The sequence below is a fragment of the Pipistrellus hanaki genome, assembly GCF_964339955.1.
Source record: "Pipistrellus hanaki genome assembly, chromosome: 3".
Classification (NCBI taxonomy): domain Eukaryota; kingdom Metazoa; phylum Chordata; class Mammalia; order Chiroptera; family Vespertilionidae; genus Pipistrellus; species Pipistrellus hanaki.
This window is the reverse complement of record NC_140505.1, coordinates 175526430-175670608: the sequence shown is the minus strand read 5'-3', so window position 1 is coordinate 175670608 and position 144179 is coordinate 175526430. Positions and strand designations below refer to the sequence as shown.

At 40.4% G+C, this 144179-nt stretch overlaps 4 protein-coding genes across 7 annotated transcripts; 1 reads left to right on the top strand and 3 right to left on the bottom strand.

Moving 5' to 3' along the window:
* Positions 1–21971: 21971 nt before the first annotated feature.
* Positions 21972–50108, bottom strand: SLC17A8 (solute carrier family 17 member 8; the record flags this gene model as incomplete). Of its 2 annotated transcripts, XM_084880184.1 has the most annotated exons (12): positions 21972–22384; positions 24652–24779; positions 27536–27646; positions 29866–29998; positions 30963–31112; positions 31579–31718; positions 32329–32415; positions 35402–35489; positions 37150–37264; positions 38977–39095; positions 45022–45274; positions 50008–50108. In XM_084880184.1, the coding sequence occupies 12 exons, from the start codon at positions 50106–50108 to the stop codon at positions 22037–22039; spliced, it is 1773 nt and encodes a 590-aa protein (XP_084736310.1). In that variant the 3' UTR covers positions 21972–22036. The 2 variants fall into 2 exon arrangements, with proteins under 2 accessions (XP_084736310.1, XP_084736311.1); XM_084880185.1 differs by lacking the exon at positions 30963–31112.
* A 13316-nt stretch (positions 50109–63424) lies between these two features.
* Positions 63425–117154, bottom strand: SCYL2 (SCY1 like pseudokinase 2). 3 transcript variants are annotated; one of them, XM_084876386.1, is made up of 19 exons: positions 116906–117154; positions 108158–108362; positions 101115–101272; positions 99451–99595; positions 97820–97969; positions 96710–96931; positions 96159–96275; positions 95447–95572; positions 94375–94551; positions 92318–92329; positions 92069–92191; positions 83099–83212; positions 80312–80444; positions 78112–78230; positions 72263–72363; positions 70407–70473; positions 70177–70269; positions 68333–68452; positions 63425–66890 (listed from the first exon to the last, which is right to left on the bottom strand). In XM_084876386.1, the coding sequence occupies exons 2-19, from the start codon at positions 108332–108334 to the stop codon at positions 66246–66248; spliced, it is 2799 nt and encodes a 932-aa protein (XP_084732512.1). In that variant the 5' UTR covers positions 108335–108362; positions 116906–117154; the 3' UTR covers positions 63425–66245. The 3 variants fall into 3 exon arrangements, with proteins under 3 accessions (XP_084732512.1, XP_084732513.1, XP_084732514.1); XM_084876387.1 differs by lacking the exon at positions 92318–92329 and having other exon boundaries at positions 116906–117153; XM_084876388.1 differs by lacking the exons at positions 70177–70269; positions 92318–92329.
* On the bottom strand, positions 87190–90321 carry LOC311618786 (actin-like protein 7B). The gene has a single exon (XM_084876400.1). It carries the CDS (start codon positions 89495–89497, stop codon positions 88244–88246), a length of 1254 nt encoding a protein of 417 aa, XP_084732526.1. The 5' UTR covers positions 89498–90321; the 3' UTR covers positions 87190–88243.
* A 317-nt stretch (positions 117155–117471) lies between the features above and the next one.
* On the top strand, positions 117472–139567 carry DEPDC4 (DEP domain containing 4; the record flags this gene model as incomplete). The annotated part of the gene is given in 14 exon segments (XM_084878295.1): positions 117472–117519; positions 117521–117556; positions 117558–117597; positions 120001–120216; positions 120219–120453; positions 120539–120596; positions 125392–125652; positions 125654–125677; positions 125972–126159; positions 129852–129862; positions 132505–132576; positions 138465–138526; positions 138530–138559; positions 138562–139567. Coding segments are annotated over 14 exon segments (1398 nt in total). The 3' UTR covers positions 138679–139567.
* Positions 139568–144179: the final 4612 nt, after the last annotated feature.

Sequence of the window (144179 nt, the reverse complement as noted above, 5' to 3'; positions counted from 1 at the left end):
ATAGGTCTACTCAATTCTTCTATGTCTTCTTGAGTCAATTTTGATCATCTACTATATTTTCCAAAAAAATCATCCATCTCCACTTTAATTTCAAATTTTCTCCAATTAAAACTATTTACTGTAGTCTCTTAAAATTCCATTATCACTAATATTCTGATTTGCCTGCCTATACCATTTTAGATTCAAAATCAAATCCTTTCAGACCTCTGAAAATTTGGTCTTTTAGCATTCTGCCAATGGGAGGCAGTTAACTACTCCACGTCTCTTGCTTTTGTAGAGAAAATCTTTCCTTTTTCTTCCTCTGTAGAAGTTTCCTAATTTTTTTTCTTTTAGAGTTAAAAAATTTTAAGGGTGGATTAGATTGCATTCACTCTGCTCTGGGCCCTTTCAATGTAACAGCAAGTGTCTATTCAGTTCTAGAATTGTTTTCTCTTGTTTTGATGATCCTTGATAATTTCTCTCTGTGTCTGGAAATCTTATCAGATGAATATTGGATCAACTTCTACAACCTATAATGGTGGAGCAATAAAGACTGAATTTATGCTCTAGCCTTATAAAAAAAAAAAACTAGAAAACTGGACTAAATATATAAAACAATGGTGTTTAATTATTGGATAATGGAATTTAGAACTATCATCCATGAGAAAAATGAAATGAATGAGGTGAGCTTTATGATGGCTCAGCTGACCTGCCAGGAGGCAATTTCCAGGTCACAGTGCAATAGCCAAATGAATAACTTGGCAACCATGCTGAGTTGAAGAGATAGATTTCAGGATTTAGCTTTTATTTACCATTTATCATCAGAATGATAAAAATTAAAAATTATAACCACACTTTTCCTTGCTAAGACTATGGGGAAACAGGTACCTTCGTGCACACTGGTGGGAATGCAAACTGGTAAAACTCGTCAGAAAGGAAATTTGGCGATACATTACAGAACTACATATGTACTTAACTTTTAAACAGCAATCCCACTTCTAGAAATCTATTCTGAAGACATGCCTTCAACAATAAAAATATGCATGTATACATTCATATAGCCATTCATAGCATCGCTGTTTACAACTGCAAAATAATAAACAATTTGAACAGTCAAACTTTGGAGACTGGTTGGATAAACTATGATGCACCCACACAATGGACAATTATGCTGCTGCAAAAAAGAATAAAAATAAGGAAAATGTCTATGAACTAATAGGAAGTAGTCTAGGGCATACTGCCAACCAAAAAGAAGCAAAGTTCAAGTGTGTATATAATATGCTATCCTTCTCAAAAGAAAGGTATATATACAAAAATATACATTTCTGCTCATTTGTGCAAAATAAATGCAAGAAAGATAAACCAGAAACTAATGAGATTATTTCTTGCAAGTATTGGGTGGGAATGGATAGAAATGGGGGAAGAGGATTGGGGTAGTTGGGACGAGGTGGGTAGTGACACTTCTCTGAATGCATTTTTGGATAGCCATGACTCTTAGAATCATGGTAATGTCTCATATTTCATAAAATAATCAACAAACATCAACTAAGATGAATGTGTGCAGGGGGGGGGAGCAAAATGGCATACAAACAGTAACAAATAAATCTAACTGTATTCCAAGTAAATAATATAGCCATACTTGCCACAATCCTGCAAAGTCTTATCCAATACAGCAAAGAAATCACTGTTCAAGTCTACAACTGCCTTACAGCCGGACACCTAACTTTGTTCTCATGCTTTTCCATGCATGGTAGTAAAGAAAATTCTCCTATGAAATATTGGATGATAAAATTTCATAATCATCAGTTTCTACATGACTTTCAAATGCTCTTCATGATTATTAACACAGACTAATTAGCCTTTTCCGTTTAATCAAAGTTGGAGAAGTAGGCACTGGTTTTTAAAAGCCTGGTGAGACAATGATTAAGTGAGTGCTTAAATTGGCTCGCTGTTGGGGTCCTTAAACTCTCAGCTTAGCATGATGTGTTAGGTATAAGGTTGAGAAATGATGGATCACCAAGAAGTATTTTTTTTTTTACTTTTAATAATATTGACCTGCTGATTTCACATTTAGCAGTTTCTCATGAGGAAATCATCAGAGACTCACACAAATATATATGTACAAAGGTTGCAGCAGCATATTTCATAGCACAACAATGGAAAATACCTAGATGTCCATAAGAGAGAAATGGCTAAATGCATTGTATTTCTAATACACTGTGGTATATATTAAAAATGTTTTCCAAAACGGGTTCAGGACATCAGGAAATACTGAGAATATTAGAAAATAATGCTACAGGAAAGCTTGGTGGAGTAATAGGGACTGAATTCATGCCTGTATTAGGCTGCCCACTAACAGAAAAACGTTGGGTAACAATAGATCAGAGATATTTTCATTTTGTTTGTTTTTTTTAAGCAAGATAACTGTACTCTGTACAGCTAAAGCAAAATATATGTATATATCTATATACATATATTGCTATATACATGCATTTGTATATTTGTGTATATATGTATACACAGAGAAAAAAAACTAAATAATTAACAAGGAAGATTAAAAAGTGACTAGATGGAAACACTCCAAAATGTGTTTCTTACTTATATTTTAAATATTTTCCAAATATTCTGTGTTAAACAATGAATAACTTATTAATTCTATTTTTCTTGTTGCTCAAGACAATAATCTTGACCTTTTTCTGTCTAAAACCCTGTATTCAACCCATCAGTAAATCTGCCACAGAAGTTCAGAATCTAGTCACTCACCACCTCCCCTTTTTATGGTCCAAATCTGTGGTTGGCAAACTGCGGCTCGCGAGCCACATGCGGCTCTTTGGCCCCTTGAGTGTGGCTCTTCCACAAAATACCACGGCCTGGGTGAGTCTGTTTTGAAGAAGTGGTGTTAGAAGAAGTTTAAGTTTAAAAAAATGTGGCTCTCAAAAGAAATTTCAATTGTTGTACTGTTGACTAATGAGTTTGCTGACCACTGGTCCAAATCATCATTGGTTGCCTGGATTTCTGCCACAGCTTTCGTTCTGGTCTTCCTGTTTCTGCACTTGCCCTCCCAGACCCACCCTAGTCTCTAGAAGGACCAGAAGGAGGGGGTGAAACTTATGGGAAGTAAAACAGAGTCCCATTTACAGAGAAACAAATCAATATCTAAAGAGAAGCATTTCCAGTGGGGGAATTGAAGGAAATGGCTGATACATTTGAAGGAATCCTGAAGTCTGACATTACATATGAAGTTGTGTTCCTACTCTGTGCTTCAATTACACACCTCACCTCCCATTATCCACACAAAACACAACTAACATCTTTCATATGTAGTCATCTCAAGTTCACGGTGTTTTGAGACACTGTAGTAAAGACATTCAGATCCCATACAGGAAAAGGAGACAAGATGACCAAGATGAACAGGAAGGGCAATTGGAGTAAGAAATGACCTACAGGGATCCTCAGGAAGCTTAGGGCAGGGTACTGACTTTCCCATAGTACATGCGAGGAAGGTGAGAGCCATTTTATTCCCATGTGAAGCAACAAGGAGACCTCAAAAAGTCTAGGGAACATATGGCCATCCACTCAGGCATTGTTACATCAATATAGTGTCAGGAAAGAAGATGGGTTAGACAGATGTCATTTCCACGTTGTTTTCTTATTGGCTTCATGTGAATATCACCAGCAGAGGAATAAGGCAGGTGTCAGAAGAGTCAGAAAAATAATGAATCAGTCAATTAGAAAGGAAAAATGAATGAGTGAGTGATGAATGAATGAATGAATTTTCAGATAACTATAAGAATGGCTAGTGCTCCTGGAGCATTTGCTCTACCAGGTACTGTTCTCTGTTTCATGTGTTAACTCATTGACAAGATTAGAATTTAATTCCCCCTAGCTTTATGTACCTTGTATATCTTCATTATCAGCTTCACCAGTGATCAGATTTATGGTGCAAAGAAAGTCTCTAATGAGACTAATAAAAGAAGCAAATGTCCTTAATTAAAAAGAGGATGATCATCAAAGGCATTCTTATACAAGTTGTCCAGGTGCTGTTGGCTTATGAAAATGCCTATGAGCACCCGAAGCTATCAACTCTGAGGGGATGTCCTCAATATTCAATTATACAAACAACCAGGAATGACAGGCTGAGTGAAGGCAAAGTAATTACCCTGTTAATTCAGGCTTCCTAAAAAGCTGCTTGTCTCGGCAGTTGTCTTAGTTCACTAATACTAAATATGAAATAAAAATAATAAACTCAAAATAAAAATATAGAGATTTATATATGTTTCCCAAAAGTCCTTGAGTGCATTCTCTTTCATTTAGTCATTTGACAAGTATTGAGCACCTACTATGTGCCAGGCACCATTCTAAGTGCCTGGATACAGCAGTAACCCAAAGTCACTGCTCCAGAGAGTTCACATTACCTCACAACTGAGATAGCAGAACTGCAATCCCCATTTAATAGAAAAAGAAGCCGGGGTTCATAAAAGTTGAATGGTTCTGATTAATGCCAAAACAGAGAGATAATGGCACTGATGGCCTCTGATTCTTGATATTTAGAATTTCAAATGCTATAACTTATAGAGATTGATTGTTTTGATGCAATAGTTTTTCGTGTTTTGGTTTGTCCTCAGACTGTAAAGTATGGTGCCATGTGTCACACACACACACACACATTGTGAAGGTTCTTGAACCCTCGGTCCACTTTGTGGCAGTTGCTCAGAGGATTCGGTGACAAGATCCCTGATAGGAAATTTGTAAGTGTTGATTTCTCTCTTTCTCTCAGATCCCTCAGCAAATCATATCCAGAACCCAGTAACTTCCTTCTATCTCATTACTACCTCCAATGTGGTCTAAACCATCATCATCTCTCATCTAGATTCTTGATCTAGACTCCTATCTGGTGTCACCATTGTTCTCCCCTTCACTTTCCTCATCACAACAGCTGGAGGGATCCTTTTAATATGTAAATCAGATTTTGTCACTCCTCTGTCCAAAACCCTACAAAGTCTTCCCCATGTCACTAAGTCAACCAACGTCTTTGCAATGGCCTAGAAGGATCTGCAGAATCTGTCTCCCACTTCCCCTGACCTCATCTCCATTCTCCTCCTGCACTTTCACCATTCTAGTCCCATGGACCTTCTCTCATCTCTCAAATCCATAGGGCATGTTTCTACCTCAGGGCCTTTGCACTAGCTCTTGTCTTTGCTTCAAACATTTCATCCTAGGTATCTTCATCTTCAACTTCTTTTTATGCATATTTTTTATTAAATTATTATATGTGTACATATCTTACCATTGCCCACCCCCCCACTCCCATCATCTTCAACTTCTTCACGTCTTTGCTCAGGTATTACCCCTTTAGTGAAGGCCCTGCCCACTCTATTTGAACTTGGCATACTCTCAGATAATTTCAATCCTCCTTACCTTACTGTATTATTTTTCTCATTACACTTACTTTAAAAAAAAAAAAAAACCACCAAAAACGATATAAATTGTTTCTATATTATGTTTTCTTTCTTCCCCTACAAGGACAGAAATTTCTCTTTCTTTTTTTAATTTACTTATATATTCCCCAAAGCTAGAACAATACCTATTCTATAGGCACCTAGTAAATATGTATTGTCATTGTTATCATCATCATTATCATCATTATTTGTGAACGTCAAGGGGCAGGAACTATGAGACCTTTAGAAGAAGATATTTTCTCACTTAGAGATACCAGACTTCAGAGAAAAAGATCAAAGATTTTGAATCCTTGCTCTGCCATTCATATGAAACCTGCGGCAAGTTACTCAGCCTCTGTGAGTTGTCATTCAAGTCTCTCGGATGCAAAGCTGGGGGAAAATAAGGCCTAGCTCACAAAGTTGCAGAACTAATAAAGTGATGCGATATGTAGAATCTAGGACAATTAGAATTAACTCTCTCAAATTAGTTTTGTTTTACTTTGGCCAGATTCTTAGTTAGCTGTATGGCTTTGAATGCATGACTTTCCTTTTTGGAGGCTCGGTACACACAGCTATCCAGTGAAGTGTTTGTTGAGAAGGTCTCTCTCATAGGAGCCCATGACCCTTCCATGGCTTAAAGCTTCCCTGTGCCTCACAATACATTGCTTCACCCTCTCCGATGGGTTAGTTAATCCGCCACTGCGCTGTACCTTACTGAGCCCTTTAAAAGTCAACAGATAATGACAGGAGATAAATAAAACCTTTGCCACTTACTGCTGCCTCAGTTTTACACAAGTGCTGCCAAAATGCGTTGCAACAGGAACCTTTGAACAGAAGACCAGTCAAATGGTATGTGCTGATAAACGTTTGTTTAGAATGCCGCTCTTTCTTTTCCTGGAATTTCTCAGTAATTAACCAACAGCACTAAACAAGGCCCTTTCAGACAGCTGTTTAGAGTAGCTATTCCCAAACTTCTTACCACTATGCCCTCCCCCGTTCCCCCCTCAATTTCTCTCATATAAACCCAGATTCCCAAACTTCTTTTCTATCAGACAAACTGCCTGCACCAAGTGATAATTCTCTATTTTTTACATTAATCCAACTAATGAGTAGAGTCAAAGACTTATGCTCTTTAGGACTTCCAATCAGCAGGAACTGACATACTTTCACACTGCATGGCAATCCTTCCAGCCAAAAACAAAGAAATGTGATGTTTTAGATGACGGCTTGAGCAACCTAATTTGAACTTTATTCATTCAACGCATATTGAACGAACACCTATTATCCTCCAGACACGATTCTAGGTGCTAGAGATATACCAGAAAATCCTACCCTAGTGGAGTTCATATTCTAATGAAGACAGACAATAATCAAGATAAATAAGTAAAATATATAGATTGGATAAGTTCCTAAGGGAAACATAAGCAGAAGTAAGATGGTATGTGCAAAACACAGTGCAGGTACAGGGATGTTCTTTTTGATAGGGATGGCACAAATGTTGAACTGATGTGACATTTTAACAAAGATCTGGAGGTGGTGATTGAGTGATCCATTGAGATCCCTGAGAAAAGATCGAGAAAAACAAAGGAAAGAAGCCCTAAGGAAGAAGCATGCTGTGTGGTCAGGGATTAGCAAGCAGGCCTGGGCTGCTGAGAAAGAAAACTTAACCACAAGACACAGTTAGAGAACAGACTGAAGAAAGTCTTGGAGTTGATTCTCAGGATCGGCTTTTATTATGAGTGAGAAGGAAGCCACTGGACAAAAAGAGGAATGGCATGATCTTCCATTTTAATGGCATCATTCTAACAATTCTATGAACGAATCTGATGATTCCAGTGATATCCTAGAAACAGTGAAAGGGCTCATGAAAGGAGTTGTAAAGGTCGACTCAAAAATTCAAGACTTAAGCATTATTCATAATGGCCAAAATGTCCATCAACTGGTGAACAGATAAACAAAATATGGCTTTTCCATTCAATGACATCTATTCAGCCATAAAAAGAGAAGAAGTATGGTACTAATGAAAGGGGGCTGCAACAGAATTTGAGGATCCAGCTAGTATTTTAAGAAATATTACCCTGTTAACCATGATTGTTTTATTCTGATTAAAGAAGGCACATTCTACCCTGGCTGGAGCTGACCTGGAGATGCAGCCCTTCCTCCCCATTTGGAGTTGCCTATTATCATAGAAAGAATAACAACGATGCTGTAAAAACCAGAATCGCCAGCCCTCTGAAGATCCCCCGCCCTTTGTGCTTACCTGTTAACTGGCCATCTGGCACTCCTTTTGGCTATTTCCCCATGTAACCTCAGCCCTTGCATATCACTAAGCCCTTTGAAGACCCCTTGTCCTTTTGCATATCTGTAAACTGCCCTTTTGCTACTTTTCCTTTGTGCTTTTGCTATATAAACAGCTGGCTTATGGTGGGCTGCAGAGCAGATTCCTGTGGCCGGCCTACTGCTCTCCCATGCTGCCTGCAGTATTAAAATAAACACTCACATACGATTCAATCCTGTCTCTGCTTCATTGGCTCAAATAGTGACAGGCAGCATGGATCCATTGTTTGTTCAGTTACACTAATAGATGCTACAACATGGATAAACCTTGAAAACAATACTAAGTGAAAGAAGCCAGTTGCAAAAGACCATCTATACTAATAAAAGGGTAATATGCTAATTAGACTGGACGTCTTCCGGATGTCCTTCGGTACGTCCTTCCAGACAAAAGCCAAGGTGGCTGCAATTGCCGAGGGCTGGCAGCTGTGAGAGCCGGTCCAGCATTGCTGTCCTTTTTGCAGAGGCCGAGGGACAATGTAGAAAGAAGAAGGCGGCAGTTAGGGGGGTCAGGCCAAGAGGGAAGAACAGGTAGACAGTTAGGGCAATCAGGCCAGAAAGAGAGAACAGTTAGGGGGAATCAGGTCAGAAGGGGAGAGTAGTAAGGCAGTTAGGGCAATCAGGCCAGGAGGGGAGAGCAGTTAGGGGGATCAGGCAGGTAGGTGAGCGGTTAGGAGCCAGTGGTTCCAGATTGCAAGAGGGATCCCAGATTGGAGAGGGTGCAGGCTGGGCTGAGGGACAACTCTCCCATGTGCACAAATTTTGTGCACTGGGCCTCTAGTATATTTTACAATTCCATTTGTATGAAATGTTCACAATAGACAAATCCATAGAGACAGAAAGTTGGTTAGTTGCTGCCACGAGATGGGGAGGAGGGAGTGAGGAGTGACTGCTAATGGGTACAGGGCTCTTTTGGGGTGATAAAAATGTTCCAATTGAACAGTGATTTTTGTCAGGTTTATAGTTGTGAGTAGATAAAGCACAGAGTTTATTCTTGTATTATTATTTATTAATTATTATATTTATATGTATTACAACTGTAAACCAACTTTTTGTCCCACCCTGTACTGAAAACCAGTTTAAAGAGTATATCTTATGGTATGTGAATTATATCTCAATGCAAAAAAATAATAATAATAAATAAAGGAGTTAGGCTTCAGAAACTGGTGCAAAGAAAATGGCTTTTTCTCACTGCTATTTGCCTTGTCACTCTCCTGCCCTCAGGTAGCACACAGCACAAAGTGAAGTTAGTTCTGTGACATGCACCAGTGTAAATGCTCACCCAGAAAAGTGTAATCGGGAGAATCAGGCCACCCTCCTCTGCTGTGTGTGACACGCTGATTCATCGTCATGGGTGTGACTTCTTTCTTCCCAATGCCTCTCGCATCTTGATTTCATGTTCCTGTCACCATGACCCTTATCCATTTCACATGGATCAATGCATCAGTCTGGATGGAATACCTACATTTTCCCTCTCCTATCTGTAATCTCCAACCTGTTCTAACAGAACAATCAGCAGACACCACGGTCATCACTCCTGTGCCCACTGAAGAATCTAAACAGGCCTCCCCAAGGCAATTCCCATATCAGAGAATAAATTTTTCTAGAGAGAGAGAAAAAAAAAAGATCCATCCTTAAACTATGATTTTGTGTTGCTTCTGCCTTTCAAATGGAGTTTGGATACTCAAATGTTAAAAGATGTTGGTTTATGCAGAAAACAAAATATTTCAAATTAAATCTAGCTTGGAAAATTCAGGAAAAGTTGGTCAGGAAAATTCAGGAAAGATAGCCTGGGCTCCACTCCACACCCTCCAGGTGGTTGAAAATACAGCTGAGGTTGAGAACCATTGTAGCAGGCATATTTTCCTCATAAGAATCAGCAAAGACAAGGCCAGCTCTCATAGAACTGATATTCTAATTGAAAAATAAGCAATAAGCTTATTTAAAAAAAAAAAACTAAGGTAATTTCAGAGAATGATAAAATAGATAAAAGCATACAGAGTGATGAAGAACAGCTAAGGATTTGGAATGTCAAACACTAGACATTCTGAGGGTTCTCACTTATATGTGGAATCTAAAATAATCAAACCCACCAAAACCGGTTAGGCTTAGTGGATAGAGCATCAGCCTGAGGACTGAAAGGTCCTGGGTTTGATTCTGGTCAAGGGCATGTACCTTGGTTGCAGGCACATCCCCAGTAGGGGGTGTACAAGAGGCAGCTGATCGATGACTCTCTCATCGATGTTTCTCTTTATCCCTCTCTGTTCCTCTCTGTAAAAAATCAATAAAAATAAATATTTTAAAATAATCAAACCCATAGAAGCAAAGAGAAGAATGGTAGTTACCAAGGGCTGGTGGGGAAGCAGGAAATGAGCAGGGGATGGCCAAAGGTGCAAAATCTCAGATATGCAAGGTACATAAGTTCTGGAAATGTATACAACATAGTGCCTATAGTTAACTATACTGTGTTCTGTACTGAAAATGCACTAAGAAGGTAGCTCTTATGTTAAACACTCTTATCACACACTAGTAATGCTAATAATAGAGGTGGGGATGTAACCAAACAATCAATGGGTCTGTGATGCCTGTCACTTCTTGAGCCTATTAAGCAGAGGCAGGGTTGAATCATATGAGCAATCATTCCAATGCTGCTGGCAGTATGGGACAGCATCAGGTCACCCACAAAAATCTACTCTGCCTCTCCCCATAAGCCAGCTGCTTATATTGGGTAGAAGGACAAAGATTACATGGAAAGTAGGCAAAAGGGTATGCCAAATGGGCAGTTAACAGGCATTGCAGGCTGGAGATTTGCAAAGGCCTGCAGGTATGCAAAGGCTGGGGCTGGCAAAATGCAAAGAGCTAGGGTCTGCAAAGGGCTGGGGTTTTTAAAGGGCTGGCAGCCCCAAGCTAGTTTCTGCAACAAGGTTGTTCATCTTTCCCTGATACTAGGCAGCTCTCTGATGAGGATGGGCCATGGGCCATTTTTACAGGTGAGCTCCCAGGTCCCACGTGCAACTCCCAGCCAGGTTAGAACCAATATTCTATTTCTGCCCCTATCAGGAGGGACCTTTGGGAGGTGACAGACATGTCCATGGCCTTGATAGTGATAATGGTTTCACCTTCACCAGTATATACTTATCCCTAAATTCATCAAGTTGTACATATTAAATATATAAAGTTTTTCCATGTCAATCACACCTTAACAATGTAGTGTGAGTTTTTTAAATTCTCAGTGACATTTAACCGAGACCTGAATGAGAAGAAGCCAACATATAAGGAAAGAGCACTTTCAGACCGAGGGTACAACAAGGTGGGGAAGTCTGAGTGACACAAAGGCGGACAATGAAAAAAGGAAAGTGTGAACAACAGAAGACGGCAGACTTAGGGACTTGCTGACCATGGTAAACATTTGGTTTTTATTCCGACTATGATGAGAAACTGTTTGCAAAAGATGGCCACTCCTATCCTCACATCCCTAATACGACGTCCCTTTGCAATGTGACTTTAAAGCACCTCCCATCTGCAGGCGAGTCCATTTTCCCTCTCCTTGAACTGGGGCTGTGGAAGAGCCAAAAGCAAGTGGAAGAAGTGACACCTGGGACACCTAAGACTCAGCCTCAAGAGCCCCCACAGCTCCCACACTCTTTCCTCGGAATGCTGCTCTGAGTCACCAGGTACACAAGCCCTGGTGAGAGGCCATGGGGAAGAGAACCAGGTCATCTTTGTCAGCAGCTAGCACCTACCGCCAGGGAGGCCACCGACCAGTAGACCATCCCAACCCAGGCAAGCAAAGGATGACTGCAGTCACAAGAGTGACTCTGGGGGAGACCACAGAAGAACCACCTGTGAGCCTAACCCAAACTGCTGACCCATAGAGCTGTGAGCCAATAGTTTTGTGTTTAAAAAATAAATAAATAAAAATTTAGCGGTGGTTTGTTATGCAGTGATAGCCAAATAACAAGGACTCTTTGGAGTTTTAAAGAGTGGAACAACATTTTTTTATATTTTAAAGACCAAGTTCATTTCAAATACAGTGATGAATCCAATCATAAAAACCATGGTCTATAATCTTTCTAAAGATGATTACAAATACCGGGTATGGTGGTCTTCATTAGAGAGAGAGAGGAGATCCCAGGGCTAGGTTGGACTACTGGGGTCTTAAATTCTTCTCTTCAAAAGGAAATCATATCCATACGCATTTTAAAGCTGTGTGAAACCACAAACACTAGACAGAAAGAGAGCTGAAAGTCATTTGACTCTTTACCACATTTCTGCTAAGAATATAATGAGAAAAAATCCAATAAAAACCAAGATTGCATTTTAGACCAGAACTCATTTTGAAATGTGTTTCTAAAGAAGAGTGTAAAGGAAGTAACTGTGAACTCTGAACTGTGGGGTTTTGAGTCTATGTGATGCTGAAATAATCAAGGAGGCATTCCATCACTCTTAAAAATGGAAAATATGATCTCTGAATGCATAATCTTGAAAACAACCAGCAGTCTTACATATAAAAAGCTATTTTGTGGGGGGTGGGGGAATTCTGTAATTAGCAAAAGCCAAGATGTTTGCTCTTGCTGTGCATAATTATTTGATCTGCAGAGAAATGGGATTCATTTAGTTATATAAATAGCATTATTTCTCAATGGTTCTTTAAGTGATAATATCTAACCAGTCTTTATGGCTATTTATTCACTCTAACTCCTAGTATTTTCCAATAACTTCTCAAGGATGTTAACATTATCTTCCCTGTGAATTTATCATCGTGTTTAATTACATGTGACTGTTAGATGTTATATGCCTTAAGAGGAAACTATGAAAGTACTTTCAAAATTAATTTATCTACTTAATTCTAATATCTAGTAGTCACTACTAGGAACAGTGAGAAAAGACGGTTGAGGAGTAAATTGGAGTTCTCACTTACCTGAACAGGCCACCACTCCACGCCAAGGTCCCCCTGTCTATCTATTACAGTGAAGAAGAAAGGTGTGCGGTAAGGGCAAGAAAGAAAAGAGAAGAACCCAAATGAAGAAAAGAGACAGTGAAAATATGGAAGAGAAACACAAAGGAAATTAGATGAGCAAGGAAGAGGGGAGATGAGAAAGCCAGATGCGTAAGCCAGAGAATAGGCTCCCACAAAGGGCGACTCAGGGCAGTGACTACAAAGCTACCACCTAATTATTTCATTTCCTCCCATTTTGCACACTATCTGTAGCTCATTCTGGCAACTCTCAGCCTCTCTGGATCATGGACAACTTCGAGCATATGGCAAAAACAACAGAGTAGACCCCCATCTCCAGGTAAAAGTCAACACATGCACTTACCATTCAGTTCCTATTTTCCTGGGTGCTCCATGGGCGCCAAATTGAGACGTCTCATGGTCTTACCTCAAGGCACTTGGTTACCTGCTCCCATACCAACACTACCCAGAACAGCAATGGCTTTATCCAGCTTCTGAGGACATTCTCTCCACGTGAAACTTGCGACCAAGTTAGCACTGTACCCAAAAAAAAACTCAGCCTCCTCTCCCAGGCTAGGTGAGGGAAGTTAGTTCTGCTGCTCCTCAAGCCCTGGCTGAAAGGGGGTTGCCCCCCACTGCAGAAAGCTGAGGAGGAAAGCAGAGTGGACACACCTGGCAGCAACTCTCAAGCCAGGTTGCCACGATTCTACAAAGGCTTCCTTCCATCCCAGCAGCTGAAAGGGCGCAACATCTCTCTAGCTGGTGGTATGTCTGTTGCCTGACTTAACCTCACCCTTGATTTCAGAATTCAGACATGATGAGTGGACATGTGTATGGGGAGTGATAGAGTTAACGCGTACATCAGGACCCACAAAATGCTGGCTTTCCCGATGGCCTGTCTCTCCTCCCAAACCTAAAGCGAAGTCAGCCTGCACTTAACTAAAAACACCTGCCACAGAAACAACCTACAAACCAACAGCTCAGCTTCAAGTGGAAAACAGGGCCTGCTCACCTTACCAGGAAATCCCTGGCCCTCTACTGGCTCTTGCTCAAAACCTCTCAGGAAGAGTGCTCCCTGTGAGTGAGGCACTGTCCTCCTCCAATCCACAGATTGGTTTCCCTTAAAGACATCAACCTCATGACCCAATGGCTTCAGTTTTGTCATTTGGCAAAAGAGAGAGAAATACGGACAGAGGGAAGGGGAGATATAAGAGAGAAAGATACTGGTACCTTGTGCTTTTCCTGTGTTTGAAGTAGAGTTGACCTGAGAACAGTGGTCAGCAAACTCATTAGTCAACAGAGCCAAATATCAACATTACAATGATTGAAATTTCTTTTGAGAGCCACATTTTTAAAACTTAAACTTCTTCTAACACCACTTCTTAAAAACAGACTCACCCAGGCAGTGGTGTTTTGTGGAAGAGCCACACTCAAGGGGCCAAAGAGCCGCATGTGGCTCACAAGCTACAGTTTGTCGACCACTGCCTTGGAACAACACAGGTTTGAACCACGCAGGTCCAGTTATACGCGGGTCCTGTTCAATAAATAAAGTCTTTCGAGCCACAGTTTCACCACTGCAGATTCAACCCATCATGCCATGGATTGAAAACAGTATTTTCGCATTTCCAACCACAGATTCACAGCTCAGGTGGAAAATAGTGTTTTCGTCTGTGGTTGATTGAATCTGAGGATGCGAAGGACTGCATGTAGTTAAATTTTAGCGGAGGCAGAAGTTATATTTCTGTGTGGAGGTGGTCAGCACCCCAAATATATGCATTGTTAAAGGCTACCTATACTTTCAAGAACTGGATTTTAGCTATCAGTCTACTTCACATGTAACTTTAAAGGTGTGCATCTCTCCGAAACCAGTTTGGCTCAGTGGATAGAGCGTCGGCCTGTGAACTGAAAAGTCCCAGGTTCGATTCCAGTCAAGGGCATGTACATTGGTTGTGGGCACATCCCCAGTAGGGGGTATGCAGGAGGCAGCTGATCGATGTTTCTAACTCTCTATCTCTCTCTCTTCCTCTCTGCTAAATCCAACGTTCCATTCTCAGTTCCCATCTTATTTGACCTAAGTGGCAACTTTGACCCGACAGATCATGCCCTAATCCTAACCCTAACCCTAACCCTCCTCCAAGCCATTTCTTTAAAATCTTTATCGATAAAAGTAATACATATGTCCCTTTCCCCCCTATTTACCTCTTCTAGCCTATCCTGCACCCCCCCCCCACTCCCAGCATTCACTACACTATTGTCTGTGTCAGTGGATTATGCATACATGCAATACAAGTTCTTTGAATCTCTTCCTACCCACCTGCCTTCTTTCTTCAGTTGGCCAAAGGCTAATATGTCTTCTGGGTTCTCACCTCTTTTCCCACCCCCCACCCCACACCCCCATCACTTTTCCATCTCTTCTGCTGATTCCTTCTCATCTTGCTGATCTACGCTGAGTGCCCCATGGCTCAGTCTTGTTCAAATCCTGACGATCTCATCTGGTCTCATGGCTTTAACTACCATCTGGGTGATGTGATGATAACTCACAAATGTACAGCTCCAGCGCTGCCCTGAATCCCAGGCTGATATTTTGACTTAGATATCAATAGGTAAGAAAAAATTCCCAAATCAAACATGTTTAACCTTCCTCATTTCTTCCCCCACCAACCCTGATCCTCTCCAGTCTCTGCCTTTCAGTAAGTGGTCCATCTTCCTTCAAAACAAGTTCAGGACCTGATCACTCTGAGGGACTCAGTGTTCTTTCAATATGTTACTGTGTTCCCACTCCAGGGCTTTTGTAGTTGGGTTGTCCTATTCCTGGAACCCTTTGCCCAAATAAGCTCCTAACTTGTTCCCTTCATTTTTCTGCTCAAAGTTCATTTTATCCCTAAACTTTAGCACAACACACTGTCTCTCACGCCCCCCCCACTCCCTACCCCTGTCACTCTGTTTTATGTTTATTCTTATCATCCTCTGACACACTATGTACTGGACTTACTCAACAACCTGCTTATTTATTGTGCCTGCCCTCTGGAGTTCCTTAAGAACAGACTTATTTTGTTCACTTATGTTCTACTAGAGCCCAATGCACAAAATTCGTTCAAGGAACTCAGCTGTTTGAAGCCCTGGTTTCATCTGGAAGGTCTTTCTGCCATTCAGTCTAATTAACATATTAGCTCTTTATTATATAGGATTCCTAGTTCCTAGAACATTATAGGTGTTCAGTAATTGAAGTTTGCATTATAGGTGCTAAACAATTGTAAAATGAATGAGTGAGTGAATGAATGAATGAATGAATGAATTATAGAATTTCTATTCCCATGGGCAGGACTTGGTGGGAGGCCTTCACAGTAAGCCATCAGGTAGGGTCTACTTATTTTGATGGGGAAACCCCCAAATGTCAATGGCTGCAAGCCTTTCTTTTCATGAGTTACCACCCTTTACCCCCTGAATCCATCTAGCTCCTGCCTATGGAATCTAAGCCTGATAGCCAGTATTTTGGAAAATCAGCCCATCAGTGTTCAGTATGCAAATTTTTTATTTCCCTGTGTTTAGTAAGGTTCATTCATTCATTTATTCACTCACTCATTCATTCAATAATTACCAAGTGATTATTAAATTCCAGTAACTGTTCTAGATACTTGACATATGTCAATGATCAAAATAGCTTAAAATCTCTTACTTTTGTAGGTTATAGTCAGCATTTCCAGGTATTCTTTTTTTTCCCTTGGTGGGTATTTGTATCTTTTTTGTTGCTGTTGTTGTTGAAGGTGTTACAAATAGTAGTACATATGTCTTTCCCCACCCTCATTGACCTCCTCCTGACCTCCCCTACTCCTCTCTGTCCCCGCACTTGCCCTTACCCCCACCCCTCACAGTGTTTTGTGTTTATTGTTTGTGCTTATATGCATGCATACAAGTTCTTCAGTAGATCTCTTAACACAAACACACACACACACACACACACACACACACACACACACACACTCCCAACCCTCCCCTGCTTTCCCGCTCTAGCCAGTCAATGAAAGATAAATACATGATCTCACTCATTTGTGGAATATAAAGAACATTATAAACTCTTGAACAAAAATAAAGGCAAAGAAGCATCGAACAGACTGTTAAATTCCAGGAGTTCTTGAATCCAGAGATCCCATCCAGAAAATAAACCTGTTTTCCACGAGGCATGGGGCAGGGCAGTTTCTTAGCTGAGCTGGTGGGGGAGAGACCCTGGGGTTTATAACTGCTCCTTATCTGCACTTCAGCAGAGTGGCTAAATCGAGCAACTCTAACTTTCAGCCAATCCTTCCATTTTCAGCCCCCTTCCTCTAACCTCACTCCACCCTTCACTCTCTCCTTAGGGGGTACTCAGTGCTGGTGCCTCAAATTCTGGAGCTTCCCTGGATGCAGCAACACAAAACAGCTTCCTTCTTTCCTCACTCAGTTCCACGGAAGTCAGTTAGCATTGATGTACCGCATTTAACTTGTCGATGTGATTTTTTTTTCCTTGTCCTGGAAAGTGTATGTGTTCTTATACTCCATTTTTATAATTTTAGACAGCAGCTACAGCTACCTACATTTCATCTGCTATGCTCAACCAGCCCACCTGAATGTCATCTCCAGCATAATCTTCCTTAAACACCACAAGGGAGTTTGAAGAATGTATTCATTGAGCACCCGTTCTGTGCAGGGCACGTCCTGAGCATATAGACAGTATTTGCATTGCCATACATAGGGTACCTGGGGAAAATCAGTCCCTTGGCAGCCCTGCCCCTTTCCTCATGGGCTACCATGAGAATGAAATGAGCTCAGGCATGGAAAGGGCTTAGCATAAGGCCTGGGCCAGATTCTATTCTATTCTAATGAACTGGTATCTTTGTGATCTTTCCTGGAAGAGGCTCAAAGCTCCCTCCCATACAAGAGTTGCTCTCTACAGCCTAGTGCAGATCTCCCAGAATGCCACTAGCAGAATCATGTCATGTATGGCACTTGGGGTCAGTTAACATGTCAACTAAGAGTTCAGAAGACCCTGAACCTAGGCTAGAGCTGAGTGGCAGATGTAATTAGTGCTGACTCAGCAATCCACATGCTCTTCATTAGTCCCCAGCCACCTCTATATGGCTAGTGTAGATCGATGGACCAGGAGCAGAAATGACAGTGTCATTCCCAACTGAGGCCGTGAAAAGTCAGAGGGCCTCCTTTTCCCTCTCATTTCATGGTTATGCCAAAGGTCATATGTTCCCAATGGGGAACTACAAGATGGTAAGTGGAGAAAAAATAAATCCTGGATCCTTGAGTGACTGCCTGGAGCAAGCCTCCAGTCCACCCAATCCAACTGCACTCAAATAGTAACCCAGGAGAGAACTAAGTGTTGGCTGTAGTGAGCCATTGAGATTTGGGTTTTCATTTATTACCACACTGTCTCTAGGGACACAAATCCATTTGAGAGAACTTGTGAAGATAAAATTAAAGGGACTTCAGCATCCACTAATGGCAGACTAGGTAATTCAGGCCAACCTTCACACTAGAAAAATTATATTTTACATGACTGCTCAAACGCACTGAAGAGCCAGCATGGCTGTGAAAATTTACCCGGCCACCTGGGAGGAGATAAAAATTCAAAGTAGTGAGCTTGACATTTGAGGCCCCTTTTCGCCTGGGAGTGTGTTATTGATAACAAAGCCAGTGTTGGATAGCTGAGCAGTTTGATGGCCTGGTATGGATACAAAAGCTGGATGCTGGTGGAAACACAGTGGTGGGGGAGGGACCATGAAGTGCCGTACTCTAGGAAGAAGGGGGAATTGAAAGTAAAAGAGCCTTCACATTGCCTGTGGCCCAGCTTCAAACCATCTGGTGGCCCAGGAGATCTCAGGCCTTGCAATTGGATGAAAGATCCCAGGTTGCTTGTGCCTTCAGGCTCCTGTAAGAAGCAAAGAAGAATCTCTCTGGAGAGAAAAAACAACAACATTATTTTAAGCTTAAATTCACTTATACAAACAATGTTTCAAATACAAATTTAGAACACACACACACACACACACAAAAAAAAAAAAAAAAAAAAAAAAAAAAAAAAAAAAACACAGGCACAGACTGAAATGAGATAATATGAACAAGAATCGCCTGGTCTCCAAATAGTGGCACTAATCAGACTTTGAAATATGTAGTTTATTATGTTTCAGGGAGAAAAAATGGGATTAAAAATTTCAACAGAGAACTAGAAATGTTTTGTAAAAGACATAGCAGAATTGAAAAAGAACCAATAAAAGTTCTAAAGCTAAAAAAAAAACCAATAACTAAAATTAAGTGCACAATGGATGAATTTTTTTTTTTACTGGAATAGATGTTGAAGAGAAAAAGAACTCAAAAGTAAGTCAAAAGAAGATGTTCAGAATGACACAGAAAGAGGCAAAAGACTGGAAAATACAAAAGAGATGGTCGGCATCTTACACACAGTCTAGCATGCATTTAACTGGATTCCTAGAAAGAACATAAAGAATATAGCAAAAGCAGTATCATGAGAGAGCATGACTAAAACATTTCCAAAATTGATGTAAGACACTGAGCCACAGATTGAATTAAATGGACTTGGCAGGAAAGAAAGGACTAATTTTTTAAATAAGCCAATAATTCTAACTCCAGCAAAAGGGTGCTGCAAATTACTTAGCTAAAAAACAGAAAAGGAAGAACAGCTTTGTTGGGGTTGGGAGGAGTCAGTGTGAAATACTAATAGCAGGTTTCAAGTTTTACCTGTTGAATTTAACATCTAGGCAGGGATAACAAACGTGCCCATATTTCTTGAGTAATTGTTCTTTTTCTTGTGTTCAGGAGTCTCCAGATCTTTCCATCTTTAAAAAGAACCAGTTAAACCTTTTTGCCTCAAGAATCCAGCACCCTTAAACTCTAAGGCTTAGAGGCCTCCTTCCCTCCTCAAATCCACAGATTGCCTCCAAGGCTTGATCTACAAATGGGTAGTTACACCAAAATGTACAATGGCTTGCAAGCTGCATCTGCCTGGTGTTCAGTTATAATTATCTGTTCAAGGCAACCTTCCCAATACCCATCACAACAAAATAACGTGCCTTTTAGTTACAGCACCATGATACAGGGCTCCAACAATTTTAATATTCTAAAGGCAAGTTACAGGTACCCTAAATGCTTTGATTTACCAAAATGTGAAATTTCTTCATGTGACACTGACTTTAAATAATTGAGCAAATACAACTTGGGGTCACAATTTACAATATTACCATAAGGATTATCATGAGGTGTTTTTTTTTTAATAGTTATTTGACTTTATTAAGAGAAGGAAAAGAAAACACTGGCTACCATTAAGTTCTCTCTTTTTCTTTTTTTTACTTAGAAAACAGCACGACTTTCACAATAAATTCTGTGGCTAATGGATGGAAATAACATAGCATGCTTTCTTCTCAACGGAAAGTTCCCAAAAGGTTAAAAGATAACAGTGATGATGGCTAATGTTTATTTAGCACTTTCTACATGCCAGAAGCTAGTCTAAGGGACTTACATGACTTCACTCATTAAAGACATTTAAAGACAGATGAAATTATAAATTACACTAATATACTAATGATATAAAGAATATTATTTAATGGAGAATCAGGCAATTCCTTTTTTTAACTCAACTTTGCTGGTACAATTGGGGACCAGAAATATACATATATGTTTACATACATATATACATATCGGAGAATTAGAAAAACACACGTTATAATAATAAACTACATGCAAATGTATTTTTCCACAATATTATGTTTTTCTTCTGAAAGTATAAATAAAATTTTCAAGAACAATGAACAGGAAAATAATTTTATTTTCAAACAACCCTTAACATGCCAACATTAAAATTTTAAATATCATTACATTTTAAAATATATCTGAAGAGTATCCATGTTATTGCCTTATGCAATCAAATATGAACTTTTCAATACTACGTCTAGTTGTCCCAGATGTTTTCATTCTAGTATTTCCCTGTTTAACTACCTCCATATTATTGTTTCCCCTGAATATCATTCCAAATACAGTCATTAAGAATACCTCAATCATAATTTTGTATAACTTAGTCAAACTTTCTAATATCATCAGCAAAAATGTCTAAAGACAGACATTTTTCAAGAAAATTTTACCTCATAAAATGCATGGTCTGATTTTTTAAATTACTGAATGTCTTAACGATTTATAAGTAATTTGGGACATTACTTAATAACATTCTTGATATTATGAAAGGTTGACATTTAATAGTCATTTTTATTAGAGAGTCCTTGAAATTTACTGTCTTGCATAGCCTTTTCTTTCTTTTTTAAAACCAGTTTAGTCTCTCCCATAGTCTGTGACCCTTACTATTTTTTAAAAAGCTATGAGTTCACAGAATCATTTGATTTTTTAGGTCATAGCTCCTCATACATTTGAATGCTCTGCCACATTAACCCAAATGCTTCCCATCCCCTGCACCAGCCAAAATGAGAAGTTATGCACAAGACAGCCCACAGTGTTGTTATTATTATTAAAACTGTTTTTCCTACCCTAAGGTGAAACCTTCTTCCCCAAAACTAATACCTATTTTGGACCCCACCAATCTCAGCACTGGCCCTGGCAGAATGACTGCTGGCCAGTCAACCTCCAGCTTCCTCGGTTGTAAAATGGGGATAAGAAATGTATGTAACTGTGGGAGTGCAGATCCAATGAGGATGCTCTACAGCACCTGGCACAACACAGGGCCTCGATCAGCAGAGCCTTAGGGTTAGGAACCCTCCTAGGCATGGCTGCTCTCAGACATGCAGTGGCAGCTACTGGTTTCTCTCCTCCAAGCCAAATATCCCCATTTCCTCCCATCTTCTTTTCCTTTTAAAAATTTATTTATTTCAGAGAGTAAGGAAGAGGAAGAGAGAGAGAAAAAAATCAATGATGAGAGAATCATTGATCAGCTGCCTCCTGCATGCCCCCTATTGGGGATGGAGACTATAACTTGGGCATGTGCCCTTGATCGTAATGGAACCCAGGACCCTTCAGTCTGTAAGCTGATGCTCTATCCACCCAGCCAAACCCGGTGAGGGCCCATTTTCTTTTTAAAAACATTATATATATATAAATATACCTATTTTGTCAACTTAGCGCAAATTCCATACCCATAAATGTCATTGCCAGATAATATCTATAACATCTCTTTTCTCTATTGCTGATTAAATCTTCTCTCCCCCCCCCCCCCACCTCCAGGGTCCCCACATTTAACCCCTGACAAGCTGGGCTACAGAGAAGGCAATAGGTATGGATACTTTCTGGCTCTAAGGTGAGGGGAAGACAGAGTGCCCCTCAGACATTAGGCTGTATCTGAGAAGCTTCCCTCTTCATACTGGTACGATGTCAGCTCTCCCTCATCCAGGGTCACTGCCCCCTGCCCTCTCCATTCCTGCCTCTGGATTTCACAATTCTGGGTGGTGGCTCCATATGACATCTTCTTTCTGGGACTTGCAAGACTCTCGTGGTTGAGTTCTGTCTCCTCCTCGGCTAACTCATCCTGGTCAATGATTCCACACTTCTCCTCGGAAAGGTTCTCAGGATCAGCCCACTCCTGTTTCTCCCCCGAGGCAAAGACCCCATAGAAGATCACGCCACTGTAGTGTACCAGGGCAGCGATGAGGAACACATTCTGCCATTCCTCGCGGGTCTAGACAGGAAACGGTATTAATCATTATTTTAACGAGAGAGAGAGAGAGAGAGAGAGAGAGAGAGAGAGAGAGAGAGAGAGAGTTAGAGAGATGAACAGAAAGCTCTGGAAAAAAGCACAGTCACCCTAAAGGCAATGCTGTGTTCCTGGGAAGACATCAGAAGCACGCCCGGGATCCCAACAGAGTTTGAGTGTTTGAGAAATGCAAGTGAACACTACAATGAATATGCTTTTTTTTTTTTAATTTAGAAAAAGACTTTACAGAATAAGCATCCTATGAAATTGAGCTTTCTGAATATACAAGAGGTTTCCACTCAGCTAGCAGGTTAAATGAAACTTGCTTTGGGTACCCACTATTTTCAATATCAGAGGTCTCTTCTCACTTACTATTGGAGATGTAACCAGTTGAGCCATGAAAAACACAGTCTTCACTGTCAATAGCTTATTTGTAATTACATGTTCTGTGTAAAATACAGTATCAAAAATAATGGGTATGTGTGTTTAAAGTTAAGGGGAGATAGTGGCTGAGGTTTAGTAGGCAGGTAACCTTATCAATCTTACTGTCTCACGAACAGAGAGGGAAACTGAGTATTCTCCGACTTTAATAATCTCCAAATCCCACCTTTCTTTTCCATCAACAAATAAGAAACACTGCCCAGCCAGCATGGCTCAGTGGTTGAGGGTTGACCAGGAAGTCACGATTTGATTCCCTGTCAGGGCACATGCCTGGGTTGTGGTGGGCTTAATCCCCAGTGTGGGGCATGGAGGAGGCAGCTGATCATTGATTCTCTCTCATCATGGATGTTTCTATCTCTCTCTACCTCTCTCTTCCTCTCTGAAATCAATAAAAAAAAAAATCTATTTAAAAGTAAATAAGAAAAATTGCCCACACTTTTTCCTCCAAGAAACTGCAAGACTTTCTGAAGTTATATTTGTAATAGGCAATGCAAGTTTTAAAAATATGCATAACCCATGGACACAGACAATAGGGTGGCGAAGGCCTGGGGCAGGCTAGAAGTGGGGAAAGGAGGACATATGTAATACTTTCAACAATAAAGAACTATTTTTTAGCCGAAACCAGTTTGGCTCAGTGGATAGAGCATCGGCCTGCCGACTGAAAGGTCCCATGTTCGATTCCGGTCAAGGGCATGCACCTTGGTTGCGGGCACATCCCCAATAGGGGGTGTGCAAGAGGCAGCTGATCAATGATTCTCTCTCATCGATATTTCTAACTCTCTATTCATCTCCCTTCCTCTCTGTAAAAATCAATAAACTATATTTTAAAAAAACTATTTTTAAAAAATAGTAGGATTAAAAACTCCATAGTTTTAAAAATTCTTATTTGTAGTCGAAACCGGTTTGGCTCAGTGGTAGAGAGTCGGTCTGCGAACTAAAAGGTCCAGGGTTTGATTCCGGTCAAGGGCATGTACCTTGGTTGTGGGCACATCCCCAGTAGTGGGTGTGCAAGAGGCAACTTGTCGATGTTTCTCTCTCATCGACGTTTCTAGCTCTCTATCTCTCTCCCTTCCTCTGTAAAAAATCAATAAAATATATTTTTAAAAATTCTTATTTGTAGAAAGCAGCATCCTGAAGCCTTTTCAGTGACAGAGATTAAGAAGCCATATGGCCTGTGGCTGAACTCTGCGTGGATCTGGGCTCCTCCTCCCTGGTCTAAATGCAGAAAGGTTCAGCACTGACTGAGTGCCATACTCTTCTTAGGATGGGTCATTAATGTCTTGCTTATTTTCTGCATAATAAGGAAGTATAACAGAACAATTTTTATGCTGGACCATGTTAAGCAATAGATGGAAATAGGCTATAAAGTTTAATTACTTAGAATTATAAAACAATCTTGAGTAATTTATTCATCCTGAGTTGATTGCCTCAGTTTCTTCCTGTCTCTAAACTCTCTTTATGGAACTTGTCCCCACTACACACACACCTTTTGTCAGTTGAGAGAATGAAACATGAAGTTAAAATTAATCAGTCCTCTTGCCATCCATAAACAATACATTAAAGAAGAAGGAGGAGGAAGGGGAGAAGGAGGAGAGGTGAAGGAAGGAAGAAGAATGGAAGGAAGGGATAGAGGAAGAAATCAAGGGAGGGATAGAGAGATGAAGAAAGAGAGACGAAAAATAAGGTAAGTTCAAATGACTTAGCCAAGGTCAAGGACATACACATTGACAGGCTCGAGTAGGGCTCTGAAATCACAAGGGTGTGCAGTATTTCAGTCCTCTGATCCTCACAGCCCAAAAGGAGACCATTACCTTGTGCTTGGTCATTGCACCAACTATGAGAGGACAGACCATTCCAGAGAGGGTTCCCACTCCATTGGAGATGCCCATGAGAATGCTGGCGTAACGGGGGGCAATGTCCAGGTGGTTGACATTAAAACCTACAATGAAACAACCTCAAAATCAGGGTCAAGACAAGAATTCCAAATACATTTTGGAAACTACTTCATTTCCCCCCAACTCTCATCCATCTAAGTGGTTCCTTCTAGCATATGACTAATGGGTGTACAGAGAGGGCTGGGCTGAGGATTGTCAGGCTGTGTCTGCATACAGAGGAAAACGTGCTTTGATAGATTAGCAATGTCTACCATGGACTCTCCATAGGGAAAATTAAGGCACCTGTGCTTTTTAGGTTCAAAACTCCAAAATAATGGTTTTCAATACCGCAAAGCAGAAAGCCTGGGTAACATCTATTCAGCATAAACAATCACACAATCATATTCAGTGTGATTAGAATCAAACCCTGCCTCATAACATCCTTCCTTCCAGCCCTCCCCTCAACCCCAACAGGCTACCGTAGGGAAGTCTGCCTTAGTGGCCAAATAGCATACTGGCTAAGGTACTTTTTAAGTAATACAATTGCAGAGACATTGGAGAATCCCCTGTAATTTACAAAACACTTCTGTATAATACTTGCTTTTGAGTCTGTAAATCTAGATTTTTATCTTATTTCTAACTCTTAAGTCATTTTAGGCTTTGTTTCCTCATCTCTAATATAGGGTATTATTACTACTTAAGTCATAAAATATGCTGTAATATGAGACCCAGGTGAAGTTGTATATAATATCCCATGGCAAATAGCTAAGCTCTGCTAACTACCACTAGCCACCACTAACCACCATTAACTACTACTACCACTTGCACAACTATCACTAGCTACCTCTACTACCACTAACCACCACTAACTACCACTAATCACCACTACTTCCACTACCATTAGCAGTATTACTCCTGCTATGACGCTGTTGCTAGGCATCTCCCTCTCTTTGATGAAAAGAGGCTACCGCAGGGAGTGGTAAAATAATAACTCGCCAATACCTTACTATTCACCCGTGTATCAGGAGAAAAGAATGAGTGGGAATGGGGAGGAGTAATGGCAGGGGAAGGCCAGGCTGTGAAAGGGGCAGCTTCAGGCCCTAAGAACCAACTCTACCAATATTGCCCAAGGGTGCATTTTAGTCAGACAGGCGTGCCTCTGATAGCCGAATTGAGATGCAAACCTGGACAAAGGATTTAAACTTTCTGAATTCCACTTCTTCATCTGAAAATTGGCATAATAATTCTTATACAATTGTAAGAATTCACTTAAATAATGTATGTTCACTGCATGGCACATAGAGGTTGCTTATCCATCTGTCTTGATTCTATTTTAATACCTGAACTGGCAAAGTGTCTGGCACACAGTAGGCACTCAATAAATCATTATTTAATTAATTATCAATTTGAGCCGTGACATGACAGCAAGGGGTTGTAATTTCTATTTACTCATTTTTTTGTGTTTTACTTTGCTTTTTAATTCTCTACTCTGTGCAAAGAATCTGAAAATAGGACCTAAAATAAATTGTTTTTCTGAATCTGGCACATTGGCTGGTTGATTTTTACTACTTCTATTCAGGAAAATTTTTGAGAAAACATTTTTTTTAAAAAATAAACATGCCATTTCTTTCAGATCAAAGTGGCAGACAACTCGAATATGAAACATCTGCAAAATTAATTAATCTTGCTGTTGATTTCAATGTGATAAACACTAATTAGAAAAGAAACCAGAGATAAGAAGCAATTAACATGATTGTCGAGCATTATATTCCAACGCAAAGCCCAGGCATCTGCGTTCAGTTAAAGATAAGGTCCAATTAAAGATTAGGTTTCTAGCTGCACAATCCCGGTATTGGAGGGAGAGGGGGGGGAATCACTGAGAAACTCAGCTTTATGTGTGGGTGATGTGGTTTTGTTTTGGGGTTTGTTTTTTTTTTTTCTTTTTTGTAGCATATAAAAAATATTTTTGTTGGCATCCAAGCTGGGAGAGTCGGTTTTCTCTACATAGGACATTTCTCAAATGTGTATTTGTCAATGTCACAGTCTTGACTCTCTCGTCTATAATCAGCTCCTAAATTGTGCCAGTCTTCCTTGGCATCTCTATGAACTCCTTATGATGGTGGCAGGTAGTAGATCCCAGGGAACTCTCACCCCCATGGCCACAGTCCCTCCCATTGTATCACTGTCGGTCAAACAAGCCTGTATTCCAGTCCCAGCCGCTTACTTACCTGGGCAGGTTAAGTCACCTTTCCAAGCGTCAGGGTCCTCACTGGCTAAGCGGACATAGCAATACCCTTCTTGCAAGGTTGCTACAAGGGCTGAATGAGACCATGTCCAAAAAATGGCTAGCTTGGAGGAAGTGCTAAAAAAAATAATGGCAGCAGCTGTGCTTTGGAATATTGGGTTTCACTCCTTCTGACTGTGGCTTACTTGGCAATCCGGGAGCAATATGAACCTAACTATTTCAACATTTCTGGAAACAGAATATGAATCTCTTCCACATCATAGAACTATAGGGAAGGCATTCTTCAACATCTAGTGGAAACAGGTCAGAATTGCTCTGCCCATGCCTCAGGGGTCGCCTGTACTTTGTGTCTTTTCCCAAGATGGAGAAACTGGGGACAATGCCAGCTGCACCAGGCTCCTCAGGCCAGTCCTCAGTGACCTCACAGTCATTGCCAATAGGCGACATTCTCTAGCCAGAGGCCCCGCTGGCAATGCCTGCCTCCTCAAGGAGGAGAACCCATTATAGTTTTCCTTCCTTCCTTCTAAGTCTTGCTGGATCTGTAGAAAAGATGTGGACATCCAAAGGACACTTTACCTGAAATAGCAAAGCCACTAAACCCCACAGCCAGCACCAGAAAGGAGATAGCCACCCCTTTGGTGTGGGAAAAGCCAACCACCAGGAGTAAGGTTGCCTCCATGCCAAAACCTGCGAATGGAAACCCCAAGGGGGGAAAATGTCATTGTCATGTCAGTCAGCCAAAGTTCATCCACTTATTAAATAAGAATCTATTAATATTTCAATGGACCTGATGTTTAGCACATACATTCTGACACAGTGCTTACAACTATTACCCAGGTGCTTCTTGACTACATGACGATGCTACTGTTGCCCAGGTAACTATGCTGCTGTTGCCCAGGTGACGATGCTACTGTTGCCCAGGTGACGATGCTACTGTTACCCAGGTGACTATGCTACTGTTACCCAGGTGACAATGCTACTGTTACCCAGGTGACGATGCTACTGTTACCCAGGTGACTATGCTACTGCTGCCCAAGTGACCACCCTACTGTTACCCAGGTGACCATGCTACTGTTGCCCTGGTGTTCTGTGAGCCTCTGCCATTATCTTGGTGCACCTTGAACACTAAAGGATCCAGCAGATTCCAATGAAGCCCCTGGGATGAGGGATGTTTATCATCAGTTGCTTCATGAGCAGTTGCCCTTGCAAATTCTAACACTAAAACTCTTCTTTATACTGTGAGTGAGTCCCCTTTGCTTACATGTTATGGCCTGTCACAGAAAAAAAAAAAAGTGACCACACTTCAATATTTATTGCCAAAAGTGGCCTTCTATAGTGAATAGCTGAAGCAAAATGCATAAAGTGGAATTCTTCCCTTTCAGTTCACCAAGCTCTCCGGCCTCAAAAGTCATGTGATATTCACACAGAAAACACAGTGGGATAGAAGTGCTTTCTGTGCTTGTCGTTCAGGATACATGACTCCAGCACAACAAAAAAGCACTAGGAAATTCTGATGATGCTCCTCTGACAATCCAAACAACCACACACTCACACACACACACTCAGCCAACAGCAGACAGAAGAATGGCAACTTAAGTACCATTTCCGGTATAAACATGCCCTATGAAATGAGAGACAAGGATACATCGTTCTCAAGACTGCTTCTTCCAGACATCTCCACAAGACTGTCCATAGATCCTTCAAAGCCAACATCCCCAAGTTCTCCTATTTCTTACTCATAAACCAACAAAGCAAGCCACCACTGCCATGCTCTTTCTTCTGCTCTAAATTAATCTTCTATCCACCTGTGTTTAGAACCCAGACTTAGAGGCAGACAGGGCTAGGTTCAGATCTCACCTCAAAACCACCCATTATGTGACCTTCAAGTGACTTGTGATCCATTATGAGGACAAGTCACTTCACCTCTCAGATTCCTTATCCAAAAAAAAGAGGGGCGGGGGAGAGATAATAACACAACCTTATAGGGCACCGGAAGATTAAGTGAAATTGGGTTATTTAAGGTATTGAGCACAGTCCCTAGCACATGGGCACGGCACAACACATAGCAACCAAAAATCCAACACAGCAATCTCAAAATCTCCCTCTTTCTCGGCATTCCCATAAGAATCCATGGAGTCAGTCACAGAAATATCTGTCAAAACCAACCTTGCCCTCTCCTCCTCGGCCGCTGTCCTTGGCCTGGGCCCCATCACCACTCACCTGGGCAACTTCAACAGCCTCTTCACTGGTTTTCCCATCCCTTCCTCCTCTGCTCCATTTTCCACATCACTCTTTCTAAACCACCGATCTAACCATTTGTGCCTTTACTGAAAACTGTTGTAAGGGTCCACAATAGTGTTATTTGATAAGTCCCTCCTGCTGTTCCTGTCTCACCCTCTGCTAGCCCGCACCTTCCAGCTCACCACTGAGCCCATATAGCACCCTCTGCTGTAGTCCCACGGCACTACCAGCTATTTCCTAGACACAACACTGTTTATGCCTATACGTATTTTCACCCACTGTTCCTTTACCTGGGATCCTCTTCTCCCACCACTTATTTCTCTTTTTCTGGAGGAATCATATCCTTTAAAGCCCAGTTCAACTATTACTTCCTCTAGAAAGCTTTCCTGACAACCCTGCCCTCACCCCCCAGTGCCTTCTTCTTACTCAGAACTTTTCAACGTTGCCTGGTATAATTTTTCACCTGTGTTTCTGCCTCCTCAACTGAACTGTGGTATTCTCCAGGAGAGGTACTGTATATATAGTACAGTACTGCTGGGGGGTGGACTTAGGGGCTTTTAATATCCTTTCCAGTGATTAGACATAACCTCCGAGATATACTCTGCAGTTCAATTTCATCTCTTTCTAGAAAAGCTGCTTAAAATCGCTTATGAAATCCATAGTACCTCCACAGTTCATGATTTTTCTGACGGCAGTTGTGCTCAAAATTTGTCTGCTTCTTAAATAATCTGCCAGTTGTCCTCCAACAGGCACAATGATGGTCATAACCATGTGTGGGAGTGCCGACAAGAGCCCCACCTGGATGGTAAAAAACAACAACAATGAGCTATTTTTAGCTGCTTTCTCCAAATGTATGGATTCCCTCTTCCCACCAGCTACCCTGCCTACCATCATTACCACTAAATTTCATCATCTACTTAAAGGGGACCCAGGTAGGCCTGAATTCTGTAATAAATACATAATGAATGAGGGAATGATTATAAGAGTGGACCTAATTGCCTCCTCCAGCAGATTGGAAGCTCCTTAAGGGCACAAGTGGCTGTTATACATCGTAGAGACCCCTACCACCCAGCATAAGGCCTGGTACATGGTAGTTAAACACTTAGCACAGAGTGAATGTTCATTGATGGCACCGACTTAGCTCTTCCCCAGTCACTTCAGATAGTACCTGGAGCTACGCAGACATCTATCCCTAGTAGGCTGCTGTTCTTCCCTTGTAGGAAGGGGGCTTGATTCCTTTTTCCCCCCTTTTTTTTATTAAATTTATTGGAGTGACTTAGTTAATATGATCATATAGGTTTGAGGTGCAGATTTCTACATTATGAGATCTGTATATTACACAGTCAAATCTTCTCCCATCACCGTAAATTATAACAATTCTTTCATGATGTTGGTTTAAGTTTCACCATTCATACCCTTCCTCCATGAAATACAGGCAACATAGTGACTGGGAAACATTTAAAACAGCTTGTAATGAAGGCCTTGGTCACTATCATCATAACCACCATAATGAAGATAGGAATGATCTGCAAAATAAGCTTTAAAAGCAGCTCTCCACAGTTCTGATCCTTACTATGAAGAAATTAAGTAACTATGTATGCTATGCACAGAATGTAAGACTTGTCTGACTTCCAGGGCATTAGGTGTCATACAACTGATATAAATTACGAAAAGCAATGTAATTACATTACCATGCAAAGATTTTTTCAGTAGACACAAGAGATTTAAAGTTCGAGAACATTTGAAGCATCTATGTGTTTACCTTACTTATTGCAAATCCGAAGACCTCTTCAAAATAAGCAGGCTGACTTATTAACAGCAAATAAAAGGTCCAGCTTCTGCAAAAATTTGCCACAATGATTGCATAGACCGGCAATGATGTGAAAAATTTTTTCCATGGTGTATTAAATTTCTAGAGAGTAAAAATACCATATGATTTTTAGGGAAATATGTTGACATGCCATTTTTCTTTTTTTATTTATCCATTACAGCTGATATTCAATATTATATTATATTATATTATATTATATTATATTATATTAGTTTCAGGGGTATAGCATATGATTTAGACACATATAATGTACAAAGTGTTCCCCTAATAAGTCTAGTACCCAACCAGCACAAAGATAATTATTACAATATTACTGACTATATTTTCTATGCTGTATTTTACATCCCTATGACTATTTTGTAACTACCAAATTGTACTTTTTAATCCCTTCATCTTTTCAACCTCGTCCCTCAAACCTCCCAACCCCCACCACCATCAGGCAACCATCAGTTGACATGTTATTTTTCTTAAGAAGACAACACAACCACTAAGAGAAATAGTCATAGAGAAGAGAGAGGCAAGTCTTCATCTATCCATCGAGACTTACACTTAGGCTAACCACGTTGGCTCCTTCTCCGATACTTGTCTCTATGTAGGTCCTCTCCTCCTGGGATATTGTTGGATGAGCTGCCGGGCACTCATAGGCCTGCAACAGCCAAAAAATGTACCAAATAATGCCAAACATACCTAAAACAAAAGGTTAAAATAGTTAAAAAAAACCAAAGGTTTGATGATATGGTCTCATTCCCTCCCATCTCTAAATTTTTCCATTTTCTTTTCTTTATTTTATTTTTTTATTTTTTTATTTTTATTAAGTTATTATCTTTGTACATATACCATTGCCCCCCCTCCCATAAATTTTTCCATTTTCAAAATATTCCCAAACAGTACTACGTTCAGCTAGGACAGTGGTCGGCAAACTCATTAGTCAACAGAGCCAACTATCAATAGTACAATGATTGAAATTTTTTAAACTTAAACTTCTTCTAACGCCACTTCTTCAAAATAGACTCGCCCAGGCCATGGTATTTTGTGGAAGAGCCACACTCAAGGGGCCAAAGAGCTGCAAGTAGCTCTCTAGCCGCAGTTTGCTGACCACGGAGCTAGGAGAAAGGATTTTGTTGTTATTCACTGGTATTTAAAGAAAGAAACTCAAACTTTACTATAAATGTTGAATGAATCCTAGGTAGTCAAGTTATTCCTTGATATCCTATCGTAAACACTCGGTCTATCCCATTACCCAGTAAAATACCAGCTCTATAGTCACCATGGAAACTCATGAAGTCAAATCACTCACCATAAATATAAAAGACGGAGGCCCAGCCAATGTACTGCACCAACACCCCTGCCAGGGGCATGGCGATTACTGCTCCAGCATAAGAACCTGGAACAAGAAAAGATTGAGGGATACTTAGTGTTCTCGTGAAGCCCTCTCAACCCACTTGGAGTTCACATGGTTGGGGTGAGGATAAACCAACTGAGCAGGAGTCAGAAGGCCAGAAGGGACAAGCAACTCCCAGCATGCCTTAGCCCAGGACTTCCAGGAGAGAAAGGTCACAAGGTTGCTCTTGAACTTCACCCAGGTACCCTGGAGGGGTTATTCAAAGATTGCTCAGGCACAGCAATGTGATGGAATAAAAAGATGAGAAAAATCTAAGGGAACTTAAGAAAAATTCAACCAGGCATAATATTGGGTGCTGAAGACAGCAGGCAAAGAAACATGGATCTGCCTTCCGGAGCTCACAGTTGAGAAGGATTATTGCCTACATCTTTAAATAAGGAACCTCAAACTATTCAAGGATCATGCTTTTTTTAGAGTCTTAATTTTTTTTTTTAATCTAAGGAAACAGTCTAATGGCAGGAGGACCGGCAGAGATGCTGTCTCCACCCACCTCCTGGATGAGTACATTTTTAGGTTTATTTCTTACTCTGTAAACACTTCACCTGGTAAATACTTACCTGTGTGTGGATGTTTATCTTGTCTAGACAAGATAATGAGGGCAGAGGCAGTGACCTGGCTTCCGCTATCTCCTGCAGCTCCCTAACATCTGCTGGAAAAACATGAGCCCTGCAAACTCCCAATAAATATGAACTGAGTAAAAGAAACAGCTATCTGAAATGCCCCCTAGGTTGTGAATGAAAAAAATATCTTGCTTCAGAAAAAGTGAGCAGCGAAAGGCAATTCTGTAGCTCAGAGGGCAATGCTGAGGAAGGCCTTCAGGCAACGGAGGTTTAGAAGGAGGAGATGAAATCCCATCTTTCCAACCTGGGCCAGGTCCAACCCCGAATCCCAGATCTGGACATCATGGCCCTGAGGAGGTGTCTGCATCCCCATGAACTATTTTCCTCAGACAGAAGATGGGAGAAATCTCTACAGCTGACTTGCGGGGGGGGGATGAAACCTGTATGTGGAGATGTTTGGTAAGTTACAGTTAGTGCTGCATGAACACCAGCTAAAACTGCTTTGTCGCGTACAGTATGTTGGCACACTTCTTTCTTTTGCTTCAGACTTCCCCAGAGCGACAAGGGAAACATTCCTGGGCATCCCAGAAAGAGCTGTACCCGACTCTGCTGTGTGCGTGGAGACGGCCCAATACCCTGGGAGTGGGGGAGAGGCTCCTGTTGAGCTGATGCAGAGAAATATCCGGACAGGGAGAGTCAGGGAATAACCAGCAACTAAGATGCATTGGGTACTGTCTGTGTGCCCAGCGAGGTGCTCAGTATTCTGGACCCATGATTTTATTTAACCCTCCTTTCAACCCGACAACGGTGGTACCAATATCACCCCCATTTTACAAGAAGGAAACTAAGGCTGGAGGAGGGGAGGTAGGTTGCAAGAGTTTACACAGCTGTGAGTGACAGCAACCCAGGTCTGTCGGAATCCAAAGCCTTTACCCTGAGCTACTTACTAATTCAGGCCTGCCTCCCCCACTCAGAAAGACCTATTTCCTCCTACTAAGAAGCATTCTTTCATCCAAGGAGTTTTATAACTTGAAGATGTCCTTCTTTCCTGTCTATTCCCTATCTATAAACAAACTCTTCCTCATCCTTACGGACATGGTTGCATGTAAGATCCTCTCACACTCACCCACAGCCCCTAGCACATCTCAATAGGCACTTCACCCTATTGCCCAGGGAGCTGGCTATGCCTCCACCCATCAGTACACTCACCACAGGACAGAGGAGCCCTCGAATGCTTGCTGAAAGGCATGGAGAGTGGGGAATGGCTGCATTGGGGGTGAGAGGGTCCCCAGTTCTGTCCTCACTAGTTGTAGAATTTATATTTTCTCCTCCCTCACCCTTTGTTTCCTCTCTAAAACAATGGCGATAATTAGATGTTTCTAAAGTCCCTTCTAACTCCAATATTTTTAAAATATATATTATTGACTTTTTTTACAGAGAGGAAGGGAGAGTTAGAAACATCGATGAGAGAGAAACATTGATCAGCTGCCTCCTGCACACTCCCTACTGGGGATGTGCCCGCAGCCAAGGTACATGCCTTTGACCAGAATCAAACCTAGGACCTTTCAGTCCCCAGGCCGACACTCTATCCACTAAGCCAAACCAGTTTTGGCTAACTCCAATATTTTTTTTAAGTGTAGGAACCTTTTGGACCCCAAGCTTGGGTCTCCTTCTAATGGCATTTTGCCGTGGCTCTTCTTCGACACCTTAGCTGGAAATGTAATAAAGCCTGTCGCTGTGATCAGGTACCTTCCTTTGAGAGTCAAACTACTTCTGAAAGACACTACGCATGAGGAGCGGCACTAGTCACACTTGTTTTGCTGTCAAATCAAAAATGCAAGGCCTCATAAGTAAACCATCCAAGGAAAATTAGGCCCAGGATCTGGCAGTTCACAAGATTGGCTGGGGCAATACATTCTTCTAAAGTTGGTATATAAGGTCAATAGTGTGAGTAGAAATGACCTTGGACTGCAAACAAGAGGACAGGAGTGGTTTCTGAAGACAAGAGACGCTAAAGATGACAGGACATCTCAGCGGTGCGTGCAGTTCCAAAATGGGCACATTGGTGAGTATGTCACACTGCTGCCAGGGCTGATGATGATGATTGAAGTAGGTACAGAGGAAGAACAAGGGAGAAAATACAAATATCCTCAGAAATAAAGAGGAAGCGTTCTTTCTCCTTTAGCATTAGCTCAGGTTAGCTTCTCTCAGGAAAGGCACGTTATTTTTGAAAAACTAGACTGACCTAAATTCTGATCCTAATTCGGCCCAGGTCCCATCGTGACTTTTGCCGCCTAAGGCATTTTTGTCTTCCTGGGCCCTCCCCTGCTTTAAAAAAAAAATTAAAAATATTTCACAACTGCGTTGATTGATATCCTAAAAGAAACGTATGATCCTAATACACTCACCACAAAAAGAGGTCGTGGCCAGTCGGCTTCTCTCCAAAGGTGGCGCCCACTTGCTCCACATCCCGTGGCAGGCTGGGTAGGTCACACCCTGGCAAAATGGTTGAAAATAGATTATTTATTTGATTTTACTCCATTTTTTGTTTGTCTTCAAAATATGGACTTTGATTCTTTAATAACGACTACCATGTAAAAGCCCAATTCATAGACACCAAATAGCATGTGTCAGCTACTGGGACTGACAGTATAGATCTGAATACCAATTCAAAGGTAAGCATGGTGGAGAATGGGGGAGGAGGTCTTTGTATTTCATATTATACAGAATATCACTATAGAAAGGGATTTCTTTTTTAAAAAATGAAAGAAAGGAAGAAAGAGAAAGGAAGGAAGGAAGGAAGGAAGGAAGGAAGGAAGGAAGGAAGGAAGGAAGGAAGGAAGGAAGGAAGAGACTTCTTCTGAGCCCTGGACAGGTAGCTCAGTTGGTTAGAACATTGTCCCCAATATACCAAGGTTGCAGGTTTGATCCCCATCAGGGCACATACAAGAAAGAGCCAATGACTGCACAAATAAGTAGAACAACAAATCTCTCTCTCTCAAATCAATTTTTTTTAAATTCTCCTTAAAAAAATACTTTTCCATGGCTTTAACTACCACCTATTATGTTAGCTTACTCTCAAATCTTAAAAAAAAAAAAAAAAAAGAAAGAAAGAAAGAAAGAAAGAAAGAAAGAAAGAAAGAAAGAAGAAAAGGACTTCCGTAATCACCTAGTGCATCCTCTCATTTCAAGATACAGAACCTGAGGCTCAGAGCCATTAAGTAAGTAGACTCTAGTCTTCATGGCTGCAATATCATGTTCTTCCCATCATGCCAGTATTTTGGGGAATGTGATATATACCCTTCTGGTGGGATTAGAGTTAGGACTAGTGGAGCTAGTGCTACAACAACCTACATTTTTTAATATAATTGTGGCATATATATTCTAATATGCTTCAGAAAATAAGTAACTAGCACTTCATATCCCTGATTTCAAAAACTGTTATGGGCTGCCCAACCTATGAGGGAAGGTGAGGGGGTGAAGGGGTAAGAGATCAATCAAAGGACTTGTATGCATGCATATGAGCAGAACCAGTGGACACAGCGGGAGGATGTGCTGGAGGGGCGGCTGGGAAGAGGTCAATGGTGAAAAAGAAGACTTATGTAATACTTTAAGCAATAAATAATTTAAATTTTAAAAAGAGAATTGTTATGATGAGGTTCTTTGTTTTTTGGAATATAACCATGCCCATTGATTAACATTGGCTCCTTTTGCACCATAATGGCTGGCTTGAGGAGTTGGCCAAGTCCTCTGGCTATATCATGCTACCTCCTTCATTGAGCTAAATCTCTTTGTAAGCTACACTCTAAAACTTCACAGATTTATTAATAAATCCATTTAAATTGCGTCAGTGGGAAGAGCTCTTGCTATGTTTAGGGCTTGGGTTTCATCATTTATTAAATGAAAAGGGTTGGATCAGGTTATCTCCAAGATCATTTTTTACACATCTAAAATTCTACACTCTATGCAATGGTCCTTTATTTTGTTTAAATTAAAGTGTTCATAAGGGTGGTCATAACCAGTGAGGGGAGATAGCAAAACAAGGTGGAAGACAGAAAACCGAGTAGAGGGAGTTTCCTTCAGAAGCGGAATTTCCTAAAGGACCATGTTGTCTCCAGCAAAAACATGGAAAACTGTGAGGGGGAGCATCTCCTACCTCCACCAGACCTTGCAAAATCCTGACACACATGACGCAGCCGTAATGCACTCTGGCTGCAGAAGGAATGAACATGTTCAAGGTCGACGTTAGGAAGATGGCGGCTCCAAAGACCCTGAGGGACCAAAACACTGTTAGGCCTGCTCATCGCTGTGGCAGTTTAGTTAAACATTAGGAACAAAACAAAACAAAAACAGAAACAACAACAATAAAAAAACCAGTTTCTGGAGGACCACTATGGGAATTAACAGGAAGAAAAATGGATGTGTTACAGTGTAGTATGTCCCAAACTAGACTGCTGGGCTGCTTTGGTTCCCAAGCTCCAGACCCCGGACCAGTCAGGGGCATGTTTTTAGCAATACAAGGATGACCTGCCTGGATGAGGTCCTGATGCTGGAGACTGACCCGCATGTGGTGGGCTCCTGGAGACCCACCACAGCAGACCCATTCTGACCCATACCTGGCAACTTGTGCACATTTGGGCGGTGTCTCCTGCTGCACCATTCTGCTCTCACGTTACCAGGAGGGGATACAGACTATCTGAGAAGCATGCTGTGTCCTGGGACCAGCCAAGCACAAGGCGGGCTGTGTTCCTGTCTCAGCCCCTGACTCTCTGCCTGTGTCACTGCCTTGTCCTCCCCACCTTGACCAGTGTTGGAGAAAGCAGACAGCAATCTTTAATGCCCTGCTCTCTCACACCTGTTCATGATGCTTCAGCCCGTTTTACATGCTGGGAAATTATGTATGATTTCTTTTTGCGGCAGAAATGTAAGCAGTAACCCAAGAGATCATAGAAGCCAACATGTTATCACTTTAAAAAAAAAAAAAGAATAGGTAAGTGGAAATAAAAAGGGACATAAATTAGACAAGAACATAAGTAAATACTGTCTTGCTTATATATATTTATTCTATGATAGTGACTTTCAAACTTTTTTTACCTTGGCCCATAAAACAAAATATATTTTATACAGCAACCTAACACATATTCATTCACACAAATGTAGCCAAAACAAATTTTAAAAACCAAAACTTAAATGTACAATGAGCTAAGATATTTTATGCTATTTTCTTCTATTTAATTATCTTCTCTCTCTCTTTAAAAAATGCTCATTGGTACATCATTATATTGATTTCATTGCCATCTAAAGAGTTGTGTTTTAGAATTTGAAAAGTGCTGCTTTATAAAATGCATATTTCACAAAATCCATGTACATGAGATCAAACCGGACACACAACTGGAAGGGGCCTGGGGCATTCAGTGCACTCCTTTCTGGTACATATACACCTCCCTCGCCTCCCAGTGGCCATTCTCTTTGGCAGGAATCCCTCCAGTAACAGAACTCACTGCTTCTCGTGGCACCTCATTCTGGCTTGGCTACTTTAAGTTGTCCAAACACCTGCTATTGAATATCAAGGGCATTAAAGACATCTTGTGATCTAGAGGCCAGTCCCTACTCACATGACAAAACCTGTAGGGGACATGACAATATTTACATAGGATCACAGAATGTCACGGGTCACAGGGAACCCACACACAATCTAACCCATGCTCCATTTCACAGGTGTGCAAGCTGAGGCCCAGAGAAGGAGGGAAGGTGACTCAGTAGAGGGCATCAAGTGAGTGACTCAGAGTCAAAATTTTTTTTACTACATAATCAAGATAAATTAGATTCAATAAAAAGAGATTCTGAAGAACAGGATCATATGGGATTGATATCTGTTGGAATGGCTCCTGTCTCTCCTCTATCCCCACATTGAGAGCCAGCTCTGCAAACTTGGTAGAAATGCAAAGCCATGTTATGGTCTGAACAGCACGGTTGATCTTACCTGTTAGCAGCAAACTTGTTTGAAATGAAACCACCTGGAATTTGGGTCACAATATAACCCCAGAAAAAAGAGCCATGGATAAAGCCCACCGTCTCTGGATCCCAGTTGAACTGTGCTACCTGAAAATGAGAAATCATATACAGTTACATTTGTAAGAAAACGCTTGCCCACCATTTTTCACTGAGGATCCTACATAATAATCCCATGAGTTCCTTCTTTCTTTTGCTTATTCAATAATTATGTATGGAGGGCCCTTGTGTGCTTGGGATATAGCAGTGATCATGACAAAGTACCTGCTCTCAGGGAGCTCAGCTTGTAGTGAGAGACTGTGTATGAATTTACACATATGTATATATGATATATTGTATATATGCATGTACATATTTATATATATTATAACATATATATTATATATACCAAATATATATATATATACCATCATATATTATGATATATATGTATAGATACCATTTATCTGAGTCCCCTTAGAATCATAATAACCCCCAGTATGAACCATTAGCATAAGTCAAGCACTGTATCAGGCACTGTGTTAGGCTGTAAACATGGTCCCCAAGAGGCAGACATACAAAATCCTGGAACCTATGAATGCTGTCTTATTGGGAAAAGGGTTTTGCGGGCGTGATAAAGTCAAGGATCTGGAGATGAGTTTTCCTGGATTATCCAGCTGGGCCCTAAACCCTAGGACAAGCACCCTTATAAGAGAAAGGCCAGGGAGATTTGAGACAGATAGGAAAAGGCCTTGTGAAGACAGGCAGAGCGGAGGGATGCTGTCCGGAGCCAAGGAAGGCCTGGAGCCACCAGAAGCTGGGAGAGAGCAGGAAGAATCCTCCCCTAGAGCCGTGGGAGGGAGCACCGCCCTGCAGACACCTTGAGTTTGGACTTCTGGTCTCAACACCTGTGAGAGAATCAGGTACTTAATATACGTATTAGTACCATATTTGATCTATAAAGTAGGTCTTTTATCCCCATTTCACAATGAGGGAAATAAAGTTAGCAAATAATTCCATCTTCTTGCTCACATTTTTCTATTTTTTTTTAATTACAGTTTACATTCAATATTATTTATATTAGTTTCAGGTGTACAGCATAGTGGCTAGACAATCATAAACTTTACAAAATGCCCTCCCCCAATATTTCCAGCTGGCCCCAGACAAATACATTATTATTGACTACATTCCCTAAGTCACATGTGTCAAACACAAGGCCCGCGGGCCAAATCCAGCCCGCCAGGCCTTGCAATGTGGCCCGCACCGCGCTGTCATCACTGCACTCCACTGTCAGTTTATGACATTGTCAGTTTATGACTGTTCAGTAAACCATTCGGCCCGCGATTTAGGCTGGATTTTAGATTTTGGCCCCTTCTCTGATTGAGTTCGACACCCCTACCCTAAGTCATACTTTACGTCCCCATGACTGTTCTGTAACCACCAATTCCTTCCAAGAGGATTCCCCCTTCCTCTCAGCACCCTGGGCCTCTCCCCTGCTGAATGAACATCTGAATAGAAACAGGTAAGGCTGGACTGAGCCAGATAGCCTCTGTTTATCTCCGGATTTTTTCCCCTCTATCTCTCCCTAGCTACCATGTTTCCCCGAAAATAAGACATCCTCCGAAAATAAGACCTAGCGCATGGAAAGATAAGACATCCCCTGAAAATAAGACCTAGTGCAACTTTGGGAGAAAAAAATAATATAAGACACTGTCTTATTTTCGGGGAAACAGGGTATCTATATCTATCTATCTCTATCTCTATCTCTATCTCTATCTCTATCTCTATCTCTATCTCTATCTCTATCTCTATTGCCCTCCCTCTCTCCCTCCTACCTTCCTCCCTCTCCCTCTCCAATCTGAACCCAGAGATTCTAGTTAAACAGTACTGAACTGAAACAAGGCCCACTGGAGTCAGGGTGAGTTACTAGTAAAGGCTCAAGAAATTCAGCTTTGAGAGCAGTGAGGAACCATGGAAAAGGCAAGAGAACAGTCCATGGAGAGGCCCGGAGGATGGAGCAGATTCAGAGAGAAGCAGAGGAGAGCCATGAGGAGTGAGTGTGCTGGAGGCCTTAGCTACAGGGTTCCTGGCTCCCAGGAGGTCCTGCTCTGCCTTCCTGGCAGGGCCTCTGTTCGTGCCTTGGAAACAGTGACATAAAGACGCCTTCCCTCCTCACAGTGGAGAGCAGCCTGGATGTCAGTCCCACCGCAGACTGGGCCGCACGTCCAGGGCACTTGCGGGACACACGTCCACAGCAGCGCTGCTCTCCGCCCTCCTCTTTCCTGAGATCCCCGCTAGCCTCCCATGATTCCCTTTTTGACTCGACCCGGTTCCACTGAATTCCTATTCTTTTGTAACCAGCAAACCCTTCCCAGGACACAAGGGCAACTTGCTCAAGGCCTCAGAGCTAATAAACAAGAGTCAAGTTTGAAACCGGGCCTGGCCAGTTCCAAAGTCCAAGCTCTAAATCTTACAGAGCTCCTGATTCACAGGAAGGCATCTAGACTTTTCCTGAGGGTAACAAGAAATAATCGTTTCTCCAGCTCCCATCATTTATTGCCTACCATATGCTAGGTTCACACGCTCTAAAACTCATAATTATGGAACTGCAGCTGATCATTTACACATCAGCTAAAATGACCTTTTATACCAGCAGTGGGATATATATACCACGTATTTGCAAGACCTATCTAGTCATACTGCTTAAGCCTCTTGCTCTTTTGAAAAGAGGAATTTAAAGTGATCTCTGTGCAAAATATCTAGATTTCTCTCCCTAAAAGGAAAAATCAAACAAACAAAATTAGCAGCCATACAAGGCCTTTTTATTGATACAATTAGTGGAATCCTTCTGGCATCAGGCTGACCAATGAGCTGATATCTAAGCTCGGTTCTGTGTGGATAAGAGAGAAATAGCCTACTACCCTACATGAGAGCTGGTTAGAGCTTCGAAATGCTACTCAACTTCTACTTTCACCGCCAGCGAAAAATGATGTCAAGTATATTTTAGATCTTAATCAGTTTCTGTAAGATTCCAGAGGGCAAAGCCATAGAAACTACAGAGCGCACACCAGCGTGGTGCACCAGCATTGGTGCTTGGGTTTATCAAAAGGCCTTTTCCGTGGGCCTCACAGTGGACTCTACTGACCTAGGCGTATGGTCTCAGGCGGCAAACAAACGGACACCGGCATCGCATTGTGATCTGGGCCGCGGCACACAAGGTTTAATGAGCTGGCCTTGCTCACAAAAGGCCAGGAGGATGCATGCGACACACATCTGCAAGCTCACTGATGCTCATTGCTCTTTGTTTTAAAAATGTATGATATGCTCCCTGCCCCTCGATTGCCTGCCCCTACCCCCACCCCTCAGTGAAAATAAACAAGGGTATCCTTTCGAACAGGTGTAGCTGTGACATCAAAGTGAAGAGTCAGAAGAATCTCCATGGAGCTCTTTTCTCCTAGCAGAATAATCTCTTAGAAAAGGCCTTGTGGCAGCTGGAGGGCACTACGCTAAGTGAAATAAGCCTGGCAGAGAAAGACAAATCCCATGTGATTTCTCTCATGTGTGGAATCTAATAAACAAAATAAACAAACAACTTAGAAACAGACTCATAGATACAGAGAACAGACTGACCTCTGTCAGAGGGGAGAGGGGCTGGGGTGAAAAAGGTGAGGTGATTAAACCAACAAACAGGAAAACCAGACACAGACAGTATGATGACTACCAGCGGGAAAGGGGTGGGGGAGATATGAGAGGGTGACTGGAGGGTAAATGGGGACAGAAGGAAAATTCACATTGGGTGGTGAACACACAACATAATATACCAATGTCATCCCAATAAATTCAATTAAAATTCAAAAAAAGCCTGCAGACCAACTCAAGACTTTTTTTTAATGGATTGGAATCAACTTTTCCCACATCAGTGCTTGACAGGAACTGGTCTGGGTAATGCTAACAGAGGCGGCATGAAGGAATGAAGGAGGGCGTTCTGCAATCATGTCTGGGAAGCACCGCGTTCCATGGCCCCCTCTGGGGTTCCCCATAGAGCACAGCACAGAGAAGGCTCTCATGTCACATAGCAGCGCCTTCTTCACAGCACAGCCCACAGAGCACTGACTGGCCAGACACCAGTGTGCGACACTCTGGTCTAAATGTGTGTTCAGTTGTGGGCAGGGACCAGACCAGACAACTATTAGATGCCTCTCCACAAATGGATGGATTTCCACTCATCATTCCAATGCATGGGTTCAATACAAGGAAACGTGCATTTATTGGGTATCTATTGGGCTTCTATTTTCATCTTTCTTTTCAATGATTCTTTAGGCCTCCAATTTAAGATATTAACCAATGAGCCCTGGCTGGTTTGGCTCAGTGGATAGAGTGTCAGCTTGTGGACTGAAGGGTCCCAGGTTAGATTTTGGTCAAAGCCACATGCCTAAGTTGCGGGCTTGATCCCCAGTAGGGGACATGCAGGAGGCAGCCAATCAATGATTTTCTCTCATCATTGACATTTCTATCTCTCTTTCCCTCTCCCTTCCTCTCTGAAATCAATATATATATATATATATATATATATATATATATATATATATATATATATATATATCTTACCAATGAACTTATATGCATATATGCTTAACCCATGGACATAGGCAATACTGTGGTGAAGACCTGGGGGGGCAGGGTGGAGGGAGTCAATGGGGAAAAGGGGGAGACATTTGTAATACTTTCATCAATAAAGATAAAATAAATAAAAATAAGCAAAGGAGATTTTTGACTTTCTGGTGATTCATAAAAACAACACTATTTAAGTCACGTCAGAGTATGCTCCCTTGTGACTACAACAGCCTGGAACTGGGCCTTCTGCTTCCACTCACGTCAAACCTGCCCCCCGCCCCCTGTTGTGGAGCACAGATCTGACAGTATGGCCTCTCCTTAAAGTCCCTCTGTGACTGCCTACACGGTTTACCAAGCTTGACATGACCTGACCCCTTTCCCCTTGCTGCCTCCATCTCCTGATGCTCACCCCCCAATCTACGCTCCTATGGGGTGCTCACCCTGGAATCTGTGAATGGGGATCTGTGAACTGGATGGGGGAAAATCAGCATCTTTATTTCTACTAACTGCTAACTGAAATTTGGCGTTTTCTGCAATTATGAATGTGGGCGACAAACCACAGTCGTATTCTCAGGACCTATGACTCTATTAGTAGTGGGAATTATCGATATGGTCACATCCGCATGGCAGTTGTTGCCACTGTCTCAAACTACGGTTTATAGTTCAAATTCGAAAGCACACTGATGTTTAGACCCATTGCTAGATTTTGTCATCTGATGTGTTCATAAAGAAGCTCCTAGGTGTCTGTATTGCAAATTTTATTTTCAAAGATTTTGATATCTGTATTTTAATATTAGTTTCTTTTACAATCCCATAGATTTAGTTTTAAGAATTTAAAACATGATTTTGACAAACAGTTCATAAGTCTTCACCAGGCTGTCAAGCATGACACAGAAAAGATGAACTCCTGTCTCAGTTCTAAATTCATCACTCCTTCTCTCTCTCTCTCTCTCTCTCTCTCTCTCTCTCTCTCTCTCTCTCTCTCTCTCTCTCTTTCTTTCTCTCTCTTTCTCTCTCTCTCTTTCCCCTATAGACTTGGACACATAATGTTCAAAGATTCTTATTTCTCCCCCGCTGAAACCTTTAATGTCAAAGTCTTCCTCATCCTTCAGCTCCAGCCCTCACTTTCTCTGGGAATTCTTTCACAATATCAAAGTCTGTACTACGTCCCCTCCCTTCTATGATCCCGACCATTCTGAACACCCCAACATAGCACCTAGACCCCCGAATTGTAATCGCCTGCTTGTATGTCTCTGTGAGAACCGCCGCCCAGCCTGCATTGCTCAACATCTATCCCATCACCTTGCTCGGTGCCCTCTACCTTTCCGTCACACCAACGAATGAGGTGCAGTGCTCTCTTTCACATGGTCACGTATTTGCACAGCTACCGCCAAACAAGCTCCGCCCGCAGACGGACCCTGACCTGAATTTCCGGTTTTCCATCCACGTAGATGGTGCTGTTGTTGACCATTTCCACGATGGCCACTCCAAGGTTGCACCGAATCCCGAAGGAAATGCAGAACCCCAGGCCGCTCATGATGGCGATGATGTAGCGCTTGGGGACGCCGCAGCACTGGCAGTCGCAGAGCGGGGGGCTCTGCCTGGACGCCGGCACCGGCCTCCCCTCCTCATTCAGCTCGATGTCATTCGCTTCCTCGTTGGTCCCGTCGATTTTTCTACAGCGGGAAATGCACGGGCAGAGAAGAAAGGTCAGGAACGTGATAGTCACAAAGAAGAAAGTGTCCCGAGAACGGAGAAGGGAAACACAGGAAGGATGTAGCCTGCATTTTTTAAAAAATATATATATTTTATTCATTTTTAAGAGAGAGGAAGGGAGAGGGATAGTTAGAAACATGGATGAGAGAGGAACATTGATCAGCTGCCTCCTGCACACTTCCTACCGGGGATGTGCCTGCAACCAAGGTACATGCCCTTGACCAGAATCGAACCTGGGACCCTTCAGTCCGCAGACAGATGCTCTATCTGCTGAGCCAAACTGGCCAGGGCCAGCCTGCATTTTTTAATGTTATCACTGTTCCCCTCATTACTATTCTCACTACAATAAATTGTAAAGGCTAAAATGACTGCTATTCTGGATCACACGTTGCCCGGTGATAGGGAATAAGTCATTGCAATCTCATAACAACCCCACGAAGTAGATAGTGTTCTCTGGCCATTTTATAGATGAGGAAACGGAGTCATCTGAAATGGGATGCGGGCCACAGACCAGAGGCCGTGTCTCCAACAATGTGCTTCACTGAGTTTCCCAAACCGGAGGACTGTGTACAAAACACCCAGTCAGTATTTCTCCAAACCACCCCAGCCATGAAGAGCAGGAAGAGGCTGAGACACAGTCCCAGATCAGAGGGGACTACGGGGACAGGACGGTTAAGTGCAATGTGGTATCTGGACTGGATCCTGGAACAGGAAAAAGGACATCAGTGGAAAAAGTAATGCAACTTTAATAAAGTGTGGGGAGTAATTAGTAATTCATCAGTGTTGGTGCCTTAGTTTTGACCGATGTGCCCTAGTAATGTAAGCTGTGCACATTGGTGGAAACCAAGGCAGGAGTATATAGAACATCTCTGAACTATCTCGGCAACTTTTCTGCAAGTCTAAAATCATTCCAAAAGAAAAGTTTCATTTTTTAAAAAACAAAACAGCAGACCTGCAGGAAAGGTGGAATTCTGAGCTTATGTAGGTCTCTTTCACCAAAGCTGAGGTCCTGATAAGAAATGGTATCCTGAGAACCTGGATGAAAGGGTATCTGAGACTTGGGTTAGGGGATAGATGCGCTTGAACATCTAATACCCTAAATTCCTCTGAACCCTCTGGACCTGCAGACGAGGCCACTTCTCCTGCTTGGAAAGTATTGGTTCCACCTCTTTAAAGGGAAAGTATAAGTACTTGCAAGGAGAGCAGAATCCCCCGCAGTCTCCCTTGGGGAGTTTGATTTAAGATCCAGAGGTTGCCAAAACCAGTTTGGCTCAGTGGATTGAGCGTCAGCCTGCAGACTGAAGGGTCCCAGGTTCAATTCTGGTCAGGGGCATGTACCTTGGTTGTGGGAACATCCCCAGTAGGGGGTGTGCAGGAGGCAGCTGATCGATGTTTCTCTCTCATCAATGTTTCTAACTCTCTCTCTCTTCCTCTCTGTAAAAAAAAAAAAAAAAAAAAAAAAAAAAAAAAAAAAAAAAATCAATAAAATATATATTAAAAAAAAAAATATCCAGAGGTTGCTGGCTACATTAATGCCCAAATAACTCCCTAAACCTAAATGAGTGGTTTAATTTCAAGACAGCAAGTGGGAAGAGTAAAAACAGTTCATTAGAGAGGTAGCATAGTGTCATGACTAATGATGGTGGGCAGAGCACATCTGGTTAGAAAGCCGGCTCTGCCACTTAAAAGCTGTGTGACATTGGGCAACTTACTTAACCTCTCTGTGCCTCACTTCCTCATCTGTAAAACTGTGATTGTAATCGGCCCTACCTCAAAGCATTGATAAAATTAAATAAGTTCATAGTAGTTGGACCATCGTGTTTACTATTATCATTTATTACACATAACTAGAGGACACACCCATATTGTCATTTAAGTTGGACAAATCTGTCTATCAATTTCTGGACATTAATGTCCCGAGTCGATGCCTTCTATGCCAGGTGGTCCAATACTGGACAATAAGTGAGTGCATCATCTTTCTTCCGACACTTCTGAAATATTATCGTACCGTTAGCTCATGAAATTGGTCAGCTGCTGCTTATCAATGACTGCTCTCAAGGAAGCCTACCAGTGCCTGACTGTATCAGCCTCACGTGGGAACTTCAAACACTCCCCTGTGCACCTGCCATGCCCTTGACCGTGAGCAACTCTCTGTGGTTCAAGAGCAACTCACGAATTCCACTTAGCTGAAGATTTCAGTCTCAAACATTAACAGACATCTACGATGTACCTTGTGTGCTCAGTTAGAAAGTCGGTATTTCTGACTTCCAAATATTCTTACTCTTGTCCCTTACACAACAGGAAGTCATGCTTTGTGATTTTTTTTTATTTTTTTTTTACATTGGATTCAGTCCCCTGGCTTAGTGTGAAAAATCAACAAGGGAGAGGATGTCCACTATTAGAAGCCAGGCCCTGGGCAAAAAATTTTATATGTCATTATCTTCCAGACTTGAGGTTAACTGACACCAAGTGTGTGGCAGAGCTGGTCTCGCTGGAGAAGCCCGAATTCTGGAGCCCAGCTCAAAGACCGCTAGAGCTGAGCATCAACGCAGACCACTGGTCCGTTAATGCCTTTGTTTCCTTCCTAGGCCAATAATTCCCCTGTGGGGATCACTCAAGGAAGGGGTCTGAGTTTGGCTCCATTTCAGCTAACGTCATCCTAACAATTGTGAGGGCACTGCTAACATCCAGCGTGCATTTAGTGCGCTCTCTATCCCAAGCGCAGGGACTGTGATTCCGTTCCGGGATTCCGTTCCGAGGAAACTGTTCAGAGTCCGAAACACACAGCCTCGGTTCTAGGTTGAGGTCACACAACTTGGAAATTACAATAGTAATGTTGTTATATGCCTAAGTAAACCAGCTGGCAAACAAAAGGATTTTTAAGTGGCTCATCTACTCAAACAGCAAAACCTGCGCCGAAGAGAAGTCTCTTATTGAAAAAAGAAAAAAGAAAGAAAGAAAACGGACAGAATTTCAAAACAGGAATTTAACTTAAAGTTGGAAAAGAAAATTCTTAAAGACCCTTTGCCAAGTATTTTATAAGCCAAGAGTCCGGTGATTATAAATGGCGACTATGGTCCAACGTCATGGTTTTCCTTCCTGACTTCGTCAGATTCCTTTGTCATCAGGTGACTATGCCAGGGAAGCCACCGTGGATCCTTGTCTGCATTTTTAATCAAAGGCACACCACCACAACAAGGTGTTACTGGGGGGAGGCTCAACAGGAAGGACAAAACACTCTTAAAAGAATGGGCTCTTTTAATCGTAGCCTGTGTTCGGCACGTTTATTATGCTTTCACCAAACTAGGTTTTCATCTCTGCATGATAATGGGGTCTGATTGGAAACTTTTTGTTTTTAATGAAATTAATAAAGCGCACAACCCAGTTCTCTGACTATGAAAGCTCATCAAGAGTGACACAATATCCCAGCTGGTGTGGCTCAGTGGTTGAGCGTCAACCTACGAACCAGGAGGTCGCAATTTGATTCCTGGAGGTCATGGTTTGATTCTTGAGAAGGGCACATGCCTGGGTTGCAGGCTCGATCCCCAGTGTGGGGCCTGGAGGAGGCAGCCTATCAATGATTCTCATCACTGGTGTTTCTCTCTCTCTCTCCCACTCCCTTCTTCTCTGAAATTACATATATATATAAAGTATATATATACTTTGTTTTAAAGAGTGACACAACAAAAAATGTAGCACCCACAGGAGCCCCTGTGCTATAAAACACAAGAAGTGAAATGAACCTCAGTGTGCCTAGACACGTTGCATGCTAATGTTTTTAAATTTAATAGATAACATAGAAAAGTTAAAAGAGATACCAGGTGACATTTTCACTTACCATGATTAGAAATAATCGTTCAAGCACATAAAAATCTTAACAAGGGTATTTTTCGCATTTATTTATATCACAGAAATTAAGGGAGTCATTTTACCTTCTGCATGAGGACTGCTTACTAATTCATCAATAAAAACCTAGGAAGGCACTTACTATGTCTATAAAAAAAAAAACCACAAATTAAAATGTCACATCAATTCATTCACTTAGGGTAAACTCTCCTTTCAATAATAATATATTTTAATTTTTTTAAAAAATATTTATTATTTTTTGTTTGGTCCAAAGCATTTAACTCAATGATAGACCTTAACATCTCCCACTAAAATCATGTGAGACTTTCTGCTTTAAAGAATACTAATTTCCTACGTTACCTTCTTCAAACTATGGTATAATTACACTTTTACACAATCAGGAACCACTCTTTATAGTTTATATGGCAAGCTAAACAGTTTGCAAATATCTTATTTTCATTTACAGTGGGGGGGAAATGAAGTAAAAATGTTTCTTAAAAAATTATTTCAGCTCCAAGCATAACCATATATTTCATTCCTAGAGAATTAATATGAAGTGCCGCCATTTCCCTAAGCCTTTCCAAATTCAATGCCAAACACACGCTGCATAAATCACCACGTCCAGTAAGTGCTAGTCCTGCTGTCTCAGCAGAACCCTATACTTTGGATGTATCTCTCCCTCCCCAGGCACAGACTGCTGAAGCTGGAAGGGGCTCCAGAGCCGTCGAATCTGACCCACCTTCTGCTTATTAGAAATGCGTCTTTAAAAACATTAAGCAAAATCCCTGAAGCACTGGCAATGCGAAGCTGCTCAGAAATAAGCCTGAAGTTGGCATTCAAACTTTACCTTTGTAAAATCCCCAGCGAGTCTCCCACGGCATTCTTCACTCCTTCCTTCCCGGGTTTCAGGATTTTCTCCTTGAAGGTATCCAATGCTTGGAAAGGCATTTTGCGTGGGGGACACCTCGGAGCTGGTTACCAGCCAGTCTCAGACGCTGTCATCCTCCCTCATTGCCAGCCTGGGGACCACTCTGCTGTCCTCGATGAGCAGTCTGAAGTCAGTTCCCATGCAGGTAACTTCTTCAAATCAAGAAGGAGATGAAACTCAGCCCAGATCTTTCACGTTGAGACAACACCCTCCACACACACACACACACACACACACACACACACACCCACACACCCCAAAAAAGAGGCCAGGCCGAGGGAGCCTGGTTGGGAATTCAGCCCCTTGCAGAGCTCCAGGCTCCGCAGCAGCTGTGGGGCTGCCTCAGGCTGAGAGCAGCCCCGCTCCCTCCCTGGGGCGGCAGCTGGAGAGGCGGAGTGGGCTCCAGCCCGCAAGGTGCTCCCAGCCCAGCAAGGCCAGCAGCCACAGCATCCAGCCCTGGTGGAGTGTCTCCCGCCCCTCCTGCTGCCTCTGACCACATCCCCCTGCGCCTCCCCCGGCTTGGCTGTGATCACTGAGTGATCCGTTCCAAGGTGATGCTATAGTAACGAGCACAATACCTGCCCCCACAGCTGGGGCTTATGAATGGGCTCTCGGCCTGGCAGGCACCCAGGATGGAGTGGATGAAACATGGACAAGTCCCCTGCTTTTCTGAGACCTGGCCCTGCAGACGGGCTCTCTTGGCCACCACAGTATGCCTCTGAGGCCCCTCGTGGGAGCCATGAGACAGTGTGTCACCCGCTGTCCTTGCATGTGGTCCTTGCAAGAATGTTTATTCTTTTTTTAAAAATATATATTTTATTGATTTTTTATTTTTATTTTTTACAGAGAGGAAGAGAGAGGGATAGAGAGTTAGAAACATCGATGAGAGAGAATCACCGATCACCTGCCTCCTGCACACCCCCTACTGGGGATGTGCCCGCAACCAAGGTACATGCCCTTGACCAGAATTGAACCCGGGACCTTTCAGTCCGCAGGCCGACACTCTATCCATTGAGCCAAACTGATTTCGGCAGGAATGTTTATTCTTGAGGAGGATAAATGCAAAACACTTGCCCCAGACATCTAGGAGGGCTTTTCTTGGCTCCTTATCAACAGAGAATGATCCCCCAAGGTGCCACTGGGCACATCTGATGGAAGAGCCTGGAGCGGGCCTTGGACCTGCTTACAATGCTTCCCTGGCCCTCACTGTGCCCGAGAGAAGCCCAAGTTCTTTATCGCAGCACCCAAGGCTCTCCATGGGGGACCCCAGCCTTGATGCCTGTCACTCCGTTCTTCATATCAGACTTCCCTGAATTCAGCAAGCTCCCTATCCATCCCTCCACCCCCCGGGGTTCGCTCAAGCTGTCCTCTCTGCCCGGGGAGCTCTCCTCACCCCACATCTGGGGAACATCAAGGGATTCTTACATCTCAGCGAGGCATCACCTCCTCTAGAGACCCTCATGGACAAGGTCCGCCCTCCTCTGTCCCCTAGGACCTGGCACGTAGCGTGTAGCGTAAATCTTGCTGGATCGGGGTTACAATATCACACATGGATGGGAGGCAGGGTGACGCCTCCATAAATGGAGCTGCCATGAAGAAATGGCCTTGTGCTCCCAAAGCTCCAGTGCTCCCATCCCCCGGCCTCCACATGCCCCATGACCCCCAAGCTATGGGTCTCAGGTTCCTCAGGAGTCATTTCCGCAGGACCAGCTGCTGCCCTCTGCACGCCACGGTCCAACCCTTCTCCAAGATTTGAATTAAACTGATCTAAACCAGAGCTGGATGCTTGGTAGATTAAATACTACGGTACTGCCAATAACAACTATTATGATGATGGGCAATATGTATTGAGCTCTCTGGTGCAAACTCTGGGTTAATAAGCACTCCTCTTGGTGTATTGTCATAGTCCTCCTAACACTGCTTTGTGGTTAGTAATTTATTTTCCCCAACTTTACTGACAGGAAAGTAGAGCTAAGAGATTTCAGATCCAGCCAAAACCGGTTTGGCTCAGTGGTAGAGCGTCGGTCTGCGGACTGAAAGATCCCAGCTTCAATTCCGGTCAGGGGCATGTACGTTGGTTGTGGGCACATCCCCAGTAGGGGGTGTGCAGGAGGCAGTTGGTCGATCTTTCTCTCTCATCGAAGTTTCTAGCTCTCTATCTCTCTCCCTTCCTCTCTGTAAAAAATCAATAAAATATATTTAAAAAAAAAAAAAAAGATTTCAGATCCAAACAGCCTGGCTCCAGCCAACTCTGCTCTCTTTCTTATTCCCCATATTCTCAGTTCTCCCCTCTCCTCTCTCTCTCCTCCCTCTCCACCCCCCACCTTCCCCAACTACCTCCTCTGACTTTATGAGGTCTATTTTATATATCATGGACTTCACCCTTTTGAAGTGAACAATTGGTTTTTCATAAATTGACCAAGTGATGCAAGCATCACCATAAAGCACAAAATAGATGGGACATTTCTATCACCCTAATGAAATCCTCATATTCATTATTAATCCTGGCTCCCATCCCCCACATTGCCCCAGGCAACCATTCAGCTACTTTCTGTCTTTACAGAGTTGCCTTTTCTAGCAATTTCATATAAATGAGATCAGACAATATGTGGTCTCTTGTGTCTGGCTCTTTTCACTTAGGATAATGATTTTTGAGGTCTGTCCATGTAGCAGCTTATATCAGTAGTGTCTTCCTTCTTTTTCTCTTCTCAGTGGAATAGTTTATTGTATGGACATACGGCATTGTGCTTATCCACTGTCCTGCTGATGGACATTTAAGTTGTTTCCAATTTATGGCTATCCTATATAATAAAGATGCAATATGCAAATCGACCAAATGGCTGAACAACTAGTTGGCGAGGGGGGGCGAGGGGAGGGGAGGGGCCGGTCTGTGAGCAGGCAGCACCAGGCCAGCCAAGGTGAGTGCCAGCGGGCAGAGAGAGGGGATGGTGATGGGGGGGAGGGGCAGGGAAGGCACTGGTGACCAGCAGAAGCAGAGGGGCGATGGAGGGGGGAGATGGAGGGCAGGGCATTCTCCTGATTGGCCAGCCTGGTTGCCTTCGACAGAGGTCCGCTCTCCAGGGGGAGCAGGCCCAAACCTTCAGTAGGACATTTCTTGAGGGCTCCTGGACTGTGAGAAGGTGCAGGCCAGGCTGAAGGACCCCCATGAGTGCACGAATTCTCATGCACAGGGCCTCTAGTTATAAATAAACTGTTAAGAACATTCCTCTGCAAGTCTTTGTGTGAACATATCCTTTCAATTTTTTAGGAGAGCAATTGCTAAATCATATGGTAAGTCCATTAACTTTTTAAGAAACTGCCAAATTTTCCCTAGCTGGCTTTGCTCAATGAATAGAGCATCAGCCTGTGGACTGAAGGGCCCCGTGTTCAATACCAGCCAAGGGCACATGCCTGGGTTTCAGGCTCAGTCCCCAGTAGGAGGCGTGCAGGAAGCAGCCAATCAATGATTCTCTTTCATCATTGATGTTTCTATCTCTCTCTCTCCCTCTCCCTTTCTCTCTAAAATCAATAAAATTTACAGATTTTTAAAAATCCAATGGCTCTAAAAGCAGAGTATTAAAAGAAAGAAAGAAAGAAAGAAAGAAAGAAAGAAAGAAAGAAAGAAAGAAAGAAAGAAAGAAAGGGGGGGAAAAGTAACTGCCAAATTATTTTCCAAATTGGCTGCACTGCTTTGCTTTTCCACCAACATGCCTGTGCTCCATATGTGGCACTTACCACACTGATGGACTCATTCATTTCCTGGTTGGTTGGTTTCTTCAGGGTATTAGCACAGTCAACCATTATCACCAGTGCCTTAAGAGGGCCTGCCACACACCCGGCCCTCACGGAAGGCCCAAATGAATACATGAATAACATGACCTTCAGTTCTGAAAAATCTGGCTTTTTATGTTGTTTCAACTACCAACAGTTCTATGTAGAGGTTAAGAGTACAACTCTGTTATTGCTAGACTTCCTGGGTCCATACCCCATCTCTGCTTCATTTCCCAGGTGTGAACTTGAGTCAGAAGTCCCTATTTGTAATTGGGGAAATACTGGTTCATTTCATCCAGTGTTATTACGGCATGGAAACACTTTCCCATGCCATAAATGGTGTCTTGGAAAAAAAAAAAAAAGATTCAAGGCTACCTTAGGTTGTGTCCAAGGCCAAAATATCCTCGAATTTCTGCTAATGTCATCAATAGAGTTGCATCATAATAAAGCAACCTAAAACTGTGGGAGAAAGTCAAGATCAGAGTGTATTTTGGAAAATTTCTCATCACCTTCACTCTTCTTAAAAGTGCAGCTGAAATGCAGAGTATCCAGATAATTTCAATACATAAAGCAGTGAACAAGGCACACATTCAGGACATCAAGAATTAAGTTGAGCCGAAACTGGTTTAGCTCAGTGGTAGAGCGTCGATCTGCGGACTGAAAGGTCCCATGTTCGATTCCGGTCAAGGGCATGTACGTTGGTTGCGGGCACATCCCCAGTAAGGGGTGTGCAAGAGGCAGCTGGTCAATGTTTCTCTCTCATCGACGTTTCTGGTTCTTTATCTCTTTCCCTTCCTCTCTGTAAAAAAATCAATAAAATATATTTAAAAAAAAAAAAAAAGAGTTTCTCTTTCATTGATGTTTCTCTCTCTATCCCTCTCCCTTCCTCTCTGTAGAAAATCAATAAAATATATTAAAAAGAGGATCCAAGATGGCTGTGCCCAGGTGAACACCTAGCCGCAGCCGCACACAACAATTTCAATAAAATACAACTAAAATATAAAAAGGACATTGCCCAGAACTACAGGAAGGTTGACTGACTGGAAATTTTACAGCGAGAAGCAAGGAGAAAACCAGAAGGAGGCTCGGAGGAGCTGGAAAAGCCCAAGGTACGGAGACACGGGGCGCGCGGAGAGGACGGAGCCAGAGAGGAGGGAGGCCGAGTGCCTGGCGGGCGTTCCCTAGCGGGAAGGAGATAAAACTCCGACTGTGCTGGGCCCCCAACTGCTCTGAACCCCAGTTCTAGCCCAGACCCCTGGGACCCAGGCTCATCCATAGGGAGCCGGACTGTAAGGCGGGACTCCAGAAAAGCGGCGAAAGGAGGTCCTGGAGGCGCGCACACTGCGTGCAGAGAAGGGACGGTCGGCTGTGCTGCGGGATTGCCCTGGCCGGAAGGAAACTGGGGCTCCAGACTGCTCTGAATGCCACCTCCAACTCCACTTCCAACTGAACTGAACCCCAATACCAGGCTCATTGGGGGAGAGTATAGACTGTTTGGCAGCAGGCGAAAATCAAGGGCACCTTTCTCTCAGAGGCGCCGGCAGCGAGCACTGAAGGACCCGCATAGGGCGGAGCTGACGGAAGCCAAAGCTGCAGGCTCCACCCTGAAACCCTGTCCCATCTGTAACTGCGAAATGCGACAACAAAATAGATCACAAACGAAAGAAATGGAGGACAAAAAGCGTCTGGATATAGAGTTCAAATCTACACTTATAAGGTTTTTCAAGAATTTCCTAGAAAAGATGGATAAGACCTATGAGGATATGAAAAGAGATCAACTAGAATTAATAAGGAGCCAACAAGAAATGATAAAGGATCAACAAGAAATGATAAGGGATCAACAAGAAATAAAGAATACATTGTCTGAAATAAAACATATTTTACAGAGTCCTAAAAACAGAAGGGAAGATCGCAAGAATCAAGTCAAAGATTTGGAACATAAAGAGCCAGAAGACACTCCTCCACAGAAGCTAGAAGGCAAGAGAATCCAGAAAATTGAAAATAATGTAAGAAACCTCTGGGACAACTTCAAGCGAACCAACATCAGAATTATGGGGGTCCCAGAAGATGAGAGAGAGCAAGATATCGAAAACATACTGAAAGAAATAGTGACAGAAAACTTCCCCCACCTGGTGAAAGAATTAGACTTACAAGTCCAGAAAGCTCACAGAACTCCAAACAAAAGGAATCCAAAGAGGACCACACCAAGACACCTCATAATTAAAATTCCAAGAGCAAAAGACAAAAAGAGAATATTAAAAGAAGCAAGAGCAAAGAAGGTAGTTACCTATAAAGGAGCACCTATATGATTGTCAGCTGACTTCTCAACAGAAACCATGCAGGCCAGAAGGGAATGGCAAGAAATATTCAAGGTAATGAATAGTAAGAACCTACAGCCAAAGATAATCTATCCAGCAAAGCTATCACTCAGAATCGAAGGTCAGATAAAGAGCTTCACTAATAAAAAAAAGCTAAAGGAGTTCATCACCACCAAACCAGAATTATATGAATTGCTGAAGGGGGTTCTTTCAGAAGAGAAAGTAAACAAAGATAAAAATTCTGAACAACAAATATGTAACTATCAACAAGTGAATCTAAAAACCAAGGAAATTAAAAAAAAAAATCTGATGAACAATAGTAACTTGAATATAATAGAATCAGAGGTATGGAAGGGGAGTGAACTGATGATTCTTGGGGAAAAGGGAAGAGGGGGGCGTGGGAAGAGACTGAACATAAACTGTGCACCTATGGATGAGGACAATGGGGAGTGGGGAAAGGGCATAGGGTGGGGTGGGAACCTGGTGGAGGAGAGCAATGGTGGGGGGGGGGGGAGGAACATTTGTAATAATTTGAACAATAAAAACTTATTAAAAAAATAAAAAAATAAAAAATATATATTAAAAAAAAAAAAAAGAATTAAGTTGAGCCGTAGCCAGTTTGGCTCAGTGGATAGAGCATTGGCACATAGACTGAAGGGTCCCAGGTTCAGTTCCAGTCAAGGGCATGTACCTCAGTTACAGACTAGATCCATGGCCTGGTCAGGCTCATGTGGGAGGCAACCAATTGATATCTCTCTCGCTCACATCAATGTTTCTCTCTTTTTCTCCCCCTCCCTTCCAATCAATGGAAAAATATCCTTGGGTGAGGATTAATTTATAAAAAAAAAGAATTAAGATAAAACCAACCTACACACTTTCAACAAATATTTGTTATGAGGCCCTATCCTTCTTTTCATTTAAATTCTAGAAGCCAGATATTCTCATCAATCTGTCATAACCTATCCATGTGGGAAAAAAAAAAAAATGTACCTGAAAAGGGACCAATAGATGGACCATTACTTGGGACACAGTGACATCTTCTGGTAGTTCATAGACTAAATACATTTATGCCAGGCATTTACACACACACACACACCCCGTCCCCCATGGTGTATAGATTGGCTGTTCAGTGTACCTTTATGGAGCCCATAAGTGTGGATTCTTACATTTCTGAAATGTTCAATGAGGCATAAATTATTAGCTCTAAAATAATACTACACTCACTTATTTTGTTCCTTGCCTGGCTGTCATCCTGGCTTAATAGGAAATATTTTAAGCAGCCAATGTTCAAGCAAATTTTTTAATTGCACTTTTCCTGGTAATCAAATCATCTGACCAAACTTGCCGCCATAATTTAAGTGCTTTTCATATAATCTCAGAATTTAAAAGGGCCTTGGGCGTTACCTGCTGGACCTCCTCCCCAGTATGACCTGTTTAATTTTGGGAAAATGTGATCCCTGAGTAATCATTCGATAGCATCAAAAACAACTTTAGAAAGGCTCCACGCAAGGCCGAGCTCAGGCCCCATCTCCTCTGAAGACTCCTGGTCTAGGTGGGGTGTCTCAGCACGTGTCACTCTGTCCGGTAACTGCCTGCCTACTCGGCTACCTTTGTAACCACAGCACAAATTCCTTGAGGGGTAAGGCCTGTTTCTCATTACTATTTGTGACCCATGAATCTCACAGCGCCAAGCCCAAAGCCTATTTTTTCACTCGTTTTTGAAAAATAGAAATACTTAAGTAATGCTAGGTGAGGTACCCGTTTGACCACTGCATTTACAAAGACTGGCAGCTTTAAGAACAGACTTGGAATACACTGTATGAATGTTGATTCCTACATTCAAATTCTAGACATTCGAGTCTCAATCTCATTTATTTTTGTTGTTGTTGTTGTTGTTAAAGCATGGAAGGGAAGGGAAGAGGTAGGGGGAAAGAAAGAGAAACATCAAATGTGAGACACATCAATTGGTTGCCTCTCACACGTGGGGCCAGGGATTGAACTTGCAGCCAGGTCCATGCCCTTGACCGGGAATTAAACCTATGACCGTTAGGTCTGTAGGCAGATGCTCTAACCACTGAGAACCCGGCCAGGGCTCATTTCCTCCCCCCACCCCACCCCTTTTTTTTAATCTTTATTGTTTAAAATATAACATAGGTCCTCCTTTCTCCTCCATTATCCTCTCCAAGCCCACTCCCAGCCCCCGATCTCCCAGGCCCTCACCATCCCATTGTTTGTGTCCTTGGATTATGGATATATTCATTGATTGCTCTCTTTCCACCCACCCTCCCCTGTCTTCCCTCTAAGTTTCAACTGTCTGCTCATGTCTCTGGGTCAATTTTGATCATCAGTTTATTTAGTTCATTAGATTCCACATATGAGTGAGATCATGTGATACTTACCTTCCTCTAATTGGCTTATTTCACTAAGCATAATACTCTCCAGGTCCATCCATGCTGTTGCGAGAGGTAAGAGTTCTTTTTTATATTGCCAGATAGTATCCCATTGTGTAGATGTACCACAGTTTTTTTATCCACTCATCTGTGAATGGGCACTTAGGCTCTTTCTAAATCTCAGCTATGGTAAATTGTGCTGCTATGAACTTAGAGGTGCATATATTCTTTCTGATGAGTGTTTTGGGTTTCTTAGGCCTTATTCCTAGAAGTGGGATCACTGGGTCAAATAGGAGTTCCATTTTTAATTTTTTGAAGAAACTCCATACTGTTCTCCACAGTGGCTGTACCAGTCTGCATTCCCACCTCATTTACTTTTACATGAAAGTCAAACACTAGCTTTCCTAACAATCTAGGCCATCTCACAAAGGAACATGTACAAAAAGAAGGAAAAAAATAAAATAAAATTATATATATATATATATATATATATATATATATATATATATGGAGCTGCATTAACTAGGGTATAATTAAATTAGCTAAACATATTTCCATCTCAGACACATTTTAAAATAACTCTTTTAAAAAAGAAAAGTTGTTGGTAGGAGGCTTGGGGGAGGTCAAGTGGGGAAAAGGAGACATGTACTACTATTTGTAATGCTTCAAACAATAAAAAAAAATTAAATTTAAAAAGGAAATTTGTTAATATAGGCTAGGCATATATAACTCACAAATGGCTTTTCCTAGCAGCATAAGGACATACCATGTAGCCCTGGTTTAAAATGGTTTAGCAGCCTGTCTGGCATGACTCGGGCGGTTGAGCATCAAAGTATGAATCAGAAGCTCACAGTTTGATTCCGTCAGGACACATGCCCGGGTTTCGGGCTCTATCCCCAGCTAGGGTGTGCAGGAAGCAGCCGATCAATGATTCTCATCATTGATGTTTCCATCTCTCCTTCTCCCTTCCTCTCTGAAACAAATAAAAATATATTTTAAAATAAAATAAAATGGCTTAGCAAATTCAGGAGTATATCAGAGAGTGAAGTCAGGAGACAAAAATCACACAAGATCCTTGAACAGGGCCATTTTAATAAAATAATTAATTCATAGGTGATTACTTAAAAGTGAAGAGAGTTTTTAGGGGTAAAATAGGCAGGTTTAGGGAGTTTTAGGAATTAGGGGGTCCATGGGGGAGGGAGGCACAGCTGGCTTGGGACTTGGAACTGGGAAAAGGCATATATTCACAGAGAACTAAAGACGCCAGTCTAAGGGGAAAGGAGACACCCATTCACAGGAGAAAAGGGGAAAGCCACCAGGAGAAAAACAACAGAGAGAAAGAGGAAAACAGATTTTCACAGGAAATAGAGAATTCTACCATAGGAGGAGAAAAAGAAGGGCCCCACGTGGGATGTGTGTGTGTGTGTGTGTGTGTGTGTGTGTATTATATAATATATATATAAAATTGACTTCAGAGAAGGAAGAGGAAAAATTAGAAACATCAATGAGAATCATTGATCAGCTGCCTCCTGCACGCTCCCTACTAGGGATCGAGCTTGCAACCCGGGCATGTGCCTTTGACTGGACTCTAACCCAGGGCCCTTCAGTCCACAGGCCCACGCTCTATCCACTGAGCCAAACCAGCTAGGGCCCCACGTGGGGTTTGAGCTCTGAAGCTGCTATAGTGACCAATCAGAGAAGAGTATCAGGACACAAAGAACTGCAGCCTTTATAGACCTTGGGGGCTTAGTGGACTACCCCTTTGGAACCTCCTCCCCACCTGGGAGTCTGTGCTTGTTTCCCCATAAGTTCCCACCTTTTCCTATACCACCTTTTGTCCGTGGTTTCATTCTTCGAATCCACCGGACAAGGACCCTGGAAAGAAATCACCTTCGCATCCTGCCCAGAGGAAAACCACGTGTTTCAATTTGATTTCCATGTTTCAAAAGAATAGGACTCTAAGGAGTCCAGAACAGTTGCAAAAACAAACAAAAACCCCAGCTCAGCCGAAACCAGTTTGGCTCAGTGGATAGAGCGTCGGCCTGCGGACTGAAAAGTCCCAGGTTCGATTCCAGTCAAGGACATGTACATTGGTTGTGGGCACATTCCCAGTGGGGGATGTGCAAGAGGCAGCTGATCGATGACTCCTTCTCGATGTTTCTAACTCTCTATCCCTCTCTCTTCCTCTCTGTGAAAAATCAATAAAATATATTTTAAAAAAAAAAACACAAAAAAAAACACACAGCTCTATCTCTAAGCCAAAAATGAAAAACATGAAGGAACTGAAGACTAGAAGAGGCTCCTCACCACGCCCCGGCTGGGTGCTAGGGAAGGCCTCACGGGAGCACAGCCTGCCAGTGCTGAAGGAGCTTGTGGAGGGAATGGCCCACAGAGGACAGTTCCTGAGGGAGGGCCAGGTGCCACAGAAGTAGCCCCTGGGGAGGATCTGCACCTCGGGGGCAGGGTTGGCAGGTGTGCACTGAGTGCCATTAGCTGGAGCTCCTCTGCTGGGGCCACGGGGCTCCTACGAATGGAAATGAGGAGGAGCCCAGGGCGAAGTGTGTTCTGGCAGCTACTGCTCAGCAGCGCCATCTCAGGCCCCCTACCCAGGAGGTACCACTCTGCAAGCTGGCGAAGCAGACGCCTCTCTAGGGCCCTGCTCCAGTATTACAAAGCAGGGCCAAGGAGGGATTTGGAGCTGGAAGACAGTAAGTGGTAATGGCCATGGTTCAGTCTTTTGGCTACTTAGCTTCCATATAACCTACACCCGTGGTCGGCAAACTGCGGCTCACGAGCCACATGCGGCTCTTTGGCCCCGTGAGTGTGGCTCTTCCACAAAATACCACGGCCTGAGTGAGTCTATTTTGAAGAAGTGGTATTAGAAGTTTAAAAAATTTGGCTCTCAAAAGAAATTTCAATCGTTGTACTGTTGATATTTGGCTCTGTTGACTAATGAGTTTGCCGACCATGGATCTACACTAATGCAATAGCTACTCGTTGGCTACTGAATACTTAACTGTGACTAGCCTGAACTGAGTTGCGCTAAGTGCAAACCAAATAGATACTATATCTCAAAGATATATGGTAAATGTCAAATATCTCATTAAATTTTATATCAATTCCATGATAAAATGCTATTTTGGCTCTAGTCACGTTAAATATTATGAACATTAATTCTGCCTATTTTTTTAAATGTGGTCACTAGGAAATTACATGTATGGCTTGTACCCCACGTATTAAATGCTCCCTGAGTAGCTTTGGACAATGTTTCTAGTTCCCAACAAACTCCAGTTGGTGAGATGGCTGTTTGTAGTGCACCTCCTCCTCGAGGTTACATGCTTTAATTCTGATGCATGCTGCAAGCACTGTTGACCTAGCTCCCCAGCCCTCCTCACCTACAATTCAGAGAAACAGCCCACAGGCAAACTGTGACTAAACATTTGTCCTGTCATTTCCCTCTTCAAAGTCAATTTGCAATGAACACATACTTGCCACAAAGTTTCAACAAAGGCAACTCCAGAAGAATTCATACGGTAAAGGACATAAAGGATGCGACATGGCAGAGTGGTGGGACTGCAGATTAGGAGACCATCTAGCTTCTCTTCCTGGCTCTGACCAACTTGGGAAACATGTAAACCTCTGGCCCTGTTTCTACATCTGCTTAGAGAAAGATAGGGCTGAATTATTTCACTTCTATTCAAAATGCAACATGAAATTCTTTGAGATTGTAACCATCTTTCTAATAGAATTAAAAATTCAAGACATTTTCTGAAACTTGTTTTAGATATATATGTAGAGAGAAGCCTGGTGCATCAAAATGCATGCAACTAAGGGGGGATCCCACAGCCCAGCCTGCCCCCTCACAGTCCGGGAGCCCTCAGGGGCAGGTGACCCAGTGATCAGGGGAAGGTGACACCCCCATCACACCTCTGCTGCTGCCACTGCCGGCAGCACAAGCCTCAACCGGCCCTGGTTACATGAACCTCGGGTGACCCTGGGTAACTGGGCAGCTGCCATCCAAGGCTCGCCTGCACCTCAGGCCCACCCTGAGTTGGGCAGCCTACACCCTATGCTCGCCTGCACCTCAGGCCAGCCCAAGATGGCTGGGCAGCCGACATCCGAGGCTTGCCTGCGCCTCGGGCTGGTCCTGGACGGCTGGGGGGCTGAGGGTGTGTTTGGCCACACCGTGCACCTGCCACTCCCCCACCTGGGCTGAAAGGACTGTGGGATTCCGGTGGAGCTGAGGGGACTGGGTGCTGCCATCTTGTGGCTATGGGTGCCGCTATCTTTGTGACGGCATGATGGTCAATTTGCATATTCCCTCTTTATTGAATAGGATATATAGATTTCAGAGAGGAAATGAGGAGAGCTAGAAACATCAATGTTGAAAGAGAATCATTGATTGGCTACCTCCTGGTTCATAGGTCAATGCTCAATTGCCTAGCAAACACCAGCCATATATACTAGTTTGCATTATATTTCTTTTTTAAAAAAATATATTTTATTGATTTTTAACAGAGAGGAAGGTAGGATAGAGAGTTAGAAACATCAATGGGAGAGAAACATCGACCAGCTGCCTCCTGCACGTCCCCCATCCCCCCACCAGGGATGTGCCCGCAATCAAGGTACATGCCCTTGACCGGAATCGAATCTGGGACCTTTCAGTCCGCAGTCCGATGCTCTATCCACTGAGCCAAACCAGTTTCGGCTATAAGATATTTCTTAGTGAATGTCAGTTAGTTTGAAAACCATTGATGTAATCTTTTAAATTCCTATGTAACAATTTTATAACAAAACAGATCAATAAGAATTCAAACTATTTCAAGACCAATAAATCACAAAGCATAAAATCACCACTTATATGGAAAGTTTTATCAAAGCTAACATTTATTTGGTGCATACTCTGTGTTTGCTCTCAGGTGCCTTCACATATATCTTTTCCTTTAATATGTAAAAGCAATCATGTGAGGTATTTTACAGGTTAAAAAGACAACATAACAAAGAACTACTTCCCTTTAACTTATTCAGGTGAAGAGAAGGGTTATAAGCATTCCAACATAAAAACAAAAACAAACAAAACAAACCCAACCAAGTGCATGGTCTATTTCCATTTCCTTTGTACATCTTCTACATATATCACACACTTCAGCATTAGAAGAGCCGGTTCATACAAAAGGGAATCTTCCTTGAAATTTTTGTCTACAGGTGCTTTTTAACTTACCAATTTTCTACTCTAAGCACAAAAAAAAAAAAAAAAAAAAAAAAAAACTTAAATGCTGTCAATATCTGAAATAATTTTTAAGGTGATCTAGTACTTTGAAAATTCTGTTCACACAAATAAAAGTCTAAATATAGAACTTTTTCAGAGGCTATTTCTCAACAGAAAAAGGCAATGGTAACAGTTCAATTGATGGAAATGATTTAAATAAAATACCTTCAAGAAAATAAAGTGTAGGGAAATTATTTTCTATAGATGTAGCACCGTTACCTCAATAAATGAGCAAATTTCAAGATGTAAGAATTACATATAATTTTTCAAGTAATCTATTTCATACTTACAAGTTTAAAGTATATGTTATTACATTAAGCTTTCCTTCTAACTAAAAGTTCAACACACTGACATCAAGGTATTTTACAAAATAAAAAGCAATTTCCTAATAAACAGTGACTACTAAATTGTTACAAAGAAAAACTCTTAACATTAAGCAATGTTATTCCATATGTAAACTTTTGTCAAGAGAAATATTGTGTTACAAACAAGACATAATCTGGTCAAGGTGAATGTATTTGACAAAACACTTGATCTTCCTAGTGATTTTTATTTCTTGGCTGTTTTTTCAGAATTTGAGTCCTTTTTCTAAAACCATGTAACAAAACACAGCTCATACAGAACCCGAATATAAAGCTGACTTTTTTTAAAATATGTTTTTATTGATTTCAGAGAGAGAGACAGAGTGATAGAAACATCAATGATGAGAGACCATCAATCACTGATTGGCTGCCTCCTGCACGCCCCCTATTGGGTACTGTGTCCACAACCCAGGCATGTGCCCTGACTGAAAATCAAAAGGTGCCCTCCCTGGTTCATGGGTAGATGCCCAACCACTGAGCAACACTGGCCAGGTGCTGATTTTTTTTATTTTTTAAATTATGCTCTTACTGAATGCCACTATCACTATTACCATCACTTTATAATCAAGTACTGTCTGGTCAATGATATATTTAGTATGTGTATACATATGTATTTGAATGAAAACAGTATCAGCACACTAAATAGCATATGATTTATTTTAAAGAATTGCTGGTCTCATATTTAAAAACCACAAACTCTACGGCAGTAACTATAATACATATATATTCATCTGAAAGATGATTTTAAAGTTTTCATATAATGGCAGAATATAATTTAACGAAATAAAAATAACGTTTATAACATCCGGCTCCACCTGTGATTGAATGAATAATCAGCAAATCAAAGAAAAACATCAGAGAAAGGTTTTGAAAAATAAAGCATGTTTCCTGTTAGAAGAATTTATTCTTTCCTTCTAAAAATATCTATTTATAACTTTCAAATAAAGGTTTCTGAAATTCCTAGAAAAGGAGTAAACTTTAGTTGTAGTAATTGATGAGGTCACACTTTATCATGGTAAACTCAAAATTAATCTCTTGGTAGCCAGAAGATACAACTGCTCATTTTTATAGAAGTAAAGTTTATTACATTTGAAACAATACAGCAGAAATCTCAAATGTTTACTCATTAAATATAATTTAATTCTTACAAATCTCCTTTTGAAAATGCAATTCATATATATCGCAACCTCGGAATTTTGAATTCAAGTGAAATATAAAGGCAATAGTCAGGAAAATCACTTTAGGGAGCTTTGTCAAATATATGCACAAATCAGTACATACCTCTCCTGTCTGGACACCATAGGAAAAAAAGTGATTCTAAATATATCCAAGGAAATGCAGAAAAATACATTACTATTTGAGGCAGACCATGCTAAAATATAATTTACAATGATTAATTTGCATTTAAGGTGGTTAATAATGCCTTTAGTTTGAACCAATGAAATCAATGTTAAGTCAAATTTTGCAGTATTTGCTCGGTCTTTTGTACTAAACATTAGTTCATCTGAGAAGTAAATAAGATTGGAAAAAGTAATGATCCTTTTCTCATTATGCTTATTATTTTCTCACTCAGTCATACTAAATGCACACAAATCAACACAGCATCAAGATTTTTCACATATTGAAATGAAGACTAATGACTTGTGAAGGCAGACTATGTACCATGTAGTATTTAATAGGTAAAACTTGCAATTACCATCAACTCAATTTTTTAAAATAACAAGATTTACAAGCAAAATAAACATTTGATTAAAAAATTTTGCTATTCAAGGTACTCAGGTATCTTCTCTTTGAGATTGGTACAGGTTGGGTCTTTTAAAAAACCCGAAGAGAATATGGTAAGAGGGAAAAAATTCCTCAATGCTTTAAAAAACTCTACTGTTAGAGGAATCCATACAACCACTATGCTGGCATAGAAACAGGTGTTTTCTATCTTAGAACCATTCATTTTCCCACAGAAATAGTTTCTCCAAGCCAACTATATAAAGATGTAAATCAGTTCACACATGATTAAAATTGAATCCTTTAAAAATAGGAGCAATACACCTCACCCAAATAGATCTTTTAAATCATTGCTAGCTGAACTGCTACTGTTCATAGTAGTTGGTGGCTGTGCAAAGTTCTGTGGGTTAAAGAAAGGATTGGCTTGCATACCAAAGGCGGATTGTCCCATCACGTTCATTTGTGTTCCCATTACTGAAGCGCCCATACCTGGAGACCCTTGAGGAGGTGCAAACTGATTAAGCCACTGATTCGGTTTCTGTTGTGATAACTGGTTCATGCTAACTTTGGGTTTCTGAGGGCCAAAGAGATTATTAAGAGCAGACATATCTGGGGGTCTTTGCTGAGTCTGCTTTGCACCGGCAGGAGGAACCCCCACAGCATTGAAGTTTGGCAAAGCGGGAGGTGTTCCCATTGTCATCGTGGTCACGCCAGGTGTGCTTGGACTGCTGAAGAAGTTCTGGTTTGTATTAACCGGCATGTTGAATCCTGAGGTCTGAAAGCCCATGTTAGCATTTAGGCCATTTGTCAAATTTCTCTTTGTATTATCAACTGGTGCAGAAAACATCATGCCAAGGCCCATGGAAGGAACAGAAGTGAAGGTACTTGAAGCAGAGCTTTTAGTGGTACTAACAGACAGGCTGGTCAAAGATGACATATTATCCATCAGTGTGTCTGTCAAGTCCTTAGTCTGAAAAATATGAGGGAATTACTTCATCTCCAAGAATTATAAATTACTTTAAATTAATAAACATTTGATAGATTATATTATAAAGGACAAGTTAAAATTAAGCTCAACAGTCTACACCACATGTGTCAAACACAAGGCCCGCGGGCCAAATCCAGCCCGCCAGGCCTTGCAATGTGGCCCGCACCGCGCTGTCATCACTGCACTCCGCTGTCAGTTTATGACATTGTCAGTTTATGACTGTTCAGTAAACCATTCGGCCCGCGATTTAGGCTGGATTTTAGATTTTGGCCCCTTCTCTGATTGAGTTTGACATCCCTAGTCTACACCAAGTTAGCAAACCATGCCACAGACCAAATCCAACCTATCAATACATATTTTTGTTTTTTCACAGATGAACATTTGTAGTCAATTTGCTGATAAGGAACACTAATTTTGAACTCAAATGAATTGTTGTCTTCCCCACCTTTTCCAAAATTAGTAAATCTTTATAACAAAAATGGATGCTTTATTATTTTTATATTTTGAACTCTATCAAAACTTTATGAAAATTTCTTTTCTTTAATATTACATAATTTTAAAATATTCTGGTCCTAGCCAGTTTGGCTCAGTGGAAAGAGCGTCAGTCTGTGGACTGAAGGGTCTCAGGTTTAATTCAGGTCAAGGGCACATGCCTGGGTTGCGGGCTTGGCCCCCAGTGTGAGCAGTGCAGGAGGCAGCCAACCATTTATTCTCTCCTATCACTGTTGTTTCTATCTCTCTCTTCTTCTCCCTTCCTCTCTGAAATCAATAAAAAAAATTTTTTTTAAATATTCTGGATTTTGCATGTTGACGCACTAAAATGTTTCCCAGAATTTTAGAGATTAAAAGATAACAAAAAAATAACTTAAAGAAATCTTTGAAGAAAAAGTTATTTCTGAAACCAGTAAGGAATGTACACTCTTTACAAGCAGGGACTTTAATCACTGCCACAGTACCAGCACCTATATAACACTGCCTAGAAAATAGTAGGAAATAATTCCTGGTCAGGAAATACATAAAAAGTATTCCTAAACCAAGTTACAAGCCCAACTACAATTGAAACACCAAAATTTGAAAATTATTTTTTAGTCAAAAATAGGTAAATGCATATTATATTACTGATCATTTCAAAGTGAACAGTGTTTAATTAGTACCAAAGGACTTAATATTTAAAAAACAACAACAACAAAAAAAAACAACCTCCTTTCATCTAGCTTCCTCTTTATTGGTAACAAGAATACAAAACATTATCCACCATGTAGGGTATTGAGGAGTTGTTGGAAAATCCTTTATACCCATACGTCTCAAATAAAGTATTATTTACAATACCTTTTTATACAAACCCCAGTAAGCAGATTAAATTCTATATTACCTTACTCTCTAAGAGTAGTGTATGCTTTTAAAAAAAACAAATGAACTCTGACCTGTTTCACTGGAGCAATAGGTGTATGTACTTGGGGTTTAAGAGGCTGCTGACTTTTCAACTTCTGTGCCTGTTCCTGTTCTTTTGCTAATTTTTGTTTTTCTTCAAGTGTAAGTGATGCCTTAAAACAAAACAAAACAAAAAAATTAACTGACAACTTCATAATTCTATTAATAAAACAGAAGATTTCTTTTTTTGTAAAGCAAGTCTTGGTATGTTTGACAATACCAAATAGTTTGCAAACTACTCATGTATTGGTGATTGCTACAGGTTAAGTTACATTTTGAATTAACTTTAAACAGAGAAAAATAATTTTTAGGTAGAAAGTTACAGAATCTGTGCTAAAATATTTCTAGTATGAAAACAATTATTGTTTTAAGAACATTCATTAAATCATATTTTTACAGACAATGAGAATATGATTAGGTGATTTCATTTTACAAAATTAGAAGATTTTGTTCAACTTTAGTCTATTTCACTCCAAAAATATTTTAGGAATTCATAAAAAAGCAAAGGAAGAAGTAAACAGCTTCTTTCACTATGCCTGCATCAAATTTGACATTTGTCCATTTCTTTTTCAATCTTGCTAAACTATAAACACAATTTTGAAAAGCCACAATGGCTTTACACACATAGATATTCTCATTTGTTGAACGAAGAGGAAAACTGCCCTCAGCAGAAATTCAAAATTGAAGTAGTATTTTATATTGGATGCTACCAATATTTCAATTGGAAATAATTTTATAGTTTAGTATTCAAAATCAGAAGCAGAAAGAAGACATAGAATTTACCAAGGGGTGTGACACTGACCAAGTACAGCAGAAAAGACAAAGGAGTTAGGCAATCTAGAAATGTTACCCTGTGGAAAGCTGTAATAAAGCAACTAAAAATCATAAGCAGTTTATTCTCAATGTGGGTCAGCTCATGTTTCACTGTTAACTTTTAAATTTCATAAAAATAATGTTTCTTATTAAGATGCTAAATATTATTTCCCAACAGAAGTCTGCGGTTTACAGGAAACTCTGTGTGTGTGTGTGTGTGTGTGTGTGTGTGTGTGTGTGTGTGTACACACAAAAAAATACTAGAGGCCCTGTGCATGGGTGATGGGGGGGTCCCTCAGCCCAGCCTGCATCCTCTCCAATCTGGGACCCCTCGAGGGATGTCCGACTGCTTTAGGCCCGATCCCACTAGGGGCAGTCGGACATCCCTCTCACAATCCAGGATTGCTGACTCCCAAACACTCACCCGCCTGCCTGCCTGATTGCCCCTAACTGCTTATGCCTGACAGCCTGATCACCCCCACTCCCCTGATCGACGCCTAACTGCTCCCCTGCCAGTTCGATTGCCCATAAATGCCATCCCCTGCTGGCCTGGTCACTCCTAACTGCCCTCCCCTGCTGACCTGGTCATCCCTAAATGCCTTCACTTGCCAGCCTGGCTGTCCCTAACAGCCCTCTCCTGCCGGCCTGGTCATCACCAACTGCCCTCCCCTGCAGGTTTGGTCCCTCCCAACTGCCCTCCCCTGCAGCCTGATCACTCCCAACTGCCCTCCCCTGCTGGCCTGATTACCCACCACTGTTCTCCCCTGCCAGCCATCTTTTGGCAGCCATCTTGTGTCCACATGGGGGCAACCATCTTGTGTCCACATGGGGGCAGCCATCTTTGACCACATGGGGGCGGCCATCTTGTGTGTTGGGAGTGATGGTCAATTTACAAATTACTCTTTTATTAGATAGGAGATATGTGTGTGTGTGTGTGTGTATGTGTGTGTGTGTAGATATATATATATATATATATATATATATATATATATATGATAAAAAGAACAGTAGTAAAGAAAGTTACTCTTTTGTGTTTATTCTGTAACACATCCTCTTTATTTTCTGATTCACCACCAGTCAGAAGGTCTGTTCCAATGTTGTTAAAAACTTTGTCAATCTGATGAAACAGAAAAAAGTCAACTGCTTAATTGACATAAAAACATATTGTGATTTTACTTCTTAAAGATCAAAAGCCCCCAAATGAAGCACACTGTGAAGCACTTTTACAAAAACTTAATCTAAATATCTTCATACCTGAGATCCAACATTTGTAACTTTTGTCTCTTCAGAAATATTCCTTTGATTTCCTATATCCAAAGACCTGTAGGAAAATTGATAATTATGACAAAGTAATAAAAAGAAATGCATGTTTTTGAAATATGCATGCTAAAATTAATTCATTTACATGGAGTTTACTAGAACCCCTGAAAATGCAACTTCATTCTTTAAGAAGAGTCATAAATAGTTTTCACTATTTACTAGTAGTAATGTCTGCTTGCCCTAAACTCCAAATGAACATTTGTATACAAGTCTTTTTTTTAACTCAATATTTGAGATTTACAGCAAAATTTACTCAGAATGTATTAAAACCAGGCAAGCATGGTTCTTACCATCAGTTTATACACTGAGAGATAAGATGTAATATGAGAAAAGTTTGACTCTAACAATAAATGCTATAATCATTGTGATGTAGACCAGATCTACATCTTGAAAAAAAAAGATAGGATTTATATTGGAAAAAGAAAAAGGGAGTGTGTGTGTGTGTGTGTGTGTGTGTGTGTGTGTGTGTGTTGGGGGGAGGGGGGGTATTGGGAGGATAAGAACACATATGTAAGACCTTAATCAATAAAGAAAAAAAATAAAAGAAAAAAAGAATTTTCATTTATACCTTAAGTATAAATGCTAGATATTAAAAAATTGTTACAAATTTTTAAAAATTATTTTTCAGGATTTCTATATTTATACAGTCAATTGATCAAGCATCATAAATATACATATATATACTAGAGGCCCAATGCCGGCACTGGCTTCCCTCTGGCACCTGGGACCTGGGCTTCCCTTGCAGCCCTGGCTTCGTCCGGAAGAACATCCAGTCTAATTATTATAGCATATTATGCTTTTATTATTATAGAAGATCACAGAACACTTAGAGCACACAAGGTTATTTCACATCATTCTACAACACACCTTGTATATTTACTTACATAAATCTTCATCTTACACTGGGGTAGAAGCTAAAGAATTTCTATTTGGGAACCTTGCTCATAATTGGTATCAATTTTACTGATTGTCAGATGTCTTTGGCTTATGGTCAAAATTTAACAAATATCCTAAAACCCTGTGTGTGTGTGTGTGTGTGTGTGTGTTTTCCCCCTGGAGCAATGAATACAGCAAAGATTTTTATTTTAATAAACTAGCATTCTCTAGTGCAGCAGTCAGCAAACCACAGCTCAGGAGCCACATGTGGTTCTTTGGCCCCTTATGTGTGGCCCTTGCACAAAATACCACAGCCTGGGTGAGTCTATTTTGAAGAAGTGGCATTAGAAGAAGTTTAAATTTTAAAAATTTGGCTCTCAAAAGAAATTTCAATCGTTGTACTGTTGATATTTAGCTCTGTTGACTAATGAGTTTGCCGACCACTGCTCCGGTGCATAACTTTTACATTTCCTTTCTTCCTTTGAACATAAAGTGAACGTTCTACAAATGTTTCTGGAGTTAGAGGAAAGAGAAAGGGGGAAATTAAAACACCAAGGTTAAATATATTTAAAAATATGTTTAAGTGGTTCTCTTGATGATCAACACCCTGAGTTTACAGCACCAGCGGGCTATGCTGACAAGATTTCCTCAGAAACAGAATTCTCTCTATGTAGAGAAAATGCTAAGATTATATCATATTATTATACTTTTGTACTCAGAAATAACATTAAATTTTCAACAAAAATCTATTTTTAACTCAGTTCAATTTAATATGCTGGGATTTTATTTTTTAATGCTTGACATATAGTCAAGCTAAAATCCATCAATTTTCCTAGTCCGTATTTCAGAAACTAATCATTAGGTAAATTTAATCTCACACTTAACCACAAAAAATTCACATGCAACCTACTTACTTCTGCTGTTCTTGCATTATGTGAAGTTGTTCCAGTTTAGTCTTATGTTCAGACTCCAATCTATTAAGCATCTCTTTAATGACGGAAATGAACGAATTGAACTGGTATAACAAGAAGTTGATATGGTTATAATGTTTCAAGTTAGCAACAAATGTTATCTAATAAGATAATTCAGCAAATAAACATAATATCCTCTATTTTCATCAGAATATGGCCTATTCATAGTATTGATATCACAAAAAGTGTATTTAAATTCAGCATATCAGAGCAAGTTTTCACAATATCTTAGTATGGTGGTGTATATAGTTGATGAGACTTTTAAGTTCCAGAAAACATGTCTCAATTAATTTTATATCCTGATTGTCTAACAGCTATCATTCATGGGTCTCATATAAATTCATCCTCAGCAGACTGCATGGGTCTCATATAAATTCATCCCCAGCAGTTATTAAATATTGATTTTTCTAGAATAATCAAAATTTGTGCATATCTAGAAGCAATCTGCTTAATAATGCATAAAAATATTACTGTGTATTCAGACTATTATAAAAATGTTTGGCCAAAGTAAGCCTTGTTTTCTAAAAAATTAGAAATACTGCCGAAACCGATTTGACTCAGTGGATAGAGCATTGGCCTGCGGACTGAAAGGTCCCGGGTTCGATTCCCGTCAAGCGCATGTACCTTGGTTGCGGGTACATCCCCAGTAGGGGGTGTGCAAGAGGCAGCTGATCGATGACTCTCTCTCATCGATGTTTCTAACTCTCTCTATCCCTCTCTCTTCCTCCCTGTAATAAGTCAATAAAATATTTTTTTTAAAAAAATACTAAGTAGCCCTAGCAGATCTGGCTCAGTGGTTAGAGCGTCAGCCTATAGACTGAAGGGTCCCAGGTTCAATTTTGGTTGAGGGAACATTCCTGGGTGGCAAGCTTGATCCCCAGTGGGGAGCGTGCAGGAAAGAAGCTAATCAGTGATTCTTTCTCATCATTAATGTTTCTTTCTCCATCTCCCTTTCTCTCAAATCAATAAAAATATACTTTAAAAAAATACTAAACAAACATAAATAATCTAACTTTCAAATAATTAAAGTTCTTAAAGTAAATCTAATACTATATCTTAATGTAGTAGTTAAACTTTGGTTAAATAATTCTTATAATCCCCTTCAGGATCATCATTAAAAAATGTATTTAAATAACTAGAGGCCCAGTGCACAACATTCGTGCACTGGGTGGGGGGGCAAGGGGGTATCCTCAGCCTGACCTATGCAGTCTGGGAGCCCTCGGGGGATGTCCAACTGATAGCAGACATCCTTAGCGCTGCAGCGGAGACAGGGGAGGCTCTTGTACCACTGCTGAGCTTGCCAGCCATCTGCCTGACTTCTGGCTGAGTGGCACTCCCCCTGTGGGAGCACACTGAACACCAGGGGGCAGCATTGAGCGTCTACCCCCTGGTGGTCAGTGCACATCATAGTGACTAGTTATTCCGCTGTTTGTTCAATTTGTTTGGTCATTTTGCACATTACCCTTTTATTATATAAGGTACCATATACTATAGGAAAAATCTAGAAACTTCCTTCCCCTCTCCAAATTTCATTAACTACATCTTTGTGCTAGGTGCTTATACATACACTATTTCATTAATCCTCACAACCCTTCAAAGTTGAGTTACTAACATTTCTACTTTATAAATGAGGAAACTCAAGATCAGCAAGAGAGAAAGTAAATGCCCTGGCTGTTGTGGCTCAGCTGGTTGGAGAGTTGGCCCCTACACTGAAAAGGTCTTGGGTCCTTTGAATCTCCCTTCAGGGCAAAGACAGGAGGCAACCAATCCTATTTCTCTCTCACATCGATGTTTCTCTCACTTCCCCTCTCTAACATCAAGAAGCATGTAACTTACTCAGAGATATAAAGTAACTTATATGGCCTAAGTAGAATTCATACCATGTCTCCAAAGCTTAGCTCTTTTCTACATTGCATTGCCTCTCACCATGCTCTACCATCCATTTATCCTTTGTCTTACCAGGAGAGTAACAAAAGGCATGTTTCCTTACTGAGAATGACTCTTCGCTAATTAGTTTTTTAGTTTTTAATGAAATATAACATACTAACAGAAAAATATACATATAAGTGCACATCTCAAAAAATTCACAAACTGAACTTAACCAGCAGCCATATGAAGAAACAGAGCATTGGCAGCACCCCAGAGATTCCTTCTGCTCTCTTCTAGTCATTTACTGCCCCCCACACCCCAACACACACCCTGTGAGTAAACACTAGCTTGGCTTCTAGCACCTAGTTTTGACTATTCTTTCAATCCTCTTCTATGTCCACCTTAATTTGCTCAACATGTTTCTGGCAGTCATCCATGCCGCATGTAGTTGGTGCAAGAATTAACATAGGCCTGACTGTTCTCCTTGAAAGGCCTGCTTACGAGGTCGGCCCTTGGCTGGTGTCCGGGAATTTAGCGGGTTCCCCCATTAACTGGTGATAGTGGCAAACTGTGCCTAACGGCACAAAGAATACATTTCATGCAGAACACCTGCTTTTCTTCTGGGAGCCTGAATTTGAGAACATGACAGGCAGAGGGTGCTATTGATCAGCTCCCAATAAAAATCCCCAGGCACTGAGTCCAATGAGCTTCTCTGGTTGGCAACATTTCACACACATTGTCACAACTCATTGCCTGGGAAATTAAGTGCATCCTGTGTGACTCCAGCAGGAGGTATCTCTGGAATTGAGCCTGTACCCCTGCCCACCCCCCCAATCCCCTACTTTGCCTTCTCCCTTTGCTGATTTTGCTTTATATTCTTTTACATAAGAAGTCACCCACTCACTGCAGCCAGAGTGGCTCAGTGGGTGGCAGTCGCTCCTTGACCCTAGTGAGGGCACATGCAAGAGGCAACCAGTCAATGTGTCTCTCTCTCACATTGGTATTTCTCTCTCCCTCCGTCCCTTGTCTCGCAATGAGGAAAATGTCATCAGTCCTTGGGTTAGGAAAAAGGAGGGGGGGGGGGGACCCTCCCTCTGTGATTGTGTTTTAGTTGCTGTGCTGTATGAAATTTGCTGGTTTTCTTTTTCTTTTTTTTTTAATTGATATTTTACAGAGAGGAAGAGAGAAGGATAGAGAGCCAGAAACATCAATGAAAGAGAAACATCGACCAGCTGCCTCCTGCACACCCCCCACCGGGGACGTGCCCCAAACCAATGCACACGCCCCTGACCAGAATCGAACCTGAGACCCCTCAGCCCGCAGACCGAGGTTCCATCCACTGAGCCAAACAGGTTTCGACGAATTTGCTGTTTTTCAATCAAATGCTAAAAATATATTTCCCTAAGTTACTTCATCTTTTTCACATAATCATAATATACTTAGATTATTTTACATCAGAACTGACAGAAGAGTCTTGAATTAGGAACCCTATCCATAAAATATATATGAAAGCGAGCATTCTAAGTTAGACAACTAACAATTGTAAAATGCTATAACATATGAATCAAGTATTTCTGTTGATGAAAATAGGCCCCTAAAAAAAATCAACCATAAAGCTGAGCAAATCTAACACCACATTTCAAGTGAAATTATATATCCTAAAATAAGCACTTGTGAATATTTTAAATACTTTAAATCATAAATATAAGAACAGAAATGGTCCAAAGTTGAAGACTCTTGGACATATGATCATCCTATTCTTCCTCAACATTCACTTTGTCCCTTTTTGGCCAATCATAATCTCAACCGTGCCATCCAAGATATAAAGAAACTTAACAAGCTGAAACCGTTGTAATTAACCTAGTTATTAATAATAGGAAAGGAGCAAAGTGGGGAGCCAGATATTACAAGCATGTCATTTAGGCAGCTTTACCTGGAAATTACAACTTTACCCTCCTAGGGGTCCAACAAGAGCAGACAGACACATACTCAGTAAAGTTGAGGGGACTAGCGAAGGTGGTTGCTACCAATCACACCTAGGGACAGAGGTGGCAGGCCAGAATGGGGGTGGCCACTGCAAGGGTGCAAAAATGTGGGATACTTAATTCTCTGGACAAAGAAGCTTGCTCTCTTCTGCTCTTGGGACTCTTGGGACTTATGTGACTCTGGGCTTGTGGGGCTCCCTTGCATTCACCCCACACACAATGGACTAATGGACTGAAACTAGCCTGATGCTGAACTGGACCCCGCTCCAACATGGAAAGGAAACTCCAGACACTGGCTTTGCCTTTAATTTTACTGAAACCCCAGCTGTATTTCTTCTAAGACTGGACTAAGGGAAATGGTACCTTGGAAACTTAGGGGTATAAGTCCAGGCAAATAAAAATCACTCATTCTCCTGAGCAAGTCTTAGAAAAATTTTTTCTCAAGATACTGTAAGAACTACACCCCCAGCAACCAGTGGGGAAAAGGACCCTCCACTTCGCCATAAAACAAAGCCCAAAATTAAAATTTAGGAACACAAACTTCCAGAGGCTTACCCTACCTCCTCAATGAAAATTGGAGTCTGATTCATGTCATACATTTCTCTAATTCCAAAATTCCATTCACTCAGCACTTTCCCAAAACCTCTCTTGTTTAACTCCTAGCTTTGCTCTAATTCACTTTCAGTCCTTAATTCCGAATCTTGCCTGCCTATCTATTTCTGAACTCTCAGTTTAACAGTAATCCTTCTCCTTTCATTATACTTCATTAACCACTAGTTCTGTGGTGAACAAACTACGCCATTACTCTGTACCTCAAATTTTCTCTCAATAAATATTTTTGTTTCTGGCACTGCACTAACTGCTGAAGATATATTGAAGAATAAGCTATAAAAACCAGCCTTCCAGGACAGTCAGGCATGTTAAGTACATAGCTGTGATAACCACAGTGATAAAGGTAGGCAGAGAGGCAATTTTATAATACTCTGAACACATTACTCCTTTGCTCATATACCATACCTTCAATGTTTGAATATCTAAATCATAACTTTTCTAGACTAACTTATATCACTACTCCTCTATTATAGTATAGTTATCTCTCATTCAAATTAAATTCTTCATTCCAAGTGGCAGATAGGGCAGAATGGTTCCTTGTGATTTCATTCTGCTACTCATTCCTTTGTGCAATCTCCTGTCTTGAGCATTGGCAGGACCTGTGATCTGCCTGTAACCAACAGAGCATGGCCAAGGTAATGGAATGTCATTCCCTTGATTACTTTATAAGACTGTAATTTCCATCTTTCTAGCAGATTCTCTCTCTTTCCGGCTTTGATAAAACAAGTTTCCATGTTGGAGAGATCCATGAAGCAAGGAATTGACAGTGGCATCCAGCTAAGAGAGAGCTAGCAACTGAGGCCCTCAGTCCAACAGCCCAAAAGGAACTGAATCCTGCCAACAGCCATGTAATGAGCTTAGAGGCAGAACCTTACACCAGCCGAGCCCTCCCTCAGGTGAGACCTAGCCTTTGATGGTAGAAGAGAAACTGAGCAGAGAATTCAGGCTCTGGTTTGGCTGACCCACAGAAACTGATATAAGTGCTTGTTGTTTTAAACCATCAAGTTTATGGTGACTTGCTATGTAGCAATAATGACTATATATTCCAGGCACATTACATTAGTATTTATTTGTTCATGTCTACTTCCCAAATGTAAAGTAGCCCCAAATCCTATACATCTTTCAACATTCTGCTCATTTACTATTTCCCAATGAGCCTCCAATAATCCACCCTTCCACCTCACATACCCCTTACTTCAAACCCATAAGCTTTCACTTAACTCTGTGAGACAGTTTTCCTTGTTTTACCAATACAAATATGTAATATATTTAATGCCAAAAAACAGTAAGCTGAATAAAGTGAATGAAGCACAAAATTCCTCCTACCTGGTTGAGATTAAGATTATTTTCAATACTCAGAGGAATCAGATGAGGCAATACTTTTCCAGCCAGCTGCTCTTTGGTGATTCCCAACTTCTTATGAGTAAAAGTACATTTGTAAATGCCTGACAGAAAAGAATAAGAAAATTTTATAATTCAATACCACAAGTTAATAGAAATTATGAAAACAGCTTATCTACATGAAATCTCTTGACAATCAGTTTAGCTACAAATGTTTCCTTATCAGTGCTTAGGATGAGGATGCTCTCACATATGGCATACGGAATGATTTCCAGCTTTGTCATCAGTTTAGATTTAAACACCAGGACATATTTATCCTGTATTCTTTGGTTTAAGAGCAATGTAATAATAGCATAACATTAAAAGCCTATGAGAACTAGGTACAGTTCTTACAGTGCAGCAGGAAGATTACAGAATGCCCTCTACCCTGAAAACATTCAGACCTCTCACTCAAGTAGAGACATCTACTTCAAAGTGTATGGGTAGAGCTCCTATATATTTATTCATCTTAAACTAGTAACACTCAACATGCTTTAATCTTAATAATTTAATTCATCTCCATACAACACTCCTGTATTATCGCATCAATTTACTGGACCTTCAAGACTACTGGTTACACCTATTCCACAAACCCTGCATTTAATCAAAGAGCACATTTACTCCTCGTTCTTTACATGTTTTTGTGTTGTAAGCATTTTGCATAGAATCCAAAACTGAGTAGCACACCATCTCCTATTATTCTGTTAATGTACACTTTACTTATATACTGAAAGCAACTTTATTGTGAACGTACTGAATGCTTATTTGTTGGGCACTATACTAATTACTTTCTCTTCAGTTTTCTCACAAGACTCCACTTATAATGATGTTATTTTCATCCTCATTTGATAGATGAACAGATTGGGACTAGGGCTCTTTCCACTATACCAAACACCTTCTCAAGAAAACTAATTTCTTTGAGCTCGCATATTTCATAGCATATCCCAAAAGTGCCACGTTTCCAGAAGTCCACAATAAATCACTTGCTGACCATTCCTGCAAATATTTACTGAGGACTTTCTATAGACCACTGTAATAGATGTTAAAAATACATGGCTGAGTAATATAGTTTTTCTTCAAAATTAATGAAGAACTTCAAATTTAGTAACAAGTGAACTTTTGTTTTTGTGATTCCATAATTATGTCTGTTTCACTTAGTAGAGTAGACCTCCAACATTTCCAGATTGGACACTCATAGCTTTAACTGTTCATAAACAATTTCAGAGTTCTTGACATAACAATCTAATTATGCTGATACAAAATGTGCCATAAGGCTAATATGCTTTATCAGCACATCACTTAGCAGAGAAACATAGGGCTTAAGATTTAAACATATCTAAATTAAAAACCAACCCTGGCTGGTATTGCTCAGTGATTAGAGCATCATCTGGAGCACTGAAGGTTCACGGGTTGGATTCCCAGTCAAAGACATGTACCTGGGTTCCAAGTTCAATTCCCAGCCCTGGTCAGGGCCTGTGCTGGAGGCAACCCACTGAAGTCTCTTTCCCCACAGATGTTCTTCTCTCCCCCCCGCCCTTCTCCCTTCCTTCTACACTCTCTAAATATCAATGGAAAAAATATCCTTGGGAAAGAATTTAAAACAAACAAACAAACAAACAAAAAACCAAACCAGTTCCATCACTTATCAATTGTGTATTCTTTAAGAACTTACTTCACTTCTGAGCCTCAGTTTACTATTTTAAAACAGAAATAATAATATCTATATCTCATTGGATTTTGGAGAGTACATAATAAGATAATGCAGATAAAATACTTAGCGTAGAGCCTCTTACAAGCTGGGTACCAAATAAACCTTAGGAATTACCATTAAGACTAGTATCAGTATTTCAAGTAGCTTTTTTTGCCTCTCTTTTTGGTACCATTTTACAGGGCAAACTATGTGCTATCATGGTATTTGTGAAGCTAGAATTCCCAAATGTCTTATTCCTTTTTAAATGTCAAGGTTCTACTGCTTTTGCTAAAATTAACACAAAGAAAAGTTATATCATGGCATTTATCCCATCATTCTCCAATTACTGAACGCTATATATGTGAAAGTAGAGTACAATGGTTCTATAGAGTGAAAAATGTATTTGCATGACTGTAAAATGATAAAGTAGTATCAAATGACAAAGTTTTCAGCTACCTAAAATCCCCATGAGGACTGCAGGTTCCTTGGATGGAATTTGTTGTAAGAAGGGCAGGATATCATCAAGTACAAACCACTTATCCAAGTATTCCAAAATCTTTCCTAAGCATACTAATGAATTTACACGAACCTATTAAAAGAGGTAAATTGAATTAGTCATTTAAAGTCTTTGTAATATAGAACAAAATATTTAAGTATTTAATCTTCATACAGGCATGTTAAAAATAATTCAAGAATGAAAGTAGGTTTAAACGCTCTCATCCTTTATTAATACAAGAAATTCACATATTTACTAACTCCCCTGACTTGTTTCAGAAAAAAAATTTATGATGACTTTACAAGGATAGTTAGCTTAAGGTATAGAATGACTTCAGTTTTGTTTCACTTTAAGTAAAGTGATTAGGACTGAAGAAGCTTTGCTATGTATTTACTGTACTAAGAACATTTCTTTGGGGCATCTGAGTTATAAAAAGGATTACATTCTCCCACCAAGTAATCAATTTTACTGGGCTTCCAGTATTTTTCTATAACTCAGGTTTAATTCATTCTTTAAATATTTTATCAACATGCAAAGAGAATCCATAATTGTCCTACATAAAATTGTTTCTAAATATATCTTTAATACAGCTATTAAAACCTGATATTTAGGAACTCTTTTATAGAAATTCTATCACTCATTTGATTATTTTGGTAAATATTTCATACTCTATTTTTTTAGCTGAAATTTATAAAGACAGAATACTTTGAACCAGGATCTTATTAATAAAACACCATTTATTCTTTTTTTAAAAAGTAAACTAAGAAAAGCAGAAAACGGTTTAGTTTAAAAAACACTTTCTGCAAGAAAGATGAAAATATTTTTCTGAAAAATAATATGTAATTGTTTTCTGAAACCCAAACAAAAGGGAATTTATAAATTCAAAATTATATCTGAAGGCTAAACATGCTCTTACTTTAATAACAGGAACCGCTGCATTTGTTATATATGTATGTATGTATGTATATAAATATACACAAAGATATATGAACTAAAAAAAGTTTACTGTTATTTTCTTTCACGATATATAAAATATTAGTCATGTGAGTCATGAAGAAACAGAGCTCTTGGAACATTTTATCTATCTTTGCATAGAATTTTTTTCTTCTTTATTTTCAGGGAACTGTATTAAAATATAACTTTAACTCATGATTCATGTTTCAGGAATTTCCTAGCATATTTAAACCTTAGAGGTCTAAGTCTATGAATGCAATTCAAGAATTCACATTTGCCACTGTGAAGGTAAGAGCATTGAATGTAATCTATAAAATGCAAGTCCATTCAGTTACTGTTCTAAATCCATTCATTATAATTCCCTACAAACAACAAGCCTTTAAGGGCTCAGTTGGCATCTTTAAAGGGGATATAAACATCCCTGAGCATTACAGATTATTTAAGTACCCATGCTTCCCACCTTAGGACTCATCTAAAATATCTATTTTGACAAAATGTATGCCACCATAAAATCTATATGATTTTTAAAAGGGCATTTTGAAAACTGAGTTTTAAGCTATATATTACTACTATGTAGTTTGAAATTTTAATCTTAAAATTAGAAAATTTCAGAGAAATGGACTGCATTTCAAATCCTTTTAATGTTGATGAAGACAGACACTCAGAGAGGTACAGTGACTTGCCTAAGAGTACAAGGATAATTAGTAGCAGAGTCAGAATAAGAACTGTTTTTTCACTTCATTTCATACAAGTTCATTTCAGTAAACAATTATATTTTTTCCCACTTTAGTGTTGTGTCCCATTTCAGAGTCTTTCTACCAAAAAGAAAAACAAAAAAATAATAATAAAACATGAACTAAAATGGATTAGATGGTTGTAAGATAAGAGTATATAATTTAAACTTCTTTTGCCTATAAATCTATTAAGCTACAAATATTTACTTTTATTTAAATTCATATTTCACACACACCCCCCAAAAAATTGATGAGATCTCCAAAGAACTATCTTTGCTAAATGCAAGTTTAATGCTATGCCCATTATTAAATATCAAAGTAAGAAGTGATCAGGTGAAAGAAGGGCATTTCTCTCTGTTTTTCTAAAGCTGGTATTTGCAGTGAAAAGAGTATTCAATGCTACTTCTATAAAGAAATATGGATAATTCTTATGATCAGTTATAGAAAAGGTTGGGCACATTTATTGCCCCCAATATGAGATCATAAAAACTTTGTTATTTATCCTACCACCCTGACTATCAAATAACAGTATTAAAATTCTCTATTGAAGGAGACAACTACCCTTACTCTAAACTTTTTAGCACAACTATTTTCCCCATTGATACTCTTATTAATTTATTTTTTATTGTTCCCTTTACTTTTTTGAAAGTAAGCAAATAAGTGAGGGATAAAAATATTTAGAGTAGATGACTAAAAATAAAGGCAGTTTATAAAAGGAAGTCATTTAAAAATGCTTAGGTTTATACACCAAGTTAAAATCTCATGATTACTTTAAAACTACCATCAAAATAGTGAATTAAACCAGAAAATTATTAAGAAAAAAAATACTCAAATTTTCTATTAAAGCACTCAAAATTAAGGGATAATGAATAAGGTCAGGAATGTACTACTGTAAAATTATATATCAAGGAAAACTATAGATATTGCTCACTTTTATAGTACTTTAGTAGTTACCTATAGCCAAGACAAAATACATGAACACTCTATAAAAGGGTCATTAAACAATAAACTTATTTAAACAAATGAGAAAAAATAAAAAATTAATATGCAATTACTTACAGCAAGGGAAGATGTTTGTAGACATGCATTTTTAATTCTTGGTATCAAAGCATTTTTCATAGATGGGTAGTCTATAAGATTTGCAAAGGTTGGAATGATGTTTAGACAGAGCTCCTATTAAGAAAATTAATTGGATCAGTCTTAAGGACTCATCTTTTTTCTCACATATTAAAAAATATTTTGCATTTGCATGGCTAATTTGACACATAGTTTGAAAAACTTTTATGTACATTATATCGTTTTGTCCTTTCAATAACTACTTGAAATAATAGTTATTTTCAGTTTTCAATTTTACAGATGAGGAAACAGGCTCAGAAGACCTTACTCAAAACTATACTAGGTCCTAAAACTAGCATAGAATACCACAATCCCCTGGTCTCATTCCTAATTTCTTTCCCTAATAATAGAATTCTTAATTTATTTTTAAAAATAGGAAACTTGGGAATACCTAAGTTTTGCTATCTTTCACAAAGACGGGAAATTAAAAATAAAAGTTATGAAAAACTATTACTCTTAAATAAGGAATTTCTTAGCTGCTACATATATCCATATGATAGAATGTAATATAAACATTTTTTAAAATATATTTTAAAACACTGTTTAATAATATTGGGGAGAAAATGCAATAAGACACTATTATATAGCCCCAATTTTTAAAAGGTATATGTACATGTGTCTGTCTCTAGGCTTAGGATAAAAGCCTGGAAGGATACCTAGAAATGTTAACTGCAGGCTCTCTGGGAGAGGATTTCAATTTTCTTTATGTTTTTAAGTATAATACTTTTAAATTCTGAAACATTAGCAAGTATAACTCACAGAAACAAGTAAAAGTTATTTAAAACATTCTTGTTAACTAATGCCTTGACACAGAGTAAATAATTGGAACTGGGAAGTCTGAGGATAATAGGAAAAAGGAGGATGACTGAGGATAAGTGGACTAAGTGAGATAAGGAAAAGAACCAAAATGGCTGAGAACCAACTGGCTGAAGAACATCTCAGATACCTTAGAAGGGCCAGAATGATCCTTGTAGCAAAGCATAGCAGAGGGATTACTAAAGAAAATGGAAGTATAAATGTGTATCAGAGAAGGAGTTTTTGACAATACCTGTTAAACACATTCATTTGTAATTAGCAGACAGAAACAAGTTAACTACTAAGAATCTGTTATCAAAATACTGGGAAGCATTTTTACTTAATTTATTCCCAGATTTTCAAAAGGCAAATAGAGTTATATGTTCATATCCATTCAGAACTATAATAATTCCATGGGTGGCATTCCTGAGGATAAGAAATACAAGCTACATTTAAGGACCCATTTTCCACAGGTGGGAGACAATTAACAAGGGTGAGTAGTCAGTAAGAAACTGTGCTCGTTACCAAAGGGTGCCTTCTTAAGGAAGATCAGTCTTTAATTGATAAGGGGAGGGGAGATAGAAAGAGAACTATGATGTATAATCTAGCAATAGGTTACAAAGAGGCAAATCTTTTGAATTATGATTAAGTCACTTAGCAAAAGGAAAGGAGAGTTCTCTCCATAGGAGACAGGATGAAGAACCCAAAGAATAGCACATTCTCAGGAACTTCTGCCTTGTATTTTTACTTTTTCTGTAATTGGTGGTGGGGAGAGAAGAATGAACATAGCTTCTATGTTTAATCTTAAAGGTAAATAATGTAAGAAAACTGGTACAGATAGATTTCTATTAATGCCTCTAAGAACCCTAACTTTTGTTAACCATCTCCTTCTTTTCCAAATGTATTTCTAATCTCTCTCTAGCCTGTTAAATACCATCAAACTTCTACAAAAATATCACTCCAAAAATGAATTTCCAGCCGTATACCTGCATAAAGCTTGAGGAAAAGATTTCTGTATCTTGCTCTTGCTCTAGGAATCTCCCAAAGCTTAGACAGGCTTTAACTTTATCAGACTCTTCACCAAGCAAGGTTTGATGCAAGTTCATTGGACTGGTGACTAAACACTTATCCTATATAATAAAAGCCCAATATGCAAATCGACGGAACAGCAGAATGATAGGTCACTATGACACCACTGACCACCAGGGAGCAGACGCTCAACACAGGAGCTGCCTGCAGCCAGGAGGTCCCAAGCCAGCCAAGGTTGATGCCAGCAGGGGAGGGGGACCCAGTCACCCTGCCAGTCACTCTGCAGAGGGAGGTGACTGGGGGCTGGGGGCGGGACTGGCAAGCAGGCGGCCAGATTGCTCCACCCGTCACTCCACAGAACAGCCCTGATAGCCGGCCAGGCCTAGAGACCCTACCTGTGCATGAATTTCATGTACCGGGCCATTAGTATTGAATATCATACATGGTGGTTTAAATATCTCAATAAAATACTGGCTGATACCTATTGGCAAAACTAAACCCTTATTAAGAAAAAAATGGCCTTTTTAGGTCACTTAACTTTTCCTCTCCTTCCTAATCTCACTGAATATAAAACCAGGTTGGCTACACAGAGCCTGTGGGAATGTTTCAAGAAGCTTTAAGTGACAACTCCTTTGGAAAGGGCTAAAAAGTAGAAGTACCCTTTCCAATAACCCATGTCATTTGGACAAAGGCAACATATCCCTGCCTTTTAGAAAGCATGCCCTTATAAAAATAAAATTTTTAACTTAACTTCACAACATTAAACAAAAGAATTTAGCAGAAAAGAATTGAAATTAGTAAAAAAAAAAAAAAGTGACCTTATACATGTGATATTAGGCTCACATTAAGGAAAAGAAAACTATGGTCAATAACTTTTAAAAATTAAAATTCTGTTTTTCTTTACTATAATCTATACTGAATTTTTATATTTATATATTATCAATATTTAGCAATGAAATGAAAAACTTTTGGAACCATTTTTATAGTAGAATGTTCTTAATATCCTATATAATAAAATCCTAATATACTAAGTGTCTGGTCATCCAGTCATCTGTTCAACCAACCAAAGGGTAATATGCTAATGATATGCTAAGACTGCTCAATCACTCACTATAATGGGCACTGACCACCAAGGGGAGACAGTTGACCGGTCAACAATTGTTATGATGTGCACTGACCACCAGGGGACAGTCAACCAGTCGCTATGACATGCACTGACCACCAAGGGCAGACACTCCAACTGGTAGGTTAGCTTGCTGCTGGGGTCCCACCGATCTGGACTGAGTGAGATGGGCCAGACACAAAGTTGGAGCCCTCCCATGGTCCCTCCCTGGCTGACCAACCTCCCGTATCCCTCCAGGTCCCTAATTGTGCACCGGTGGGGTCCCTTAGCCTGGCCTGTGCACTCACAATCCAGGACTCCTCAGAGAATGTTGGAGAGCCAGTTATAGCCTGATCCCACTCAATGCAGGAGCTGCCCCGGTGGTCAGTGCACTCCCAAAGAGGAAGCGCCGCTCAGCCAGAAACCAGGCTCATGACTGGTGAGAGCAGTGGCAGTGTCAGGAGCCTCTTCTGGCTCCACAGTAGGACTAAGGATGTCCAACTGACAGCTTAGACCCACTCCCTGGCTGAGCGGGCCTAAGCCATCAGTCAGACATCCCCTGAGGGCTCTCGGACTGCAAGAGGGCACAGTCTGGACTGAGGGACATCTTCCTCACCCCCATCCCCCAAAGTGCATGAATTTCGGAGGAGCCCTAGTTAAGTATATATTTTTCAAAGTAAAAAAAACAAAAACAAAAAACTATACCTTTAATAGTAATCCAAAATTTCTTCCCATGTAGCCAGCCATAGAATCAAATTTTAATAGCAAAACTATAAAACTAAGTTTGGCAAAGTGCATGATGTTTTAACATCACTTTTGTGACACAAAAGCAAAGTAAATTAGGAATGATTACACTAAATTACTGTTTGCTTTTCTACCTACCTGCTACACAAATTAGCTTCAATGCAGAAGGAACATTTCTGAACAGAAAATTTACCAAGCATGAAAGAAAATTATGAGTATGGGAAGAATTACTTGGTATTTTCATAAGAAAAAGGCACATACATATTTGACATTTTCATTTACATGTAAAATATTCATGTAGGAAGAAAGTATATAATAATCTAAACTATAATCAATCAAACCTTCCAGAATAGTACATTTCTGATAAGTAAAAGCAATGACTCATTTTGCTTCACTAATACAGGTATTTGTAAATTGATTCTTTAAATTAGTTAAAAGACCACTTCCATGATGTGAGAACTCAGCAAGAGGTCAGCAGAGTTGGCAACCCAGAAGAGGGCCTTCATTAAAACCTGGTGCTGCTGCCACCCTAATCTTAGATTTTGTCTCCAGAACTGTAAGAAATAAAGTTCTATTGTTTATAAGCCACCTGGCCTGTGGTATTTTGTTCTAGCAGCCCAAACTAAAGCAACCACATTTGCCCTTCAGGAAATAATCATGACCTGGGTCAGAAGACCTGGACTCATCCACTGACATGGAACCCTCCCTCCTGGTCTTCAGTGTCCCCACCTCTACATGAGGGAGAGAACCACATGATTTCCAAGGGACCATCTGGTTCCTCCAACATCCTCTGGATCCAGTGGCTCTACTTTGTGACTGCAAAAAAAGTTGCAATTTTGGCTGAATTGGAAAGGCGGATGGATAGAAAAGGCCCCTCATGCTCAGGAGAGACACACCTGTGGGCTGCGCCTCTGAAGGTGGCAGACAGTGAGGGGAGGTTAGTGAGGGAGCAGGGCAATCAAGCAATGATGAACCTACGGGCAGACACACATCTACCAGAAACAGGAGATGGAAGTCAGATACTACCTGGTTTTGAGTGTCCCCCCAGCACTTAACTACGTGACACCTTAATCTGAGCCTTCATTTCCCCCTTGATCCATGGACGAGCTAGCAATGTGTCTGCTGAATTGGGTTTTGAACCCTGAGGAGCTAATGGAACAAGAAGTCAAACTCTGGTCACCTGCTGGAGGGGAGGGGCCAGTAAGGGGAGCCCCTCCCACCTACTCCCCACCCCTGCTGCTCCCGATGCAGCAGAGCAAAAGGTACTGGTACCTCTAAACCCAACTCCCCACAACCTTCTGCTATCAGACGAAAGCAAGAAATCCGGACTAGACAAGAGCCATTGTGTTAAAATTTTATGTGAAATTCTGTAAAGGTAGAGGTCACCTGCCCACGAGGCCTGGCCTGTCGGCTTCCACTCAGCACTTGGTGTGGATGGCTGTACTGCCCTTCTCCTCAAACTCTTCCTTGCTGACCCAGAGCTGCTGGAAGGCCTGCAGGGAGGCCAGGATGGAGCCACCAGTCCACACGGAGGTCTTCCTCCCAGAAGCTGCAGCCACTACGGGGCTGTCCCCAGGGCACAAGAGGCTCAGCTCCCTCTGGAAGCGCTCAGGGAAGCCCTCCAGCATGGTGCAGCCACCACACAGCAGCACATTTGCAACCATCTCCTCCTTGAAGCCCGCCTCCTGGCAGTGGCCCAGGCAAGTGGCTGTGAGTGCAGGGAGCCCGGGCTGGCTGCTTCCCACCAGGGTGGGATTGAAGAGCATCTCGGCGCACTGGAAGCGCTCATGGCCAATGGTGATGACCTTGCCATCTGGGAGCTCGTAGTCCACGCGCAGATCCTCCAGGTCCAGGCCAAGCTCCTCCTCAGGCTGGAAAGCCGAGTAGCAGCACATCTTCTTAATGTGGTCAAGGATGTACAGGTGGTCGTCTTTGGTGAACTTGTGGCCGGCCTTGATGAGCAGCTGCAGCAGGTAGTTGGTGAGGTCGCTCCCGGCATAGTCAACAGTGCCAGTCAGGCCTGGCAGCACGCTGCCTTCTGAGATGGGGACCACATTTGAGACACCGTGCCCGCTCTCCACCACCAGCCCGGTGGTCTTGCCGTAGGAGTAGATGGACAGCAGTGACTGGGATGTCACATGCATGGCGGGGATGCCAAAGGTCTCAAACAGGAGCTCCGCATACTTCTCCCGGTTGCTGCTGGGGCTGAGCGGGGGGTCGGAGACCAGCACGGCGTGCTCCTCGGGGAGAATCTTCATGGCCTTGTGGAAGATGTACTCCCAGATGCTCTGGACGCAGTCCCAGTCCACCACCATGCCGTGTTTTAGAGGGTTAACCAGCTTCAGGGGTGCCTCAACGTTGAGCAGCTCGTGGCCCACATACATCTCCTTGCGGGCATCGCCCACATCAGCGGCCTCACAGGGCTTGCCCACTGTGGAGGAGATGAAGTAGGTGGGCCTTGGGTCTCCTGCATAGCCACACTTACAGTACTGCGAGCCCAGGTCGACGATGAGTGCCTTAATCTTGTGCACATTCTTGGGCTTCATCTTCAGCTGAGTGGCTGAACTTGTGTCCCGAATGCCAGCATCAGGAGCTGACAGCGTTCCTGCCACTCCATTGTCACCATGAGCCGTGCCCGTGGGCATGGAGCTCAGGTTGTTCCTCGTAGTCATCTGCCTTCCTTGCTCACTTTCTCACATCCACATCCTAGAGCTCCATGGAGAGAAATGCTCCCCCTCCAGCATTGCCAGAGCAACTACTCAGGATTGTGATGTCACTGGGTGCTGGTCCATTCCAGCAGCCAGGGGTTGGCTTGGCCTTGGCACCTGTGATCTGTCAACCTCACTCCCATCCCCCTAACTTGACTTTGCTCACAACAAGCAGGTGACCAGCATGGTTTTAGGAACCCAAGCACACTGGGGTCTCAGAGATTTGTATTCCTACCCCCTTACAGCCCACTCCTGACCCCCTGCTCACTAACTGGACACCTTTTCCTTCTCTGCTTCTTGGCTGCCAGAGTGATACATATTTGACCCCTTATAGTAAGCCAGGCACTGTACCAGGAACCTCACATGTTACTTCAGAGAATCCTGAGAGGTAGACAGAGCTGAGGAAATTGAGGTTCAGAATTCCAATGACTTGCCCATGAGCACACAGGTCTTGGAGTGTTTTTAGTTTAACTCAAGTTCATCTAACTCCAATGCACCAGGTCTCGCTACAGAGTATGATGGCCCCAACAGTACTTTCATTCCTTCAACATTTACTGGGCTTTGTGGTGGATCCAGCCCAGTACAGCCTGCCAGTGATAGGTAGGAACCCAGTCACAACCAGAGCCCAGCCTCGGTGGGAAGAAGATGGAATTGATGCAGGGATTTTACAGATGAAAGTCCATTGGGAGAACAGAGATGCACAAAGAAGGGAGCATTCATTGGACATAGGGAGTCAGAAGGTTCCCAGAGTGGTGATGCTCAAGTCAAGTTCTCAAAGATATGTGGATATCTGTAGACCATACAGCCTGAGCAAAGGCTCAAGGAGGGCATGGTGGGGAACTACTTATAGTTAAGGTGTTTATTTTTTTTTTAAATATTTTTTTTATTTTATTGATTTTTCACAGAGAGGAAGAGGGAGGGATAGAGAGTTAGAAACATCGATGAGAGAGAATCATCGGTCAGCTGCCTCTTGCACACCCCCTACTGGGGACGTGCCCGCAACCAAGGTACATGCCCTTGACCGGAATCGAACCCAGGACCTTTCAGTCTGCAGGCTGACGCTCTATCCACTGAGCCAAACCGGTCCCAGCTATAGTTAAGGTGTTTAGAAAAATGGATGAGCCCTGATTGGTTTGGCTCAGTGGATAGAGGGTTGGTCTGCCGACTGAAAGGTCCCAGGTTCAATTCTGGTCAAGGGCATGTACCTTGGTTGCAGGCACATTTCCAATAGGGAGTGTGCAGGAGGGAGCTGATCAATGATTCTCTCGCATCGATGTTTCTGACTCTCTATTCCTCTCTCTTCCTTTCTGTAAAAAAATCAATAAAATATAAGAAAAGTAAAAAAAATGGATGAAGCTGGAATGTCATGGAGCTACCCAGGGAGGGCTCACATGCTAGGAATAGGAGCTTGGATTGAATTGAAGACAGCTGGAAAACCATAAGTACTCTAAGCAGAGAAGTGCTCAGATTTGACTTCTAGAACAATTTTAGAAAGATCTGTGTATAGCTGTAATATAAAGTGGCAAAACTCTAAGACCTGAAAGGAGAATTGAAGAAATTCTTATAAGACTCAAAGGCATTCTAAAGTAGGGCTGTGATAGTGTGGAAGAGAGCAGGGGCAGATTCTAGAAAAGTTAGAAGGTAGAATCTAATTTAACTGGTTGGTTAGCTCCTGTGCCATCTCTAGCCTCAAGCACTGCATTTACATTAGAGGACTGGATTAGATGTGGAGAGTGAAGGAGAAAGAGGAACTTCTCATTTCTGCCAAAAGAAAGAAAGATGGTCTATCACCCAAAATGGACAAATTCACTAGTTTCCCATAAGGCCCTCCATACCAAAATGCCCCCAAACCCAACAGAAACCGAATCTATGAGGACTTCGGTGACAAAGAAATAAGAGAAAAAAAAGGAAAGGGAAACAACTGGGCCGAGGAAGTTTTCAGTGCAGAAGTAAGTGAAGGAGTAGGAGGCATGGGTAGGAAAGAAATGGGTGGTTATTGCTATGAAGCATGTAAGCATATTAATGAAGAACTCATGGGAATTTTTGTTAGCTGAACTGTTTCTGGAACATGGCACTGTGAAACTGGCTTATGTCAGCAACAACTTTATAAGGATCACAGTTATAAGCATCACCAAGCTCCAGGGGTGGTATCACAAGTCACAGAACTGGAGGATCAGACACAATCTGGAAGGAACAGTTGTGAGTCATAAAGTTGTACTCACACTGGACAGATATAACTCTCTGAAGAAGCCACTATTTGGTCTTGGGTCTACTTTTGAGATTGTGCAGGGCAAGCCAATTCTTCCAGGTGACAACCCTTATGCTATTCAAAGGCGGTGCTCAGAGAAAAATTAAATTAGCTAAGAGTGGGTACATTTTAGTAACTGTGTATGATGCAATTCAATGGATTAACATATACTACTGAGTTATTTATATGAAAGATTTTATGACTCAAATCCAAAGTGTACTTTACATTTTCTTTTGCTTTAAGAATCAAAATCATCACTAAAGGGGGGAAGAAATCAAATATTATACCTGGATCTGAATGGAAGGAGCCTCTAGTGCTCTGTAAACCATTGGTAGGACACTGTTCTTTATTTCATCAGGAGGAGTTTTGGTTAGTAGCAAATCCATTTTTTGTAAGAAAATTAACAAAATCTGTGTAGAAAAAGGAAATAATTCATTAAATTCCAGAATCTTTACATGATTTTATATACGCCAAAATTAAAAGAATATTCTAAAGAATAAAATTCTAAAGAATAAGTTATATATTTTCACACTCACCATGTTGCTAGCCTGAGGGCATGGAAGACAAAAACATACAAATCAAGTCTCTTACATTTCTGGAAGCACAATATTTAACATCTGCTCTCAGTTTAGGCATTTAAATAAAGACTAATGTCCTAACTCTCACAAATCTTCAGTAATATGTCACTCACCCACAAGTATCAACTATCTGGAAAGCAACTGGGTAAACCTGGAGAGGGATTTGGGATGGGAATGGGGGGGATGAGGACAATTATGTGATACCATAATCAATAAATAAATTTTAAAAAAAGAAATAAAAGCCTCAGGGCAACAAAATCATATGGCCCCCAAAAGTAAATTCTGTCACTTGGTTTCTATGAAGCTCAAGAGAAGAAAAGGTATAGGAATAAAGAGGACTGTTAGGGAAAACTCTAGAAAATGTCTCCGTTCATTTTTTGACCTAGCTGCCACCATCTACCTAAAGTATAAGGAACAAACTGCCTTTTCTGTTCATAAAGAATACTTAGACTTGCTAAGGCTCGGTTAGAATTTTTCAGAAGAAATTTTTAGCTTGGTCTACTACGGAGGAAAAGAATACCAAAGAACGAAGGCCAATAAGAATTCAAATGGTATCCTTGGGATACTATACTGACTAATGCATAGCTTAGTCACCTTAGTGGACATGTGGCTCCGCTATTTTCCCTCCTGATATTTTAACAGTATTTGCGTGAGTCTGCTTCCAAGTCACCAGTTCCTTCATCTGCCTTTTACTTAGCCACAGGAATGCCTGCCTTACCACAAAGACTTCCTTCTGTCCCACTCCTTTGAAGGGAAGGATTATAAACCGCCTGCCACAAAATCATTAAATCAGGTAGCTGATAGTTTATTAATAAGTGAATGCCATGTAGTGGCAAAAGCAAGTAATAATTTACTATGTGCCAGAAAATTTCATTTACTCTCAACAGCCTCTTTCATTTTGGAAATGAGCAAAATGGAAGCTTTAAAAGATTAAGAACTTGAAGTAAGGAGATAAAGGATAGATTCAAACCCAGGTGTATGATCCTACTGCTCTTAAATCCAAGACCACCTTGAATCTGGCAAATAAATATTGTAACATAGTTTACATCAGGCACTAATTATGTTTTTCATTTTCAATACACACATGTATTATTTTTGGGTGCAATAAGCATTTTCCCTTTTCTAATGAAACTCTTCATTAAGAGTAAAATAAAAGAGCCGGGACCGGTTTGGCTCAGTGGATAGAGCGTTGGCCTGCGGACTGAAAGGTCCCGGGTTCGATTCCGGTCAAGGGCATGTACCTTGGTTGTGGGTACATCCCCAGTAGTTGATCGATGATTCTCTCACATAGATGTTTCTAACTCTCTATCCCTCTCTCTTCCTCTTTGTGAAAAATCAATAAAAATATATTTAAAAAAAAAAAAAAGTAAAATAAAAGAGCCGAAACTGGTTTGGCTCAGTGGATAGAGCGTCGGCCTGCGGACTAAAAGGTTCCAGGTTCAATTCCGGTCAAGGGCATGTACATTGGTTGCAGGCACATCCCCGGTAGGGGGTGTGCAAGAGGCAGCTGGTCGATGTTTCTCTCTCATCGATGTTTCTAGCTCTCTATCCCTTTCTCTTCCTCTCTGTAAAAAAATCAATTTTTTCTTTTTAAAGTAAAATAAAAGAGAAAACACTGGCATAAATCTATATAAATGAAGAACCCTGAATAATAGAACAAACAAAAAACAAATAAAAACACTTAGGTGTATAGGAGAAAAAGATATACTTCTTTTTCCAAACCTGTAACTTTTAATAAGGTCAATGGGAGCAGCATAACACATGCACAATCTCATTATAATTAATTTTCTGAGAGGTGAACTTATAGAGAACTGCAGACATTTACTTGGAGAGTTCAATTATAATCTTAAGATTGGTTAACTTCAAACATGAAAAATAGGTGACTAATGGAAAAGAAGTCTCATATTTATCTCAATTTTTTAAAAGTCATATATTCCTTGTTTTCCATGATAGTTTCCATTGACCAATATCCCTGAATAACAGCAGATAAATAGGAAAATTATCTATATACATACCTGTATTGGCTCCTGCTGTTTAAAGACAGGGCCAAGGTCAGGTAGAATTAATTTGACATATTCTTCTTTGGTGCATTCTTCAGCAATCATTAGAACATTAGGCAAAACAAAAGGTACCATGTCAGGGTTTACAAATTCTGAAGTCAAGCAAGGCAAAATTCTCTGCACAATGACACGCTGAAAGGAAAAAAATGTTTCATAAAACTAAATGTTATTTCAGTTCTTTAGTACCAACATTGAAATTATAGTTTAAAATCTCCAATCCCTTTGGGTAAGGTGACCATATAATTTATGGTTGAAATGGATATTTAAAAGTAAAATAGGGTGCTATTACCAATTATGGCAGGACAAAGACATAATTTGGTAATGTCCCAAATAAAAAAGGATACATAATCACTCTTCCTTTAGGAAACCTTCCCTCAATTAGTCTTCATGAATATGTTTTTCCTCTTAATTCCTTCATTACTTATGACTCATACCACACAATTTAAATACTATCCTATATTGTTAATTATTGCTTCACACATGTTACACTTACTATAAAGGCCTTGAGAGCAAGAATAATTTTTGTCTCCTCTTTATTCTCTATAGAATTTAAGTAAAGGACTAGACAAGCAGTACATAATCAATTACTATCTGATAAATTAAATATGTGACATTATTTTGGAATCCAAAATTTTTCTTTTTCAAACAGCGGTTTGTTTCTTTAGCATTCACAGAAACTATACTAGTATATACTATTTCTTATTATACTATACTATACTATACTAGAAGCCCAGTGCATCGATTCATGCACCAGTGGGGTCCCTTGGGCTGTCTTGCAGGGATTGGGCCTAAACAGGCTCTCTGACATCCTCTGAGGAGTCCCAGATTGCGAGAGGGTGCAGGCCAGGACGAGGGACCCCACCAGTGCATGATCAGGGTCAGGGAGGGACTGCAGGAGGGCTCCAGGACGTGTCCAGCCTGTCTTGCCCAATCCCAACAGGTCAGACCCTAGCAGCAAGCTAACCTACTGGTCAGAGTATCTGTCCCCTAGTGATCAGTGCACATCATAGCAACAAGTCGAACAGACCTTGGGCAATTTTGGTAGAACCTTTGGCAGTCCTTTGAAAAACTGTGATTTCTGAAGGTTATCTCTTTGGAATAAGGTATCAAAATACTGCAGTGTTACTGCACCAACATCATCAAAGAAAGGAATCTAAAAACAGAAAATAAAGTTATTTTGATAAGCATTAAGGTACTTCTCATATCTGCAACTGCCAAGTTTGATGAAAAAATATTTAGAATATTTAACAAAATGCTAAAAGATTACTTCATAAAAATTCTAATTTAAAAAATCAGAATAAGGAAGTAAATTATTTTTCTTTCCAAGTTCAAATTTTCACAAGCAGTACCTTTGAGTTGGCTGGAATTTTTTTTTTTTACATAACTAGTAAAATACTGAAATATTAAGTAAAATAGGTTGGAGGTACAAAGAACATCATTAACCTATTAAAGTCCATGCTTATATAAGTGAACAAGAGTTGTAGTGTCCCAAACTTTTGCATGTATAACTATGTAACAACTATTGCTTCTTTGAAATCTTAATTTTATATCAGAGCAGGTATATACATAAATTATTTAAATGTTTAAGAGTAAAAGAAACTGAATATTTAACACATTCAAGAATACAGATATTATCTGGGGACTATATCTAATTAAATCTTGTTTTAGAAGCAGCTTATCTACTTTCACAGATTTTCTGTTCCTCCACCTTAGGCAGAAATATATGTGTACTCACTTACCTTTGTCATTTGATCTGCATCTGGTCTTACAGTTGGAGTTACATTTAACAGTAGTTTTACATGTTCACGGACTTCCTCAGGTATATTTGTAAGTGAACTAGATCCTAAACGACTCAACTATTCAAAAAAGTGGCAATATTAATTAAATATGAATAAAAATATTCAGAGAAATGCATTTATATTGTCAAGTTCATTTAAGAAACTTAACATTTACTTAAAAATATATTTTTAGATTCAAACAAATTGCTAATTCTACTACTGCAAGATAATTAAAAACTTATCTTTATTAGCTGATTATTTCTATTCCTAAAACAAAATGCCCAGTTTTTTAGATCATATTTTAAAATTCAGTCTAGTAAATACATGTCATGATTATAGTTGTAGTAAGACTTGAACTAATTCTCATTGATTAGAGAATTACTTTTGCTAAGTTGATTTTATGCAAACAGACTATGACACTCATCTCAGAATTATCTGAATACATTTTAGAAAAAAAAAAAAGCAGCACTTAAATACTTTTCTAATGCAAGCAAATATTTAAAGGTAAATACCTGATCCAACTGCCTACTGAAACTCTTATAAATATCTTGCTTATTAATTTCAAATACAGGTTTCCCTTTGTTAAATACAGCATAAATGACAGTTCCTAAAGAGTACATATCACTGGCTGTTTCACAGCTCACAGAAAGTATGTATTCAGGAGCCAAATATTCAGGATTTGGAAGACACAATGATGGTAAATTTGGGTCCCATTCTTTACATGGAAACTTGGGCTATAAGAAGACAAAAAAGATTTTATAGCTTACACATTTTAAATTAAAACAAACCTCTATCGAGTAACAATGATCTAGTTTAAAATTCATAATTAGCCACGTAAGTAAAAATTGTCATCCCCACCTTAAATCATAAAATTCTCTCATTTCCAAATCTGGAAAGTACATGGAACAAATTTATATAAATATAAAAAGATCTTATATTGAGATTACTGAGTTCTCTTACAGAAGACTTTAAGATACACTATGTTTTGATTCACAGGGTTCAAGTTTTATGGGCTCAAATAGATTATTGATTGAAACCTTATTCTTGTACTATCCATGTGATTTAATTAATAGGTTCAAAAAGTTGTAAGATTAAACAAATGTATAGAAAATAGACTTAAATAGTCCTTTACCCACAGTACATAATCAATACAAATTCTTTCTGCTTCCCTTAAAAATGTTTACTTAAATTACAAACCTATCTTAGGACAAATCAAGGTCTCCTTAACAACTATAAATAGTGAAAACTTGAAATACTGCAGTGTTTTCCAAGTGTAAATAGGCAGGTTTAATCACTAAGTAACAAGTAGCAGCTTGAGGTTCACAACATTTGTTAGTGCATTTGACATGGTGAGGAAAAAAATATCTTAACCCAACAGTCCTCAAATTTATTTAAATCTAGCATCTTTTTCTCAAGCAACATTAACTATTGTGGAATTAATGAGCTGAAGAATACTCTTAGGTACAATGAACTCTAAAAATTTTCTATAAATTTAAGCATACCATTGTACCATGCAACCTATTTCTAGACATTTGTCAGGCTTATAAATTCTCTAAACCATTCCAGACACCGTCACAAATTTCCATAGCTTTAAAAAATTAGAACACTAACACCTTCATTACCTCTTGTTCAGAAGGATTGGTCGATGATACACAAAAATCAAAGCCCATTATTTTCCAAGCTCCACTTTTATTCAAAATTATGTTTTCAGGTGTAATATTTCCATGAACCATTTTCACACTGCTATGCAAAAATGACAATCCTTCAGAAACCTGTAAATGTAAAAATAACCAGACATTTTTACATTAAATAAAACTCCTTTCAATTATAATAAAGTGTCTCATAAATCATAATTGCAGCCTCTCCCAATAAAAGGTTTTTTAATTGTCAGATAACAATTAAATTTCATCACAAATGCAAAAGTGCAGAGGATAAATGAAACAACAACCAAGTACAACTATTAAGTTCTTTTCTTAAATTTTGTTTGTTTGTTTTGAGAGAGAAAGGGAGAGGGAGAGAAAAAAAGAGAGATTTGTTGTTCCACTTATTTATGCATTCATTTGGTTGTTTCTAGTATGTGCCCTGAGTGGGGGTGGAACACACAACTTTGGCATATCTGGAAGATGCTCTAACCAACTGAACTACCCAGTCAGGGCCATTAAGTTCTTTTCTATAAGCAAAAAGATAATACAAAAGCACTTTACTATCCAAACTTACTCAATTACTGATTTTGAAAACGGAGAAAATCTTTGGTTCCTGAGTTACAGATAGTAAATATTAAGAGATACCTTTGTCAATTTAATTCTAATTCTTAGTATTTTTTAGACTTACACTTCATATTGAAATTCAATTTTTCTGAATAGCATTGTGCTCAGTTTTCAAATATTAAATAATGTTCTCTCATTCTCAAAACATTTAGGTTTACTGAAAGAAGCCAGGCCAAAATAGGGCATACATATTGTATAATGCCATTTATAAAATTCTATAAAGGACAAACCAATTCATAGCGACAGAAAGCAGTTCAGTGATGTCCTAACGCGGCAAAAGATAGAAAATAAGAAACAGTAGGGGAGAGAAGGATTATAATCGGTATGAGGAAACAAAGGGGGCGCGCGGGACGACTAGGTGGTAATGGGTATATGCAGGATATATGCATTATTTTTATTGTGGTGATGATTTATGAACTTATAAAACTGTGTATTTTAAATATGGAAGTTTTTGTATGCCAACTAATTATACCTTAATAAAAATGTTAAAAATAATAAATGGAATGAACAGTTAACTGTCCTCAAGGAACTAAGAATCTATGGCAATTTATTCTATAGAGCTGAAGATATTTTGCTAAGCAGGGAAAGAAAAATAAAAAAATATGGACATATATGAAATGGCTTACTATATCTCGATACCTATTAAATAATTCCTTTAAAGATATAATTTCTTTTTATTAAATGCTTTATTATTTCAATTTAATATTTATGAAATGAATTCAGAAGATTTAAAACTAAAAAAAATCAAAAGGGAACCACCCTATGCACCAGTTAATGAGTGCCCTTATCCAAAGGTTACCCATATTATGTTTCCAACAATTTAAATAAGTCTAGAAATAAACTACAGAAAATTCTAGAACAAATAAATAACTTTTAAATTAAAAAAAAAAAAAATGCAATGATGTCTACATGGCTAATAAATTTGAAATAGCCAAAAACAATTTTGAAGGAAAAATTATTTTCACATGATGAATAGAAATACATACCTGAAGCAAACCATATTTAGTTTCTACATCATAAAGTTTATAATCCTTAATGTCTGGAGACACAGTAGAAGGCAAATTTTCCCAGTTACCTAGAACATTGGCTAAACTGGCAAAAACTGGTTCTGTACAAAATGCCAAGCAATCCCTGTTTTAAAAAGAAAAAAGGGTAATTCACTAACATTCTTTTTCCACATTATCGAAATTATGTATACCTAAAATATTATTGGTTCTATTAACAAAAACATAATCTATTTTAGATTTCTCTTCAGTATTAACTTAATAATTCAAACCTATAGAACAATGTCTCAGGAAGCTTTGCATAGGAATTATACAGGTAAATCATTCAACAGTCTTTTAAACTAAGTGTTATAACCATTGTGATACATTTTTTTAAACTTAAAGTCGGAAATAAAACATTATTTCAACTGCGCTTTTTGATTATTGATATTCTTCATGGAAAACCAATAAACTAATTTAAAATATTGTTACATTATACCTAAACTATTCTCTTTATTTATAAGGCTATAATTTTCAGACTATGTGCAAAGGAAGCCACAGATTTCCCATAAAGGCCTCTGGAACAAGAAGAATCAGAAAGAGGGACAGAGCATAGCTCCAGGTCCCCTATTCCATAGAAGCAGCTTTGCTTTTTATGTATTTTATATACCACTTGAAAGGTGTCAGATTTTTGCCCAAACCGGTTTTGCTCAGTGGACAGAGCATCAGCTTGTGGACTCAAGGGTCCCAGGTTAGATTCCCATCAAGGGCATGTACCATGGTTGCGGGCACATCCTGGTGGGGGTGCATGCAGGAGGCAGCTGACTGATGTTTCTCTCTTATCAATGTTTCTAATTCTCTCTCCCTCTCCCTTCCTTTCTGTAAAAAAAAAATCAATAAAATACTTTTTTTTTTAAACAGAAAGGTGTCAGATTTTAAAATTTTTTAAATTACTGCTCTTTGCCCAACTGGCGTGGCTAAGTGGTTGAACATCAACCTATGAATCAGGAGGTCAGGATTCTATTCCTGGTTAGGGTGCATGCCCTAGTTTGGGGGCCGTACAGGAGGCAGCCAATCAATGATTCTCTCTCATCATTGACATTTCTATCTCTCTCCCTTGCCCTTCCTCTCTGAAATCAGTAAAAATGTTTATTTTTTTTAAAATGACACAACATAAATTTCATTTTCTTGTCATTCTCAGCAACAGATCTCAAACTCATCCTTGAGAAAGATGGAAGAGTAACTTAGGGCTATTGACTAACAAACTGGGCACAGTAGGTTAAATATACAGAACAGTACTTGAAACACACATAAAAATAGCCCCCAAAGAGTGAATCAATGAAGAGAGGACAGGAAATTCTAGCAAATTAACAAAGACAGCAACTTTCAGACAGGGACTGTATTCTATACTATTTCAGTGCTGAGCACAGAATAAGCAAATAGACTCAAGGCAAATGTGAAGAAAGCTTCAGTTAATATTTCAAAAACAAAACATATACATAGAATATGCAAATAAATTTTAGGAAAATAACTAATCCTTAAGAACTCAACACTCAGTTTATAAAAATTTTTCACTGACAGGAAACTATATAGACAGATTTCATATATAAAGTTATTATAAACTATTTGTTCAGGAAGTTTCTTACATAAGTTATATAAAAATTTACCTGGATTCTTCTAAAGGATGCTGGACAGTAAGAAGTCGAGGATGCCGTAGCCGAGTTAACTGTTGGACTCCTCGTTTTAGACAATCGATGATTTGATCCTTTTCAAATTTTTGATATTTGTCAATCAGCTTTTTATCAAAGACAAAAACAGCCACCTCCTAAAAAAAAGAATTGTGTAACTAATTTTAACCAAAAATATGTAAGAGTATTAAAATTTTATTTAAGTGTCACAACAGTCTTCAAGTAATTAAAAACTAATAACCTGGAAATTGTAGCACCATTTAATACTTTTCTGATATCAAAAAGCTGGTTTCTTCATGATTAGTAAATCTAAATATTTTTAAAGGTATAAGACCCACAGCCTCAGCTAAGAACAAAGGAAAATCATATCTGAACTCTGGTATCAGAGGTACACATAATCTGTGTGCAATGTGTTGTCCCAAATTTAGTAGTCTATTATGTAACCAGAATTCATATAAAAGTTAAAATGTTTAAAAATTCAAAATGCTATTCATAATGGTAATGCTGGAGCATATTATAAAATTTTGAAATCCTTTTTAAAAAAAAGATTGTATACACAAAACAATTTATAAGCTTCTTTTACATATGAATAACCTATAATTTCTCTCTCCTTCTACTCTATCCCCATCTTGTTATGGGTAGTAATGGGAATGGTTACCAGTGCAGGAAGATGCTTCCCCATCACCTCTCTTTGAGATCATTCACAGCTTATTTTATACGACCAAAATCATACATCTTTCTTAACTCTCATCTTGCTTTCATTCTCTCTGTTACCCAGGAAAAATAGTTCCCATCCATTTACCAATCTTAACAAGTCAGTCAAAAACTAGCTATATTGATTATTGATGAATAATCACTGGTATATCTCCATCATAAATACAAAGAAAACTGATAAAGCTGGAAGCAAAATTAACAGGAATCAATGCTAGCTTTCCAAAATTCTTTGAAAGATTTCTTTCCTTTTTATTGAATTTATTGGATGACACTGATTAACAAAATTATACAGGTTACAAGTGTGCAATTCTACAACACATCATCTGTAATTGTTTTGTGTGTTCACCACCCCAAGCCAATTCTCCCTTTATCACCATTTATACCCCTTATGTCCTCCTTCAGTTCCTCCCATCCGCCTCCTGTTATGAAAGATTTTAGAATGGCTCTTCCAGAATTTCTATAGAAGTCTCTTTCAAAAACTTCTAATTAAATTTATTATCACTAAACTTCAATATCCAAAATAATATCTTTCCATTTTATTGCTGTTCTCTTCTAATTATTTTTACATTATGACTGTTTTCACAAGTTAGCCTAGCAACCTAATCACATAACAGAGATTTCACTGCAGAATTCCAAACCAATAAATTTCTCAAATACAACCTGTTTTAAGTTAGAGATTCTTTATATATGTACAAGTGAGTTAAGGATATTAGAGGATATCCTTAACTTAAATCTCTGAAAAGTGGTAACATAGAGGGACTATTTAGTACTGAATTTTAACATCCCATTCCCTAAGCATCTGTGTACTTTTTAGGAATTCTTTCATTCCTAATAGCAACCCTATGAGTCAAGTTATTATCCCCAATTCACAGATGAGGGTATTGTGAAAAAGATAAATGTATTATCTAAGATTTCACAACTGGTAAAATGAAAAAAATCAAGATTCGAACCCAGTCAATCTAATCCTAAGGCCCACATTCTTAGTCAATATACCATTCTGTCTCTCCAGAAATAACACATAGCCAATATATATCGAGCATCCCAGTAAAACATGACATATGCCTTCAGGAAAACAATCATTTAAGTGAGAGCTTTAAATAAATCCACATATAAATACATTATTTTATCTCTTTTGCTCATTATGAGACACAAGACAATCTGGAGCTAAGAGCATAATATGAACTAAAAACAAATGACCTAGAAGTTCAAGTTCCTATCTCACAACTCATATGCACAGCCTTATTTTAGTAAGTGTTCTGCTATAACACATTTTATAAATGCATCCAATTTAAATCTGTTTGTCTTTTCAAGATGTTTTACGTCTTTAAAAACAGGTCATGTGAAATGGCTCTTGACTCTTGCAATTTCACCACCTTCAGTTCATAAAGAAGAAAAGCATGAAACTCTCTCAGACTTCTTTTAGGTCAAAGATGAAAGATTCCTACATAGGTCAGAAGGGGTTATATTTTCATTGTTTCAATCAGTTAATTAAAGTAAACCACTTTCAACAAAGTTGTTACTAATTAACTAACCCTTTAGGCCCCATACCTACATCCTATGAAAAAACTCTTTCATCAGAAGACTATTATCTAATTTCTAACTTGTGTTTTCCTTCTAATACTTCACTATACTAACCTCTGCTAACAAATATCACATGTGTATACTCCTACCATCTTATATGTTTACAAGTTTCTTGAAGAAAGAAACCATGCCTTAAGTACCTCTGTACCCACCACAAGATCTACACTAGAAGACAGATGTTTATTGCCTATTGGTAGTCAATAAAGATAAGCAATTACATGAAGCTTTTCATTATCGCCTTGAATTAAAATCTTTTCAACTTTTCATTATGAAAATTTTCAAACATACAAAAAGATAATATAGTGTAATCATCCAATATATCTTCCACTTGAAGATTCAACAACTGTTAACTCTAAGTAAAAATTACTAAAACAAAATGTAAGACATAGTTAGCACTCTATAGTTTGGCTTTGTGAATAGACCATCAGCCTGCGGACCAAAGGGTCCCGGGTTTGATTCCAGTGAAGGGCACATACTTTGGTTGCAGGCTCCACTCCAGCAACCAATTGATGTGTTTCTCTCACATTGATGTTTCTCTTTGTCTTTCCCTTTCTCGACCACTCTCCCTAAATATCAATGGAAAAATAGCCTCGGGTGAGGATTAAGAAAAAAGCAAAAAGAAATGCCAACTGGATCAGAACTATGGTAAATAAATCTAAATATCAGGTGAGTAAAAAATATTTTTTAAACAATATTTTTCCTAAATAGCCTATCTTTAAATTTAAAAAGGCAATTAAATAATTTTTTTAAAATATATTTTATTGGTTTTTTTACAGAGAGGAAGAGAGAGATATAGAGAATTAAAAACATCGATGAGAGAGAAACATTGATCAGCTGCCTCCTGCACACCCCCTACTGGGGATGTGCCCACACCAAGGTACATGCCCTTTACCGGAATCAAACCCGGGACCCTTGAGTCCACAAGCCGACGCTCTATCCATTGAGCCAAACTGATTTCGGCTGAAATAAATTATTTATTTAAAAGCAAATGTTTCTCAAAATGGAGGCTATATATATCCAGAGCCAAACCAGCTAGGACTGTATATATCTTTTGCTATAGGACTAATTTATAATTTTTAAAAGCTACTTTGCTTACTACCAAGTTGAACACTTACTGAAAACAAGATAGTTTAAGTTAGTGGTCGGCAAACCGCGCTCTTTGGCCCCTTGAGTGTTCTAAAGCCACTTCTTCAAAATAGACTCGCCCAGGCCAAAAACCAACCTCTGCACATGAGCCACGAAGTTTCAATCGCACTGTATGTGCTGTGGAAGAGCCACACTCGAGGGGCCAAAGAGCCACATGTGGCTCTCGAGCCACGGTTTGCCGACCACTGGTTTAAGTAATAAAATCTAAGTTAATGTATACCAATGTCTAGGGTTTCCTAACAGCAGTCATGACCTCCACTAACCTATCCCTCAAGCCACCAGAGATGATTTTTTTAAACACAGTGGTTCCCGGTGATCTCTATTTTATGGGTATTTCATGACAGGCCAGTGATGACTGCCAAGCAACACACTCTTTTTTTCATGCAATTTGCAACAACGTTTCTTTCTCAAAATAAAGCAAAATCTAAAATTTTATTTAGACTAAGTTAAAAATAAGGTCATTTTGAGAAGACTGAGAGATAAAATACTTATTTATTTTTAACTATTAAAACTAGTTATTCGAGCCGGGACCGGTTTGGCTCAATGGATAGAGCGTCGCCTTGGGGACTGAAGGGTCCCGGGTTCGATTCCGGTCAAGGGCATGTACCTTGGTTGCGGGCATATCCCCAGTAGGGGGTGTGCAAGAGGCAGCTGATTGATGACTCTCTCTCATCGATGTTTCTAACTCTCTATCTCTCTCCCTTTCTCTCTGTATAAAATCAATAAAATATATTTAAAAAAAAAAAAAAAAAAAAAAAAAAAAAAAACTAGTTATTCGAATCTCTTAGCCCAAAGTCCCTAATCTGGTGTTTACTTCAAAGTCAAATTTAAGATCGTATATTCTGCTATACCAGTAAAGCACAACTGCAATCAAGTACACTACATGCTACATCAAGAAAGATGCCCTCAGTCTCAATGTCCCTTTATAGGAGGAAGTAAGGAGGGGAAGGAGTAAGGAAAGTAACATATTTCTTTGTTTTTTTCCTTCCAATTTCTGTAAGTTCAGAAAGTTCTATATCTTGTCCTATATGGTAAAACCAGTCACATGTAGCTATGGAGCATTTGAAATGTGACCAGTGCAACTAAAGAACTGAATTTAATCTGATATAATTTCAATTAATTAAAATAGCTATATATATCTTGTGGCTACCATACTAAATATATTGAATAGCAAAACTCTAGATTACTTTCTGTGATTTCCATTCAGTGCCCAGGTGGGTAAAGACTTAGCTATTCCATCAAGAATGAGCCAGTAGTCCAGAATGGATAATCAGTTCTAACCCATAGGGTATGAAAGAGGCAAAGAAAAACATTTCAAAACCACATCCACAGAGAACAATGAAATATTTCAAAACTATATTTTTCATCAAAGCAATAAATTTGGGGGTGAGGGGGCAAGAAATATAGTACAGTTTCCTAAGAGAACCCAGTTCTGGCAGTCAGCAATTAAGAACTGCTGTATTACTGTACAGTAGTTAATCAATGATCCCTTATCTGTGCCTTGTTCTCATGTTCTATGAGCAACAGCTCCAACATTATCAGTGGATGTCAGCGTATGAACTACTAATATAAACACCAATACCTAGGACACTTTTGGTTAAGCACAAAGACACTATTATGTTGCCACATCCTTAAAAGTAATGTAAAATTCAGTAAACTTGGTTTTTTTTTCATTTTCCCTTTATATAAATACTTATAAAAGCAATTTGTGCTATTGTGGGAGGTTGGTCATTTACAGGCTTCATGACTTCAAACTTCATGAGCTTTTTAAGTAGTCAATACTCAAGAAACCACTTACTTTGTGATGAAATTTTGTTGAATTTAAAGGGAAAACAATGTTCAAAAAAATGACAAATCAGTCAGCATTGAAGTATTGCTAAGTCAATATTGGACTTAAAGACTCCCTCCAAATGGCAATAAAAACAAGATTTGCAGGTCAGGTGCAAACCACATACCAGCAATATTTTTCATAAAAGTATAGCAAAGTCAATTTAGTCTTAAATAGACTTGTTTGGGAAATAAGCTGGTTTTGGAAAAGTGACAAATAATACATATCCACAATTATATGACTGTGATAGTCACCGGAAAATTCGTGTAATAAATCCCATAAGCCTTACAATCCAAATGTTTCACTTTTAGGGAAGTAAAGTACTTTTAGAAATGGTGATTTTTCTTTTTAAAGAACATACTTCTACGGAGGCCTTAAACTGGAAGGTTTTTCAATTCTTTAACAATTCCAACAGAAAGCTGAAGTAAAATTTAACATTAATGATCCTCCACATTTCTAAGAACAATCTGTTGGGTCTCCTAAGTTAAATTTAGAAAATAATACTACAACTCATTCAAACTACTCCTCACTAAAAGGTCAGTTAGTTTTCAAATAACTTTAAAATCAGTATATAGCAAGACATGTTAGTATTGATTGTAGCCTACAAATATAACTCTTTCTTTATATATACATATATATACACACATATATATACATATATATTCATATATATGTGTGTGTGTGTGTGTATATATATATATATATATATATGTTATTGATTTTTTACAGAGAGGAAGGGAGAAGGATAGTTAGAAACATCAATGAGAGAGAAACATCGGTCAGCTGCCTCCTGCACACCTCCTACTGGGGATGTGCCCACAACCAAGACATATGTCCTTGACAAGAACTGAACCTGGGACCTTTCAGTCTGCAGGCTAATGCTCTATCCACTGAGACAGTGGTCTGCAAATTCATTAGTCAACAGAGCCAAATATCAACAGTACAAGGACTGAAATTTCTTTTGAGAGCCAAATTTTTTTAACGTAAACGTCTTCTAACACCACTTTTTCAAAATAGACTCGCCAGGCCGTGGCATTTTGTGGAAGAACCACACTCAAGGGTCCAAAGAGCCGCATGTGGCTCTCAAGCCGCAGTTTGCCAACTACGGCACTGAGCCAAACCGGTTAGGGCAATGTAACCCTTTCTGATGGTAAAACTTATTCAGGTTAAATGCAAAAGAAGGGGGGGGGACAATGGTAAGATATGTATACATATAATACCTTAATTTAAAAAAGGAAAAAAAAAAAAAAGGAGCACTTAGAAAAAAATAAAAGTAAATAAATAAATAAATAAATGCAAAAGAATATTATACAATAGAAGTCAATTTTCAAGAAGACTATAAAATTAAAGAGGGAATGAGAATACACTACATAAGAATGCATTTAATGCCAAAAAAATTTAACTGCTTATTTTCCCAATAACTTATTGACAAATATGAAAAGGAACATGACAATTTTTATTCTAAAAACATACTTTGCTAAATATTAAAATGTAATACTACATAATCATTTGTGTAGCTATGTTTATTAAGTAAACAAAATTTAATTATAAAATGAAATTATATATCAAACAATATACTCACAACCAGGAGATTCAAGGCATGTTTAAAAGCATTTGTTTTTGTATGACTTCATCAGACAAAGTGAGAACTAAAGAATCCATAATTTTTGGCACTTAACATAAAAATGCATTCATGCATGTTATGATCCTTATTAGCATGTGTTTTTTCCAATTGGACTCAATGAAAACTTACCTGTTTTGTTGACTTTTTTGTGCCATTAAAAATCTTCCAAGCTAGCCCATTCCCACCACTGGCAATGTGACGACCAACATCGAATTCTCTAGTGACAGGATTTCCCATTACAGCACTAGTGACGTCGGCTGTTACTTTTGTAACAGTACTCTTCAACTTATTAAGCATGGACTCCATGGCTGCGATATTGGGCAATTATAATTACCTAGAAACACAGGGGGATAGGGGAGCTCTGATCATTTCTTTATTCTTATTTAAGCCCTTACCATTCATTACTTAGTATGAAAAGCTTAATATATCTAAACATTCAGCAAAACAATCCTATAGAGCTACATAATGGTTTAGTCTTCTGAGAACACAGCATAACTTTCGTGCAAATTTAAGTCTAGGAACCAAACAGTTCTCTGCAACCTCAACCGTCATAGACCAGGAAGAAAAAGACATATTTACACTTGACACTGACATGAATGTTGCTCAACTATGTAACTTGGACCCTTTAAGACATACAGTGGTGTAAAGGGTCTGAATCTTTCTTCGGACTAAAAACAACCATGTAAAACTTGAAAGGAACTAAAAACAGTAGATTTAAATCCAACCATATAAATAATAACATTAAGAATAAATCATTTTAAATTCAAATTAAAAAGCAGATTATCAAATTAGATTTTTTTTAAAAAGGATGACCCAACTTATGCTGCTTAGAAGAAACCCACTTTAAACCACTTTATAAGATGACTAAGAGAATGTGAAAATATACTAAGCTGGTGTGGCTACATTAATTGACAGAATAGGCTTGAAGACAAAGAGGAACATTTCACAATGATAAAAGTCAATTCGTCAAGAAGACATAACAAACCTAACTCAATAAGAGAGCTTCAAAATAAATACAGCAAAAAGTGACAAAACTGAAAGAATAGAGACAAATCCACACTTATAGTTGGACTAGAATATCCTCACTCAGTAACAGATGGATAGAAAGACCAAGTAGACAGAAATCAGTAAGGGTATAGCCAAAACCGGTTTGGCTCAGTGGATAGAGCATCAACCTATGGACTGAAAGGTCCCAGGTTCGATTCCAGTCAAGGGCATGTATCTTGGTTGCGAGCACATCCCCAGTAGGGTGTGTGCAGGAGGCAGCTGATCGATGAGTCTCTCTCATTGATGTTTCTAGCTCTCTATCCCTCTCTCTTCCTCTCTGTAAAAAATCAAAAAAAAAATATTAAAAGAAATAGAAGAAGAGTAAATGATATATTATGGGTGAAAGTAAGGAATATGGCAAGACTAAAGAGAATATCAATATGTATTTCAGAAAAGAGGGAAGGAGGAGAGAGAGAATACAAAGCAAGAATACAAAGAGAAAAAACACTAGGAAATAGGGACAAAAAATATAGGAAAGAGATGGTGAGTGGGCGGGGTGCTAGTTAAATGGTTGTTTACTTTATAATTAACTAGAGGCCCAGTGCACAAAATTCATGTGAGGGAGAGAGGATGTCCCCTCAGCCCAACCTGCACCCTCTCCAATCTGGGACATCCCTCTCACAATCCGGGACTGCTGGCTCCTAACTGCACCCTCACCCTCACCCCGTGCCAGCCTGATCACCTCTAACCACCTCTGCCTGTCAGCCTGATCACCCCTAACTGCCCCGCCTGCCTTCCTGGTCACTCCCAACTGCCCCTCTGACAGCTGGGTTGCCCCTCATTGCCCCCCACCCCCTGACGGCCTTGTCGCCCCATGCAGCCTGATGTTCAGTTATTAATGTGAGGGCATCATGACCAATTTGCATATTACCCTTTTATTAGTATAGATATTAAATTTCATTACGTCCTATAATATATTATATATCAAAATTTTAGAAGAGAGAAGTTGCTGAATTAAGAAAATAGCTGTAAGGAAGGGGGAAAAAGAAAAAATTAAGAAACAAGTATGCATTAGAATTAAGAAAACTTACTGGCCAATTAAAGGAAAGGGACAAAACTAGGAATCCCATCAGGTGTCTAATTTCAGAATCTAGGTGCAGAGTAAAACCATTTACGAAGGCAAGACTTAAAGCAGGCAACTGTCTTTTGTGGAAGAACTCAGTTTTGGACAGATTGAATTTGAGTTGCCTTAATGATTTTCATATGGAGATATCTAATAGATTTCAAATATGTGGACCAAAAACTTAGGAAAAAACGTCTTGATTGAAGATCAAAATTCAGGCACCATGACCTTATAAGCAGTGCAGTAATTAAGACTGTAAGCTTGAAAATGGTAACCCAAGGAAACCTAAGAGGAATATCATGAGAGCAACAGAAGATTAAGGACAGATAAACTGAATGAGTTTGTAAAACAACATTTTGAATTATTAGCAATAATCTTTTAACATATAAAAAACCTAGAGTCTAAATATCTTTTCTTAAACTAAGTGATAGTTTTTCAGATTTTCACTTTATTAATGAATAAAGAAATAAGTATATGTTTTACAAAGAAAGTTATAAATGACAGAAATATATATTCATATAAGCCATTTCCCCTTGTACACCACAAGAATTCACTTGAAATTCAATTACCTCCCCCTCCTAAATCTCAGCCAAAATAAGGTTTGAGAGAGCTTCAGTATGATCCCCAGAATATACCTTTTTACCATCTGGCTCGGCCATCACTTGGCTTTTAGTAGAACCAGTAGGTGAATCTGTTGTATTACTACATTTTACAAGCACCTGATGAAAGGTGGGTTGAGTATTATAGTACCTGATGGCAGGTAGTTTAAAGGAACTGGCAATTCTTTCAGTTCTGCCTACTCAAAAACTCTAGACATAGCAAGAATATAGTAGTTAAATTATATAATGCTAAAAATATGTCCTGAATTTTCAAGTAACACAAGTGCAAAAAGAGATTCTTAATTCACAAGAAAATACTGAAAAGAAGAACTTGCATTTTTACTAGAAACTAGTGTCCCGGTGCATGAAACTCGTGCACAGGGGGTTAGGGGGTGTCTCAGACTGGCCTGCACCCTCTGGGACCACTCAAAGGATGTCCTACTGACCGTTTACAGGGATTGGGCTAAACGGGCAGTCAGACGTCCCTCTCACAATCCAGGACTGTTGGCTCCATCCATTCACCTGCCTGCCTGATTGTCCCCAACTGCTTCCCCGCCACCAAATACCTGCTCACCCCCGCAACTGTCCCCCGTGCCAGCCTGCTCACCCCCAACTGGCCCCCCTGCTGGTATGCTTACCCCCAACGGCCCCTGCTGTCCCATCCTGGCCTGATCACCCCCTGGCTACCCAAGGTCCCTGCCCCTTTTTTTCTTTTTCTTTTCTCCTTTTTTTCCCCCAGCACCTCCTTGAGTGGAGGCCAGGGCCAACTGGAAGCAAGTATCTAGGACTTATTATCTTCTATAATTGAAACTTTGTAACCTTGAGCAAAGGCCAGGAACAGCCAGGGCAAGCAGAAAGCTTGGCTTCTTCCATTGCCAGGGCAACCCAAGCCTCCTGCTTGCTCCATCTCCATGGCCATCACTTATTTTTGTTGGGATTTATTTATCTCTTATAATTGAAACTTTGTAGCTTTGAGTGGAGGTCAGGCTGGCCAAGGCAGGTGGGAAGCTTGGCTTCCTCCATTGCCGGGACAATCCAAGCCTCCTGCTTGCTCCAGCTCTGTGGCCAGTCACCATCTTGGTTGGATTAATTTGCATACTCGCTTCTGATTGGCTGGTGGGTGTGACTTGTGGGTGTAGCAGAGTGATGGCTAATTTGAATGTTTCTCTTTTATTAGTATAGATACTGTAATATAAATAAAAAGGTTACTGTGATTACATCTGATAATGAAATCATGTTTAGTAACTGTTCATCTCATGGCACCTAGCAGAGACTAGACTTCCTTTTTTCTTTCTTTTTTAATATATTTTATTGATTTTTTTTTACAGAGAGGAAGGAGAGAAATAGAGAGCTAGAAACATCGATGAGAGAGAAACATCGACCAGCTGCCTCCTGCACACCCCCCACTGGGGATGTGCCCGCAACCAATGTACATGCCCTTGACCGGAATCGGACCTGGGACATTTCAGTCCCCAGGCTCTATCCACTGAGCCAAACTGGTTTCAGCAGAGACTAGACTTTCAATAAGCACAAAATATTACACACTGACTACAAAGAACAATATAAATGAATACAAATAAGTTCAAAATAGTTTGTTTTGTTCCTTGAAGAGGTACCATGGTCTAAGATTTCTTTCTATATAAATGTCTAAAAATAAAAGAATATCATTTAACCTGGCCAGTATGGCTCAGTTGGTTAAAGGGTTGTCTTCATACACCAAAAGATAGTGGTTCAATTCCTGGTCAGGGCACATACCCAAGTTGCAGGTTTGATCCCTGGTCTTGGATGGGACAGAAGGCAACCAATCGATGTTTCTCTCATACAACGATGTTCTCTCTCTCCCACTCTTCCTCTCTCTAAAGTCAATAAAATTAGAAAATAATAAAATTAAAAATAAAAGACTACCACTTCTATAGTCATTTAAATAGTTAAGCATTCATAAATGAAAGCTTATCATCTGAAATAAGAATTACATTAATATGACATAAATAACTTTGGTAAAATGTTTCATAAAATTTGGGGAAATTTTTTGTACCTATACTCCCATATGCAGCACTTATCTGTTTTTACCTAAAGTAAGATAATCTTGAGAAATATTCTTGAAATACATGTTTTCTTTTTCCTGTAGGAGCACTCAGAGATTAGAAGTTTTAAAAAGATACTTAATAATTCAATGAGATTTATTTTTAATGGCTACTACCATTCTTTGGCCTATACCAGTGGTCGGCAAACTCATTAGTCAACAGAGCAAAATATCAAAAGTACAATGATTGAAATTTCTTTTGAGAGCCAAATTTTTTAAACTTAAATTTCTTCTAATGCCACTTCTCCAAAATAGACTTGCCCAGGCCGTGGTATTTTGTGGAAGAGCCACATTCAACGGTCCAAAATGCCGCATGTGGTTCTCGAGCCACAGTTTGCTGACCACAGGCCTATACTAGTACAGAGGTCATGCTTAATCTTACTCAGAAAACAAAGATTATACCAGCTGAGTACAATCATTCTCTTTACAACCTCAGAAAGTACCTAATATTATCAGTTGAGCTAGGACAGATAATTTACAGAAGACAAACCCAATTTTAAGAAATAAATATAAATCACTAAAGAGACTTAGCAATGTATTATGAAGTACACGTCCATTCAACAAGGAGAAAATAAAACATTGTTTCCATCACTGCTTGCAAACTTAAGACCATTGTGCAATAAAGTTTAAAAAGCAACACGACAGATTATAAGGAAACATATGCTTAAATGTCAAATTAGTAATGTGAACAATAAGTAAGATCTGAGGAGAGATTATATCCAACTCTTTTGAAGGTACTTCCAGACTATGTACCTGGTTTAGTTTTTACTACAGAAATCAATCAGATTGTTTAAATTATTGTAATTTGTTTTTTAATGTAGAAGCACTGGGGTTGCAGAGTCTTTGGCTAGAAAAGACAGAAAGGAGTAACTGGGTAGGGAATTTGACTAAGTGACCTAAGGTCACTTCCTTGAGCCTACAGTTCTTTCCTGACTTAAGAACATATAAAATCTGAAATATATGGTGGTACAGTTATGTGAAAACTGTATTCATAAAATACTGAAGTGTTCTAAGACAATGATTTTCAAACCCTACTGAACATCTAATAACATTTATCAACTGAGTACCTTGATAAACCATTTAGATGCTTATGTAGTATCTCAAACTTTTGAATCAGAATTTATAAATGTGCAGTCAGGGCATTTGTATACTGATCAGCTCCCCCAGGTGATTCTGATGTGCAGTGTGAGAATTCAGTGTTATATAATTCAGTACACAACCTTCAGTAGCAAGAAAGCCTGAGTTCAAAAGCCAGTTCTTTTTTTTTTTTTTTTTTTAATGTATTTTTATTGATTTCAGAGAAGAAGGGAGAGGGAGAGATAGAAACATCAATGATGACAGAGAATCGTTGATTGGCTGCCTCCTGCACGCCCCCTACTGAGGATTGAGCCTGCAACCCAGGCATGTACCCTTGACCGGAGTGGAACCTGGGACCCTTCAGTCCGCAGGCTGATGCTCTATCCACTGAGCCAAACCAGGTAGGGCCAAATCCCAGTTCTAATACTTAATACACTGTGATCACCAACTAACTCCCTAACACTATTTCTAACCTTTTCTTTTAAAAAGTGGGAAAATATCACACATTCTTCAAGTGATTTCTCTGAAGATTAAAGATGATGAGGCATGTAAAATGTTTAGTACAATTCCTGGAATATTTAGGAAGCATTCAATGAATTCATTCATTTAACAAACATTTATTAAGCACTTACACAGTATCAGAAGATGAGAAACATCTCATTCAAGTATTAAGTGTTAATAAATATGGCAACTCTGTAATGGTGTTATGAGAACACATAATTAGAAGAATCTATCCTAATCAGGAAAGTCTTCCTGAAGTGAGCTGCATGATGAGTTGGCATTAACTGGATGGAAAGGAAAGGAAATGCATTTCCAAGCAGAAGCGGCTTCATAACCAAAAGCCATGTGCCTGAAGCAGAACAGTGACTAGGGAAGAAAGGAATGCCGGAAAGCAGTGTGGAGATGAGGTTGGAAAGTCAATAAGGGGACTCAAGCAGGCTGTTGAGAACTTTAGTTTCTTTTATAAACAATGATGAAAAGTCACTGAAGGCGACATATTGGAGACAATATGATTAGATCTATATTTTTAGAATGTCACTCAGTATGGGGTGGAAACCTAGAAGGAGGCACTGTAAATGCAGCTAGACCATAATTAGGTGGCTAGTGATACTTCACATGAGAGATGATCGTGGCTGGATCTAGTGGCGAAGATGAAGACAGACAAATATTCAAGAAGCACAGTCAACGGGACTTAGAGATTGATAATGAGGAAGCTGTCACACTTCTATAGAAAACTAGAGGTGTGGTGCATGACATTCATGCATTGGGGGTGGAGGTGGGAGTGGGGGGGGGGATCCTCAGCTGGACCATCCTGAGCCCTTTCACAGTACAGGAGCCCTCGCAGGATGTCCACAGGGAGCGGGCCTAAGCCATCAGTCAGACATCCTAATCACACTGACATGGAGGCCGGCTGCTGTGCTCACCAGCCCATCAGCCTGTCAGCCCAGTCTGTGGCTGAGTGGCGCTCCCCCTGTGGGAGCACACTGACCACCAGAAGACAGCACCTGCATTGAGCATCTGCCCCCTTTTGGTCAGTGCACGTCATAGCGACCAGTCATTCCTCAGATGGGTCTATTTGCATATTACCTTTTATTATATAGGATTATATAGGATGATAGATGATGAAGCCAGTCACTTGAGTTAAACACAATAAGAGGGCTTATTTCGGGGGAGGAGGGGGAGATAAAATCATGAATTTCAAACATGTGATCAATGCTAGTTATTCACAATTATAGGGTTATTTGTACAGAAATATTCTGTTGTATGTAAGTATAATGTGCTTGTATTTATTTTATTAGTTATTTGTGGGTCTTAGAGACAAAAGAATAAGTTTCTGAGGTTTCTGCACATGTGTAAAGTGGATCTGAAAGAATTAAGGTCCTCCCCTTTCTTAGGTTCCTTTCTTTTACACAATGCCCCAAAAGCGTCTTTTAAGAGTACAGTTTAATAGTGACAAGAATTTTACCTATACTCCGCTGATAAATCATTTTTAAATTTAAAAAAAAAATTAACATTCATTCGAAAGAGTAAGACAGGAAGCCAAACAAAAGCACCTGACTCTCAAACCATTACCAGAGCATGAGGGGGTTTTACAGGGACAGGCTGTAAAACTACATTAATTTTCCAGAATGGAGAGGCACATGAATCCAATCTGTAAAGCAAATCATCATACAGACAATACCTGAATTTGATCTACAAAAAATAATAATAATAATAATAGCTTGCAACTTACAAAAAAAAACATCTTGCAACTTACAATTGTAAGTCACTACTGCCTTTAAGTCGCTTAAGTCTGGAGACTCATGAACTGTTACAGGAGCTGACTTGACAGCAGCGGTCTCCTTAATTCCTAATCACAGGAAGGTATTCATTCGTATCGCAAGAAGTTTTTTTGCAAGCTTTACAGGTCTAAACCGTCCTCCATCCTTTCTGTCCCGCTTAGTAGGAGAAAACCTCGAGTGGACGGCGTTTTTTCGGTCTTAACAAAACACCTGCCCCACCCACCTCCAGCACAATAACCTTCCGTTCCAGAACCAGAGTCCCTGTCAGAGCGCTGGGGCCCCGGGGGGGCGGCCCAGGCTATCCGAGGCCGACCCCAGCCCCACGGGGAGCCATCTCCTCCAGTCCCAGAGGAGGGTCCAATGTCCCAAAAAAGGGCACCCAGAGTTCGCCGGCGGAAACCCGAGCTGGCTCCCGGGCCGGAGCGGGGCGCTCTCCCGGCGGCAGACGGCTCCAGCCGCGGTCTCCTCCCGTCGCTCCCATGCCTCGTCCGGGGGCTCGGGCCTCGCTCGGACCCGCTCCCCGGGCTCCACGGCGCGCGGGCGGGCGCCCACACAGCCCGGCCCTCGGCCCGTCCCCCTAGCAACAGTCGCCAGCACCGGGGGTCCGGGGAGGCCTAGCCGGGGCGCGGGCCCTCCCCCGTCTCCCCCTCGCGGGCCTCGGAAGCCCGTGCGGAGCGCGGCCGGTGAGGGAGGTCACTCGGGGCCCGTGGGGGGGCGGTCACTCACCCCTTTTCCTCTTTTTCCCCGGGAGGGGCGGTGCTGGGTCGTCTCCCCGGCCCTCACCAACGCCTCCAGGCGGCTCCGGCTCGGCTTCGGCGGAAGCGGTCACCTCACTCCATAGCCTCCGCCACCCGCGCGCCCTCACAGGCTGGAGCCGGAGGAGGGACCGGGGAGGGGAGGGGAGGGCCTGGGGAGAAAGTAAGGGAGAGGGAAGGAGACCCGGAGACCGGCCGGCCAGGGCATGACGTCACTTCCCGCTGGTTCGGAAGGGGCGGGGCCCGCGGGGGCCGCCTTGGTCTCCGCCCCCCGAGGATCAGGTGGGGGTGGGGCTTCGGGCCGGGGGCGGGGGCCGCCTTGGTCTCCGCCCCCGAGGATCAGGTGGGGGCGGGGCTTCGGACCGGGGCAGGGCTGAGGCCACCTTGGGCTCCGCCCCCCGAGGATCAGGTGGGGGCGGGGCTTCGGACCGAGGGCGTTGGCCACCTTGGTCTCCGCCCCCCGAGGATCAGGTGAAGGCGGGGAATCGGGGGCGGGCCCTCGTGGCGGGGCGGGGCTTCGGGCCGGCGCGAGAGCTAATGGCGGTTCTTTTGACTCCGCGGTGTCGTATTGGCCTTGGCAGCCAGAAGCGAGCTCTCCGGCCCAGTGCGGAGCGAGTCCGCGTTTCGTAAGCCGTGGAAGTGGCTTCTGCCGGAAAAGGACAGGTAACCCAACCAAATATTAGAATCTAGGGGAGGGCGGCTGAGGGGAGCGGTTGGTTTGGCCCTAGCTGCACCTCAGGTTTCTGGGGCCTGCCCCCTTCCTGGCACCGCCCCTTTCCTGGTCTTGGCCCCGCCCCTTCCCGTGCTTCTGCCCTCTCTGGTCTGGACTTAAGATCCCTGATGGAGCTTTCCCAACTACTCTCTCTTTGGGAAGTCCAGGAAAGCAGCGATTTTCAAACTTTAATGTCATTTGGGGATTTTGTTCAAACGCAGTGTGTGGATGCAGGAATAGCCTGATAATCCGCGTTTCTTATAAGTGCTGTTGCAAGGTTGTGGGTCCACTTGCTGCATTTAGAACTACTGGAGGTTGGCCGGGACCGGTTTGGCTCAATAGATAAAGCGTCGGCTTGGGGACTGAAAGGTCCCGGGTTCGATTCCGGTCAAGGGCATGTACCTTGGTTGCGGGCATATCCCCGGTAGGGGGTATGCAAGAGGCAGCTGATCCATGACTCTCTCATCGATGTTTCTAACTCTCTATCTCTCTCCCTTCCTCTCTGTATAAAATCAATAAAATATATTTAAAAAAAAAAAAAAAAAAAAAAAAAGAACTACCGGAGGTTGAAGTATTTACTAGGTGGCAAGTTCCTTGAGCGCAAGTTCCTAGTTCTTCCAGCCCACTTGTTTAATGAAGGTTAAAGGCACATGGTCCGTTGGGATATATCATTGTCTCCACCACTCAGACTTTTACCTTCTCCACCCCACTCCAGCCCTACCCCATCCTTCACGCCGAAAGTTGGTGCAATCTTAGTAACTATTGTATAGTTTGCTTAAGATTGGGGGAGTAGAAAAAAAAAAAAAAAAAAGCATAAGCTTGTCCTAGCCCAGTGGTCAGCAAACTGCGGCTCGTGAGCCACATGCGGCTCTTTGGCCCCGTGAGTTGTTAGCAAAGGCCAGTTTAGGAGTACCCTATTTAAGTTAATAACAATGTACCTACCTATATAGTTTAAGTTTAAAAAATTTGACTCGCAAAAGAAATTTCAATCATTGTACTGTTGATATTTGCCTCTGTTGACTAATGAGTTTGCCGACCACTATACTAGCCGGTTTCTCAATGATTTAGAGCACATGTGTCAAACACAAGGCCCGCGGGCCAAATCCAGCCCGCCAGGCCTTGCAATGTGGCCCGCACCGCACTGTCATCACTGCATTCCGCTGTCAGTTTATGACATTGTCAGTTTATGACTGTTCAGTAAACCATTCGGCCCGCGATTTAGGCTGGATTTTAGATTTTGGCCCCTTCTCTGATTGAGTTCGACACCCCTAATTTAGAGCATCAGCCCAGGGACTGAAGAATCATGGGTTCAATTGTGGTCAAGGACATATACCTCAGTTGCAGGCCCCATCCGTCCGGATCGTGGGGGAGGCAACCAATCGATGTGTCTCTCACACATCCATGTTTCTCTCTCTCTTTCCCTGCCTCCCTTCCACTCTATCTAAAATCAATGGAAAAAATAGCCTGGGTCAGGGGGAGCAGAAGAATATCCTTGGGTGAGGATTAACAACAACAACAAAAAAAAAGCACAAGGTTGCCCTGGCCTGGTGATTCAGTTGGTTGGAGCATTATCCCGATACACCAAAAGATTGTAGGTTCCATTCGCAGTCAGGGCACACACATAGGTTGTTGTTACGAAGCGAGTCCCCAAGAGATAAACCACCGGAGCCAATTTGATTAAGCATGCTAGAATTTATTACAGATTCGAATCTGGGCTCAAACCTTGGCTGACGCAGCAGCCGGCAAACACCCAGGCAAGAGCCCCGATGGAGGGGCAGTCCCTCCTCTTATACCTCTTTTTCCCATCCCATCCCACTGTTGGTCTCTCACTCTCTGATTGGCCCCTCAGGACAAAGAACTGGCCGTCTTTAGCTGTTCCTTAGGTGATTTACACAACCTGGCCTGTTTTGCTTCAAATAGAATGTCTGTTCTGACTCCCAACGGGAGTGCAGCATGCTGCGGTTTTTTTATGACCCCAATTTACCAGCCTGATCTGGAGGGAGGCCTGCATGTCCCACCCAAAGGAACTCCCGGCACTGAGTTACCACCGACCTTACTCCTTTAAACTTCTTCCCCCTGGCCTGGTCTGTCTCCAGAGTCCTTATCTCTTGGGCAGACGGGGCCGACTGTCACAGTTGTGGGTTCCATCACCAGTCCAGGTGAATATAGGAGCAACCAGTCAATGTTTCTTTTTCTCTCTTCTCTCTCCCTTCCTCTCCAAAGACAATAAAATCATGTCCTCAGATGAGTATTTAAAAAAAAAAAAAGCATAGGTGTCAAAACTGAAAAAAATTAAATATTTAAATTTTGTGTAATTTAAACATGTGTTGGTGTTTTTTTGTTTTAATTTTCAGGATGTTCTGGTCCTTTTCAACCTACTCAGCTATGGGATGGTATTATTCATTCCCATGAGACTCAAGTGGAAATAAAAAGAGGGAGGCATCATTTACGAACACACAAAGACTGTTTTACTGGTTCTGATACTGTTGGTGTAGTATTAAGTCATCTTATGCAAAATATGTGCCTAAGTAGTTATGATCTCTCTCGTCTTAAAGGAGTTCATCTTTGCCAGTTCTAATGAACCATAAAGTATTTCAACTAGTAGGAGTGAGGCTAGTCAAAAATGAGAAGGATTTAATAATAATAAAAAAATACTGTAAAAAAAATGAGAAGAAATTGAAATTTAAAGATTCAAACAATAGACTACATAGGTTTCTAGGCAATAAATCGTCTTACTTTTTTGTGAAAGAAAAAAGGATGCTGGGAATGGATTTAACAGATAAAATAAATGCAAAAAAATCTTCAAGGTTAGTGTTAATTGCAATACTGTATTGTATTTAGATTATGGCAGAACAGTTGTCATTGAGCTAAAATTGAATATTATGCTTTCAGTATTTTTCAGAAGTCAATAAAAGAAATAACCGTGCCGAAACCGGTTTGGCTCAGTGGATAGAGCGTTGGTCTGCGGACTGGAAGGTCCCAGGTTTGATTCCGGTCAAGTTATGTAACTTGGTTGCAGGCACATCCCCGGTGGGGGGTGTGCAAGAGGCAGCTGATTGATGTTTCTCTCTCATCGATGTTTCTAGCTCTCTATCCCTCTCTCTTCCTCTCTAAAAAATCAATAAAATGTTTTTTTGTTTTTTAAAGAAAAGAAATAACCATGTAAAAATTCATCATTTCAGCATTTGCTCTAAAACTGTGGTGGAGGACATTAGCACAAATTTTGCAGAATTTATACCAGGAAAAACTTTATATCCTGTGATGAATTGTATGTTTCCTAATTTTGAAAAATGACTTAACCAAATTAAAAAAAAAAAAAAAAAAGACAAGGTTTCTGGAAACTGTGCAAAAGTTTTCTATCATAGTAACAGTGTTCACCTTATAATTATTCTTTAAAATATATTCTTCTCTTTATTTACAACCCTAATCTATCCTCTTTTGGTGATATTCTATGATATTCTATTATGTAATAACTAGAGGCCCAATGCACAAATTCATGCACTGGAGGGGTCCAGCTGATCTGGTAGATTAGAGTCAGGCCTATCAGGAGGAGGAGATGGCTAGAGGTTGGCCAGCCAGCCCGCCCCTGATTGGAGCCCAATCAAGGCTGGGCCGGTTGGGGGAAGAGAACGCATATGATTGGCCCTGGGGACCTGCCCCTAATTGGGGAGGGGGCCAATTGAGGGCGGGTCAGCTGTGGGGAGGGTCTGTGGGTGGTGGGTCAGCCAACCCCACCCCTGATTGGTGTAAGGGTGCCAATCAGGGTAAGAACTGCCTGGGGGAGGGGCACAGGCCAATAGGGCTGGTGGGGGCTGATCGGGGTGGGGCTGGCTGGGGAAAGGGGCTGTCGGTGGTGGGCTGGTCGGTCCCACCGCAGAATGGGGGTGTGGTCTGATCAGGGGCCAGCAGCCTGCAGGAAGGGCCGTGGGTGGTTGGCCACTGGCCCTGCCCCTGATCAGAGTGGGAGGGCTGATTGGGGGTGGAGCTGGCTGGAGCCACAGGCTATTGGCGGCAGGCTCTGCCCCTGATGGGGGTGGGGGTCTAATCAGGGGTGGGGGTGGGCAGGGGTAGGGACTGCAGGAGGTGGGCTGGCTGGCCCTGCCCCCTATTTCTGTGAGAGGAGCAACAGGGGCAGGACGGCTGAGTTGGTGGGAAAGGCCAGGGGGTGGGAATTGGCTGCCACTCCGCCCTTGATCCTTGATCGGGGTGGGAGAGGCCTATCGGGGGCGGGGCCTACTGGGGGGAGGGGCCTAGGGAGGTTGGCCAGCTGGCCTCAGCGCCTAATCCACTGGTTTGCTGGCTGTAATGGTGTCATAGCAACTGGTCATTCTAGTTATGGCATTCAGGTGGCTGGCTTTTTATATATATAGATTTTATTACTTGTGTATTTATTGTAAGCTGCCTGAGATATTTTTTGGAACTAGTGAATATAAGATTAAGTTTAATAAGTTGTTATTTGAAAATTTGGTCCTATATATAATATAATGGAAAAATTCACTTATTATTTCTTAACAGACCAGAAGATGAAATAGTTTCAAATCCTCTAGCACAGAAATTGGTGAGAAAAGAATTAAGGAACTTATTCTTGCAAAGAGAGGGAATCTGGCTTACCTCCAAATATCACAGTTGACAAACCTGTTCTCCTGCTTTCAAAAAAAGGTAATTTGTTTTCATTATTTTTTTCAGAAGTTTGTAATGAAGAACTGACTTTAAAAAAAGTAAACTTTATATTTTAGAACAGTTTTAGGTTCACAGAAAAGCTGAGCAGAATGTATAGAGAGTATCCATATACTCCTTCCTTACTGTCAACATCGTGCAACAGAATGGTGGTTACAATCCATGGACCTCCAGTGATAAGATTATTGTCAAGCCCATAGTTTACATTCATGTTCACTCTTGGTGGTGTGTATTCTAGGGGCTTTGACAGATGTATAATGACATGTATCTACCATTATAGTATCGTACAGAAAAATCCTCTATGCTTCACCTATTCACCCCTCCCTTCCCCCTAACCCCTGGCAACCACTGATCTTTTTACTGTCTCCAAGAACTGACTTTTCAGATATAATAGAAGCAGTGTGTTTGGCATATTGACTCACTATTCTCTTCCCCGTAAAAGTTTCCTTCTACCTAGCAATTACGTCAAAGAAGACAAGTGAGGCAACTTCGATCCAATAACATTTAGTTTATTTTTTGCAACCATGATCAGATTAACCGAAGGTGCTATACTCTGCACTACCAGTCCTTATTCTTTTTAATCCAGTACCATCATCTTCTAATGAGTGTATCCTCTGTCCATTGTGTGAAAATAGGAGGAATATATATAGGCTTAAGACTTTCATTAAGACGGAGATTTTAAACATTAAGTAAGAAAACAATAAACTATTAAGTGTTATATATATAGAGAGAGATTTTATGTTAAAACAAAAATCAGCCAAGTCTGGGAACCACTGCTTTAGTTTAGGCTGCTTATTTTATAGACTAGAGGCCCAGTGCACAAAATTCGTGCACGGGTAGGGTCCCTAGGCCTGATCTGTAATCAGGGCTGATTCGTGCCTTCCAGCTACTGCTCGGGGCCTTCCTTCATTCCACACCACGCCCTGGTAGTCATCGCATGTCATAGCGAGCAATTGAACTCCATGTTTCCCAGTAGAACTCCCGAGAGGACACTTTGCATATTTGCCATATATACATATGGAAAATTAGAGAAATTGGATAATATGACAAGTTTTTACAGTTAACTAATGGAATTACAATTTAGACCTAGATTTTCATACTCTTTATCTATTGTTTATCATTATTATTGCAACAAAGTGTTGTGAATGATAAAATGTGGGAATGAAGTGTGTGTATTTGGTATGACAACTGAATGTGTCAGCCTTCAGAATAGAGGAACACAAAAAACTGTTTTAGTTTTCTAATAATAGTATTGTTTTCAGAGAAATAGTTCTTTAATAAGTTACTAATAGGACTTTTTCCTTTTTTTTTTAAATCCAGTAAGGTGGGTTTTTTGTTCTTTGATTTATAAAAAGGTTTGCAAAAGAGAACTAACTTCAAATTGACCGGTAGCTCTTATATTTAATGCATTAAAAAGTTCACTTTTTTTTGGAAGTTACAATTTCATACTAAAACTTTTGGGGGAAGTATATTAGGAAATTTCTCTGCTCTAACAAATCAGACATGAATAAAGTTTAATGCTATCCACTGAAATCTGATTCTTCTGTGATCCTCAAGCACAAAAACAACCCCATGAGAGCTGTGCCCATATGTGGGTATTGACAAATGTGGACTGATTGGCTAGAGGCTATTTATGATCTCAAGTCTTTACTAAAAGATTGTTAATTTGATTTCCTTTTGGCCAATAGCTCACAGGTAGCAAACTCAGGTGAATTTAGGAGCCAAGCAGACTTGAGAGCCAGTGAGTACTTAATCATCAAAACATATAGGAAAAAAAATATACTATTGTTTTGCTTGAAATATATGGCCCTTTCAGGCTATTTTTCCTTTTCCGGCTTAACACAAAGATATAATTACAGGGAAATTAATTTTTACTGTAGTAAAGCCAACAGAACAATCCCATGAAAATGGTATCTAGCACTCGGCTGGGATACAGCAGAGAGCAGTGGATTTGTGGTTAACTTGAAATAACATGCAATGCAAAGGGGGGTACCCACTGATTCATATCAGCTGACTTTGGTCAGGGATTAATTCAAGCCAAGAGTAACAAGATCTTTTTTAAAGAGAAGCTTGAAACCTAGAATTTTATATGAAATATCCCATTTCTATTCAGGTTATTTTTAAAATATATATATTTTATTGATTTTTTACAGAGAGGAAGAGAGAGGGATAGAGAGTTAGAAACATCAAGGAGAGAAAGACATCTATCAGCTGCCTCTTGCACACCCCCGACTGGGAAAGTGCCCGCAACCAAGGTACCTGCCCTTGTCTGGAATCGAACCCTGGACTTTTCAGTCCGCAGGCCGACGCTCTATCCACTGAGCCAAACTGGTTTCGGCCTGTCCCTTACTCTTGATTGGAGCTTAGGCTCACAGTTTTTAGCGATTGGCTATCATCATAAAACTTTTTAAAAGTACAAATTGAAGAAATGTTATATATTATATAACATTTTAATATTTTCTTCTGTGGTGTCAAGGTACTGCCTGGAGTCTTTTTTTCACTTCACTAATGTTGCCTGCCATGTAAATTGTACCATTCAATATAACTAATGCACTGTAGAACATTCTATCAAAGGTAATTATATCACAGGGACATTCTAACAAACATATTTTGATATAATACGGGATTAGAAAACTGTGGTATTTAGTGACCTTTTAGCAAAATGAAAGTAGAGTGACGTAGTATCGCAACTTTTTTAGCTACGTAGGTGGCTATATAATTCCATGTTGAAAACAAAATATGGTTTGATAATGCTGGATGTAATTACACAGGTGTTTGGCATATATAGAATTATATAGACAATTTCCTGTATGTTTGAAATATTTCTTAACAAAAACTTCTAAGTTGTAAAAAAGAATCCACAAGCCAAATACAGCATCATAGCATTTTAATTGCTACTTTTAATTGGCTACTAAGTTCTATAATCTCCATTTTTTGTCTCATTCTTTGTCATTTTGGTAATCCATGTAGCAGAAAGTGAGATAAGAACAGAAGCACTGGAGACAACACAATTCCATCTAAGATTGTGGTTGTAGCTGGAACCAGTTTGGCTCAGTGAATAGAGCGTTGGCCTGCTGACTGGAAGGTCCCGGGTTCAATTCCGGTCAAGGGCATGTACCTTGATTGCAGGCACATCCCCAGTGGGGGCTGTGCAGGAGGCAGCTGGTCGATGTTTCTCTCTCATCCATGTTTCTAGCTCTCTATCCCTTTTCCTTCCTCTCTGTAAAAAAATCAATAAAATAGGTTTAAAAAGATTGTGGTTGCCCAACAATAGAGAAGAATTAGGACGGCTACTTATTATTATGGCTATTGCATCAGAGCCATACTTGTAATGCCTACAAGTTACAAAAACAGGTAACAAACTATAACAATGTGACAGTTTTTGGCTACTTTAAAAACTGTTCAGACGGACAACAGTGTAGTAATTGTGATGGAGGCGGGGAGAGATGATGGGGGAGGGTTAAAGAGGGATAAGTGTTCATGAATGGAGACCTGACTGGGTGGTAAACACAATTCAGTGTACAGATGATGTGTTGTGGAATGTGAGCCTGAAACATGTATAACTTTGTTAACCAATGTCGCCCCAATAAATTCAATAAAAAGAGGGGAAAAAAACTGTTTGAGATAATGTAATCTTTCTGTTTACAGTATAATAAAACAGTTGTCCTGAAAATTCTTGCCAAAGCAGTTTTTCATACCAAATCATTATCAAAAATACGGGCAGAACAACTCATTTGGTTTCTACTGGAATATCACTCTGAGCTCTTCAAGGTATCTCTGGCATTTTGCCTGGGCACATTGAGTACCAACCAAGCTATTTCTGTTAAGCAAAAAAGGCAAGTAATTCACTTAATAAATAATCTATTAAGTGCCTGGAATGTGCAAAGTTTGAAGAAATGCTCTCTTCTCCTACCCACTAAAAAGAAGGAAGCCGACTTAATGTCAATATTTGAAAATATATTAATTCCTTCAACCTATTTCTGGTGCATTACTATGTGCCAGGCACTGTTTTATTTAGGCGCTTAGAATACATTAGCAAACAAAACACGAAGATGAGAATCCTTGAAGAGCTTATATCCAGGTGATCATGACAGACAATAAAAAAATACAGCCCTCACTGGTTTGGCTCAGTGGAGGGTCCCAGGTTGGATTCCAGTCAAGGACATGTACCTTGGTTTCGGGCACATCCCCAGCAGGGGGTTTACAGGAGGCAGCTGATTGATGTTTCTCTGTCATCAATGTTTCTAACTCTCTATCCCTCTCCCTTCCTCTCTGTAAAACAGGGGTCTTCAAACTACGGCCCGCGGGCCACATGTGGCCCGCAGAGGAGTCTGATCCGGCCCGCCAGGTTTTTTGGGCAGTGAGCGCAGCCGAGGTGTTACAGTAGGAATTAGTAGTTCATATAGTCCGGCCCTCCAGCTCTCTGAGGGACCGTGATCTGGCCCCCACTTTAAAAAGTTTGAGGACCCCTGCTGTAAAAAATCAATAAAATATATATTTTTAAAAATACACACAATTATCAAGTCAATTCATATAGTTTGATGGGGGCAATAATGTAATAGAAAAAGAAAAAAAGAGCAGGTTCAGAGGACTTATGGTGCTAGAGTGGGTATGACTGGGGACGTATTGTATTAAACAGGGTGGCCAACATTGGGCTCAAGGGGAGAGTAAAATTTGAGCAAAGACAGGAAGAGAGAGTCAACCAATGTCTGTGGGGTGGGAGTCATGGTTTAGGGGAGAGAGATTGGGTCCTAGAGCAGAGGCTCTGGGGGGTGACCCAACCCATTTTTAGTGAAGTGGTAAGCAGAATGGAAGGCAGTATGAGATGAGGTCAGAGATGTGGGCGCCCTTGTAGGCCATTGGAGAGACTTTGCTCCTCCTTGGAATAAAATGGGGAATCACTGGAGGGTTTGAGCAAAACAGTGGCCTGATATGACTGACATTTATAAAGACAGAGGCATGGTGCATGAAATTCATGCATGAGGAGGGATGTCTCTCAGCCCAACCTGCACCCTCTCTAATCTGGGACCCCTAGAGGGATGTCTAACTGCCCATTTAGGCCCAATCCCTACTGGGATCACAATCCAGGACTGCTGGCTCCCAACTGCTCACCTGCCTGCCTTCATGATGGCCCCTAACCGCTTCTGCCTGCCAGCCTGATCACCCCCTAACCACTCCCCTGCCAGCCTGATTGATGTCTAACTGCTCCCTTGCCAGTTAGATGGGCCCTAACTGCCCTCCCCTGCAGACCTTGTCACCCCTAAATGCCCTCCCCTGAAGGCCTGGTCACCCCTAAATGCCCTCCCCTGCAAGCCTAGTCACCCCTAACTGGTCTCCCCTGCAGGCCTGGTCCCCCTCAACTGCTCTCCCCTGCAGGCCTTGGTCCTCCCCCCCATAACTGCCCTTCCCTTCAGGCCTAGTCACCCCCAACTTTCCTCCTCTGCTGGACTGGTCACCCCTAACTGCCCTCCCCTGCAGGCTTGATCACCTCTAACTGCCCTCCCTTGCAGGCCTGGTCCCTCCCAACTACCCTCCCCTGCTGGCCATCTTGTGGTGGCCATCTTGTGTCCACATGGGGGCAGCCATCTTTGACCACATGGGGCAGCCATCTTGTGTGTTGGAGTGATGGTCAATTTGCATATTACTCTTTTATTAGATAAGCTGTGGCTTTTGTGTTGAGAATAAATTGTTGAGAGGCAAGGGTAAAAGCAGGAACATCTTTTAGCAGACTGTTGTAATAATCTGGGCAAGAGGGGTAGCAATAGAATTAGTAAAATGTGATCAGATTTACAAAATATATCAAGAAAATGATTGTTTTTTTAGTCTCACTACTGTATTTTAATACTGATAGTGGCACTTTTTTTTTTTAATATATATATTTTATTGATTTTTTTACAGAGAGGAAGGGAGAGAGAGAGAGAGTTAGGAGAGAGAACATCGATCAGCTGCTTCCTGCACACCTCCTACTGGAATGTGCCTGCAACCAAGGTACATGCTCTTGACCAGAATCGAACCTGGGACCTTCCAGTTCGTAGGCCGACGTTCTATCCACTGAGCCAAACCAGTTTCGGCAGTAGCTGTGATGATTTTATGACAGAATTTCAAGAATACATACAGGCCAAGTGATTTGTTCCCCAACAAGTATTCAATTTTGATGACACAGGCCTCTTCTAGAAGAAAATGCAAACGAGAATCTACATTACACTGAAGTCATTGCAGGACACAAGTCAGTGAACGATAGGCTGATGTTATGGTTGTGTGGCATCATGAGCAGAGACTTTATTTTATTTTTTTTATTTTTTTTTGCCCCCCTCCCTCTCTCCCACACATCCCCTCCCTCCCCAGAGTTTTATGTCCATTGGTTGTACTTATATGCATGTATCCAAGTCCTTCGGTTGATCTATTATCTCCCCCAGATCCTCCTCCCCTCCCCGCTGTAATTTGACAATCTGCTTGTTGCTTTACTGTCTCTATATCTATCTTTTGATTCATCAGTTTATAATGATCTTTATTATCCACAAATGAGTGGGGTCATGTGGTGTTTCTCTTTCATTGATTGGCTTATTTCACTCAGCATGATGTTCTCCAATTCCATCCAGGTTGCTGCAAATGATGAGAATTCTTTCTTTTTTATGGCAGCATAGTATTCCATTGTGTAGATCAGTGTTTCCCAACCTTCTCTCATGATGAGAATCACCTGGTGGAGTTGTTAAAACGCAGATTCCTGAATCCCAACTAAGAAGTGCTAAACTAGAATTTTTGGGAACATATAGGTAAAATTGCATACCTAACTTAGTGCTCTGTATATAACATCTGTGTTAGAGCACTAGTTAAGTATACAATTTTACCTATATGTTCCCAAAAATTCTAGTTTAGCACTTCTTAGTTGGGATTCAGGAATCTGCGTTTTAACAACTCCACCAGGTGATTCTCATCATGAGAGAAGGTTGGGAAACACTGGTGTAGATGTACCATAGTTTTTGGATCCAATCATCTGCTGACGGGCACCTAGGCTGTTTCCAAATTCTGGCTATTGTAGATTGTGCTGCTATGAACATAGGGGTGCATATATCCTTTCTGATTGGTGTTTCTAGTTTAAATATATTTTAACTAAATCTAAAATAAATATATCTAAATAAAAAAATCTAAAATAAATATATTTTATTGATTTTGTACAGAGAGGAAGGGAGAGTGATAGAGAGCCAGAAACATCGATGAGAGAGAGTCATCGATCAGCTGCCTCTTGCACACCCCCTACTAGGGATATGCCTGCAACCAAGGTACATGCCCTTGACCGGAATCGAACCCGGGACCCTTCAGTCCCCAAGCCAATGCTCTATCCATTGAGCCAAACTGGTCCCGGCTGATAGTGGTACTTTTAGTAGTATTTCTCCAAAGCCTGTACAAAAAAAATTGTTTCCTTCATTTTTTTGTTTAAAAATTTTGTCTCATATCATAAGAAATTAACATTGGTTCAAATTTTGTAGTTCTGTCAACCTTAACTGAAGTTTTTTTTCCATTATTTCAGAGAAAAAGGTGGTAATTAGAATATGCAAGAGATAGTCCCCATATTATGAATTTTGAATGAAATATATTCTAGAAACTCATTTGTAACTCAGTTGTTATGTACATAGTTATTTTTGTTTTTGTTTTCATCAAAATCCTATATCATAAAGGGCAAATATGCAAATTGACCTAACTGTGGAATGACCAGTTGTTATGATGCTCACTGACCACTAAGGGCAGGGGCAGATACTCAATGCAGGAGCTGCCCCCTGGTGATCAGTGCACTTCCACAGGAAGAGCACCACTCAGCCAGAAAACTCTGAACCAGGCTCATGGCTGGTGAACTCAGCAGCACAGCGGCAGCAGTGTTAAGGACACTCGGGGGATGTCTACCTGCCAGCGTAGGCCAGGCTGAGGGACACCCCCTCCCCAAATGCACAAATGTCGTGCCCCAGATCTCTGGTATATAATAAATGGCCTGGCTGGTGTGGCTCAGGGATTGAGCATTGGCCTATAAACCAGGAGATCATGTTCAATTCCAGTCAGGGTACATGCCCAGGTTGTGATTCTCAATAGGGGGTGTGCAGGAGGCAGCAGATTAATGATTCTGTCATCATTGATATTTCTACCTCTCTCTCCCTGTCCCTTCCTCTCTGAAATCAATAAGAATATTATATATTTCATATATATGTATATATGAAATAAATGGAGGTTGGGGAGCCCAGGTTACATAAATGTTTAATTCTACAGTCACTAAACCCAAGCTCATGTCTATAGTTTCCTTGTGAAATGGGGGCCAGATTTCCACCAGGAATTTAGAAAGGGCATTTCCTCTCCCTCTTCCTTAGCACTTCCAGGGGTCTTCAAACTACAGCCCGCGGGCCACATGCGGCCCGCAGAGGAGTCTGATCCGGCCCGCCAGGTTTTTTGGGCAGTGAGCGCAGCCGAGGTGTTACAGTAGGAATTAGTAGTTCATATAGTCCGGCCCTCCAGCTCTCTGAGGGACCGTGATCTGGCCCCCACTTTAAAAAGTTTGAGGACCCCTGAGTCTTAGCCTATCACTTTTTTTTTTTTTTTTTTTCCCTCATCCTGCCTCCTCTTCTGGGTAAATGAATCCTCCTCTTTCCTACATACAGGCAAGAAATTAGAAAGGATTTTTTTCATTTTTTGACCTTCCCTTCATGTCAAAGTGAGCAGTGTTTTGAAACATACTGGCCTCAATTTTGCAGCAGCCCACAAAGCAGAAAAGGAATTGACGTGGACTGCAGGAAGTGCGGATGAGGGATTCAGGAAGCAGGGAGAAGCCCTCTCATGACTGGTTTCTGGAGATTAGGGCAGGAGGTATTTCAGGGTTCCTGAAATGGCGGCATTTATAATGGAGGCTCTCAAATGTGCCAAGTTTTTCCCTGTTACGGAGCTTTTCTATGCTGTCTACTGTCTGTCTGGAACATTTTTCTCCCAAATCTTCTTATGGCTCACTCCTTCCCATCTGTTCAGGCTTCTGCCTACAATGTTACTCTCAGCAGAAGCCCTTCCCAATAGGATGGCTACCCATCGTCCTCACTCTGGCCTGTTACCCTGCTTCATGCTTACTCAACAGCACTATCACTACTTGAAAATAGACTATGTATTTGCTGATTTTTTTTTTTTTAAAAATTTGTGGTTTTGGTGTGCTTTTTAAAATTTATTTGCAGGTGTTGTGTGTGTGTGTGTGTGTGTGTGTGTGTGTGTGTTTTGTTTTTTTTAATTATCTTTCTCTTCAATGAGAATGTAAGCTTCAAGAATTCAGAAACATGATCTGTTTGTCACCTAGAACATAGCAATCACTCACTAAGTTTTTATAGAATGACAGAATGAATTAATGGAGACAGCTTCATGACTCGAAATTGGCAAGAGTATAGAAGCTAATGCAAAAGGCAGCCTGGGGCCCAGGGGGAAGAAGCTGTGTAGACAGGAGGTTCAGCATTGGTAGGTGTGGGGATGTCCGCTGTAGCAATATTAGCTGAGGGGGATACATGTAGTCTGGGATTACCTTTGTGTAACCAAAACCCGGAAAAGGAGCATTTATCCATTCTAAGATAATAATGTTTTCATGTATTTTAGAGCCACTATTTACATACTTAACATGTAATTACAATGTAAGATTATTTAGATCAGGGATTCTATAGTACCGTAATTTTTTAAAGACCATTACACTAATGACTGCTTAACCTAGTTTCAGATGTAGTTCACACTTGAAAGTAGACAACTGTAAGAATTCTAAAAAAATTTCAAGAATTCATACCTTTTATAATTCAGAGGTCTGCTGCCCACCTCTTCTCCCCAGCTGGAATCTTTTCCCCGACTCACTGGTCAAAACCATTAAATTTTTATCTATGTCTCTGGATAAAATAAAAAAAAATCATATTAAATATTTGAAAATCCCTGTTTTTATGCAGACACCAGTTACTTTTTTTTAAAATATATTTTATTGATTTTTTACAGAGAGGAAAGGAGAGGGATAGAGAGTTAGAAACATCAATGAGAGAGAATCATCGATCAGCTGCCTCTTGCACACCTCCTATTGGGAATGTGCCTGCAACTCAGGTACATGCCCTTGACCGGAATCGAACCCGGGATCCTTCAGTCCGCAGGCCAACGCTCTATCCACTGAGCCAAACCAGTTTCGGCACTAGTTACTTTATTGGACTTGGTTAGTAAGAAACTGAAGAAGCTTCTGCATGGAGAAGATTCAGATGCCGTATCAGGTACTAATTCAGACTTATTCCTTTTTTATCAACGATAGTTATAGCCAAGTAAGTTGGATGGGACTGAGTATGTAATAAATATAGAATGATGACATGTAATAAGGGGGTTACATTCAGGCTACTTGTTAATATCTCCAGAGCAAGTTCTCTAGTTTTTTCTATGTTTTGTTTATTTTTTGGAAGCCCTGTGGTTACCTTTCTTCTAAAGAAGTGAACACTTTCTCTCATTCTGCTCCCAAGTCTCACCGCCCCTTCAGCCTATCACCCACTGCAGCTTCCAGGCTCCTGCACTCTCTGTTGTCTGTCTGTCTCTGAGTCTTCCTATTGTTTTTCATTCTCTCTCCCCTCCCTCCTCTCTTTTAGGAAATGACCTAATTTTACAGAGAGGAGCCTGGCCAGCAGTTGAATAGGCTCCAAGATTTTTTTCATTCAGTGTCCTCTGGCAGTTCAGCTCATTCCCTAACTTAGGATTTCTTTAAACTAAAAAATAGTTTTAATGCAAATTTCCAAAGATTGTCATGTGAGAGACAAAATAGCATAATTGCCATAACTGGGTTATCAGGCCCAAATTGCCTGGCCAAGTCCTTTAACCTCTTTATGCCTCAGCTTCTTCGCCTATGAAATGGGGAAAATAATGACAAATACTTCATAGTTATAAAATACTTAATATTTAAATTAATGATATATTATAACCTATAAATATTAAATACTGCTAATGTTTAATATTAATGGACACTAATGTTGAGCCTACTATGTGTCAGGCACTAACATGGATTTATGAAATTATTTATTCTATACAATAATCTATGTAGGTATTATTATTATCCCATTTTTATAAATAAGATAACTGAGGCTTAGAGAGATTAAGTAACTTGACCAACTAGAAAAGTAGTTAACATTTTTTTCCTGTAAAAGATGGTTCCTAAGGCATTACTAATTTTTAGAAAAAAACATTCATAGAATAGGACATACATTTATTTGCCTGAGTTACTGGGATTTCTCAGCTATTTTCTCTCATGTCCTTCTTTGAACACAGGGCATATGACAACAGAAATGTTACCACCTGTATTCTATCTGTTTTGATGCAGTTAAACAATGATGCTAAGTATTCTGAACCTAACATCAGGGATCTTTTCAGATTAATTTGATCTCATCTAACTTCAAAACAAACCTCATTTGGCTGCCATTTACTCTATTAGCTTTTCACATTCAATTCTTCATGATTTTTGGCTTTTGAGGAAAATGTAGGAATTGTAGGCATTTTAATATCCATTTCCATTCAACATCCATTCAACAATATGCTTTAAAGGGAGATAATGAATATAAGTGCTTTGCACAGTGCCATGTGCTATAAGCACTTGGACAGTGAAGAGGTATCTGTATTTTTCCCTAAATAGCTTGACTATTTTGTCTTTTTTTTTTTTTTTGGTGGGGGGGGAAGGGGTAAGGGAGGCCAGGGTATTCTGTTTCTTCTTAAAGTTTATCCCTCATCAGTAAAATTGTCACACTATATCAATATGCAATTTAATGGACTTTTAAAAAACCATCTGTATGTTCTATTATGATGCTCTTTTCCCCATATTTGAGTTTCTTACCAAGTAATTGATTACTTGAAATTCATCTGTTGATGTAAAAAGCTCCTGATATCAAATATTTATCCATTCAATTATTCACCAAAGATTTTTTTAAAAAATATTTACTACATATCAGACTTTGTATAAGCACCAAAAAATACCAAGATGTGTAAGATAATGTCTCTGCTTGCAATAAGCTCATGTTCCAATGCTCAAAGTGACTAGCACATAGATGTTTAATAGATATTTGGTGAATAAATTCAGTGGAAGAATTCTGTATGAGAGAGACAACCATTTTAAAGCAATCTATACTAATAAAAGGGTAATATGCTAATTAGACCAGATAGATCAGACGTTATTCCGGACATCCTTCCTGACAAAGCCTGAGGCATGGCCAGCCTGCAAACCACCTGTGCCCCCCCCCTCCCGGCAGGGACCCCCACACCGATCTGGGGCATGGCCAGCCTGCAAACCCCATGACCCCCCACCCTAATCCGGAGCCCCCTTCAGGGCAGGCCAGCCGGTCCCCATCCATGCACCAGGCCTCTATCTAACCCACATGTGTCAAACACAAGGCCCGCGGGCCAAATCCAGCCCGCCAGGCCTTGCAATGTGGCCCGCACCGCGCTGTCATCACTGCACTCCGCTGTCAGTTTATGACATTGTCAGTTTATGACTGTTCAGTAAACCATTCGGCCCGCGATTTAGGCTGGATTTTAGATTTTGGCCCCTTCTCTGATTGAGTTCGACACCCCTAATAACCTAATAATAGAGTAATACACAAATTAACTATCACTCCACCACACAAGCCATGCCCATCAGCCAATCAGGGCAAATATGCAAATTAACCCAACCAAGATGGTGGTTGATTTGCATATCAAGACAGCATAGAAAGAAGCCAAGCCTGAAGAAGGGAGCAAAGCTGTGGAGAAGCAGGTGGGGTGGCAGAGAAGGGAGGAAAGCAGGTGGGGCAGCGACCGCCACAGGAAGCCCTATTGCAGGAATCTTCCTCCAATGGGCCACTAGTCCTATATAATAAAAGGGTAATATGCAAATTGACCCTATCATCAGAACAATCAGAACAACTGCTGGACCAGTCACTATGAGGCACACTGACCACCTGTTGGTCCCTTTCCCTGGCCAGCAGGCACCAATCGTCTGATGGCCACCCATAGTGGGGGCGGGACTAGCAAGCAGGCAGGAACAGCCAGCCTCTGGGTCCCGTTCCCTGGCCGTCAGGCACCGAAGTCAAACGGGGAACCAGCGGTGGGTGACAGCGGGGGGTGGGATCAGTTTCGGCAGCTGGGAAAGATGGCCCTGATCACAGGCCAGGCCTAGAGAACATACCAGTGTATGAATTTCATGCGCCGGGCCTCTAGACTATACATATAAAAGGCTAATATGCAAAGTGTTCCCTCAGGAGTTCAATCACTTGCTATGAGATGCGCTGACCACCAGGGGGCGGCATGGAACATGGCAGGCAACCAGCAGTGGCGGTGGGGCGCTGAGGGAGTGAGAGAAGGAGGCAAAGAGGCAGAGAGGTAGGGGGTAACTCCATGGTGGAGGCGCATGGGTGGTAAGGGGAGGAGAAGTCAGGGAGGTGGGGAACCGGATTGGCCCTGATTGCTGGCCAGGCCTAGAGACTCTACCCATGCACAAATTATGTGCACCAGGCCTCTAGTCATAGTATAACAGGGATGTGTATGAGCCAGAGGAGGTTATGGAAGACTGGAGGATAATTTACCTGATCTCATTTGAGGGGACCAGACTAGGCTTGTGGAAGCGACAATGCCTACTAGGAATCTTAAAGAATTAGTAAATATTAGCTAAACCAAAAAAGCAGTGAAGGATATTCCGGACAGAAGGAACATTGTCAGCAAAAATAAGTAAGTGCTAGAAACTGCAGCCAAGGGGTTGCCAGGAATTGAAACTAGAGAAACAGGCAGATGTCAGGTTATGAAGGACCTTATTTAGCAACCATGGAATTCACTAGGCATTTGGGAGCCGTCGAGTTATTTTTAAGAAAGTGATATGTCTAGATTTGTATTTTAGATAGAGCATGCATAGCTGCCATTGGGAGACAAGTTGGCCAGGGGCACTGGAGGCAGGGTTCTTAATTAGGAGGCTAGCGTGCTCCAAGTGAGAAATGACGTAAGCCTGTACTGTGGCAGGGGCAAGAGGGATGAAGAGGGGGGAGCAGGTTTGAGATATAGGTGACTCACAGATGACTCTCAAGTTTCCAGGTGGGGTGACTGCCACCGATTCAGAGAGAAACACAGGAAGAGGAACACATTTAGGGAGATGATTGAATCCGTTTTGGTCTTTTAATACGTGTGAGACATACTAGTCAAGATTTTCAGCAGGGAAGCTGAATGTGCAAATTTGGAGCTCAGGGAAGAAATAGGAGCTAGAAATAAATGTCTGGGAGCATGTGGAAATTGAGGCTGTTTAGAGTATATTGAGTAAAATAAGAGGTCCAAGGATAAGACATTAAGGGACAATAATGGTCAAGGGGTAAGTTAATGGAATCTATCAATGAGACAGAAATGAAATGTTAGGAGGGGACTTAGGTGAAGTTGTATTCATTAAGCCAAGGAAATACATGATTTTAAGGATTCCAGCTGAAACCAGTTTGGCTCAGTGGATAGAGCATCTGCCTGCGGACTGAAAGGTCCCAGGTTTGATTCCAGCCAAGGGCATGCACCTTGGTTGCGGGCACATCCATAGTAGGGGGTGTGCAGGAGGCAACTGATCAATGTTTCTCTCTCTGTGTCCCTTTCTCTTCCTCTCTGTAAAAAAATCAATAATATACATACATACATACATATATATATATATATATATATATATATATATATATATATATATTTTTTTTTTTTTTTTTTTTTTTTTTTTTAAATGATTCCATTTTAAGGTGGTGATTTTAAGGTGGTGGAAGGTTAGGACAGCCACTGACCACGTGGAGCCAATTAATAAGAGCTGATTTAGTGACTTGTATTTTTAAATAGACTTTTATGCTTTTCTGCTGCTAATCTGTCTTTGTCAGTTTACTTTTCAGGCCCAGCCAGGGGCCCAAAGAGGAAAACATTTTTTCTACCCAATAGTTCCAGTTCATTAGCCATGTCACTTCAATGCCTCAAATTCCTCTAGAAACTGGGGGAGTAGTTCCTCACTACTTCTTACACTGCATGGGGTTTTTTGGCCATCAAAATAAAGTATGTAAAATAAAAGTGTTTTTGCTAAACATAGAGCACTTGTGAAGATACAGTATTATTACTCTGAAGCAAAATATGAGTATACTGGGCTTTCCACGCCCCACCTTTCCCATCTCCCTCCTCCTTCCCCCACCCCAAGGCACCTTACCTTTACCCTTCTCTCTCCAAGCTCCAAGGCCCCTACTTTTGCCTCTGCAACTTGTTTCCTGAGCCCATTTCTTCTATCACTTACTTCTCCTACCTCTGTGACTTTCTAAATAAACCTTCTCTTATTTAAAAAAATAAATAAATAAATAAGTATAGTAAATACAATTATCTACAATATTTTTTTGGGGGGGGGGGGGGGAAATCTAGAATAAGGCCAGTTTGAGTAAATACTTTTTTTGTATTGTTTTTAACTTGCTTCTCCTATTGTACTTTTCTTTTTAATTTTATTGTTTTTTATTTATTTCTTAAAGTATTACAAATAATAATATATATGTTTTAAATATATATATTATTTTATATATATATAAAATATATTTAAAATATATATAAAATATATTTAAAATATATATAAAATATATTTTAAATATATATAAAATATATTTAAAATATATTTTATTGATTTTTTACAGAGAGGAAGGGAGAGGGATAGATAGTTAAAAACAGCAATGAGAGAGAAACATCCATCAGCTGTCCCCTGCACGCCCCCCACTGGGGATGTGCCCTCAACCAAGGTACATGCCATTGACCGGAATCGAACCCTGGATCCTTCAGTCTGCAGGCTGATGCTCTATCCACTGAGCCAAACCAGTTTCGGCTATGTCTCCTTTTTTTTTTTCCAAGTGACCTTCCCCCAGCCTCTCCTGCCCACGCCCCCTCACCCCCCACATGCCCTTACCCCACTTCCAGTGTCTTACGTCTGTTGGTTGTGCTTATATGCTTGCATACAAGTCCTTCAGTTGATTTCTAACTGTGCCTCCACCCCCCTATAACCCTCCCGACCTTCCTGATGTAGTTTCACAGTCTGTTAAATGCTTCTTTGACTCTACTTTTGTTCAAGTTTATAATGTTCTTTATTATCCATAAATGAGTGAGATCATGTACTTTTTTTAAGGCTTCACATTTTGCCAACGCCTAACATACAAGGAATTTGAAAAACTCAAGGAAATGAGAACTTAGTATCTTCACCAGTTGGCTCTTGAGATTACTACCGTAGTAACCCCAGCATCTCTTGGAAACAAAGAATGAAATTAATTAAGGAATTTCAAAAACACCATCCATCGGGAAGCTTTGCATTAACATTTCTGTGGCAGAAAACCACCATTTGAGAATGTAAACAAATCTCTGGGGTTTCCTCAAACTAACACACTGACACCTCAGGGGCAGAATAGCTTCCAAGCACTGTGAGTGTAACCGCGCATAAAATGTCAAGGAAGGTGGTCAAGAGGTACAAACTTCCAGTTATAAAGTAAATGAGTCCTGGGATGTAATGTACAGCATGGCGACTATAATTAATAATACTTAAGTACATAGTTGAAAGTTGCAAAGAGAAAAAATTTTTTTAATGTTAGGGAAGGCTGAAACCGGTTTGGCTCAGTGGATAGACCGTCGGCCTGAGGATTGAAAGGTCCCGGGTTCAATTCCGGTCAAGGGCATGTACCTTTGTTGCGGGCACATCCTCAGTAGGAGGTGTGCAAGAGGCAGCTGATTGATGTTTCTCTCTCATCGATGTTTCTAGCTTTCTGCCTCTCTCTCTTCCTCTCTGTAAAAACTCAATAAAATATATATTTTTAAAAATGTTAGGGAAGTTTTTAACTTTAAAAGGGGATATGTTAAGTTCATGTAAGCTAATGTACTTAATTATCATGCTGCTGAAGTCATGTGCTAAATGTGCTACTAGGGATCTGGTACATTTACTATCTTTAGGTTGATTTTCCCACAGAAAAGGAACATTTCATACCTGAGTTCTCTAAAGAAAACTTGCACTTTCCTTAGCATATATTATTTTTAAGCTATTCCCTTGGGCTGCTATTACTTAAAAACTGAATCATCTAAATAGTGTAAGGCTAAGAAAGTAGATTTTAAAAGCCATACATTTAAAATTCATGAATATCTAAAACCATGATTTTGCATTATCTACTACTTCTTTAGAGTATTTTATGGCTTTCTTCTTTCCTCTCTTCTTCCCTCTTTCTATACCTCCCTCCCTTCCTTTTTTTTTTTAATATATTTTATTGATTTCGTACAGAGAGGAAGGGAGAGAGATAGAGAGTTAGAAACATCGATGAGAGAGAAACACCTATCAGCTGCCTCTTGCACACCCCCTACTGGGGATATGCCCGCAACCAAGGTACATGCTCTTGACTGGATTCGAACCCGGGACCTTTCAGTCCCCAAGCTGACGCTCTATCCATTGAGCCAAACCGGTTTCGGTCCTCCCTTCCTCTTAATTGGAGGGACATTCCTGGGGAAAGTTTCCATTCTATTGTTCTGTGTAAGTCTAGTGGGGAATTCCTTCCTATTACTATGAGTGGCTGGAAGTGTGTATTACCAGGTCCTTGGATCTGATGATTAAAAGATTATATATAACCTTAAGTAAATACCTTCCCTCTGAGCCTGTTTTGTTTTTTACTCTCTCAGCCGAAACCAGTTTGGCTCAGTGGATAGAGCATCAGTCTGCGGACTGAAGGGTCCCAGGTTCGATTCCCGTCAAGGGCATGTACCTTGGATGCGGGCACATCCCCAGTAGGGGGTGTGCAAGAGGCAGCTGATAGGTGTTTCTCTCTCATCGATGTTTCTAACTCTATCTCTCTCCCTTCCTCTCTGTAAAAAATCAATAAAATATAAAAAAGACTTCCTTTTATAAAAAAAAAAAAAATACACATACAGAGACTGCATTTATAAGACTGTACCAAAAATATCAGAGGCACGAGGGAGAGCATGTGGTATGGTAGACAATGAGAGAATGGGCTGTGGAGTCAGAGACCAGGATTTTCTAGTGACCTATTTGGGTTCAGAAGGGAAAATATGAGCAAGTGAATGACTTTGATTAAGGCAAAATCCAATTTAGAAATAGAATTAGTAGAAATTAGAGTTGCTCAGCAATGCTTGAAATGCTTTATCATTTAAATTGAATGACATTTCTTAAAGAAGCTTATTTTCATCAACATACCGTATTTTTCGGACCATAAGACGCACCGGACCATAAGACGCACCAGTTTTTAGAGAAGGGAAATGAAGAAAAAAAGATTCTGAAACAAATAGTGTCCTAAAATATTTTATGTGCATTAAAACCCAACATCACAGTCATAAACACATGTAATCAACCCTGTAAAGTAAACAGCAGCATTTAGAACCATTTTAGAGCCGGGCAAGCACACAGAGACCACACAGAGCCGGGCAAGTAAAAAACCTTTTTTTTTACAGTATATGTGTAGGCTATATTTGGACCATAAGACGCAGGGACTTTTTCCCCCCACTTCTGGGGGGGAAAAAGTGCGTCTTATGGTCCAAAAAATACGGTATATGCTACTATTAGATTAATCTTGTTTACAAAAAAAAAAATTTCCTTCTACTGAATGGTTTTTGTAAGTTGAGGCATTAATTCCTAAAGAGAAAATCCTAACCAAGAGGTGCCACTCCATCTAGTGACAACTCCATAAATTACAGTTATTAGGCTTAAATAGAATTCCCAATTTGAGAGACTCATTATATGCAAAGTATTTTTTCCCCTGTATAAATAAAACCCAGCTCCCATCACTGTAAAGCTTACCTCCTGTTAGAATATCCAGTAAATTATAATGGGAATTCACAGCCTGATCTTATATAATTCACATTCTTAGATACTATCCAGATTAAGTAAAAGATTTTCTAACTCAAAGAAACAAATGTTGATACAAAACTCTTCTCACATATAATTTATATGCATGATATTCAAGATTGAAAGCCATTCTTGAGATCCTTCTCCCCCCCTTCCCCGCCAGAAATCCTTCTTCCCTGTACTCTACACAAGTGGATTTTGGGGTGCTTTTACTATACACCTGCTGGCATGCTAGAAAGATTTTTGAACATAAAAACCAGAACGTTGGTGTTGTAGCTGCAACTCTGTCCTTTAACAACTCTGTCATCAATGACACTATTAGGCAACTCTTTGTTGCCCAGTTGATTCCCTCACAGGTGTATAATTCCACATTTGATTAATGCCAGCACTCCACTTCTGGCCAGAGCCCACCATGTCATGCATAACTACCTATATGCCAGGTTTGAATTCTTTCTCTTTGGTACTTGGGAACCTCCATGAGGTCACAGATGTGGGTTGAAGGAAAGGTAAACAGTGCACTCAATTCTCTAGGGGTGAGCTCATGCCACTGACTTGTCCAACCTGAGTCCAAACTTGTATGGACCACTTCCACTGGACAAAGGCATGCTGCTGTGCGTGCCTAACCTGCGGAGGCAAGGGAAATGACCCCAGGAACAGAACTGAGAGCAGCGTTTCCAGTTGTCCAGTATGCATAAAGATATGGCTGGAAATACTGGCTAATGGGTTGATTGGAGGATTAGAGACTTGAAAACAAAGACAAAACAACATGGGAATGAGAAGCTTCAGGATAGTATGTGAATGGACATCTCAACATAGGCCAAAAGTGCAAGGATACCTCTGTCCTGTATGAAAGCTCATCCAAATCCTGTTCTTTGGAGATCAGGGGTGGGGAACATCCGGCCCTCGGGCCCTCTAAGTCATTTGGTCTGGCCCTGCCAAAGCAATAGGGGTGACTTAATTAACTATGTGACCAAGTATAGCAGGCTAATTTTTAAGTTGATAATTATGTATGGCCCTTCAATGTTATAAATATACAAATGGCCCTTGGCAGAACAAAGGTTCCCCATCCCTGCTCTAAGTGGACAGCATAGCCTACACTGCGGTTGTTAGTTAGCCTCTTTCCCCAGCCACCCCAGTCCTTGCACAATTATGCTACATTCTGGGAAAATTCCCTTAGCTTCTTTCTGTTTTTCCATCTTTAGTACTATCTGTTCTGCTATTTAACCATGAACTAAGCATAAGAAATCTCTACTTAAGGGAGCGGGGAGTGGCAGGGGGTGTCAATTGGGGACTTTAAACAAAACAAACAAACAAAAACACTTTAAACAAATCTCTACTTTTAATTTCTAAGATCTTTGTTATAGCAACCTGTTGTTGTTATAATAGATGCAAGTCTCTCAGAGAATATTACTTAAAAAGTTTCTTTTGCTTATTTTATTCCCTGGGGGTTCATTCTTGTTTGCTGGATTTGGTGGTGTTAAGCACCGCTCAAATGTTTAATGTTTGGGTGTCTGTTTTTTCATTTATGAATTCCCCGTTTTCCCTGACAGTGAATTAAGTTCTAATTAGGGTGTCTTTCCCCAGCAGGAAGAAAGTGTACTAAATTTAGGACCCTGCCCAGAATTCTTTCTAATGAGGTTTGAGCTCTTGTCTTTAGCCAAAGGTCAGTGCCACAATCAACTGCCCCTTTAAGTTTTTAAAATTCTAATACTCTTAGTGGATATGACATTATTTCAGTTTCTATTCTGTTTCTCTTTCCAACTCTTACATTTCTACTCTTTCTGCTGAGCCTCAACTCCAAGAAAGGGAGTTGAGTTTAGCTGTTTCCATCTCATTCTTTATATGGCTTCCCCATGATCTCCTACTCGCTGGATTTGTCCTAAATTAAAATACCTCTTGAGCCCTGACCCGTTTGGCTCAGTGAATAGAGCAGGGGTCTTCAAACTACGGCCCGCGGGCCACATGCGGCGGCCCGCAGAGGAGTCTGATCCGGCCCGCCAGGTTTTTTGGGCAGTGAGCGCAGCCGAGGTGTTACAGTAGGAATTAGTAGTTCATATAGTCCGGCCCTCCAGCTCTCTGAGGGACCGTGATCTGGCCCCCACTTTAAAAGTTTGAGGACCCCTGGAATAGAGCGTCGGCCTATAGACCGAAGAGTCCCAGGTTCAATTCCAGTCGAGGGCACAGCCTCAGGAGGCAGCTGATTGATGTTTCTCTCTCATTTATGTTTCTAACTCTCTATACCTCTCTTCTCCTCTCTGTAAAAAATCAATGAAACATATTTTTTAAAATAAAATAAAGTACCTCTCGAATTATTCTTACATCTTTAGTTTTCTCCTTTCCTGATCTGGGTTTTCTTGTCCTATTTTCTCTAACAACTTAATCCAATTAGTTTTCCATATTTTAAAAAGTTTCTCTGCATTTGTTCATTAATGGCACCCTTCAGGATTTACTCTCCTAATAAAATATATGAACTGTTTCATGCACATAATAAAGTATAGATTCTAATACAATAAACACCTATGTGCCTTCCACCCAGGTTGAGAAAGAATATATCACAAGTAGCATCTGAGTGTTCTGTGTATGCCTCCCTGATCTCATTTGCCTCTAGTCTCTGAGCTTAAAAGGATTTGGGACAGACAGAGAAGTAGATGGACATGATCAGTTTAGTATATTAAAGCCAATCATCACTGAATTAAAAATTTCAAAACCAAGATAGAAAAGCTTTTGAGAAGGCAGTTCTATCTTGATTACTCATTGCTATAATCCTAATCTTCTATCTTAAGGTGTATATTATGCAGGGCCAACCTGTTACTTCCCTGCATGCAAATTATAATAAAAATATTAAACTCTAATATGACTAAGTGCTGTCTCCTAGTAAATCTCATACTTAAGATCATCACTAATTTTTCTACATTTTTTGTTACGTGTTCAAAAAAATCATTAATGTTTTTCTAAAATAATAGAGATCTTTAATCATTATATCAGACAATGTTTATTATTCTGAGCTAA

Excerpts from the sequence above, each read along its gene's own strand:
- LOC311618786 (XM_084876400.1), bottom strand. The coding sequence starts at position 89,497 with ATGACTACGAGGAACAACCTGAGCTCCATGCCCACGGGCACGGCTCAT.
- SCYL2 (XM_084876386.1), bottom strand. The coding sequence starts at position 108,334 with ATGGAGTCCATGCTTAATAAGTTGAAGAGTACTGTTACAAAAGTAACA. Across the intron at positions 99,596-101,114 it reads CATCCTTTAGAAGAATCCAG|GGATTGCTTGGCATTTTGTA; the intron begins GTAAATTTTTAT and ends TTTTTAAAACAG. Across the intron at positions 72,364-78,111 it reads ATAATCTTAATCTCAACCAG|TTCAATTCGTTCATTTCCGT; the intron begins GTAGGAGGAATT and ends TTGTTATACCAG.